The following is a 121,182-nucleotide window of genomic DNA, read 5'->3' on the forward strand; positions in this document are numbered from 1 at the left end:
TAGCAGAGAGCACCCTGAGCAGGAAGGTCGCCATAGTGTCTACAAGGGACTTGGAACTACTGTACTAGGGAAGAGACAGTGTGACGTGTGATGACTTAAAATTTTACCCTGGTTAGGAGCCCACACGCCAGAGGTGGCGATACCAACTCATCAAATATGCATGTGAGGGGTATTAAAAAGAACTTTTCTTTGGCAAAATGACTGGTGTTCCAGATGTGCAATTGGGTAGAAAGCCTGAGCAGGCTTTCCAGAGGTGAATGAAAGGATCATGGAAACCTGGCAAGCTCAGAGGTGCTCTGAGCCCAGAATCCTCCGTTTCTGTGGTTACCCTTAGAAGACGACTCTGTTATCTGATACTACAGAAGAATACTGTTGCATTTGCTTACAGGGGACCCTTTCTTGTAAGATGTATGTAAAAAACCCGAAACCTTGACGGGTTCTCAGAGATAATATCCTGCTTGTAGATTGGAGATGATGATAACCTTGTGAGGTGGTTGTGAGACGTCTAGAAACTTTAAAGGGTCAAGTTTCTACTGCAGAGTCCTCCGGCAGTGTGGCCGAACCAAAGTCAGAAGGAACGCCCCCACATGGTAGGGTTCTGGGCCTCCCCGTCGCCGGCTCCCAGGGAGACAGAGCGGGGCTGCCCCTTCTGAGCCTGGATGCTCCCAGCGCCTCCTTTCCTTCCTCCCCCGCCCGCGCCTGCTAATCGCCGACATCTGGTGGCCGGGTGGCCCTCTCCGCTCCCTCTGTCGCCTCCGCTCCGAGAAGCCTGGATCTGGCGCCCTCGATCGCGTTGCAGCCGTGGGCCCGCCTCTTTCCCCGAGCGCGTCACTCCCCTGGGCACCGGCCCGTCCTCGGGGTGCAGCTCCCGCCTCTCACGGAGGGGATGTGTCTGGGAGACCCCGGGGCTGCCCCTCGGCCCCGCCGCTTCCAGCCTGCGGAGAACAGCCGGCTACGCGCAGCAGCTCCCTCTCCCGCAGCATTGAACTTGGCCCTTCCCCCTCCCCCAGCACTTAGAGCAGCTGCCAGGAACTGAAATATTAGGCATAAACAAACTTCCTGGAAAAATTTTCTTCTCCAAGATAGGTGGCCCGCCTTCCTCCACCAAAATAAAGAAATGAAGGGCAGATGCGGGGCTGGCCGGCAGGGGAACTGGGGACACAAGAGCCGCTGGCTGGCGCGCGCTCGGCGGACGTCCTGGGAGGGCTCCCCTTTGTAAGCGCTGCCCGGGCGCGCTCCCGCCTCTTCCGGCCGTGCCCGCGCGCACCGGCCCTGGGTCCCGTGGCCGCGCGCCGGGATCGGAGCTGCACTGGCCTCTGTTAGCACAGTCCCCGGCTGCTGGCCAGAGGCGGTGATCCGGGAGGACTTACGCGCTGCTGTGCATCCTCGGCCGCCGCCCGCTGCCCATCGACCGGCCCAATAGTCCCCTTTCCGGGACCACAGGTCCCGTGGGGTCAGGGGACAAGAGAGGGCTGTAGGGAAGGGAGGAAAGGCAGTCACGTGCCGCTCGTGCCCCTCCTCCTAGGACAAAGCCCGGCCCGCCCTCGCGCTCAGGCCTTGGGACATTTAACATTCAGGATCCTAAATATAAATCCACCCCCACCCCCCATCCCCTTGCGTTTTTAAAACGAGGTTTGCTTTTCGGAGTTGATATTTGTGTCTCCTGGGATCTTCTGAGTCGAAGGCAACTACAGCGGAGGAAGCCAACCCGCCTGTCTCTTTCCTGGCCTCTGAGGAGGTGACAGACCGGGAAGCCCTGCTCCACTGGATGCTTTTCCGGGGCTCCGCGGTTCCCGCGACCTCTCTCATGTTGCAGAGATAAAGTTCTAGTGCGGGAGGTGCCAGTGCCCGTCCCGCATCCCCTGGGCTCCCCAACCCCAGCTTCAGTCTTCTGAAGATCGAGCTGCCCCTGATTTGCTCCAGCTCTTCCCCTTGTCTGGAAGTCATTCGTTCATTCCTTCATTTAAATTTAAATTTTTAAAGTTTACTGAACGTCTAGGTCCCAGGCACCATTCTAGACACTGCAGATAGAGCAACAAAAATCTCTGCCCTCCTGGGCCTTATATTGTAATAGAAGAGGCAGAACAGAAGTAAAATCAGCTGCTCACAAAAACTGGGGAATATTTCAAAAATGAATATGAAGCGATAAAAAAAAGAAGCATTTGATTTTTTTATTAAACAAGAACATCAGAAAAGCAAAGACAAGTCAAAGAAAGTTGCTTGATTATACAAATAAGATGCAAAACCAACTTATTTCATTGGTGAAAATGCACTAAAAGGTTGAAAGTACTGGAGTATCTGCACGGTCCCTGATCCCCTAATTTTTGTGAACAGATATGTTAGATGGTAATAAGACACAAGAAAAAGAAAGCAGGGCAGGATGTGAAATATGCATTTAGGAGAGGTGGGTTTTGGATAGGGTGACCAGAAAAGCCTCTTCAAGAAGACGGTGAGGCCTCACCTGTGGTGGCGCAGTGGATAAAGCGTCGACCTGGAAATGCTGAGATCGCTGGTTCAAAACCCTGGGCTTGCCTGGTCAAGGCACATATGGGAGTTGATGCTTCCAGCTCCTACCCCCTTCTGTCTCTCCTCTCTCTCTGTCTCCCCCTCTCCTCTCTAAAATGAATAATAAAAAATAAATAAATAAAATAAAATAAAAAAGAAGACGGTGAGTTTTAAGTAGAGGCCTGAGGGAATCGAGTGAGCCAGCCATGCAGATGTCTGGCGACTTACTTTGTCCCAAGAACAGCCAGGAGGCCAGTGTGGAGGAGGCGTCCAGAACATGGGGACGGAGAGGGCATGGTCAGGTGTTGGAGCACCTTATGCACCGCTGTAAAGACTTAGACCCTCCTCCTCCGTGACAGGGGAGCCTGGCAGCGTTCTCAGCAAAGGGAAGACACATCTGACTCTATTTAAAAGCAGCCTCTGGTTGGGGAACAGTTTGCAGGGGCGGGCCAGAAGCAGCGAGACCAGTCGGGATGCTCTAGCCGCAATTCGAGGAGATGATGGGGCGTGACTTAGAGTGGTAGCTACGGAGGTAGCAAGAAGTGGTGGGATTTTGGAAATACTTTTAAGGAAAGACTGCCAGGATTTATTGGCAGGCCAGATATGAGGTAGGAGAGAAAGAGGAGTGAAGGAGAGCACCAAGGTTTTAGCCTGGGCAACAAGAAGAAAGAGTTCCTGTTGCCTGACCAGGTGGTGGTGCAGTGGATAGAGCATCGGACTGGGATGCAGAAGGACCCAGGTTTGAGACCACGAGGTCGCCAGCTTGAACGCGGGTTCATCTGGTTTGAGCAAAAAGCTCACCAGCTTGGACCCAAGGTTGCTGGCTCGAGCAAGGGGTTACTCGATCGATCTGCTGAAGGCCTGCAGTCAAGGCACATATGAGAGGGCAATCAATGAACAACTAAGGTGTTGCAATGTGCAACAAAAAACTAATGATTGATGCTTCTCATCTCTCCGTTCCTGTCTATCTGTCCCTGACTATCTCTCTCTCTGACTCTGTTAAAAAAAAAATTAAAAATATAAATAAATAAATAAAAAGTTGCTTTAAAAAAAAAATAGTTCCTGTTAACCAAGATGGAGAAAACTGGTTGGGGTGGGGGGGCACCGTTTTTGAACAGGTTCCGTGTGAGACATCCATGAGACAGCCACGCACAGGGTTGAGTCGACACTTGTCAGGCAGGTGTGCCGAACAGAGGCTGTGTGCTGTCTGGAGATAAGAATGGGAAGTTGTCTGTCTGCACAGATCTGGTGGTGTTCAGATGCCCAACTTTCTGATGTTATCCGGCCTGTGCTGTCCAGTGAAGTAGTCACTAGCCACACGGGGCTATTGAGCACTTGAAATCACTGGAAATTGTGCAACTGAAGAACTAAGTTTTTTTCGTTGTTGTTTTGTTTTTGTTTTTGTGGGAGAGACAGAGAGAGTCAGAGAGCGGGACAGATAGGGACAGACAGACAGGAAGGGAGAGAGATGAGAAACATCAATTCTTCAATACAGTTCCGTAGTTGTTCATTGATTGATTTCTCATATGTGCCTTGACTGGGGGGCTACCGCAGACCAAGTGACCTCTTGCTCGAGCCAGCGACCTTGGGCTCAAGCTGGTGAGCCTTGCTCAACCCAGATGAGCCAGCGCTCAAGTTGGCAACCTCGGGGTCTCGAACCTGGGTCCTCCACATCCCAGTCTGACGCTCTATCCACTGCACCACCTCCTAGTCAAGCCTGAAGAAATAAGTTTTAATTAATTTAAAACTTCACATATTTGATTCAGTTATTGGAAAAATTTTAAGACTGGAACAACTTGGTTATGTAAATCTACTTTTTCAACTGTAGAGCTTATCAAATCAGATCAAGAATTTCCAATAAAAATTTGGTGTCTGATTTGAGATACGCCGTGTCAACTGTACACTGGATTTTGAGATTTAATAACAAAAAAGTAAAATGTCTCATTAGTAATTTTTATACTGACTGCATGTTTAAATGATACTATTTGGCTCTATTGGGTTAGTAACATTGTATTAAAATTAATTTTACCTGTTTTCTCTTGCTTTCTTAAAAATGGCTACTAGGAAATTTAAAGTTCTTCATGTGGTTCCTGTTAAATCTCTTTTAGATAGGGCCAAGTTAGAGAGGGAGGGTGGGTAGGGAAGGGAGGGGGTCCCAGGGATTCCCCGTTACATAGAAGCAGTGAAATGGGAGGACGCAGCAAAAAGCCTGGGAAGGAACAGAGACAGGAGGAAAACCAGGCAGCGTGTTCCAGAAGCCCCTAGAAGAAGGTGTTACTAGGAAGCAGTGAGGTCAGACATTGCTGCAAGAGTCAAGTCATGAGGAGAGAGCATGGACACTGGGTCCAGCAACCTGGAGGTCACTGGTGACACTGGCAAGATAACTTTTGGAGCAGCAGTGGGGCCAAAGGAGAAATGGCAGCATGTGTCCCTGCTGATGGGGGGATCCAGTGGAGAGAGGAGAGTGGCTGGAGCAATGACCTTGAGTAGACGAGAGCTGGACCTTGTGCGCAGGGAGAGGCAGCAGGGGCCTCTGCTGCCCTGGGGAACGTTCCTTAAAGGGCCAAGAGGGAAGGAAGAGTTCTTGGGCCCAGCGGCAGGGAGGTGGGTGAGGTGATGATGGAACTGTGAAAATCCTCTTCTGATGTCTGTCATTGAGTCCCTTTGACTTGCCTCTGAAAGGTATTTCCCGTTTGCAATTATCTGCTTGTCCACCCCACTATCAGATGTTTTTTTAATCAAGATGTATGAAGCGCCTGACCAGGTGGTGGCACTGTGGATAGAGTGTCAGATTGGGATGCGGAAGACTCAGGTTTGAAACCCTGAGGTCACCAGCTTGAGCGCGGGATCACCAGCTTGAGTGCTAGGTCACTGGCTTGAGTATGTGGTCACTAGCTTGGGTGTAGCCCCTCCCATCAAGGCACAGATGAGAAAGCAATCAATAAATAACTAAGGTGCCACAATGAAGAATTGACGCTTCTCATCTCTCTCCCTTCCTGTCTGTCTGTCCCTATCCGTCCCTCTTTCTGTCTCTCCCTAAAAAAAAAAAAAAAAAAAAGGAAACAGCACCCTGGAAAGGAACATGCTATCTCCCATGGTTCCTGACACCTCAGGGCCTATGTAGTGCTGGCTCCTCTCCTTCCTAAATCCAGGATTAGTTCCTCTTCCTGCCACCCTCTGCAGGGCCTGGCATTTAGGGGGACACAGGTGAACTCCTGCCCCACCCCCTCCTATCTGTCAGAGGATGTGGTGGGAGGGGGTACAGGTTTCCAGTCCTTCTCTCAGTTAAAACATCAGCATTCTGCTTGACCAGGCAGTGGTGCAGTGGATAGAGCGTCGGACTGGGATGCAGAGGACCCAGGTTCGAGACCCCGAGGTCGCCAGCTTAAGTGCAGGCTCATCTGGTTTGAGCAAAATTCCACCAGCTTGAACCCAAGGTCGCTGGCTCCAGCAAGGGGCTGCTCAGTCTGCTGAAGGCCCGCAGTCAAGGCACATATGAGAAAGCAATCAATGAACAACTGAGGGGTCGCAATGCTCAATGAAAAACTAATGGTCCCTAATAAAATGAAGCTGGGCCTTTGGAAGAACTGATGCCTTAACCTAGAATTTCCCAAGTGTGTTCAGCAGATGCTGGAGTCCTTACTATGGGAATTGGACTTGGGCAAGGTCTGGTGCAGCAGGATCTGTGTGAGCACTTTTGGATTTTACCCCAGACCCTATTAAATCAGAATGCTATTAACAACACCTCAGGAGGAAAATGCAGTCTCTCAGCTCTGGAGACAAACTCCCTCAGGGGCCCTTTAAGCTAGCTCCAGGAGTCATGGGACCCACCCCGGAGGCACACACCTGCTCTCATGTGCTTCTCTGTGCTACCCACTCAGTTTCTTTTTTTTTTTTTAATTTTTATTTATTTATTTATTTATTTTTTACAGAGGCAGAGAGTGAGTCAGAGAGAAGGATAGACAGGGACAGACAGGAATAGAGAGAGATGAGAAGCATCAATCATTAGTTTTTCATTGCGCGTTGCAACATCTTAGCTGTTCATCGATTGCCCTCTCATATGCGCCTTGACAGCGGGCCTTCAGCAGATCGAGTAACCCCTTGCTGAGTCAGCGACCTTGGGTTAAAGCTGGTGGACTTTTCCTCAAACCAGATGAGCCCGCACTCAAGCTGGCAACCTCGGGGTCTTGAACTCGGGTCCTCTGCATCCCAGTCCGACGCTCTATCCACTGCACCACAGCCTGGTCAGGCCACTCAGCTTTCAATTTCACTTTCATGGTTGGGCAGTTACCAGGGGACTGGGGACTGTCTGGTCAACCCACTTGTCCTAGGATCCTGGCCAGGAGGGCCAGCCTCTGGAGTCATCTCTGTCCAACCACTGGCTCCTTCCTCTAGGGCAGATAGATATGTATATTTTGGGGTGTCACCTCCCCTAACTTTGGGCTGCTGTCACTGCCACTGCTATAAGATATGCAAGGTCACAAAACACATCAGGGTTGGTATGACATTGATCTTACAATAGAGTTCTTCTCTTTCAAGTGGCTCTTTGGGACTTTTTAAAAAATATTTTATTTATTGATTTTTTTTTTTTTTTTTGAGAGAGAGAGAGAGAGAGAGAGAGAGAGAAGGATGAGGAGCAGGAAGCATCAACTCCCATATGTGCCCTGACCAGGCAAGCCCAGGGTCTTGAACCGGCGACCTCAGCGTTTCCAGGTCGACGCTCTATCCACCACGCCACCACAGGTCAGGCTCTTTGGGACTTTTTAAGTGTTGTTTACTGGTCATTGCCCAACTGACTGGGGAGTGGAAAATTTTTTAAAATTAAAACCATACTAGTTAGACATTACTGCCGACTGAATAGTAAACATCAAAGGCATCTCTAAAATTCCTAAAGTCAGTTAATGGGAGAACAATGACTAGATTTGTAAAAATGTGGTTTGGACAAAATATATTAGAAAAACATGGTTTAGGACCCAGGATCCTCCTTAGTGTGAAAGTCAGTGAATGAAAATCTTGACAGTTTTTTTAGGAAGACCCTTCTTATGTGAAGTGCAGTCTACTCAAATCCAGTTATGCAATTATGTGTATCTGTCTTTTACATTAAAAAGTTCAAAGGCAGGAATTCCAGGACTGGATGGTAGTTCTACAGACACAGGACCTCAGGCTCCACCATTATCAGCTCATAGCTTCCATTCTCAAAATTGCCTTATGGTACAAAATGGCTGCAGGTGCTCTAACCATCACCTCTGAGTCCCAAGGAGGAAGATGGGATGGATAAAAGAGGCTAAATTCCCTGTTGAGTCAGCATTCCCCTACCCCATTAGAGAGCTTTCCCAAAAGTCCCACGCAGTGATGTCCACTACATCTCCTTGGCAACCTCATCTGCAAGAAAGAGATGTGGATTTTTAGCCCTGTCCCTTGCCAACAATACAAGGGTCAGTTACCCAGGAGGAAGGGACAAGTGGATATTGGGTAGGCAATCAGCAACCTTCTTGGTGAATTCTCTGTGAGGCTTGTGTTCTCCAGAGCCTGGAGGGGAATAGTTCTGTGCCAGCCTGCCAGGGGCAGAGCTGGTGGGCACTGTAGCCTTTCTATGTAATAAGCACTGAATCTCAACAACCCATGTAGTGAACAGACAACTATTCACATTTTACAGATGTGAAAACTGGCTTCATGATACTCTACTCCCAAGAGGCAGTGTCGGGATATTGAGCCTGAGTCTTGGGGGGCTCCTAGTGCAGTGGGTGGTTACAGGTGAAGGAATGGTAGCCCCAGGGCTGGGGAGTCCTCCGGGACCACTCTGGGCTGATGGCCTCTCCCTGCCTTTGCTCTGAGCCTGGGGCAGAGAAGGCAGCGGCAGGCCTGCCCCTGGTCGGTGGGTGAAGGTGGCTGTGCTGGGGAGCAAGCAGTATTGGTCATACCCATCCTCTCCCATCAAGCCTGTATCCCTGGCTTACTCTACACTTAGTCTTTCCAAATGGACCAGGCTTTGCAAAGTGACTTCACATGAAGGGTCCTTAGCAACATGGCACCGACTTGCATGCTGCATAGCCTCCTCCCTTGGGTTACCTGGGGGTGAGGATAGTGAGCCCCCCTCCAGGGTACCATTTGTTCTCCACAGAGCAGGGCTTTGCTTCCTTGCAGCTTTGCCTCTCATTGTCCTCAGGATTCTGCTTCCTCATAGGCTAGCTGGTGGGGCCACACCCAGCACATCCCTCCTCTAGGGGCACCCCTGATGCATTCTTTCAGCTGGTCCTCCAGCCTCAACTGCCAGTCCCCAGGTAAAAATCTCTAGAGAGAATTCGAAGACCCAGCTCACCCTTTCACACCAGGCCCCATCTGACCACTGCCTGGTGACAGAGTAGCCATTTAGGGCCAATCAGCTGTGGCTGAGGAAGGGAGTGCAGTCTCACAGTCTGCTTGGAGCTGTCCCTTCAGTGGGGGGGGGGGGGGGCTGTGGGCTGGGCATTTCACTTGCAGGAGCCTGTGGTGGTGAGAGGAGCCATCATAGAAGGCTGATTTACAGATGACACACTGTGGGAAGAGTCTGGAAGCCTTTATGGATGCGATAATATTTGAAATGGGCCTAGAAGGCTGGGTAGGATTCCAGGGAGCAGAGATGGGGCAGACCGTTCCGTTCCGGAGGAGTAGAGCAAGTTAAGCAGATGTTCTCGGGGTCAGTGGGGGGGTCTTGTGTGGCTTGAAAGGGACTGTTGGGGAGGGTAGGCAGGTGAGCCAGAGGCAACGAGGCAGCGTTGGGTTGAGGCCAGACTGAGGAAGGGGGAGGCAGTGGGGTTGTTATCAGACCTATGCTCTAGGAATCAGGGAACAGGGGAGGTACTGGGAAGGAGCCTTGCCTTTCCTATTTCCTTTGTCATCCATCTTTCCATGTCCAGACAGGGCCAACCAGCTCTCTACCCTGGCACTCACCAGGCTGAAAAACACTCAATGCCCACTGAGTGTCCATAGGCTCTTTCTCCTTCCTGATGTCCTGGCCACTGGCCAATGGGCTGCTGCTTTAAGTGACCTGTGTTAGCCCCAGGTCAGAGTTCTCTATGCCCTCTCTTCCCACACCACCATGGCTGGTGGTTGTCCTGATGATGGCTCTTCTAGCAGCCTGGATCCCTGAGACACCAGGTGGAGCAGAGCTCCGCGCTGCAGTCGCCCTTCTCCCACCACACCAGGCATGTAACATGACTAAGAAAGGTACTCTGACTGTGAAATTGTTGAAGTTTGGGAACTGATCTAATGCCCTTGAACTCAACCCAACGTGACCAAAATGCCAGCTGAGGGGAGCCTTCCACTCAGTAGCATGGGCCACCCACCTCCAACACAGAGGGGGACTGGAGAGGGTAGAGCTGGGAGACATCAGGGGTTAGAGCACTGGGGAAGATTTGGCTGGGAGTCTCAAAGCACCCGGCTCCTTGGGGCCACCATCACTCCTTGAGGCCACCATTGGGCTCAGTCTGCATTGCCTGGGCACGTAGTCCTCCTTGGTGGGGGCAGGTGGTACTTGGAGATGGTACAAGTAGCCTCCCTGAAGAAGATCAGCCTGCCCCTGTCTCCTCCCTTCCAGGCTGGGGGGTTGTGGGAGTGGAGGAAGCCATGGCTCTAGGGCCAGACTCCCCTCCTCTGGGGTCCTGCACCCTGTCATTGGTGATGGAAGGCCATGAATGAGCTAGCTGTGACTAGCAGAATGGTGACAGCCCCAATCCATTCAATGGGCATTGTTTTTTGCTGCTGGGCCCAAGTGTGTCCTCCAGCATCTCAGAGAAAGTAAAAGTGTCATGATAAATCAAGGGGATGGGCCATCACACAGGCCTGATGACTCGCTGACAACATAATATCTGGGAGTAAATGGGGTTCAGGTGAATACAAAGCAGCCAGTCCAATCGCAGCCCCAGCAGGCACAAGGAAGGAGCCCAGGGTAAGCCCTTGCCTCTGCTGCGTATCCCCCACTCCCTTTGATGTCACTCATGCATGACGTTCCATTCATTCAGGACAGCCTCTGGAGAGGCAGGGGTGACAGACATTCTGATTCAGACAGGGAGAACTGGGCTCCTGGCGCTCAGAATCATGTGGGAGCTGGAGCCAGAGCACCGGGCACCCTGACCCTGAAGCCCGTGTTTCCTCCCAGCTGGCCCAGCTGCTCCTGGGATCTGACTGCAAGCTCTGGGCTGGGAAGCCTTCTTAGCAGTGCCTTTCTGGGCTTGTAGTCATATGTGTCTGTAAGTGTCTGAGCGACGTGACATGCCGAGGGTGATACTGTGACATAGCCAGGTCTCAAGGCTGTGACATCCAGAGTATGAGGAAGGAAGTAGATGAATGTAGGGTTTGGCTGCCTAGAAGATTCTTGGGGATGAAACAAGTTTTCTAGGAGGTGAAATCAGCCTCGTTTCTTTATATTCCTGTGACCTGACTCCAGGATGGTTCTGGGAAACTATACATCACTAACCAAACTTTTGGTTTTCATGTAACAGCAGTGGCCATGGGCGGAGGTATGGAAAGGTTGAGGTTTTCAGCTTCCTGAAGTCCTGTGAGTCTGCTCTCTGCAGACGGGGGTCCTCTCTGCTGTCTGCCACAGGACTCTACACAGTTGAACTAACTGGAGTAATTTCTAGAAGCAGTGCTTCCTCTAGCTAGTCTCCAGGTAGTCCTTAGCAGATTATAAAAAAAAGACAATTTTACCCCTTCTGGGAGCCCAGAAAACAGCATCTTTGTTTGAGAAGAGTCACCATTTCTTTTTTTTTTCCTTTTTATTGAATTTATTGGGGGTGACACTGATTAACAAAATGATACAGATTTCAGGAACACAATCCCACAACACCTCATTGGTACACTGTATTGTGTGTTCACCACCCCAAGTCAGGTCAGCCCATCACCATTTATCCCCCTTCTATTCTCCTCCATTTCCACCCACACCCCTCCCCCAAGTCACCATTTCTTGAGAAACTCGCTATGTTGAGAAATTATTCTAGACATTTTACATCTATTTTTACATCTATTTTTTATAACTCTTGAGTCATACTTTTACACATTGTATAATTCACTCATTTTCAGTATACAATTCAATGAAATTTTAGCAAATTTGCCAAGTTGTGCAACCATCACCGTAGGTCAGTTTTAGACTATTTCCAGGCCCTGGCCGGTTGGCTCAGTGGTAGAGCATCTGACAGGGCACACAGGAGAAGTGCCCATCTGCTTCTCCACCCTCTCTGCCTTCTCTCCATCTCTTTCCTTCTCACAAACAAAGCTCCATTGGAGCTAAGTTGGCCCTGGTGCTGAGGATGGCTCCATGGACTCTGCCTCGGGTGCTAAAATGGTTCCAGTTGCAACAGAGCAACGCCCCAGATGGGCAGAGCATTGCCCCCTAGTGAGCATGCTGGGTGGATCCCGGTCGGGCACATGTGGGAGTCTGTCTCTCTGCCTCCCCACTTTTCACTTCAGAAAAATACAGATAATAAAAAAATAAAAATAAACTGTTTCCATTACCCCAACAGGATCCCTCCTGCCCATTCACTGTTAATTCCTGTTCCCTCCCTGCCCCAGGCAACCACGACTCTCTTCTTTGTCTCTATCTAGTTTGACTTTCCTGGACATTTCATATAAATGGAATCATACAACATGCAGTCTCTTGTATCTGACTTCTTTCAGTTGAGAGGATGTTTTCAAGGTTCATCCATGGCATAGAACACATCAGTACCTAACTCCTTTTTTATTACTGAATAGTATTCCTTTGTGTGGATATACCACATTCTGTCCATCTGTTCACCAGTTGATGGACATTTAGGTAGTTTCCAGTTTGGGGCTATTGTAAATAATGCCACTTAGAACAGTAGTGCATAGGTACTTTAAATGTGTTATTTCTAATCCTCACAATTTTGTGAGGTTGATATTATCATCCTCATTTTATAGATGAAAACACTGAGCATGATAGAGATTAAGTAACTCATCTGGGGACACACAGCTACTGTACTTCATCAGTTCTAGAAAGTACTTTTTTTTCATGTTTCTAAAACCAGAATGCATCTTTTAAAAAACAATTTTGTATTGATTGACTTTAAAGAGAGACATCAATTTGTTGTTCCACCTATCCATGCATTTACTGGATGATTCTCTTTTTTTGTATTTTTCTGAAGCTGGAAACAGGGAGAGACAGTCAGACCGGGATCCACCCGGCACGCCCACCAGGGGGCGACGCTCTGCCCACCAGGGGGCGATGCTCTGCCCCTCTGGGGCGTCGCTCCGTTGCGACCAGAGCCACTCTAGCACCTGAGGCAGAGGCCAAGCAGCCATCCCCAGCGCCCAGGCCATCTTTTGCCCCAATGGAGCCTCGGCTGCGGGAGGGGAAGAGAGAGACAGAGAGGAAGGAGAGGTGGAGAAGCAGATGGGTGCTTCCCCTGTGTGCCCTGGCCGGGAATCGAACCCGGGACTCCTGCATGCCAGGCTAACGCTCTACCACTGAACCAACCGGCCAGGGCCTACTGGATGATTCTTGAATGTGCCCTGTCCAGGAATTTAACCCACAAACTTGGCATATCGGAACAGTGCTTTCTCCAACCAAGCTACCCGGCCAGGAAGGACGCACCTTATAATCAATGGTTTGTCAAACCTTATTTGGTAGCATCTTCTCCTTTCCTGGTAGTACATACATATTAGTATATTTTATAATCAAGGGCATCTTAAAATTGGTGAGATATGGTATGAAGTGGCTGATGGTAGCAGCCTCTCTTAAAGTTCATCCTGTGTTCTCAGGACTCTAGGTTGCAAGTGACAGAAATGCAACTCAATGGGGAATTTCTTGGCCAATAGTGGGAAGGATACTTGCAATAGCCCGTTGGATTGTAAGAAGAGATTCAGGAACCCTGAAAGTAGGACTCAACATCCTTAGATCCCTGCCTACCTTTCACCTCTGCTTGTTTTTTCCAATAAGCTCTCTTCCTCCATGGGGCAACCCCAGCTTAATGGTTCTTGGAGTAAAATAACCCCAAAACATCTCTTCCTATCTCTGTGCATCAATCCTAGGAAAAAATTTTGATTGGCCCTGTTAGGGTCTCATAACTATCTCTGGTCCAATCACTGTGGTCTGGGAAATGGGATACTGCAATAGTCCAGGCCTGGCTGACATGCCCATCATTGTGGCTAGAAAGTCTGTGACCAAAAAGAAGGGGATAGGAGTAAGTAAGCTGCGGCACCACCATTGTCCCCTTAGGCCACTATCACATGGCATCATTTGGTGTCACTAAAGACTTTACAGACTAAGAGATTCTTTAGAAAGAACACCTGAAGTTTATGGTTCATTCATTCTGTTATGAGGCAATGTTCTAAAGAGGTTAATTATACATCCAAGAACTATGTTGTTGAAGGATTTAATAAACCAATGAAACATGCATGTGATATACCAGATGTAATTATGTTTAAACTTCTCATCAAGTAAAGATTTGTTTGCAGACAGTTCTCTAATCGAAACAGGAAAAAATCTTTTAGGATAGTAAACCTGTGAATTTGCCATGTTGAATTTAAGTATTTAGATCTATATTTAAAGTATGTACTATCTCTTTGGCACTTCCCCCACCCCCACCACCCCACAAGGATCTGGAACCTTCCTGCCTCCACCCTTTGCCTCCTTTTCCTTCCTCTGAACTTCCCATGCCCCATTTCCACCCACCCAAACCCTGCCTTCAATTTAATGTCACTGTCTTTGCCAGAGTCTTTCCCAGTAGTTTCATCTGAAGGGAAGTTCTCTGTCTTCTAGATCCCCATTGTTCCCTTACTAGTACCAATTATATGGCACTCATCAAAGTAGACCTTATAGCACAATAATTTCCTGAGCATTGCTTTGGTTTCTTCCTCCCTGTGTTTCCATTTCCCCATTTTAGGGAATAGCCAGGCTCTTCCTTGCCCTCAACTCACAGTAGGTTAAGTCATAGGACTAGACACACTTACTTTCAGTATTAACTGGGTAGAGGCTAAGCTGCTTCAACAGAGCTACCCCAAAGTACAATCATTCAAACAAAATAGTTTACTGCTCCCTCATGTACCAATCCAGAGGCGGATGGCAGTGGTTCAAGAGGGATAAGCTGCTCCTCGATGCTACTGTTCCTCCGTCTCCTGTAGTGTTATCCTCTTCTGCATGGCTGCAGCTAGGAACGTGTGTTCTGGCCCATGAAGAGGGGAGAGTTTATAAAAGTCCATGGCCAAGGTTTAGAAGTTGCACACATCACTTCCATTTACATTTTATTGCATAGAATTAAATCAAATGAGTAAATCCTGACTTGTGGTGGCACAGTGGATAGAGTGTTGACCTGGAACACTTAGATCCCTGGTGAATACCCTGAGATTGCCAGCTTGAGTGCAGACTCACCGGCTTGAATGTGGGGTTGCTGCCTTCAGCACAGTATCATAGACATGACCCCAGGGTCACTGGCTTGAGCCCAAAGGTTGCTGACTTGAAGCCCAAGGTCACTGGCTTGAGCAAGAGATCACTGGCTGGGCTTGAGCCTCTGGTCAAGGCACATATGAGAAAGCAGTCAATGAGCCTGACCAGGCAGTGGCACAGTAGATAGAGCATCAGACTGGGACGCAGAGGACCCAAGTTTGAAACCCTGAGGTTGCTGGCTTGAGAGCAGGCTCATCCTGTTTAAACGGAGGCTCACCAGCTTGAACCCAAGGTCACTGGCTTGAGCAAGGGGTCACCCGCTCTGCTGTAGCCCTCCCCCCACCCCCGTCAAGGCACATATGAAAAAACAACCACTAAACAACTAAGGAGCTGCAACAAAGAATCGATGCTTCTCATCTCTCTCTGTTCCTGTCTGTCTGTTCCTACCTGTCCCTCTCTCTGACTCTCTCTCTGTCTCCTTAAAAAAAGAGAAAGTGATGCAACTATGAGTTGATGCTTCTCATTTTCTCTCCCTCTCTTCCTATCTCTCTTTAAAATCAATTTAAAAAATTTTAAATATAATAAATACAGCCTGACCTGTGGTGGCGCTGTGGATAGATTGTCAACCTGGAGCACTGAGGTGGCTGGTTCAAAACCCCGAGCTTGCCTGGACAAGGCACATATGGGAGTTGATGCTTCCTGCTACACCCCCCCCCTTTCTCTCTCCTCTCTCTCTCTCTCTCTAAAAGTGAATAAATAAAAAAAATGAATACAGCTAACTGCAAGAAATGCTAGGAAACATAATCTTTAGCTGAAGCAACATGTACTAATCAAAAACTCAATTATTATAGAGGAAGGGCAGAAGATATTTGGAGGCATAACTAGCAAGTTACCACATTCTCCTTTCTGGCTTTAATTTTTCAAACCTGGCGTCATTAAAGAGATTATGCTGGGTACTCCAGAGAGTGGGGAGAGTTGACAAGCAGTGACCCAGGGGAGACAGTCTGGGGAGGAAAGAGAGTCCTGTTCCATTTTTCTATTGCTGCATAATAAAAAGCCCCAAACTTAGTGTTAAACCAGTGACGCACCATTTATTTTGCTCTTTGGGTGGTGTTTGGTGGGGACAGCTCATCTCTGCTCTGCTTGGGATGGCTCAGACTCAACGACCGGGGCTGGAATCACTCAAGGGCCTGCTCACATGTCTGGTTGATGCTGGCTGTTGGCTGGCATCTCAGCTGAACATGTGGCCAAAACATCTACACATGGCCTTTCTGTGTGGCTGCTTGGCTTTCTCACAGCATGGGGCTTGGGTTCCAAGAACAAGCATGCCAAGTGAGGGAGCCAAGCAGAAGCTAATTGCCTTATTCTAATCTAGCCTGAAAGTAATGTGGCATCACTGCTACCACGTTCTATCACTAGAAGCGAGCCACCAAGGGGAGGGGAAGGAGACTGCACTCTCTGATGGGTAGAGTGAGAATTTGTGGATGAGTTTCAAAACTACCACAGGTCCTGTGGGGTCTACTTGAGGTCAATGCCTAGAATGGGGCAGTATTTCAGAGGGAAGACAGCTCCTGGAGATAGGAGCCCTAACTTCATAAGTGGCATGGAAACAGCAGAGCCTCCAGACCTATAGGGACCACAGGGTCTGAGGTTCTGGGAGTCCCAGCCATGAACTTATGATCGAAGATTGCAGACCATATGATGTCTGGGCACTGCAAACAACCCTGTGACCCTGGGAGGTGTATTTACTAGGGTGATTTCCATTTCAAGTAATAGCAAGTCCAATATAAACTGACTTAAAAAACAAAGGGACCTACTTCTAGGTATTTACTCTAGAAAATTGAAAAAGCCTTACCTACATGTTTATAGAAACTTTAATAAGTCATCAAAACTGAGAAACCACCTGACCAGGTGCAGTGGATGGGGCTTTGGACTGGGGTATGGAGGACCCAGGTTCGAGATCCCGAGGTTGCCAGCTTGAGCGCGGGCTCATCTGGTTTGAGCAAGGCTCACCAACTTGGACCCAAGGTCGCTGGCTCCAGCAAGGGGTTACTCGGTCTGCTGTAGCCCCCCAGGTTAAGGCACATATGAGAAAGCAATCAATGAACAACTAAGGTGCCACAACAAAGAATTGATGTTTCTCATCTCTCTCCCTTCCTGTCTGTCTGTCTCTATCTGTCCCTATCTCTAACTATCTCTATCTCTGTCACACACACACACACACACACACACACACACACACACACACACAGAAACTAACCCTGGCTGGATAGCTCAGTTTGTTGGAGCATTGTCCCGATTTGCAAAGGTTGCTGATTCGATCCCTGGTCATGGCACATACAGGAACAGATGGATGTTTTTGTCTCTCTCTCTCCCTTCCTTTCTAAAATCAATAATAAAATAAACTAGAAATCAATGTTTTTCAATGACTGAATGGATAAACAAACTGTAGTTCATTGAGACCATGGAAACCTGAAGGAACAAACTGTGCAACACAGAGAACCTCAAAGGTATTGTGCTGAGTGGAAGAGGCAGGTGTTGGAAGTTACACACGGTTGGAGTCTATTTATGACATATATTCCATTTATATGGCATCGAGGAAAAGACAAAACTATAGGGCTGGAGAACAGATCAGTGACTGCCAAGGGTTAAAGGTCAGGAAAAAAATTCAACAACAAAGACAGAACATGAGGGAATTTGGGAGGAACTCAGTCTGTTCTGTTCTGTATCCTGACTGTGGTGATGGTTACATGACTCTACACATGCTAAAACTCCAAAAGAGTTCATTTTTACTATATGTAAATTCAAAAAATAAAATATAATTATGCTTTCAATAAATGGTGCTGAAAACATTAAACATCCACATGCAAAAAATAAAAAAGTGACTATAGACACAGAGCCTAAATGTCAAACATAAAATTATGACATTCTTAGAAGATAATAAGAGAAGAGCTAAGGGACCTTGGGTATGGTGATGACTTTTAAAATACAACGTCCAACACTGGTTTATCACCTGGAATGGCCTGTATGAGGCTGGGCTGAAGTGAGTTCAGAAGGCACAAGTCATGAGAGCAGACGACTCAGATGCCTTGTGCTTCCTGGCCTCTTCCCCTTAGTCCTAGGACTTCATAGAAAGTTCCTGTGATCGGTTGACTGCGAAGGAAAAAAATCAGGTCTGGTTTACAGATGGCTCTGCACAATACACTGTCATCAGCAGAAAGTGGACAGCTGCAATCCTGCTGCCCCATTGCGGGGTGGCCCGGAAGGAGGGTGGTGAAAGGAAATCTTCCCAGTGAGCAGCGCTTCTAGAGGCACATTTGAGCACTTTGTCTGGGCTGAGAGGCGGCCGGAAGTGCGAATCTATACAGATTAGTTAGCAGTGGATGTGGAAAGAGTATGATTGGAACACTGGCAACAAGGAAGTCTAGGGAAGGAGCAGATGGGTAGATTTCTCCAGCTGGGCATGGAATATGAGGTTATCTGTGTCCCGTGTGACTGCTCATTAAAGGGTATCCCCGGAAAAGGAGGTTCTTGTCGATTGGGTGAACAAAACATGCTCTGTGGATGTCAGGCGGCCTCTTTGCTTGGCCACCCCAGTGCACGCACAAGGGGCCCGTGTAACCAAGTGGCCGTGGTGGTAGGATTTGAGACTATACATGGACTTTCCTTTACCAACACTGATTTGGCCATCTACTGTGCCAGCAGCAGAGACCAACATTGAGCCCCTACTATGAGCCCATTGGGGGTCCAGCCAGCCATCTAGTGGCAGGTTGATTACACTGGACTGTTTCCCTGATGGAGGGTCAGAGAGATTTGTTCCCTGTGGCTTACGCATAGCTGGATATGATGTGCTTTTCTTGCTCATGTTTCTGTAAGCATCATCATGGATGGGTTTGCAGGGTGCCTTGCTCACTCACTGCCCTACAATCATGCGTCTGATTGAGGAAATCACTTGACATCAAAAAAGAGCAACAAAAGGGCTGATGCCTGTGGAATTAACTGGTTTGACCACATATCCTGTCACTCAGGAGCAGCTGACCTAACAGAAAGGTGGACAGGCCTACTGATGACCCAGTCAAGGTGCCCATTAGGAGTTACCACTTTGAAGGAATGGGGTTCTGTCTTAAAAGTTGCAATGTATTCTTTGAATCAGAGACTGTCATATGGCGCTGCCTGCCCCACAGCCACAACACATGAGCCTGGGAATGAAGCATGAGACTGTGTCCTCTCACTGTCATCACACCTAACCCTTCTCCTGTGGTCCCAATTTCCATCTTGGTCAAGGGCCAGTCAGGAAAAAGAAACTGCACCAGTTGTTTTAACAGAGAAAATTTATTTTAAAGACTTATTAAGTAGGTTTAAAAAATGTTAATTAGTAGCTGAGTGAGACAAATGTGTAAGGCATCACGAAGGCAGGAAGCAGCTACTACTCCTAGGACTAATGAATGAAAATGGCTGGAATTATGAAAACTCAGCTTAGAAGAGAAGCCCTGGTATAAACACACAGACTTCTGAGGAGGGGCACCGCTCAGCTGATGCTAGTGTCCTGAGCTGGAAGAAGGGTCCTGTGGGGCTGGGACCCAAACTTCTGAGGAGGGGGCATTGGTTCAACCTGTGCTATTATCTCCGGTGGCCAGAGGGGGTGCCTGATGAGAAAGTTGGAGAAACCCACTGGTTCAGCTGCTGCGACAAGAAAGAACGCTGCTGATAGGTTGAAAAGTTGAGATTAGGATGATTCTTTCTTTCTTTCTTTCTTTCTTTTTTTTTTTGTATCTTTCTGAAGCTGGAAACGGGGAGAGACAGTCAGACAGACTCCCGCATGCGCCCGACCGGGATCCACCCGGCACGCCCACCAGGGGCGATGCTCTGCCACGACCAGAGCCACTCTAGCGCCTGGGGCAGAGGTCAAGGAGCCATCCCCAGCACCCGGGCCATCTTTGCTCCAATGGAGCCTTGCTGCGGGAGGGGAAGAGAGAGACAGAGAGCCTGACCTGTGGTGGCGCAGTGGATAAAGCGTCGACCTAGAAATGCTGAGGTCGCTGGTTCAAAACCCTAGGCTTGCCTGGTCAAGGCACATATGGGAGTTGATGCTTCCAGCTCCTCCCCCGTCTCTCTCTCCTCTCTCTCTGTCTCTCTCTCTCTCTCTTTCCTCCTCTCTCTCCTCTCTAAAATGAATAAAATAAAAAAAATTAAAAAAAAAAAAGAGAGAGACAGAGAGGAAGGAGAGGGGGAGGGGTGGAGAAGCAAATGGGCACTTCTCCTATGTGCCCTGGCCAGGAATTGAACCCGGGTCTCCCGCACGCCAGGCCGACGCTCTACCGCTGAGCCAACCGGCCAGGGCCGGGATGATTCTTTCAGAAACTGGAAGCAGATAGAAAGCCCATGGGAAGCTCAAGGAAGGAGCAAGTCCCCCTGCCGCCTCCTCTACCCCAGCTAGCTCCTAACCTGCCCTCTGAGTGGAACTTTCTAGGAAGCCAGCAGAAAGCAGAGGGGGCCCCAGGTCACAAAGCAGAACCAGCACAGGGCAAGTCATAGCCGAGGCAGGACTCTGGTCATTGCAGTTGGGAAAACACTGCTTACTAAAGCTGGGGGGGGGGGGGTGTCTCTGCTTGTCCTTATGCACTTCACAAAACCTAATTAATACTTCATATAGTTCTTTATATTTTTTTAAAAATCTATTGATTTGACTCAAAACCAAAAATGTATTGATTTGAGAGAGGGAGAGACATCAATTTGTTGTTCCACTGATTCAGGCATTCATTGGTTGATTCTTGTATGTGCCCCGACTAGGGATCGAACCTGCAACCTTGGAGCATTGAGATGACACTCTAACCAACTAAGTTATCTAGCTAGGATGCATACATTTCTTACTGTTTGAAATTTATCTTCCTGACCTGTGGTGGTGCAGTAAGTAGATAAAGTGTCGACCTGGAACATTGAGGTCGCCAGTTCAAAACCCCTGGCTTGCCTGGTCAAGGTACATATGAGAGTTGATGCTTCCTGCTCCTCCTCTTCTCTCTTTGTCTCTCTCTTCTCTAAAATGACTAAATAAAATCTTTAAAAATAAATTAATTCTACCAGGATTGAAGTCAAGATCTGTCTTATAATTCTGCCTCTGTTCCTTACTAGTTGGGTAGATAAGGGCTTATCATTTCATTGCTCCAAGCTTCAGTTGCTGGATTGCTTAAACAGGGAAAACAATACTTACTCCTCAGGGTTGCTGTGATGATAAGAGAATGTGAGCTTAGCATGGTACTTGGCACATGGAGAAGATATTCAAAAACATCTGTTCACCCTGAATATGAAGCCAAACATTACCCTTTAAAATGTTTGTCAACCGTTTGCAACATTAAGTTCCAGGGTCTTTGGGAATTTGAGGCTAAGCAGTTGTCCCCCCCTTTTTTTTAAAGGAATATTTATTTTTTATTTATTCATTTTGAGAGAGAGAGAGAGAACTTTGGAAGGAGCAGGAAGCATCAACTCCCATATGTGCCTTGACCAGGCAAGCCCAGGGCTTCAAACCAGTGACCTCAGCGCGTTCAGGTCAACGCTTTATCCACTGAGCCACCACAGGCCAGGCAGCAGTTGTCCCTTTTTTTTTTTTTTTTTTTTGTATTTTTCTGAAGCTGGAAACGGGGAGAGACAGACAGACTCCCGCATGCGCCCGACCGGGATCCACCCGGCACGCCCACCAGGGGCGACGCTCTGCCCACCAGAGGGCGGTGCTCTGCCCCTCCGGGGCGTCGCTCTGCCGCGACCAGAGCCACTCTAGCGCCTGGGGCAGAGGCCAAGGAGCCATCCCCAGTGCCCGGGCCATCCTTGCTCCAATGGAGCCCCGGCTGCGGGAGGGGAAGAGAGAGACAGAGAGGAAGGAGGGGGGGTGTGGAGAAGCAAATGGGCGCTTCTCCTATGTGCCCTGGCTGGGAATCGAACCCGGGTCCCCCGCACGCCAAGCCGACGCTCTACCGCTGAGCCAACCGGCCAGGGCCAGTTGTCCCTTTTTTATCCCCCCTTTTTCCCTGTGAAAAGCTTTATTATTTCCACTTGGTTCATGGCATGGAGAGGGCTCCAGGGTGGTTAAATGGACACCCAGTGGCTGCAGGGAGAGGCTCAGGCAGAAGCCAGATGCCAGGAGGACAGAGAGGGGTCCTTGGAAGGCCTCTGGGCTCCCATAGGCTCCTACTCGTGATTGAGGACCACCCTTTCAAGAGACACAGCGCCAGCGCCTCCAGGGCGACCAGCCTGCGGAGGTGAGTCAGGTGTCCCCTATCTTCTTGATGAGTTTCACCTGCTCGTCCAGGAAGCGGCTCTCCCGGGAAGTCACAGAGCTGAGGGCCTGTGCGGGCAGAACGCAGGGCCTGCAGGTCCACAAGGGTCTGGTTCCAGTTCTCCAGGACCATGGCGGCTTCCCTGGCACCCTGAGTGTCACCCCACTCATTGTGGGAAGGACTCGGCATGTCCTGGGAGAGGACGCGGCCTCCTGGTTTTACTTCTTCAAGAGATCGCAGCGTCCTCACGCTTCTCCTCGGCCAACTCTGGGAAGAAGTGTCCTGGCCTCCAGAGCCACATCGTCGCGGTGGAAATAGGAGCCCAGAGAGAGGTAGGTGTGGACCCCTGTAGGTGCCCGGTGATCAGGCAGTTAACAGGACCTCCACCTGGGTGGAATAATTCTGATGAATTTGGGAGCTCATGGTTTGACAATAGGAACAAAGCTTAAATACCTGTGTTGGCTTATCTCGGATGGTACCAAACATGGTACCTGGAAAAGAGGTGGTTGGCAGTTGGAAGAAGGGGTGTCCCTAGGTCTGTTCTGTCCACACACTGTTGAAGCAAAACACAGAGGATACTGTGAAGGGTTCTTAAAGCGGTTGTTCTTTATTTCCCAAGAGTTGGATAACTAGTAGAATTCTGGTGACATCTCCACCCATGGGAGGGGGGGCTCCAGGGACACCCCAGGGAGAATATAGCTGACATCCCCAGGAGAGGTGACACCATCCTCTCTCTCAATATGCCCTTTCTTTGAGAAAATACCCCCTGCTCAGCTGAGGACTGTTTTAACCAGCTCTTTCTCTTGGACTCACTGCTAAGTGCTCAGTTCTGTGAGGTGGGGGAAAGGACTCAGATTTATTAAATGGTTCTGTGAAAACTTTTGGGGAGGGCTGGGGTAGTGCAGAGGTCTGGGCATTTGTCCTAGGATCCCCTCCCCAGACGATGGGAGAAGCTTAGCAGGGCTTTTAAGTGCCTTGGGAGAGAGCCCAACGCAGGACTGCTGAGGGCCATTTAAATACCCTTCCCCCTTTGATGTCCTCAAGACCAGCTCTTCCAGTACTTAGGATTCCTGTTCTCCTGGGGAGCCCCTCAGGCCTTTTGGTAACCTCATAATTAACCCCTCTGGCACACCTCCACAGGACGGGTTCTTAAGTATAATCTGATCTGAGGCCTCCCTGGGTGTCCCTGGTCCTGGCCTGTCTAAATCCTGCTCATCCACGAGGCCCTTGGAAACGCTAACCTGGGGAACCCTCCAGTCCCTCCCTTCAGCGCTGTGTCCCTCTCTCCTGAATGTCCCTAAGGACGCTCCTCCTCAGGACTGGGGACCATCTGGTCATCCTTTCTCCCAATCTTGAACCGGGAATCGGGCCAGAGGCGGATGGGGGCGCAGTGACTGTCCCTCAGAGGCCTGCTTCCTGACCAGCTTAGGCCAGGTGCAGGTGGTTGGAAGACTGGACAGAAGCCAACCTTCACGGGGCAGGAGAGACAGGGCTGCAGAGGACAAATTGTGGGCGCCCCGGACCAGAAACTACTGCTGCGGCAAGAGTTAGCGGCAAGAATTAGCGCAAAGAATTACATACTGACGGATTCTTCGTTCATAAATATTACATTTTCATCCAACTTCTCGGGAGGCAGCTGAGCACGAGCCAGCTTTGTTTTCCAAAGGGCTACGTGCAGCCCCTCGACAGGATGCGCAGCAGCTTCAGGGCCGCAGCTGCAGCTCGCGGGCCTCCTGGCGGCCACGCGGCCTGATCGGATACGGGGCAGCCTTGGGCCTGGAGCCCAGCGGGCCGGCCGCCAAATCCCGGGAAAGGGCCCCGAACCCCGAGGGCCAGGAGGAGTTGCTGGGACAGAAAGCCGAAGCCCTGTCCGTGGCGAAACTGAGATCTCGGAAGCAAGCCTTATCGTGGGCGCGTGTGGCCCGGGAGGGGACAGCAGAGGCTGTCAGGGTCATGGGGGGCGTCCCTCCTGGACGTGCTGGCGAGAGCGCGTTGGGAAGCCGGGAAATGTGGCGCGATGTCTGCGTCTCTAACTCCCCCAATGCCCAGGACCGGGGGGCGGGGGCGAAGCGGATCCCCGGGGCGTGGTCTAAATGGTGCCGCCTCCTTGGACTGGGGCCAAGGAGCGCCCGTGGTGTTGCCCGGTAGCGACTCGTTAGGCTGGAGGTGATTGGAAGGACCCACTTAGCGCTTTAGGAAGGTCTCTCCCGCACCTGAAGGCGGGGAGAGAGAGAGTCCGGGTTAGGAGGCGACTTCAGAAACGCGTGGAAAAGGAAAAGCCTGCACCAGAGTGACAACATAGGCAAGGACGGGAGGGGATGGGCTCCAGAGGCACTGGGGACATGGCTCCCGGATCTGAGGTCGGGTATGTGGGTGTGAGGGGCAGGGAGGACCCTGAACGCTCAGTCCTCATGACCCCCTCCACCCCCGGGCTGCTCCCGAGGACGCGTTGGCAGGGGCAGTCATTCCGACCCCCGAGTTCCTGAGAGTGGGCAATGGCCCTCGGGAGTCCATTCTTTGCCAGCGAAGCTTTGGGTACTGAAAGCCTTCCAGCCGCCTGGGATACGCAGTAAGGACCGGATGTGCGGCCATCTGCTGACCAGTCTGGAGCTTGTGTGGTGGCGTAGGCTCATCTGGCAGTCACCTTTAATCTGAAACAGTTCTGTGTTTCCTTTCGTGAAATTAACACTGCTGTTTTGCGAAATAGTTTACCCTTTGGATTTATCTGGTTGTTTCCTCATAATTATATTCAGGTTAAACATTTGGTTAATGTTGTGTCCTCGGTGTTTTACATCAGAAGGCTCACAATGTCAGTTTGTCTCTATTGACGATGTGAAGTGTGATTATTTCAGTTTAAAATCCCAGTCTCTCTTGAATCCACTCCAGTCAATATTTTGTTGTTTCACCAAAACTGTGCTTATCAAGATCACCAATTATCTCCACACTGCCAACCCCAATGGTCAGTGGTCATACCTCACCCTACTTGACTTAGTGGTATTTGACAGGGGAGAGCACATCCTCTCGTCCTTGGAGCACTTTCCTTTAGCTTCCAGGCTCTACATATGTCTGGCTTTCTTTGTGGCCCAACCATCGGTTTCCTTTGAAGCTCTCTCTCATCCCCCAAAATTTAAATGTTGAGTCAGTCCCTCAATCCTTGGACCTCTTAATTTTTCTTTCTCTACACCAGCTCCCTTGGTGATCTCATCTAGCTTTCTGGCTTTAAGACCATGTATTTGCTGATGACTTCTAAATTACTATATCCAGCCCAAACCCATTTCCTAAACCCCAGGCACATATGCAACAGTCGAAAACTCCGCTAGAGTCTAAGCATCTCCATCTTGACAATGTAACATCTAGTTACATTAGTCTGTAACTAATCTTCTATTCCCCGGTCCTGCTCCTCTCAGTCTTCCCTATTGCCAGCAACAGCAATTCACTCTTTATTTATTTATTTATTCATTTTAGAGGAGAGAGAGAGAGAGAGGGAGAGAGAGAGAGAGAGAAGTGGGGGAGGAGCAGAAAGCATCAACTCCCATATGTGCCTTGACCGGGCAAGCCCAGGGTTTCGAACCGGCGACCTCAGCAGTCCAGGTCGACGCTTTATCCACTGTGCCACCGCAGGTCAGGCCACAATTCACTCTTGAAGTTAGTTGCTCAAGCCGAAAACCTTGGCACCCGTCACCTCTCTTTGTCATGCCCAGGCCCATCAGTCCTAACCATCTCCTACCTTTAAAAAACATCCAGAATGACACTTCTCACTACCTCCACTGCCACCCCCTAAATCCAAGCCACTGTATCATGTCACATTTTGGTCACTGCAATAGCTTCCTATCTTTCCTTCCTGCTCTCTCCTTATTTTTATTTTCTACCCAGCGGTTGGAGTGCGTTTGTTTCATGTCAGACCATTTTATCCACCTGCACCAAACTCTGCAGAGGCTTCCCTCCCACCGTGTCCTTCCCGGGACCTATAAAGGCTGCATGGTCTGGCTCCCATTCTGCTTAAGATTTCCCTCCAACTTCTCTGCTCACTCATTCCACTGTAGCCACCCTGCCTCCTGTTGTTCCTGAACACACCAGGCTTGTCCCCAACAGGATCCCAGTAGGGGCTGCAATACTCTTCTCTGACACCTGTGTGACTTGCTCTTATTTTCTTCAGGTCTTTGCTCAAAAGACCTCTCAGTGATGCCTGCCTTGGCCTAGCTCCCAACGCTGACCCGTGAATCACACTTCTTAACCACGGTTTTTTAATCTTTAACAGCTACCACTAAATACACTACAGCTAGTGCTTGACTTACGACCACGATTGGTTCTGACAGACCGGTCGTAACACGATTTGGTCGTAAGTTGAGTAGGCTATATGTACAGTACTGTGAAATGTTATAAAAATCTTTAAGTCATATTGTATCATAATTTTCTTTCAATGTTATATATCATAATTTTCTTTGTTCATTTTATGTCATTTGCCATTTTGTTTCTTATTTTTGCATTTGTCAGGTTTAAGTAAAACACTGCATTACCAGCACAACTGGTTTAATATTTGCAAAGACAATTTCCTCTTGGTAGACATCTTGGGAGGGGTCTGATGAAAAATATCCAAAACATAAAACACAAATTGCTGTACCGAGTCTGGGATAACAGTTGAAATGGTGCACGTGGAGATGGTAGTGCTGCTGGAAGCTGGTCCACACTGTCCTACGCCCAGCTGGCCAACGCTTGTGCTGCCAGACGTGGAGCAGTTGTGGCTAGCGATTGTGGTCGTAAAGTCGAATGGTCATTAAGTTGCATAGGTCGTAAGTCGATCAATATTTGTATATATTTTACTTCTTCATTGTCTATTTCTCTCACTAGAATGTAGCTCCAGGACAGGAAACCTTGTTTTGTTCACATCTGTATTCTCACAACAGTGCCTGGCACATAGAAGGTACTTACTCACTGAACCTGAAGGAAAGCAGGAACACTCATTCATTCTAGTACAAATTCATTCAACAGATTTTTACTCAGGTTCACTATGTACCAGCATGAGGGTACAATGGAACATAAAGTAAACCCCTTGTATATTCTAGTAGGGGAAAGTCAGTGAAAAAGTAAACAATAATTTAATTTTGATAAATACTAAGGAAATAAAGCCAAGGGATGTGACAAGGGTATGTGAGCAGAGAGTTTGGTTGCAGCTCAGTGAGCAAGTGGTGGAAACAGGGAAGACTGGCAAGGCCAGATCACATGGGGCCTCGTGAGCCAGAGTTTAGGTGTTATTCTGTGTGCAAAGGGAAGCAGTTAGATATTTTTAAGTGGGAAAATGACCAGAACTGTTCTTTTTCTTTTTTTATGTTTACTTTATTGATTTTAGAGAGAGGAAGAAAGAGAACAGAAGAGAGGAACATATGTTCCTGTATGTCTAAGCATCTGACTGGGGATCAAACCAGCAACCTCTGCTTCAGGACGATGCTCTGACCGGTGGAGCTATCTGGCCAGGGCCAATACTGGTTGGTTTTAAAAGCATTTCTCTGGTGGCTGTGAAGAGATCAGAGGGAGTTAAAAGAGTGGATAGATGCAGACTCACCACTATTCCAGCAGTCCAGGGCAGACAACAGCAGCTTGGACTAGAGTGCAACAAGTGGAAATTTTTGGACACTTTTTTGGCAGGTCAATGGGATTTAATGGAGCTGAGAGAGAGGGAGGAATTAAAGAAGGTATAAGCTCAAGAGCTAGCAGGGGGTGAGCAGCATGTTTTCAAATGCAGAGGGTTTTCTTGTGATTTCTGTGTCCTGGCCATTCCCAACTTTGTCTTTTTTTCCTTCATTACTACAGCCATCCCTCGCCATATTGTGGTTCACTTTTTGCAGTCTCTCTGTATCGCGGATTTTTAAATTGTATTTATCTAATTTTGTATTGTGGATTTTTCACTGTATTGCGTGATTTTGTGGTAAATAGGTATTTTTATATATTTATAATTTGAATTATTTTTGCATTAAATTAAGCAAAATAAGTGTTGGAAAGGTTTATTAGTGTGGGGAGGGTTTATAAAACTTTAAAATATAAACAATAAAATAAATATAAGGTCGTGGCCCTGGCTGGTTGGCTCAGCAGTAGAGCGTTGGCCTGGTGTGCAGAAGTCCCGGGTTCGATTCCTGGACAGGGCACACAGGAGAGGCGCCCATTTGCTTCTCCACCCCTCCCCCTCTCCTTACTCTCTGTCTCTCTCTTCCCCTCCCGCAGCCAAGGCTCCATTGGAGCAAAGATGGCCCGGGCGCTGGGGATGGCTCTGTGGCCTCTGCCTCAGGTGCTGGACTGGCTCTGGATGCAACAGAGCGACGCCCCAGAGGGGCAGAGCATTGCCCCCTGGTGGGCATGCCGGGTGGATCCCGGTCGGACGCATGCGGGAGTCTGTTTGCCTCCCCGTTTCCAGCTTCGGAAAAATGGGGAAAAAATTAAGAAAAATAAACAAACACATACATACATACACACACACACACACACACACACACACACACACACATACACATATATATGGTCGCTACTTCAGATTTTTGCCTATTGCGGGGGGGGGGGCGGGGGTTCTGGAACCTAACCCCTACAATAAGACGAGGGACCACTGCACTGTCAAGACTCAACTTTTAGCCTGACCTGTGGTGGCGCAATGGATAAAGTGTCGACCTGGAAATGCTGAGGTCGCCGGTTCGAAACCCTGGGCTTGCCTGGTCAAGGCACATATGGGAGTTGATGCTTCCAGCTCCTCCCCCCTTCTTGCTCTCTGTCTCCCTGTCTCTCTCCTCTCTAAAAATGAATAAATAGAATTAAAAGTTAAAAAAAAAAACAAAAAACCCTCAACTTTTAGCCTGACCAGGTGGTTGTGCAGTGGATAGAGCGTGGACCAGGAACACTGAGGTCACTGGTTTGAATCCCCAAGCTTGCCAATTCAAGGCACATAGGAAGCAGCTGCTATGAGTTGATACTTCCCTCTCCTCCCCACCCCACTTTCCCTCTCTCTAAAAATCAATAAATAAAACCTTAAAAAATTTTTTTAATTAATTTATTTATTTTCTGTATTTTTCTGAAGCTGGAAACGGAGAGAGACAGTCAGACAGACTCCCACATGCGCCCGACCGGGATCCACCCCGGCACGCCCACCAGGGGGCGATGCTCTGCCCCTGCGGGGAGTCGCTCTGCCACGACCAGAGCCACTCTAGTGCCTGGGGCAGAGGCCAAGGAGCCATCCCCAGCGCCCGGGTCATCTTTGCTCCAATGGAGCCTTGGCTGCGGGAGGGGAAGAGAGAGACAGAGAGGAAGGAGAGGGGGCGGTGGAGAAGTAAATGGGCGCTTCTCCTATGTGCCCTGGCCGGGAATCGAACCTGGGTCCCCCACACGCCAAGCCGACGCTCTACCGCTGAGCCAACCGGCCAGGGCCAAAAAAATTTTTTTTAATCTAACTTAAAGCTTCCAAATTCCTTCCTATCCTTCCAGCTACAGTAATTCCTTATTTCCCCATAACCTACTCACCTAAAACTGCCCTGCCACAAAATTTTAGCTTTTTTTCAATTTAAAATTTGATTTAAAGATTTATTCACTTTAGAAAGGGGAGAAAGAAGGGGGGAGGAGCAGGAAGCATCAACTCCCATATGTGCCTTGACCAGGCAAGCTCAGGGTTTCGAACCAGTGATCTCTAACATTCCAGGTTGATGCTTTATCCACTGCGCCACCACAGGTCAGGCTATAAAAGTTGATTTAGACTTGAGGAATATTTCCTGAAACCTTAAGGTGTTAATTAGCCATTTTCATAAGACACTTTAATATTCAGAAGCTGGTTACATCATTGAATATGTTAAAAACTAAACATAACTATGTGGTCAATTTAGCAACTTTGGACCCAACACAAATTTACTATAACTTTTCCTAAGTAGGGTTGTTATAAAGCAACTCTCAAGCACAGGAGAGGTTCTCAGCCTGTTATTATCTACCTAGGGATCAATGGGTGGCAGTTCACACATATCTAAGAGTTAAAGTATAGCCCTAAACTCAAAACTACTGTGCATATTGTCCAAACTTGTCAAACATAAACCCCCCAAAATAAGTTGCCAGATTTATAAGTTGGAATGAGAATGCATATTAAATAGTATTAACAGACCATGGTATATTGAGACAAGCTCAGTATAGTACATTGACCAGATGTGTTGATCCAGTGCCAAGTTTACCTTGGTGCCAATTTTTTAACTGCCCAATATTGTAATATATGACTTATTGTGTATTAGTACTTGGACAGTGAACACCTATTACTCAAAATTTAACAGAAATGCCTCACTAGGCAGTGGTGCAGTGGGTAGAGTGTTGGACTGGGACGCAGAGGACCCAGATTCAAAACCCCAATGTAGCCAGCCGGCTTAAGCAAGGGGTCACTCAGTCTGCTGTAGCCCCCCAGTCAAGGCACATACAAGAAAGCAATCAATGAACTAAGGTGCCGCAACAAATGGATGCTTCTCATCTCTCTCCCTATTTGTCCCTATCCCTTTTTTAAAAATTTTATTTAAAAAAAATAAAAATTAACCAAATAAATTAACTGCTAACATAATGACCATTTCATAGAGTAACGAACAAAAACTCAAAAGTAAAATTTAAGATCAACTCTAAGAACTCAAAGCATGGTATCTGCTGTTTGTAAGAAACTGGTCCACAATAGATTTTTCTTAAGTTTTATTTATTTATTTTTTTTACAGAGACAAGAGAATCAGAGAGGGATAGACAGGGACAGACAGACAGGAATGGAGATGAGAAGCATCAATCATTAGTTTTTCATTGCACATTGTGACCTTAGTAGTTGTTGATTGCTTTCTCATATGTGCCTTGACCGTGGGGCTACAGCAGACTGAGTAACCCCTTGTTTGAGTCAGCGACCTTGGGCTCAACCTAGTGAGCTTTTTGCTCAAACCAGATGAGCCCGCACTCAAGCTGGTGACCTCGGGGTCTCAAACCTGGGTCCTTCCACATCCCAGTCCGACGCTCTATCCACTGCGCCACCACCTGGTCAGGCCACAATAGATTTTGACAACTTTCCTCACGCTATTGGAGATACCCATTTCCCCTATTTGTGTGTGTTTAAGATTCTATTTATCAATTTTGTAGAGGGGAGAAGGGATGGGGAATAAGTATCAACTCATTGTTGTTTTGCGTTAGCTGTCCATTGACTGCTTGTTGTACGTGCCTTGACCGGGCAAGCCCAGGAGTTTGAACCAGAGACTTCAGCATTCCAGGTCAATGCTCTATGCACTGAATGAGCAACCCCAGGCCAAGCTCATTTCCCCTATTTTCATGAACAGAACACCTATGTCCCTTTGCACTGCAGAAAACTGAGTAAGAAACATTTAACAATTGACTTTTAATAGCTTATACTGCAATGAATAAACTTGCTCTTGCCAATACTAGTGCCTGTCCATGGAAGCATATGCAAAGGATCACACTAGGATTCCATGTTAAGGGGCTCTAAAAATACCATATTCCATTAAAGAATTCTATAATGACCTACAATATAAGTTGCCGCTAAAAAGGAGTATACCACAGACCAGTAAGAATATAAATCCAATGTTATTCCTTGACATACAACTATTCTTATCTTACTGATGTTTAATGATTCAGTTCACTTCAAAACCTCAACTGTTAAAACTATTGTCCAGTGCCAGGGAGATGTTAGGGGTCTTGAATTGAAAGGTTATCTTCATTTATACTAAACATTCCAAGGCTAAAGAAAACAGTCTTAAGAATTAACTATTAGTGCTTGATTAGTAACTTCAGGGCTAATATGTAGCAGCTTATGATAGCCCAAAAGCCAATGCACTAATCTTGGACCAGGCTTAATATACATATATGTATGTATGTATAAAGGTACTTTTACTACTTACACAGATTTTAACTACTTCCATGTGATTCTGTTGGCTAAGTTTGGGAATTAATGGTTTAAAATACAATATATGGCCCTGGCTGCTGGCTCAGTGGATTGTGTCCACCCAGCATATAGACATCCTTAGTTCGGTTCCTAGCCAGGGCACACAGAAGTGACCATCTGCTTCTCCCACACCCTCATCTTCTCCCTCTTTTCTCTCCCTCTCCCCTCCAGCAGCCAGTGGCTCAATTGGTTCAACTTTGGCCCCAGGAACTAAGGAGCTGGGAGCACAATAGCCTCAGGAGCTAAAGATAGCTCCCTACTCGAGCATCAGCCCCAGATGGGTTGCTGAGTGGATCCTGGTCGGGGTGCATGAAGTGTTGCAGAAGTCTGTCTCACTACCCAACCTTGCCTTAAAAACAAAACAAAACAAAACAAAAAACACTACACCTACAATGTTTAACATCTGGTTTGGGCAAATAGATTCACGATGCAAAACTTATTACTTTCACCTCCCTTCAACAGTCCTGTTTCAGATATAAAGTGACAAAACACTTGATACTAAAATTATTTTGAATATGGACATTTCAAGTCAATTATAAAGGTAAGGCTGATAATAAAGACCAAAAGCAGGTACAGTTTAATGTATTTTAATAGCAAACTTACAGGAACAGCACAGAAGACAGACAACATTAAAAACATACTTGCATGTAGGACAACTCAGTTAGAAAAGTATAGTGAATGGATGGAATCTACTGTATGATAAAAATGCTACAAACACCATTTAGTTGCCATCAATAAGAAATTTACTTGTTTTAAAAAAATCCAAATGCTGGCATTGTCCAGAAAAATTTAACAGGTTTATTTATATTGTTATAAAGTTGAACTGCTGAAACTTGTTCACTGAAACATTTTGACTTGCATTAATACTTTATGTCCCCACATTTATATTAAAAAAATTCACACATAAATGAAAATGGAAAAACCGCCAATACCTGATTTCTGTCCCCTATTTTCAACTTGCAATCATATACTTAGGTACCTTTTGACCCCATGGAAAAAAAATATCTAATGTTCAGAACTACCAATAACAGGAAGAAGAGAAATTTTTTTTTAAAGAATGAAATGTTTCCCATCATAGTGGATTCTTAAGCACGTTCTCCACGTATGCGGCGTGCTAGCTGGATGTCTTTTGGCATAATTGTTACACGTTTGGCATGGATAGCACACAGGTTGGTGTCTTCAAAAAGGCCAACCAGATAGGCCTCACTTGCCTCCTACAACAGGAATAAAGAAAAAAATATTAAAAGTATTCCCAACAGTTAAGATACATCTGTATCTTAAAATGATGAGGTCACTGATCCTTTTTAAAAACTTGCTTGAGAAGACGTTTACTACTTTACCAAATGCTTACATGTAAAGGCCTGTGGGACAAAGCTAAAAGGCAGCTTATGAAAAGTGCAAAGTTCAAGTATGTCTATCTTCATCAAATTACACAAGTCAATTATTTCATTACTAAAATTTAGTACTTTTAGTGTTAATTAATGACTTCTATGAAACTGAAATTTATATAGCTTCAGTAAAGCAAGAAATCTAATTTAAACTCTAATATTCTTCTCATCCCTACAAAAATAAACAGAATCCAAGCATCTAATCCAGATACCCCTTTTCCCTGTTCAGTGACTCCTTATTCCAAATCCTACTCATTCTGAGACAGGTTTGAACCTTTGCCTTGCAAATAATGCTGTCTAGTTGACAAGTGGCTTCATCTTCCAGTCTTCATCTATCCTTACTTTCACCTCAGATCTGATGGATGAGTACTATACATCCCAGAACTCATAATTTGACCAATTTTACCTAGGAGATATGCCCCTACTGCCTACCAAGTGTACCTTCCTCTACGTACCCCAATAATCTGTAGTGGCATTTGTTATTCTCTAGTTATTAATAACAATTCATCATGTTTTCCCTATTACATTGTAAGATTCTTTGAAGGCATTTTCTTATCCCTACTATCACTCAAAAACTGCTAGTTGTGTGACTCACTAACACTTGGCATGTCAAGGGAGAAAGGGAAGTTCCTACTTATAACAACTCAAATTGTTTGTACATCTTACAACTGTCTGAAAGTTTAAGGATCCTTTAGTTTTAAGTTAAAACATTTGTTCATTCATTTTGAAATGAGGAAACTAGTGTTTTGTTTTACTAGGCTAGTCATAACCAAACCTTTTTAGTGGAATAGGAGCATTAAGTGAAATGTTATTTGGCCTTCTCTTTATCTAGAAGGAAGATATTTCTCTGTTCACAAGATATGTTTAGAAAAAATTTTTTATAGTTGCCATTTTTATCCTAATTTAAAGAATTATATCCATTTTGTAATCTTTAACTATAAAATGAGAAAAGAAACAAAGATACTCAAGTAATTCAAGCCCCAATATTATATAATACATTAGACACACAGATAGGAAAAGCCAGATTTGGTTTTCACATTTTGACTTTGTAAGAAAACCATGGAGATTTTGCTTTTAAAAGCAACACTTAATTCCAATGGTTTACATAATTTCATGAAAATTATTCCTTCATGTTTTTATCCTTAATCTCTCCTAAAAAAATTTGTTTCACCCAAATTTTACTGTCCCTACATGTCTTCCTGAAGCAGCTGTTACCAAAAACCAGGTCTCATTTACTACTACTCTTTAAGACCTACTGTAACATGGAGAATGCAACCACTCCTCTTGCCCCTAGTTTTCAGGTGCAGGAAACCTGGACCTCCAACACTGTTGGCACTCATTGGTCTTGTATACCAGCCATCTTTTAATACCCTTCAAATACTTAATAGAGATTTTTAACTCAAAATGCCTTGCTAGTTTGTTTTTATATTTAACCCTAATTTAAATTTGCACCTTTTCTATACAATTAGTCCCTCATAACAGAAGTCCTTCATATTTAGAGATTCATTCTTGAGAAATTCTAGAAATGGCTGAGAAGTTTGAAGAATACGACATACTGTAGCCTACTGCTTTTAGGGGTTTCACAATGCCCAACAGATACTAGGACTTAAAATTCCTCAGGAAAAAAATTAGTTTTTTACCCCAGAATTCTGCAAATCTAGAATGCTTCTGCAAAATGCAGCAGTATGAGCTGCTATACCAGTGGGTAGTCAACCTGGTCCCTACTGCCCACTAGTGGGTATTCCAGCTTTCATGGTGGGCGGTAGCAGAGCAACCAAAGTATAAATAAAAAGATAGATTTAGGCCCTGGCCGGTTGGCTCAGCGGTAGAGCGTTGGCCTAGCGTGCGGAGGACCCGGGTTCGATTCCGGCCAGGGCACACAGAAGAAGCGCCCATTTGCTTCTCCACCCCTCCGCCGCGCTTTCCTCTCTGTCTCTCTCCTCCCCTCCCGCAGCCGAGGCTCCATTGGAGCAAAGATGGCCCGGGCGCTGGGGATGGCTCTGTGGCCTCTGCCTCAGGCAGTGGCTCTGGTTGCAACATGGCGACGCCCAGGATGGGCAGAGCATCGCCCCCTGGTGGGCAGAGCGTCGCCCCTGGTGGGCGTGCCCGGGTGGATCCCGGTCGGGCGCATGCGGGAGTCTGTCTGACTGTCTCTCCCTGTTTCCAGCTTCAGAAAAAAAAAATGAAAAAAGATAGATTTAACTATAAGAAGTTGTTTTATAAAGATTTATTCTGCCCAATTTAGCAAAAATCCGACATAAAGTACTTGGTAATTATTATTATAGGCTTTAACTTACTGTAACTCTGCTTTATAAATTTTATAAAGTTACTTCCCTACTTTATAAATCACCATTACTGTAGAACTGGTGGGCAGTTAGAAAATTTTACTACTAACAGAGATACAAAAGTGGACGGTAGGTATTAAAGGTTGACTACCCCTGTGCTATACGAACAAGCTGACAGGCCCAGATTTGGAGACCATTTATTTAAGAGTGGTATGATCCACAAGTCTACCCTGACACTACACTCAGACATGCCATTTGGCAGCTGGGGCTCTCACTGTGTCTTAGAACCTGGCTATCAGTTTTACAGGGTTGTGTCTGGTCAACTCTGTGAGAAGTTGATACTCAGGATTTGACTATGACCTATCTATGTATTTCCAATTCTATAATCAATGTCCCAAAGCCTTCTAAATATTAAGGCTGTAATGGGAATTAAAAGACTGCCACGTTAACTTATAGTGCAATGAACAATTCTGAGATGACAAGATAACTTGAAAGAAACATTAATTTACATTTTAAATATATCCAGTGTCTGACTATTCTACCATTTCAACACACCTATGTCCATTTTTAACATATAAATACCCCAATCCAAACTCTCAGATAGTAAAGGCAAATGCTGTTTTAAGATAGCCAATTCACTCTTGATTATCTATGGCAAACCTAGACTCGTTGGACTACCACCCCATCCTCATTTAGCTGTATTAGGAAGTTGTAAAGCTTGTTAATTCTAAAGTCAGAGAAAGGGACTTTGTAATCAACTTCAACTGCTTTATTACTCTTATTTCTATCAGCAAATTTTTCATCTCTGTAGCTTTAAAATAACTGAAGAGTATATATAAAACACAAAATAAAAAACGTGCAACAAAGATTACTCTTTCCACTAAAAATAAGAGCTTTTTAATGCTAGAATACTACCAGCAGCAGAGATGAGTATTTTGCTCAAAACTAATACAACCACTTAGTGATGATAAAAGTTTACACATGAATTAAAAACGACAAGTCTTATACTCAGTTTAATTGTCTCAATTTACAAGCCTGTACTGACATTTAAACTCAATAATGAAAATTACCTAATATCACTGATTAACTCAAAATGTTTAATAATTTTCAAGCATAATCATATTCTCAAAAAGCAGTCCTGCTAACTAACTAGAAAACAACACTAGCAGCTTTAAATCAATACTAAGATTCTTAGTAGTATTTCTGTATTAAAACAGTGGGGGAAATGTGATTTCTAATTGCAATACTAAATGAATGGGACTTAAAGATAATCAGTGATTAAAACAGAAAATAAAGTTTTAAGTACCAACACTGGAAGATTTCAGTAGTTTAAAATTCCAATTCACTGAGAACTTAATGGATGTGTACTTCCGGAATTCACCAATCAAATGAAGTTCAGACTAACCATAGAAACAGCTGAGCCAATTACACTTCACTGTAGAATCCACCTATCAAATCCTTCTCACACATAAAGCAAAAAGCTTGGCACAGCAACAGCAGCCTTGAAAATCATCCAGTGGTGTGTGTGTAGACTCTAGACCCTCCCCCGAAAGAGACTGCGATTCAGGTCTGTGGTGGTTGGTACCTAGCAATTTGCACTTTTAATCACCTCCAACCCGATGTGCTGATGAAAGAGGGAGTTTTCTCTTATTTTCAGACAGTTATCTAAAGAATGCCAAGTACAATATAAAATAGGTTTACTTTTGATAGATGTTAATTATTCCTGTGTACCTAATCAAATTATCTTACTTGTAGGTATTTCAAGTTTTATTCTTGGCATAAGCCACAAATAGTTTAAATACATAACAACCCCTAAATAGTGTTTCTCAAACTCTGACACCCTGGAGCCAGGATTAAAGTCAATATGCTTCCCATTTAAATTGATATCACTAATCCCCTTTAGTGAAGGACAAGTCCTCAAATCCTTGATCCTTTATAAACTGGGTATCAACTGGAAGCATACCTTTTCTATTGCCAATCCTAATTACCACTCCCTGCTTCTACCTCATCACACAATTCTTCAGTTCTGCCTATTCCCATCCTAGCCATTACGCTCTCTCCACTTGCCCCTGCCTCTTCAGTTACAGTAAGACATTTATTCTAACATTCCCTTTACACCAGCCACTCTGAAACGGATTACAAGTGGATCTTTAGTCCCATGACGTCTTATTGTTCTGCAGCATCCATAAGCCAAACCACAGGGTACCATTCTCCCTTACTTTTAGTGCAATGTTTAAAATTTTTAAATTGGTCTAATGGAATACACTAGGCTTTGGAGTCAAATGGCTTCAGATTACATTTTCTATGTGTGTGACCTCAAACCACCTTTTTGACACCTCAATAGTGAAATAAAGTTATCACTTATCTTATAGGCTTGTGATGATTAAATTATACAAGCACAGGCAAAGATTTAGAATTGTTCTTGGTACATAGAAGGACCTCCAACTCTTAGATTCCTACCCGCCATTTTACCTGCAAAGCACCAATGGCTGCACTCTGGAAGCGCAGATCTGTTTTGAAGTCCTGAGCAATTTCTCGCACCAGGCGCTGGAAGGGAAGTTTGCGAATCAGAAGTTCAGTGGACTTCTGATAACGTCTAATTTCACGAAGTGCCACAGTACCAGGCCTTAAAGACAATAATAATAATAAAAAAGTTACTAAATACATAGAAATGCAGTCATTATTCTTTTTTTCTTAATGGAAGTTACATATTTCATTTATTTTTTAAAAAGACTTATTCATTTTAGAGAGAAGAGCAAGCGCACTCACAGGGAGGGGGGGACATCAACTTTCATATGTGCCTTGACCAGGCAAGTCCAGGGTTTCGAACTGGTGACCTCAGCATTCCAGGTCAATGCTTCATCCACTGCACTACCACAGGTCAGGCAAAATGCAGTCTTTTTTCCAAAAACTAAACCAACTAACTTTTCTTCAACTTCTGTATCAAATTTCACTTATCAATTTATAACTTGAATATTCAAGTTTATTAAGAGTAACAAAAAAATTAAAATATCTTTAAAGCAAAAGCATGATACTGGATTCCTGCCAGGGAGTTTATCGAAGTACCATTTTTTTTTTTTAATTTTATTTATTGACTTTACAGAGAGAGGAGGGGAACAAGAAGAAGTATCAAGTCATAGTTGCTTCACTTTAGTTGTTCACTGATTGTTTGTTGTACGTGCCTTGACAAAGCAAGCCCAGGGTTTTGAACCAGCGACCTCAGCATTCCAAGTCACTGCTCTCTATCCACCACGCCACCACAGGTCAGGCCGAAGTGCCATTTATTTTATTCATCTTTAACACATACATAATTTCCTTATAACTACAGCATGGGAAGGAATGAAGCCACTAATAAATCAAGTTATTCAGATCCCTCTCAATTTGGCACTACTGTCCTTCTTCCTACCCGCACCCTCTCTTCTGTAAGACCTGTCAATACAACCCAATCATCTTCATGTAAAAATACACTTGTATTTAAGTATGATTTTCCAGAATAGCTTTCCTTTGACTACTGCCCATCCCTCATGATTCTTCACTGTGAGTGTTTTGGTTTTTGTTTTGTTACTAATTGTCACAAGAAATTACCTCAATTCTGATTTATTTCTTCCACTGAACAAGATTTTATTTCTTTTGCATAGGCTACCTAGGTATGGACAACTTCTGCCCTCTAATGGCAAATGTCCTTAATAACACTGCTCAGGCTAGTTCAAATGCACTAATAGAGGGAAATAAAGCAATTCAAGTAAGGGATGGAAATCCTACTAAAAAATTACCCCAAACTTGATTAAATTATTTTTCTGTCAAAAGCAAAGGTATTCTCAAAATGTAATTTAAAATGTCACTTTATGTAAAAACATATTACTAACATAAATAAAATGTTAAGCCCATTAATTTTTCTTAGTGATGTAACAGTCTCCTTTGGGCTATGGTAGGATTCGGGCTTCAAAATTAAACACGTTCCCAGTAACACCTAATACTAAATCTTCATACCTTTCCAAGTATTAGTAGTCAAAAAAAGGGAAAAACATGTTTCTCTAAATCAAAAAGTTTGATTATACATCTTTTTGTTAAGATTATGTGGATACTGCACTTTGAGACGTTGTTCTTTATTTATTTTTGACATAGCGAAAAAACGTGTTGTAGATATTGCCTAACCTCCCCCCCCCCCCCCCAATCCTGTTTCGATTTGACAGCCTCCCCAAGCAGGAGGTAACTTTCCTTATTTTTAATACCTGTAACGATGAGGTTTCTTCACCCCTCCAGTAGAGGGCGCACTCTTGCGAGCGGCTTTGGTGGCCAGTTGCTTCCTCGGTGCTTTACCACCGGTCGATTTGCGGGCAGTCTGCTTGGTACGAGCCATGGTATAGAGACCTCTTTACTTACCTACCAGCATTAAAAAACCAAAAAATCACTACATACTACCAAACATACAAGTTTTCCTGCCACTACCCCCCCCACACAAAAATCTGGAAATATGATAATCACAAAAAATGTTGGTAATGTTATATAATTCGAGAGGGTGCAGATTACATTTACCACCCAAATGCGACTTCTTGAAACAAACTGGAGTACCAGAAAATTGTTACCATTAAACAACAACCACCTCTCAAAAATGCCAAATCCGAAGGACAAACGGCAAAACAAAAAGACCCCTACCAACCTTGCTCCAATTACTTTAATTAAAGCAAAAATTAGAGCTGTCTGTAAACATCTGACTCATAAACACGTCAAAAGAATGAAGCTACAAACCATAGAAAAAGGCGAGTCAAATTAGAGCCCAAAAAAAGGGTCCCTCCCTCGGAACAAGCTCCCCCCCCCCTGCGTCTGGCAGTTGATCGATTGCTGTAAATATCTGAAAACATTCCTGCTTTAGCATCTCTCCAGTTATGTTGACAAAAAGGCGTCTTGAACGAGAAACAGGAGAGGAATAACAGCTACTGCCAGCGAGAATTCTACAAAGCGCCGTCCTCGCGCAGTCCCACCAGGATCGCAATGAAATTAAAAAATAAGTGCCCGCACCTAGGCTTTAATTAACGCACCAGCCGCCCGGCGCACCCCGAGCACCACATAAACTTTTGGTTTCGCCTCCTCCGGCCCCTGGGCTCGGGGTTCCCAGCCTGTCGCCCCGCTCCCAGCGTCTCGCGCAGCCACCAACTCGGCTTCCAGACCAGAACAAAATGGAAACAATCGCAAACGTATCCGATTCCCTTCCCAACAGACAAAACACCAAAACGCTCAGAAATGCCCCAATCCCCTGCCACGTGCCGCCCTCCAAAATGTGAAAGTTTTTTTTTTTTTTGCATTTCAGATGCATCAAGTTTCCGCTTCTCCAAAAAAGGAGAAAAAAAGGTCTCTCTTCAAAAAATTTTCCTCCTTTTCTGAAATGGGGAAGAGAGAAACGGGGGAAAAAATATGGTCGGTGACCAGAGAAGAGAGACAAGATGGTGAAGCTTAGCAACAACTGTGGGGAGGCAGCAAAAAGCGAGTTACCCCAGGACGGGAAGCGGCGGCGATTTCCACCCCTTTCCCGCCCGAAAACTGGAGCCCGGGGCCCGGGGCCGGTAGTTAAGGGGCCTGCGCGGGTCGTGGTGAAGGTCTGGGGTCCCAGGAAGGGAGGGAGGGCAGGATTTCACCGAAGAAAGAGGAGCCCGGGTCGCGGGGAGGAGGCAGAGCGGGTTCGGCGCCGCGGCGGTTGCTGCTGTTGGGCTGAGGCGGCGAGAGACTGGGGAGCCGCCGCCTGAGGAGCGAGGGAAACTCGCTTCTCACCTCCATTTCTGGGCCAAAAAGTTTGTGGGCCAAACCGGAGGGGCTGCGGGCCCCTTCTCGCACCGCCTGGGCCGGCTGCGGGGCTGACGAAAAGCGGAGCTCGGTTTCGGGGAAGCGGGCAGACGGGGAAACTTACCCCCCTTCTCCTTCGGCTGGAGCTCGACGAGCTAGAGGCGGCGCTGGCGTTACAGAGCGACGGCGGCGCGGCGGCGGCTGCGAACACAATTGAAAGATGGCTGACACCGAGGTTATCCCCCAACACACGCCGCCCCGCCCCCGCGCCGCACGCCAACCAATCACACACAATGGAGGGAAGGCTTGGCCCCGCCCCCGCTCGCGCCCCGCCCCCGCCCTCCCCCCCGCGCGCCCGTTCGCTAGCGCGCGCTCGCCCCTCCCCCGCGCGCCGCCCGCTCCCTCCTCTCAGCCACCTCGCGCCGTGTGTGTACAAACACAAAAGACATGCGAGGGGCCGACAGCTTCTGCGGAGACGGCCGCCCGCCCCGCTTTAACTCCCGCTCCCAGGCCCCGCATTCCCACCCGGCTCTGTGCGCGCACGTCATCGAACTCTCAGTGCCGGGGTTTGGGGCGCCGTTGGGGAGGTGAGGGGGAGGTGAGAACGGCAGCAGCGCAGCGGGGGAACGTTGGGCCTGCGGGCGTTCCGGGCCGCGGCGGGGAGGGGTGGAGGCGCCCCCGCGCGGGCCCCGGCGCGCGCCCCCGAGGCGCCCTGGACGGCGTGGACACTGGGAGGGGGACGCGGCAGGCCAAGGCGCCGCGCCCCTGCTGAAAACATTCCCCAACCTGAAGCTTTACAGATAGAAGTCTGGTGTCCCGCTGCCACTTTCGGGCTGGGCTGCCCTGGCAGCTGGCAGGGGGCACAGCCCTCTGCGGGCTTCGTCCCGTGCCAGCTGCGGCCTCTCCGCCCGCCGACAGCTTTATCCGCTCAGACACCCGCCCGGCTGCGCGGGCCGAGCTACGGGTCATTTAGCAGTCGGTCCGCACGGGCCGTACCACCGGGGGCTGCCAGCCCCTCGCAGGTGGCGTCTCCAAGGCCGAAGGGACGAGGCTCGCCTTCTTCCTGGGCCGGGTGTCTGCTGCAAGATGGCTGTATTTTGTAAGCCTTTAAAACAATGTATGGAATACACAGCTAACTGCACCAAGGCCTACGAATCCCGGCAGTTTGTCCTACCACTCAGTTGGTCCTTTTAACTGTGTCAGTGTTTGGTAGGATTGCCACATCAGGGTAATAAAATGTCAGCAGCTTCTACGTGGTTTAGATGCGGCATAAAGGGGCAAAAATAAAATGTGGTTTGGGAATTGTTAAACGTTTAACCATTTTGCAATTCACAGTAGCATCAGGAACAGACTTTACGCTCAGGTTATCCACGTTACCAGTTCATTGGCCTAGAATATGTAAACCGTCCCCAGATGGTATTGACAACTGTGTGTGAAGGTTTTCAGTAGGTGTCATGCAGACAACCCGTAGGATCGTGAGGGAGATGCATTTCATAGGTGAAGGGCACCATTTGTAATCTGAAGATCTTAGAAAGCATCTTAGTCATAAACATTATCCTGAAACAGATATATGGAAATGAGAGAGGGAATAGATTTGTCCAAGGTCACTTAAGTGAGAAACAGACCCCGGAGAGAAAAAAAAAAATCCAGGCCTCCTGTTTCATTATTATTTAATGAATGTTAAGTGGTGGTGGTTGCTGGGCAGACTACATGCAGTCTGCTAGCCTAGCCTAAATAGCACATGCAGAAAAGTTGAGGATGGACTGCCAGTGAACACTTGTAATTCAGGCTGAGAAGAGTTTTTTGGTTTTGCTTCACTTTTCTTTTGTCTTCAGGAAACCAAAATACTTGTTACTGGGTTTATCCAGGAAGGCTGTTCTACGTCAATTAAATTCATTATATTTTCGAGAAATGTTAAATGACATTGGTAACTTTCTCTTGATATGCTAGATTTTCTATAGCTCCTTTTTTTTTTTTGGCTTAAATATTTCTAAGAGGAAGACTATTTGAATTGAAACTGTTCTGATTTTGGATTATGTGAACCAACTCAGCTGTCCATCTATAAAATGGAAATACTGTTTGTGAAGCTAGGCCTCAAGTTCTTTCCAATTGTGGGATACAGCACGTAATCACCTGGGAAGTATCTGGTTATCTAGTGGCTTCAGGAAATTCTCTCATAGAGTGAATATTGAGTGCCAGTTATGTGTTAGGCACAATTCTGGGTGCTGGCAATACAATAGTGAACAACACAAGCAATGCTCCTGCCTTGGAGCTTATGATCTCTGGAAGCATTGCCTTTCAAGGGAAGCAGCATTTGTGCTAGGGGGCAGAGGGAGGTCCTTTGGAGCCCCATGAGTGGCAAATACTGTGGCTGAGGACAGAGGACTTTTGAGTCCAGATGATGGGGAGAGGAGAACTCTCAGGGTAAAAGAGATTCTAAAGGGGCACTAGAGTTAGCACTGCTCTTTGGGGCAATGCTCTAACCAACTGAGCTATCCAGCTAGGGCCAGGGTCAGTTCTGAATTGGCTCTACTCAATCTTTTGAGCTAATAACGGCCTTAAAATTTGGAGTACCCCCCCCCAAAGGAGAGGATGGGAGCAAAAGCTTTTAAGTTAAAATATTTTTCCTAGAACACTTATGGCCAATAATTTAGTTTTGTTTGAAAGTAAAAAAAACACAACGGGAGAGATTTTAAAATAATAATATATGCTTGGCTCCTGAGTCAGTCAAATGCAAAGGTTACTGCTTCATAGAGCTGCTGTTTATGGACATTCTAGTTACTAACCCCATGCCCACTATCATGTCAGCTTTTTTTTTTTTTTTTTTAGCAGAATTTAAATCTATCTTGTTTTTAAGTTTATTTCTTTTTTTGTTTGTTTTTGTTTGTTTGTTTTTTGTTTTGTTTTGTTTTTTTCATTTTTCTGAAGCTGGAAACAGGGAGAGACAGTCAGACAGACTCCTGCATGCGCCCGACCGGGATCCACCCGGCACGCCCACCAGGGGGCGATGCTCTGCCCATCCTGGGCGTCGCCATGTTGCAACCAGAGCCACTCTAGCACCTGAGGCAGAGGCCACAGAGCCGCCATCCCCAGCGCGCGCGCGGGCCATCTTTGCTCCAATGGAGCCTTGGCTGCGGGAGGGGAAGAGAGAGACAGAGAGGAAAGCGCGGCGGAGGGGTGGAGAAGCAAATGGGCGCTTCTCCTGTGTGCCCTGGCCGGGAATCAAACCCAGGTCCTCCGCACGCTAGGCCGATGCTCTACCGCTGAGCCAACCGGCCAGGGCCTTAAGTTTATTTCTTAATTTTTCAATTACAATGTATTACTTTCAGGTGTACAACATAGTGATAGAACTTATGAAGTGGTCATCCCGATGATCATATTTTGCTTATTATCTCTCTCTTCCCCAAGGGATGTACAGTCTAGGAAAGTGGTGGTCTTACCCAATTGTTTTGTTGTTGTTCATTTTAGAGAATGGAGAGAAGGGGAGAGGAGCAGGCAGCATCAACTCCCATATGTGCCTTGACCAGTTAAGCCCTGGGTTTCAAACCTGCAACCTCAGTGTTCTAGGTTGATGCTTTATCCACAGCGCCACCACAGGTCAGACCTTACCCATTTCTTTCCACTGGTCTTGCACTGCCACCCCTACTCCACAGCCAATTTGGGGCCTTTCCCAATTTGCTGTACCTTCTTATTAGGTGATCTCATTCTGTTCTATGGCAGTTGTCAAAAATGTTATAAAATGAGAGGAATAATACAATGAACCCCTATGTACCCATCACCTAGCTTCAAAATGACCAGCTCATGACCAGTCTTGTGTGTCATGTATACCTCAACTCACTCCCTCTACCTTCCCCACTTGAATTATTTTTAAGCAATTTCCAAACATTTTATGTTATTTTGTTGGTCAATATTTGAGTATGAATCAGTAGGAACCAAATAAATAGTTGATATGCCTATTAAATCTCTTTATCATCTATAGGTTTTCTCTATTCACACTTTGTTAAAAAATGTATACTGCCTGACCAGGTGGTGGCGCAGTGGATAGCATTGGATTAGGATGCGATGCGAGGACCCAGGTTCAAGACCCCGAGGTCTGGCCCTGGCTGGTTGGCTCAGCGGTAGAGCGTCGGCCTGGTGTGCGGAAGTCCCGGGTTCGATTTCCAGCCAGGGCACACAGGAGAGGTGCCCATTTGCTTCTCCACCCCTCCGCTGCGCTTTCCTCTCTGTCTCTCTCTTCCCCTACCGCAGCAAGGCTCCATTGGAGCAAAGATGGCCTGGGCGCTGGGGATGGCTCTGTGGCCTCTGCCTCAGGCGCTAGACTGGCTCTGGATGCAACAGAGCGACGCCCCAGAGGGACAGAGCATTGCCCCCTGGTGGGCATGCTGGGTGGATCCCGGTCGGGCGCATGCGGGAGTCTGACTGCCTCCCCATTTCCATCTTCGGAAAAATGAAAAAAAAAAAAAAAAAAAGACCCCGAGGTTGCCAGCTTGAGTGCGGGCTCATCTGGTTTGAGCGAAACTCACCAGCTTGGACCCAGGGTCACTGGCTCGAGCGGGGGGTTACTCGGTCTGCTGAAGGCCCGCGATCAAGGCACATATGAGAAAGCAATCAATGAACAACTAAGGTGTTGCAACGAAAAACTAATGATTGATGCTTCTCATCTCTCTCCGTTCCTGTCTGTCCCTATCTATCCCTCTCTCTCTGTCTCTGTAAAAAAAAAAAAAAAAAAGAAAAGAAAAATGTATCCTGAGACTTTGGATCCCAGTCCTCTCTCCAAAACTGTCTCTCCTTCAGTCTTACCCAGTAAATGGCGCTATGATTTATTCAACTGCTCAAACCCCAAACTCAGGCATCGTCCTTAGGTCAGGCCTTCCTTTCACTCCCGTAATCCTCTCTCTCTCCCTTCCTCTCTTGCTAAAATAAAAAAATAAAAATTTAAAGATTTTCATTATATATTTTTATATTATGTAATCATTGTAAGAGAAAGTACATTTAAGGAAAATATTAAATGAAACTTCTGTGAAACTGGAAAAAATGTTTTGAAAAGTTTGAGTTAGAAACCTTGAGCTTATATCTGTGAACATAAGTGTTTATATCATGTTTTTATACTTGAGATGGCCATATGCCATTCCTGATTAAGACTTTATAATGAAGATCTCTTTAAATTCTTGATGATTTCATCATTAAAAACTTTGTTACCTGACCAGGCAGTGGCGCAGTGGATAGAGCATCGGACTGGGATGCGGAAGACCCAGGTTCAAGACCCCGAGGTCGCCAGCTTGAGCAAGGGCTCATTTGGTTTGAGCAAAAAGCTCACCAGCTTGAGCCCAACGTCGCTGACTCAAGCAAGGGGTTACTTGCTCTGCTGAAGGCCCACGGTCAAGGCACATAAAAAAAAAAAAAAACTTTGTTCACACATGTAAGTGATAAAAAATTCAAAATAGCCCTGGCCGGTTGGTTCAGTGGTAGAACGTCGGCCTGGTGTGCAGAAGTCCCGGGTTCAATTCCCAGCCAGGGCACACAGGAGAAGCGCCCATCTGCTTCTCCACCCCTCCCCCTCTCCTTTCTCTCTGTCTCTCTCTTCCCCTCTGGCAGTGAGGCTCCATTGGAGCAAAGATGGCCCTGGGCGCTGGGGATGGCTCCTTGGCCTCTGCCCCAGGCGCTGGAGTGGCTCTGGTCGCAACAGAGCAACAGCAACGCCTGGGAGGGGCAGAGCATCACCCCCTGGTGGGCAGAACGTCACCTCCTGGTGGGTGTGCCGGGTGGATCCCGGTCGGGTGCATGCGCGAGTCTGTCTGACTGTCTCTCCTCATTTCCAGCTACAGAAAAATACAAAAAAAAATAAAAAATTTCAAAATAATTGTTTTTAACCATTCAAAAAAGTATAACAGTTGAAGTTATATATTAAAAATTCTAACCTTTCTTTCAAAGACAAAATGTAGTCTTGAAATTTCTTGTGAATGGATCTTGAATCCAATTAAACTTCTTAAAGGTCAAGTATTTAAAAATAATGATGTAGCTCAAATTTGCAAAATGTAAGCCAATTCGGAGGCCCTTTCTTTCATCTGTGCTGCCTTCCTTATGCTTGAGCATAAGCTTAATAAAATCTGTCTGGACATTTTTTTTAAATTTGCAAAACGTGCTCTGCAGCTAGCTGCCTTGGTCACCACCAAAAAGAGTCTAAACACTAAAATGCAGAGAAGTACCTGATAGGAGGAATTCAGATCTGCACCAGGAGCCCTCATTGGCTTCTTTGTACCCAACCCTGACTGGCTGCATCTTGAGCTAAACCAGTGCTCCTTGGGCACCTGGCATGGATATACCTTGGACTCCATGTTCATGATGGGCCCTGTGGGACTAAAGTAGGAATCCAGGGGCCAGAATGCCTCCTTACCTACCCTCAACATATCAGATGGAACAGTGTGGTGGGCACCGTGTAGTTATTGTACTTGGCACTGCACTGACTGTGGAACACAGGTCAGCCCATGCTGCTCAGGTTACTCTCAAAGGAGACCCTAGAGCTCAGGGGACCTATCTCCTGGCACTCCTATATCCCATAGAGAAAGCCATTGGACTGCTCTGAGGTCACAGCTACCATGTTGCTCCTTAGAGGGCCACCCCTCGTCTTCTTGCCCCTACTCCCCAGACTATAGTGTCACATTTTCATGCTTATTTTCTTCACAGCAACTCTTACAAGCTGACATTTTGTTGATTTCTTTGTTGATTTGTAGACACCCTCCCCCACTAGACTATAAAGGTAGTGAGAGCAAGGACTTGGATACTTTTATATACCTTGATATTTTGTGCACTGTACAACTTGCATGGGACCTCACCCATGCCGAACAATAAATATATAATAGATGAATAAACAAAAAGCATATTCTATAGAGTTTTACAAATCAGTGGTAAGATGCATTTTGTTTGCAGGATATTCATATCTGGAAAAGTGTACCTCTTAGAGTTAATGAGCCATGATCTGTTTCTCAATATTCTCATCAGGAAAAAGAAGATAAATATTTTTTGCATGGGGAAGTTGTGAGAATGAAATGTGCCCAGTGGACCAGAGCTGTCACTATTAATGTTTTATTAAATTTGAACATTCATTAAATGATTAATGGCATCTATTCTTATCATTATTCCCTGCTCACCAAGAAACCTTGGAATTGCAATTGGGCTGTCTGTTTAGATCCGAGATGCCCTCCCCAGTATCCAGGAGATCTCCACATTTTCTTTATAAATGAATAAATGGGTGTCCTAGAGAAGTGGGTTAGGGGAGGTCTGCCATGAAGAAGGAGCACCAGAAAGTTAAAGTCATTTCTGAGATCACAAGGGCCACAGCCATACCTTGAAAGATAGTGAATTCACAATGTAAATGGTACCCAATTAAACTCTGTGGACATTAGGCAGCTTTTGAGACACTCCCCAGCACCTGCCTTCAAATTCCACCATTCTGATGCTATGATCTTGACACTTCTTAAGTATGAATAAACAGGCAAGAAAATTCTAAGGGGAAAAAAGCCTTTACAGGATCTGCTAGCTGCTCACTAGGTGTGAACAAGGACAATTTGGGTAAGTTGAACGAACATCTATAGAGTGCCCGCTATCTGCTTGGCACTGTGCTGGGAACTTGCTACAAAGGCAAAAGGATAGCCCTTCCCCATTGCAAGAGGAATAATCTCAACACAGCGTGACACATTTGCCAGTGGAGGCATCTTGGGAGTTCTGTGGAGACATCAAGTAAATCTCACGGTCTGGGAGTGGTTAGAAGGGGTGATCCCTAAACTTGCTTGAAAATGTTTTAGATTTTTTTTAATATTTAATTTTTTTCTTATCACAAAAGACACAATTACAAATAACTACAGCTGACCCTTCAACAACATGGGTTTGAACTATGTAGGTCCACTCACATGTGGATTTTAAAGAAATATGTACAGTACTGTACTATAAATATATTCTGTTCCTTATTTTCTCTTTTTTAAGATTTTTATTCACTTTTTAGAGAGAAGAGAGAGAAGCATCAATTGGTTGTTCCACTCAGTTGGTCCATTTTTTCAGTTGTGCATTCATTGGTTGCTTCTCCTGTGAGCCCTGACTGGGGCTCAAACCTATGACCTCAGTGTGCCAGGAGGATGCTTTCTTTATTCATTGAACCACTTGGGCAGAGCCCTTATTATTTTCTTTTTCTTTTTTTTTAAATGAGAGGAGGGAGATAGTGAGACAGACTCCAGCATGTGCCCCAACTGGGATCTACCCAGGCAACCCCTGTCTGGCACTGATGCTTGAATCAATTGAGCTATTTTACGCCTCAGGCTGAGCTGTCCTCAGCGCCCAGGGCCAGTGCTTGAACCAATCGAGCCACTGGCTGCGAAGGAGAAGAGTGAGGGAAGGGAAAGAGAGAGGGGAGCGAAGCAGATGGTGGTTGCTTCTCACGTGTACCTTGACCGGGAACTGAACCCAGGACGTCCATACACCTGGCGGAGCTCTACCACTGAGACAACTGGCCAGGGTTCTTCTTATTATTTTCTTAACATTTTATTTTCTCTAGTTTATTTTATTGTAAGAATACAGTATATAATGTATATAACATAAAAAATGTGTTATAGGTAAGACTTCTGGTCAACAGTAGGCTATTAGTAGTTAAAAGTTACATGTGAGCCTGACTGGTGGTGGCGCAGTGGATAGAGCATTGATCTGAGATGCTGAGGACCCAGGTTCGAAACCCTGAGGTCACAACTTGAGTGCAGGCTCAGCTGGCTTGAGCATGGGGTTGCCAGTTTGAGTGTGGGATCACAGACATGGCCACATGGTCACTGGCTTGAGCCCAAATGTCACTGGCTTGAGCAAGGGGGTCACTGGCTCAGCTTGAGCACCTCTAGTCAAGGTACATGTGAGAAGCAATCAACAAACAGCTAAAGTGATTGTTGGGCAAACCAATGTGTTTCAAGTGTGAAACAAATGAGTTAGGTTTGCTCGCTTGTATTTTGCATTGGCTCAGTGCAGCACATGTGTGTATCTGTGAAAGGCTGTATGTGGGTGCTTGCCCTCAGGGCAGCAAATTGCAAATTGCAGACAGCCTGCTTCCATAGGGAGGGGCGGTTGTTTGCTATTGTTTCAGAGAACGGTATTTTCACCAGGCCTGCTTTGCTGAAGAGTGCTGAGGTTGGTGAGGTCTGTGAGTCTGGGCAGTCCAGAGGAGTTTGGGTTGTGGAACTGGAGACCAAGTTGGGGCTTGGAAGCCCTGGGAGAAAGGAAGCAGTTTTCCCTGCCTTTTTGCTCATCCACCATTAGGAGACTCTAATAAATGGAATGGCCCACCATTTTCTGGCTCCACAGTTCCTTTACTATCTGTCCGAATCTAATGGTAACCTGCTTGGCCACGGGGTGGCCCCTGGCACTCCAGTGACTCAACTACAAGTCGATGCTTCTCCTCTTTCGCCCTTCCTCTCTCGCTGTCTCTGAAAAATAAACAAAACAGAAACAAACTCATAGATACAGAGAATAAACTGATGGTTGCCAGATGGGAGGGATGTGGGAGTGCTGGCCAAAAAAGGTGAAAGGGAATAGAAGTAAAAAATTTTAGTTATAAAATAAGTAAGTCATAGGGATATAATATACAGCACAGAGAATATAGTCAATGTTAAAATAACTTTGTATGGTGACAGATGGTTACTAGACTTACAGTGGTAATCACTTTGTTCAGTATATAAACGTTGAATAACTATGTTGTACACCTTAAATTAATATAGTATTGTCTATTAACTATACTTGAATTTTAAAAAGCTCCAGTTATGTTCTGAGGGATTAGCATCTAATTTTTTTAATTTTTTTTTTCTGAAGTTGGAAACAGGGAGGCAGTCAGACAGACTCCCGCATGCGCCCAACCAGGATCCACTCGGCATGCCCACCAGGGGACAATGCTCTGCCCATCTGGGGCGTTGCTCTGTTGCAACCAGAGCCATTCTAGAGCCTGAGGCAGAGGCCATAGAGCCATCCCCAGTGCCCAGGCCAACTTTGCTCTAATGGAGCCTTGGCTGCGGGAGGGGAAGAGAGAGACAGAGAGGAAGAAGAGGGGGAGGGGTGGAGAAGCAGATGGGCGCTTGTCCTGTGTGCCCTGGCCGGGAATCGAACCCGGGACTCCTGCACGCTAGGCCATTGCTCTGCCACTGAGCCAACCTGCCAGGGCCGGGATTAGCATCTAAAGGCAAAAGTCCTTTAGCAAAGAGAGTATCAACCATTTGCCAAGTATCAGCAGTTAGCCTGTTAGAGGCACTTAGTAAATACCTTTACAAGATGCTGCTATTCTATACCCTGCAGAGAGGTGCAGTGGCTGAGTCTGTGGGGTCCTAGCGTAGTGAAGGATGAAAAAGAAAAGCTCTTAACATGAATAATTTTTGGCCAAACTTACTTTCTCTAAAACAAAGAGACTTTCAGCAGAACTTACTTTTTCTGAAAAGATTCCCTATTCCTGGCCTTGGGGCTGGTTTCCCAGACTGTAGCCTTAGGCTAGCTTTGCAAATTTGCAGGTGTTCCGAAAGTGTTTCTCCCTGAATTAACCCTATAAATAAAATAAACATTGTAAGGAAGTTTGTTTCACTGCTCTGTTTTACTGTTATGCTTTCTCTCCTCTCCATTCCTCAATCAGTATGTAATTCTGCCTATAAAACCTAATTCCAAACTGCAGTCAGGGCCACACTGATTTGAAAGGCTTCAGCCTCTGTGGGGTCTGCGCACCAGCATTAAAGATTCCTTAATTTTTTAATTTGGCTAATTGATTGTGTGTGTGGCAAGACGTTTGTTTCTCGCTGTTCCATTACAACAGTAGGACCCCCTAAGCTTAGTCACTTTGTGCTCCAGAAAGTGGTTTTCGGAGCTGCCAAGAGAGGCTGAATTCAAGCACACTTAATTCAAGCTTATTAAATGAACTAAACTGCCCTGTTCAGGTAGCTCAGATGGTTAGCGCATCATCCCAACATGCCAAGGTTGAGGGTTTAATCCCAGGTCAAGGCACACAAGAAGCAATCAATGATGGCATGAATAAGTGAAACAACAAATCAGTGTTTCTCTTTGTCTCTGTCTCTCTCTTTTCTCTCTCTAAAAAAAATCAACAAATGGACTAAACCAATGTGAAGGGCATGGATCCTTGTAGGTGTCTTTTAAATGTTATTTTCCTCTTCCCTTAGTCAATGAATAGCTACTGTTTATTGTTATATTTGAAAACAATAGAGTCATTCCCACATATTGCTCCTCTGAGTAGAATTGGGACAACAATGCTTTCCAAGGTATTTACATGGAAAGAGGACCCTTTGTGTGAGGCAGTGCACCTGGGGCTGTTGAGAGTTTGGCTCCAGACTCACATCTGCTAAAAGCCTTTTCTTCTGAAAAAGCTACCTTAATTGCGATTTCCTGCATGCCTCTTTATCTGCCATGGTTTTGTTTCAGATACATCACTGGAAATTGTGGTTTGTACTATCATTTAAGTGCTTTTTCCCCCTTCCTCACCTGGCTTAAAGGACACATGTCTTCAGTGTAGCATCTGTTTATTACTCATTTGATCCTGTACTTGACCTACTGAAATAGAGGGGCATCGTTCAATGAAACTGTTACAAGGATCATTTCAAAAGTTCATCTGACACAGTGGTTTGTTGATGGTGTTGAAGTTCATGTAACAGACACTGAGATGCTGTTGATAGTTGTGTTTGTCAGTGAAACTTTTTTGGAAAGCAGTTTGCAATACATATCAAAAGTACCATAGTAAGCATAGGCCCTGACTGGATGGCTCAGCAGAAGGAAAGTTGTCACAGGCTCAGTCTCTAGTCAGAAGCAACCAATGAGTGCACAACTAAGTGGAACGAGGAGTTTTCTCTCTCTCTTCTCTCTTTCTCTCTCTCTCTCCCCCTCCCTCCTCCTCTCTCTACCCCTTCTTCTCTCTCTCTCAAATCAATAGAAAAATTAAAATAAAATAAATGAAAGTTAGTAAGCATATTCATACTCTGACCCTAAATTCAATTTCTAGAATCTAAAGAAACTTTTAAATATGGAAAATACATGTACAATGATTTTATTGCAGATTTATTAATACCAGTGAAAATTATAAACAAATAGAAATATGATTAATATATTTTAGTAACCTCTTGAATAAAATATTCTTCCATTAGAATGCTTTCTTTAAAAATGTTTATCAGAAGTTGTTTTTTTTATTCATTTTTTTTTAATTCTTTATTTATTTATTCATTTTAGAGAGGAGAGAGAGACAGAGAGGAGAGAGAGATAGGGGGGAGGAGCTGGAAGCATCAACTCCCATATGTGCCTTGACCAGGCAAGCCCAGGGCTTCGAACCAGCGACCTCAGCATTTCCAGGTCGACGCTCCATCCACTGCGCCACCACAGGTCAGGCAGAAGTTGTTTTTTAAAATGTAATAATGGGCCCTTGCTGGTTGGCTCAGCGGTAGAGCGTCAGCCTGGTGTGAGGGGGACCCGGGTTCGATTCCCGGCCAGGGCACATAGGAGAAGCGCCCATTTGCTTCTCCACCCCCCCCCCTTCCTCTCTGTCTCTCTCTTCCCTCCTGCAGCCAAGGCTCCATTGGAGCAAAGATGGCCCGGGCGCTGGGGATGGCTCCTTGGCCTCTGCCCCAGACACTAGAGTGGCTCTGGTCGCGGCAGAGCGATGCCCCGGAGGGGCAGAGCATCGCCCCCTGGTGGGCAGAACGTCGCCCCTGGTGGGCGTGCTGGGTGGATCCCGGTCGGGTGCATGCGGGAATCTGTCTGACTATCTCTCCCCGTTTCCAGCTTCAGAAAAATACAAAAAAAAAAAAAAAAATTTATAAAATGTAATAATGGTTGGAGAAAGTAGGATATAAAATTGTGTATTTTGGGGTAAATGCTGGGAAAGTTGTACACCAGCATATACCTATACACCAGGATGGTGGTTTTTATGGGTGATACATTTTTCTTCCTAGTTTTCAAATTTTTAATAATATGATTATGTTATTTTTATAATAGAAAAAAATTTTTTTTAATTTTTATTTATTTTATTATTATTTTTTTTTTACAGAGACAGAGAGAGAGTCAGAGAGAGGGATAGACAGGGACAGACAGACAGGAACGGAGAGATGAGAAGCATCAATCATTAGTTTTTCGTTGCAACACCTTAGTTGTTCGAACCTGGGTCCTTCCGCATCCCAGTCCAACACTCTATCCACTGCGCCACTGCCTGGTCAGGCAAAAAAATTTTAATTAAAAAACTCATAAATACCATTAGAACCATGTGACATGATGATGAGAATCTTCAGACCTAAAAACACCAGGACACATGGCCTGACTTATGGTTTGGCCACAGGACACAAGGTTTGAAACTGGAATCGTTCCCCCAGATCCAGGACCCACACGTACATGTATGCAACTGGCAACCAATGGCTATAAGCCATCATTAAATAGAGTGACTGGCCTTGTTTGAAGCAACTCCTCCAGACACTATGTTGTAAAGTGACTCAGGCCACCTACAGTGCCATAGTCCTAGGGCAACACAAGCTCTCAGGGGACCAAATCAAACTGATACCTTGCTGTGGCTGAAACAATAAGTCTTCTCAGCAATTGTGCCACCCAGGAAACTTCTGTGTTGGTAGTGTCATCATTCTATAAATAGAAGCCCATCAGTCCCAACTAATGTGAATACTGGTACAAAAGCATTATGATGTCTTGTCCAGGATTTAGAAGCTTTTCAGTGGGGTGCAATGACCACATTCTGCTGCCTTTCTCCTCTGCTGGGGCATTCACCATGCCTGTCCTGGGAGAGAGGGGCCTTCCTCCTAGCCCTGCACTGAATAGCACAGCCACCACGGTGCCGGGCAGTACACCAGATATTGTTGTTTGTCTGGTCTCTTTCTCTTTCTCTTTCTATTTCTCTTTCTCTTTCTCCTTCTCTCTCTTTCTCTTTCTCTTTTTCTCTTTCTCTCTCTCTCATCCATTACAGAAACTCCAAACTAACTTTTAATAAAATATTATTGCTGAATGTTCTGAAGATTCATTCATTCAGTCATTTGTTAATTTATGAAAGGATAATTAAAACAGGCACAATTTATTACATCCTGGAATTATTATTATTATTATTTTTTTCACAGAGACAGAGAGAGAGTCAGAGAGAGGGATAGATAGATAGGGACAGACAGACAGGAATGGAGAGAGATGAGAAGCATCAATCATCAGTTTTTCGTTGCAACACCTTAGTTGTTCATTGATTGCTTTCTCATATGTGCCTTGACCGTGGGGCTTCAGCAGACTGAGTAACCCCTTGCTCGAGCCAGAGACTTTTGCGTCCAAGCTGGTGAGCTTTGCTCAAACCAGATGAGCCCGTGCTCAAGCTGGTGAGCTTGGGGGTCTCGAACCTGGGTCCTCCGCATCCCAGTCCAACGCTCTATTCACTGCGCCACCACCCGGTCAGGCTACATCCTGGAATTAAACAGCACAGGAAAACATCCCTCCACCTTCAGTTTACAGGCTCAGTCAGAGTCACAGAAATTGCTGGGGAAGATGGGGGTCTGTGTGCTTGGGACCTGCTGAGCAGTGTGAGATGTGCCACATGTTCCTTGGGGAGTAGGCCTCAGTGGGGGAAAGGAGGACTTGGGGAATTGCTTGCAGAAAGTGGTCCTCATGGGCTTTACCCCAGGGAGGACATGGGAGGCTGGTGACTCCTAGTGGGCTGAGATTAGCTGTAAATTTAGAAGGAGGTTTAGAAAGGGAAAAGAGACACTGAGGACAAACGTCACATACTAGACTTAGTTTACCTACATCTGTCCCTTGAATGAGTGACAGTAGGACTGTCGCATTTTCCTTTGTGAAGCCACCTCTAGAGTTTGGCCCCTTTTGGGAGGTTTAGCTAATAACAGAGAGTTCATGGCCACCTGCCTAGGAAGCTTCCTAGGAATTCATTGAGCAAATTTCTTTGATGCCTGAGAGCTGATGCTTACCAAAAATTAGTCTGAGTAAATTCCTAAGTGTTGGAACCAAAAAGAGCGCTCTCAAGGTTGGCAGGAGCTGCTAATTGTTTCTTTTCCTACCAGAAACTTACACTAGTACTGGCTACCTCTTCATCTGCTGAGTGCATTTCTGTTGGCTTTCGGGTTGTCTAGCCATCCTGTTCTTATCTTTGAGATGATTTCTGGAGAGTGCCAAGCAAGAATCTTCTCCAGCTGAGGACAAGAGCAGCAAACTCCTTTTCAAGTGGTAATGCTAGCCTGTCTTCCACTCTAGACAGAATAGTACCTTGTTGTGACAAAGGGTCCAAAGAGCATTGTCAACTCATCATCTTTGGCCAGGAATGAAGTTAGGGAATACTAAGAGGCAAGAGGGGCTTATGGCAAGAGGGGCTTATGGCCTCATGTAATCAACATACTTGTTACCTCTATCTAGAACTTATCAGGCCAATGAGCCCCATCACAGAGAAACTTAGAACCTGCCAAAACTGAGGTAAAGATGGACAACACCCTTTGTTTGTCTATAAAATATATACGTATTCTTGTCTCTTGTGTGTGGAAAATGAGGAAGTGGAATGGATATGGCCTGTGGAGTCAAACAGACCTGGGTTCATCTCCTAGCACCGCCTCTTCCTGGCCACGTGATATTTAAGCTTTAGTTTCCTCTTCTGTAATGTGAGGAGACAAGTCCCACCAAACAAAGTAGTAGAGAGAATTCACTGAAAGCACTGAGCACTATGCCTGCAACACGACCAACTCTTTGTCTGAATTTGGCGAGAGTAAAAGCTCTGAGCCTGGGTTGTGCCTAGCTAGAGGAGCTATGTGATGTGAAGATCAAATTCTGAAAACTACACCATTCAATGTGGTCAACTGGCCTCCACCCTCATCTAGTGACTAGTAGAGGCCTGCTCCCATGAGAGTTGGCTTTGTTTTGGTCCTATGAAGTATAATAAACCACAATGATGGTTCAGTATTTGGGAGTGGCCTCCTTTAGTCATCCACTGTATCACCTGGTTGTGGCAAGGCTCTGGTCTCAGGCCCACTGGTGTTACTCAGTTTAGTAGAGCAGTTTTCATTTTCATAGGAATATGGACGCCGTGGCCTCCAGGCTAATAGGGAGCTCCAAAGCTGCTGCTGCTACTTTTCTTTTCTTTTTTTTTTTTTTCAGAGACAGAGAGAGAGTCAGAGAGAGGGATAGACAGGGAGAGACAGACAGGAACGGAGAGCTGAGAAGCATCAATCATTAGTTTTTCTTTGCGCATTGCAACACCTTAATTGTTCATTGATTGCTTTCTCATACGTGCCTTGACCGGGGACCTACAGCAGACTGAGTAACCCCTTGCTTGAGCCACCGACCTTGGGTCCAAGCTGGTGAGCTTTTGCTCAAACCAGATGAGCCCTCGCTCAAGCTGGCGACTTTGGGGTCTCGAACCTGGGTCTTTTGCATTCCAGTTCGATGCTCTATCCACTGCGCCACCATCCGGTCAGGCTACTTTTTTTTTTTAATTTTAAATAATGTATTGATTAATTAATTAATTAATTAATTTTTAATTTCAGAGACAGAGGGAGAGTCAGAGAGGGATAGATAGGGACAGACAGACAGGAACGGAAAGAGATGAGAAGCATCAATCATCAGTTTTTCATTGCAACACCTTAGTTGTTCATTGGTTGCTCTCTCATATGTGCCTTGACCATGGGCCTTCAGCAGACTGAGTAACCCCTTGCTCGAGACCTTGGGTCCAAGCTGGTGAGCTTTTTGCTCACACCAGATGAGCCCGCGCTCAAGCTGGCAACCTGGGGTCTCGAACCTGGGTCCTTCTGCATCCCAGTCCGACACTCTATCCATTGCGCCAGCACCCAGTCAGGCTGTATTGATTAATTTAGAGAGAGAGGAAGGGGGAGAGAAAGAGAGATACATTAATTTTTTGTTTCACTCATTCATGCATTCATTGATTGACTCCTGTATGTGCCCTGACTGGGGATCAAATCCACAACCTTGGTGCATCGGGATGATGCTCCAACCAACTGAACTACCAGGCCAGGGATGTTTGTTTTTTAATTTAATTCATTGGGGAGACATTGGTTAATAAAATTATATAGATTTCAGTGGCACTCCAAAGTTTCTAAGGTAGCTGATTACACCCTGTCTGAAGTTGAAACGGCTTAAAACACTGCCTTTAGACATATAAGGGATGTGTTTGCCTGTATTAGCTAGGTGAGACAATCAGAATCTGTTCTCCCTCTCCACAGCTGAAAGAACAATTCTGTCCACCTGCCTACAAGCCCGTCATCAGTCCACACATTGGCTTTTCATCTTAGAAACATTCTCAATGGGCAGAACAACTGGGTTCTGTAATTTCACCTCTTCCTCCACCTTCACCCATGTGTAACTGTAGGCTGGACAAGCACTGCCAAAGGAAATATACATTATTCAGGGAATGTGAGCTTGTAGGTCCCACGCCCACTGTATGTATCATGCACTCACCCAAGAGGAGTGTTGCAGATGCCAAGTTTCGTCTTGTTTGAAAAAATACAGAGTTAGAAAAAAAAGATATGAAGCTATCAATCGTTGGAGGAAGATGACCAAGTGGCTCTCCTGTGAATTCTTCTTTTAGACAAAACACAAAACAACTTTGTGGGCCAAATTCAAGGCCAAAACTTCTCTAGCTAACTTATTCTTTTAGTCGTTTCAAGCTGGTTTCACAAGGTTTTAAATAAGTCACCCAGTTGTGGGTGGAGCATTACCTTCCGGGAACAACTCCCAGGTACCCGAAATACCATTTGAGAGTGAGCAAGGCATGTTCCCAAGGCCAAGGGCTTCTTTAGAGTTAGCAACTCAAATATATGTAGAATCATAAAGTATATGATATTTATCCTTCCTTTTTTTTTTTTTTACAACAGTATTGCCCTGGAGTGAAGGTGGCAGGTATCAGAAATATATATAGTCCATGTCTTGTATGGTGTGTGCATTCTAGATTCGTGCTTTGGCACAGATGCTAACCACACAGATGCCAATTAGGAAACTCAAATCCAGTCATTACTCAGAGATTAAATATTTCAACACTGTGTCTCAAACTATAATTAAAGGCAGTGAGCTTCATTGCTGGGAGAACAGAAACACGAAGAGGCAAACAACTATTTTTGGAATTGTTCTTATCTCCAATACAATCTACTGTACAGTTCTATCAACTTGTTTACAGTATTTCCAACCTGAAAAATTAATTGAAATAAAATCCCATGAAATGACACGTTGGTGAAATGGCCTAGGGAGGAGGGAGGAGGCATGTAGAAGAAAGGTGATGAGAACCAGACAGAGGGATAGGACTCTCCTCTCCCACAAAAGTTAAGAAAGAAAATGAAATAATTAAAATCCACAGTGTATATAGAATTTTGAGGGGTGGTAAAATTCTAATTTTGACCCAAATTTACTCTTTGTATTTTGTTGTATCATCCAACTCAAAAATTACAGTTGCAAGGATATTAAGGATGCACACAGAAGTGCATTTCTTGAGTGTATACTAATGAAATCCATTACTTTATAAATGTCATGGTCTCTGTCATTTTGCAAATGACAGGCCATCTATAACACAATATACATATATTCAGAAAAAAGTGATGAGAGAATTCAGCTTAAAAATTCTATTTTCTTGGCCCTGGCCAGTGGCTCAGAGGATAGAGTGTCAGCCTAGTGTATGGACAACCTGGATTTAATTCCCAGTCAGAGAACAGAGAGGAGACGACCATCTGCTTCCTCCCCCTTTTCTTTTTCTTTTTCTTTCTTTCTTTATTTTTTTTTTAATTTATTTTTTTTACAGGGACAGAGAGAGTCAGAGAGAGGGATAGATTGGGACAGACAGACAGGAACGGAGAGAGATGAGAAGCATTGATCATCAGTTTTTTGTTGCGACACCTTAGTTGTTCATTGATTGCTTTCCCATATGTGCCTTGACTACGGGCCTTCAGCAGGCCGAGTAACCCCTTGCTCGAGCCAGCAACCTTGGGTCCAAGCTGGTGAGTTTTATACTTAAGCCAGATGAGCCTGTGCTCAATCTGGCAACCTCGGGGTCTCGAACCTGGGTCCTCCACATCCCAGTCCGATGCTCTAACCACTGCGCCACTGCCTGGTCAGGCCCTCCCCCTCTTTTCCCCCCTACTGTCCCTCTTCCTCTCCTGCAAGAGTGGCTCGATTTATTCAAGCCCTGGGTGCTGAGCCCTTCAAGCTTATCAGCCTCAGGTGCTAAAAATAGCTCAGTATTCAGCATTGGCCCCACACAGGAGTTGCTGGGGGGATCCCAGTCAGGGCACATGCAGGAGTCTGTCTCACTGTTTCCCTTCCTCTTGAAAAAAAAGGAGCCCTGGCCGGTTGGCTCAGTGGTAGAGCGTCGGCCTGGCGTGCAGGGGACCCGGATTCGATTCCCGGCCAGGGCACATAGGAGAGGCGCCCATTTGCTTTTCCAACCCCCCCCCTTCCTCTCTGTCTCTCTCTTCCCCTCCCGCAGCCAAGGCTCCATTGGAGCAAAGATGGCCTGGGCGCTGGGGATGGCTCCTTGGCCTCTGCCCCAGGCGCTAGAGTGGCTCTGGTCTCGGCAGAGCGACACCCCGGAGGGGCAGAGCGTCGTCCCTGGTGGGCGTGCCGGGTGGATCCCAGTCGGGCGCATGCAGGAGTCTGTCTGACTGTCTCTCCCTGTTTCCAGCTTCAGAAAAAAAAAAAAAAAAAAAAAAAAAAAGGAAAAAAAGAAAATAATAAGGGCCCTGGCCGGGTGACATCATTTAAGCAGTTTCCTAATGGCTTTAAAATATAGATCAAGTGCTTAAAAGCACCATATTAGTGTCTACAATTATTATTATTCCTGAATCGAGAAATCAAGAGAACTAAGAATATTTTAAAGGTGCCGAGCACATTTTACTATATGTTTAATACATACAGCCCAGGTATTTCCAAAGCAGTGTCAGGAAACACCACACATTTCAATCACAGTTCTGCTGACTATACAGAGAGGACAGATAGACATAAGGCAGGAAGCTGGACTTACACCAACTAAGATTCATCTGGGCTAATTACTTTTCCTGACAACTAGCATTATGTCACAGCATCCAGAATGCAAACTCATTTCACAGGTAATATTAATAATCCATAGATAATAAGGAACTTCCCTCAACTACTTACAAACTTATCTCTACCTAAAGGGAATATTCTTTTTTTAGTGGTGTATTATAAAGAAAAATGTCCAAAGTTTTTTCCTTCTTGGTTAGTATCTCTCTCAATTTTATTGTTGTAAGTGGGTACCCTAATATAGAAAATAGGCTACAATACAATTTGACTGTATTTCAGTTAACAAAAAAAATCAATTATAGTTTGGGTATTAGGAGAAACCAAGGAAGTACTGTTCTTTCTGTTAGGTTGATATTGACAATATGGTCACACAAGAACATAAGTATATTTTTAAGAGTTGCACACTGCAATATGTAGGAGTAAATTGAAATAATTTCTATTGTTAAAATGATAATTGAGAAAAAAAGAAAGGGATATTGTGGCCAAACTTTGCTAGTTGTTAATCTGGGTCATGGGTATATGAAAGTTTGTTGCTCTACTGTCTACTTTTGTGTAAGTTTAACATTTTTACATCACACCCTGGTGGGGCAGCTCAGTTGGTTAGAGTGTTGTCCCAAGGCACAGAGATTGTTGGTTCAATTTCTGGTCAGGGCACATATAAGAACAACTTGAGGCTCCTGTCTAACTTTCTTTCTTCCTTCCTCTCTTGCTGAAATCAATAAATAAAAATAAAAATTTTTTTGCATCATAAAAAGGTTTTTATAAAAGTTAATTCAAATAATTGCTTTAACAGATGTTGTTTTGTTTTGTTGAGCATGAATTAGATAGAATTCTGTTGTAGTTGAGCCTTTCTTCTAAGAAGCTTGTTTCTCTAGCTCAGGAATTCTCAAACTTGAGCATGTTTAAGTTTGCTTACAACATTGCTGGGTCCCACTCTATGGAGTTTCTGACTCAGCAGGTCTGCACAGGCGCCCAGGAAATCATTTCTCTAACAAGTTCCCAGTTGACGCTGATGCTGCTGGACCACGGACCACACTGAGAACTATCTCTTCTAAACCATCCTGGTTTACTTTTTCTGCAACCAATTCCATTTCCTTTATTATTTCAAGTCAAACATGAGTTTTGTTTTTTTGTGTGTTTTTTTTTGTATTTTTCTGAAGCTGGAAACGGGGAGAGACAGTCAGACAGACTCCCGCATGCGCCCGACCGGGATCCACCCGGGCACGCCCACCAGGGGCGACGCTCTGCCCACCAGGGGGCGATGCTCTGCCCCTCTGGGGTGTCGCTCTGCCGAGACCAGAGCCACTCTAGCGCCTGGGGCAGAGGCCAAGGAGCCATCTCCAGCGCCCGGGCCATCTTTGCTCCAATGGAGCCTTGGCTGCGGGAGGGGAAGAGAGAGACAGAGAGGAAGGAGGGGGGGTTGGAGAAGCAAATGGGCGCTTCTCCTACGTGCCCTGGCCCGGAATCGAACCCAGGTCCCCCGCATGCCAGGCCGACGCTCTACCGCTGAGCCAACCGGTCAGGGCCCAAACATGAGTTTTAACTGTTCACATGGACCAGTTTCTAATCCTACTTCATTTATTCTAGAATATACTGAGAGTCAAAATTTTGAGAATTTGGTATTAAAGCTCTTCACTGTTTGGTCCTGACCTATCTAGCTCTCCCATCTTATTTTTGACTATTCTCCTAACTCCAGAAATATCAGGCTATCTGACTTCTAAACAATCTGGGCATATTCCTACCTCAGTACCTTTGCCCATGCTATTATCTCCTGCTGCAAGGCATGTGTATACTCATACACACACACACACACACACACACACACACACACACACGAGTATCCAAGGTCCAGCCCAAACCCCTCCTCCTCCTCCATGAAGCTCTCCTTGGCTACCAGCATCCATGATGCTCTCTCCCACTGCAAACCTCTCATTTTACATTAATTATATCCTATCATGAAATAATTTTATATTATTATTAATTATATGCATGCAACTTATCTCTTCAATAGACTAACCTCCTTGAAGGCACGGGCGGTGTTTTCTATAGAACAACTCACAAACTTTGGCCCAGAACTATGTACTTAAAAGGCGAGTTCATTTTCCCTACAAACTTGGAGGGGAAGATATTTTTCTCTAAAGCAAATAATGGGATGGGACCTGAAATTTACAAATGTGGAAGCATCAGTGACAGGCTAATCGAATCCTAATATATATTTACCTCCAAGCAGACTCTGAAAATAATTACTGTTTACACAGGCCTTTGAGACCTGCAGATAAAAGGGGCTTGAAGAGAGTCTAGACTCTAGAGGATGATGATTCCTGTGACTCTTTCAAAGCCTCCTACCACATGTCACAGAGCCCTCAGCTTTTCCCAGATTGGGAAGAGAGTCGAAGGCTTCCCCTCTGATGCTAGCTAAGAGCTAACTTCTCAACATTGCTTGAGATTTTCAGGGAAAACAACTTTAAAACAAAACTGGAAGCATTGAAAATGTCAACACAACGATCACTTGGCTTCTGGAGCAAAATTGAAGCTGGGATGCTTCCTCTCAGACTCCAGCAGGGGGACTCTGGCCTCTGGAGCCCGTTCTGAGCTCCTCCCCTTCCTCAGTCTCACTCCTGGGCTCGCAGGTGTCAGGATTCTGCCTGTTACCTGGATTGAAACCATCATGTTCAAGTTACTGCAGTTTCAAGGCATTTTTTTTTTTTAAGAGAGAGACAGAGACAGAGAGAGGTACAAATAGGGACAGACAGGAAGGGAGAGAGATGAGAAGCTTCACTGAGGCAACTTAGCTGTTCTTTGATTGCTTTCTCATGTGTGCCTTGAGGAGGGTTGGGGAGGGGATACAGCTGAGCCAGTGACCCCTCACTTAAGCCAGTGACCTTGGGCTTCAAGCCAGCGACCATGGGGTCAAGTCTATGATCCCACGCTCAAGCTGATGAGACTGCACTCATGCCGGCAACCTTAGGGTTTTGAACCTGGGCCCTCAGTGTCCCAGGCCAGTGCTCTCTCCATTGTATCACCATCTCGTCAGGCTCTAAGGTGTTTTTGGTCTGAATGTATAAATTTTGGCCTGTGTTTTTCAGGGAGCATTATAGATCTCTCTCTCTCACTTTCTCTTTTGTGGTCGGTTGATTAATTGCACATCTGTTTGTGACCCAAGTTAGAGAACGTTGCATCAACCTAAGCTCAGGTTTCTCTAGCCCCTATTGTCCTGGATAATAACTTTCTTCTTTGCTTTATTCCTGCATCGCTGTTTGGGTTGATTTGGCTTGATATCACTTGGGAAATTATTCATCAACCATAAAAAAATGTCTTTTCTGAATCCATAGCCATGCCTACCTAGGTTAGATGAAAAGAAAAGGGCTCCAATATTTATACAGGCCCAGGCAGACATGGGCCCGGTGATATAAAGCAGTAAATCACAGCAAGGTACTGTTAGAGCATGCCTCGGATGTGCTGGAAAAAGTTGAGTGTCCTCATCTGCCAACAGGAAAGAAGAAGAAAGGGATAGCCTGGTCAAGCTTGACCGGACAGGACTTATACTTGGCATGCTCATAAAGGCAGAATGCAATCTCCAATGTATAAAGAGCCAGGGTTATATTCCACACCAGACGCTAATTCCCTCCTGAGCAGCAAGATCAGGTCAAACCATTTCCTGGTTGGCAAAGATCAACTTTGGTTTGACTAATGCATAAGATTATAAATCCTCAAACTGCTATGACTGGTGTGCTGGGAAAGTCTGCAATTTAATTAAGACAACAACAAAACTCACATTTAAAAAGACTCCATCCCAGAGCCTAAACTAAAAGGTGTAGGTTTTGAACCTGGGTCTGCCATCAGTTAAGGACTGCCAGCCAGGTTGGCTCCCTGCTGTGGCCTCCAAGGCTCATAGTTGGCATTTGTTCCTGCACAGGTACATCACTGTGGGTGGCCCTTGATTCCTGACTCAGTCGTTAGGAAGACAAACAAACAAGCAGCGAAGGAGGCCCTGACTCTCACTCTCTAACTGCCCTTTGAGCCCAATTCAGGATATGGTTCCATGCCTCCTCCCCACTTTACTTTTATGGGAAATGCTTCCTGAGGTATCACAGGCTTATTGTCTTTGGAATACAGAACCCTCAGTAAGTCACTGACTGTTCTCGTCAGCTGATTTGATTCTAGAAGAGACCTTGGAGATCATACAGCAGAATGCCAGGTTTTTAGTGCCCTCTTTTAGAATGTTGCAAAGTAAGGGGGTCCAAGGGTTTGTCACCGCCAACAAAGTGCCACATCTAATGTCATGGTGTGTCATAGCGCCACAGTCTGAAGCACATTCTCTCCGTGTGCCCCCTGACCACCTGGCAGCTGAAAGATCACCTGGAACTTGTTAGAAATGTGCGTTCCCAGGCCTCACCCCAGACCTACAGCAGCAGAAACCCTGGGGCTGAGGCCCAGCAGTTTTAACAGCTCCTTTGGATGGTGCTAAAGTCTGAGAATCACTGGTCTCTAGGAAAAACATTTCTACAGGGAGGAAGCTGAAGAGAAAGTTTTGTTGTCTACCTTGAGTATGCTTAATATTTATTTGTTTAAAGATTTTATTTATTGGCCCTGGCCGGTTTGCTCAGTGGTAGAGCGTCGGCCTGGCGTGCAGAAGTCCCGGGTTCGATTTCCGGCCAGGGCACACAGGAGAAGCGCTCATCTGCTTCTCCACCCCTCCCCCTCTCCTTCCTCTCTGTCTCTCTCTTCCCCTCCTGCAGCCGAAGCTCCATTGGAGCAAAGATGGCCCGGGCGCTGGGGATGGCTCCTTGGCCTCTGCCCCAGGCGCTAAAGTGGCTCTGGTTGCTGCAGAGCGACGCCCCGGAGGGGCAGAGCATCGCCCCCTGGTGGGCAGAGCGTCGCCCCCTGGTGGGCGTGCCGGGTGGATCCCGGTCGGGTGCATGCGGGAATCTGTCTGTCTCTCCCCGTTTCCAGCTTCAGAAAAATACAAAAAAAAAAAAAAAAAAAGATTTTATTTATTGATTTTATGGAGCAGTGGGGAGTGAGAAGTATCAATTCATAGTTGCTTCACCTTGGTTGCTCATTGATTGTTGTATGTGCCTTGACCAGGCAAGCCCAGGGTTTCAAACCAGTGACCTCAGCATTCCAGGTCGATGCTTCATCTGCTGCACCACCACAGGTCAGGCAAATGTGCTTAATATTTCTATAAATAGCCATTTATGTCCCTTTTTTGCAGCTCAATGTTCATCTGAAAATTAGGAATGACCTTAATTTGTCCCCTTAACCAAGAGAAGGATGATGTTATTGTAGCAGGACATTCTCTTCTTACCCGTCTTTCTGCTCAGAGAAGAGTGTTCCTGCCGGTCCCAGGCCCTGGAAACCCCAAGCAAGGAGCTTCCTGAGCAACTGAGAACCGCCTAGGCCAGCTGAGGTCAGGGATGAGAAGGTGTGGCTACTGTCCCACAGGAAAGAAATCTGGGAGTGTGCTCAGGAGTCCCGCCTGGTCCTCCAGGGAGCCTACCAGCTCGGGAAACACCTGGTAAGGCAGCCACATATGTTCGGAAGTGCTGAGGGCCTCAATAACCTTCCTCCGGCTGTTAGCAGAATAAAATGGTAAGGCACAGTGTGCCCAGAGGGCTCAGAGCCCTTTCAGAGAAAAGCATAGTATGAAGACTATTCATAGAACAAGTATTTATTTATTACATGTGGGCAGCATTTCCCTATTTATCTTTCTGCCTTCTACAAATTCAGCTGGGACTTCTTTTTTTTTTTTTTTTGTATTTTTCTGAAGTTGGAAATGGGGAGGCAGTCAGACACTCTCACATGCGCCCAACTGGGATCCACCCGGCATGCCCACCAGGGGGCGATGCTCTGCCCATCTGGGTGTTGCTCTGTTGCAACCAGAGCCACTCTAGCGCCTGAGGCAGAGGCCATAGAACCACCCACAGCGCCCGGCCACGTTTGCTCCAATGGAGCCCTGGCTGCAGGAGGGGAAGAGAGAGACAGAGAGGAAGGAGAGGGAGAGGGGTGGAGAAGCAGATGGGTGCTTGTCCTGTGTGCCCTGGCCAGGAATCGAACCAAGGACTCCTGCACGCCAGGCCGATGCTCTACCACTGAGCCAACCTCTACCACTGAGCCAACCTCTACCACTGAGCCAACCGGCTAGGGCCTCAGCTGGGACTTCTTGAAGAAAGGGCCAGTACTTGGATTTCCTAGCCCTGCCCCTGGGTATCTAGTGATGTCATTCAACGTTGACTGTGTGTGACAGGTCACCTGCTGATTGAAACACTTGGGGAGGCAGTGCTGCCTAATGGTTAGGCATGGCAATCCAGACGGACTGGCTTCTGCATTAACTAGTTGTTGGGACTTGGGGAAAGTTAGTTAACCATTTTGTGCCCTAGGTTTCTGCAGTAAAAAAAAAAGAAAGAAAGAAAGAAAAAGAAAAAAAAAGGAAAATCAGTAATAGTAGTGTTTACCTTGTGAGGCTCAAAGGTGATAATCCACATAAATGCCTGGTATATCATAAGCACTAAAGGACTCAAAGTCCCCAAACCCATCCTGCCCCTTCTTGCGATTGCACCTCCGGTTCTGCCATTCTGCTCTGTGGACTCCTTGCCTCACCTTGACCGCACACATAGGGCCTGTGCCTCCTCATTCTCCAGAGTTCTCCTTAAACGCCACTAGAGTACCTCCTGATCCCTGGTCTCCTTGGCCACACAGCACTGTGTTTTTACATTTTTATGGTATTCATCACATTTTGCCCCTCAGATTTCATAATGTTCAAAGGACCTCACATTACTCATTGTTCCTTTCCATTTCGGTCCCCCTCCAGAGTGCCCACTGGGAAACCTCCCAGGCTGGGCATATGGGTGTTAGGATGTCTTCCCATCACAAGGACTGAAAACCCAATTCAAGCGTAGCTTATAAAGTAAAAGGACTTTACTGCTCATGACATGGGGAATTCTGAGGAAATTTGGGTTTCACGTGTGGTTTGATGAGGGTTCATGCCCCATTTCCTGGGAGTCCCCAGCTCCGGTTTCTGAGGTATTGCCTCCATTCTCTATGGTCAGTTGCAGCAGGCTGGGTTACATGCTTCCAAGTTCTAGTCTGGAGGGAGAATGCACTTCTCCTCCAACCAGCAAACAGAAATCTTAACCTTTGCTCTGATCAGCCAGTTTTCATTAGGTACCCGTCCTCTAGCCCTTAAGTGATAACTGGGGTGAGGGGATAGGACTGCCCTGACAGTGGGGGTCTGCTGTAAAGTGCAGGGCTGTTCACCGCCGCCTGAACTCCTGGCTGCTCCACAGTGGGGATGCTGAAGAAAAATTTGGGGCTGTTGGAAGAGGAAGCGGCAGAGAAAGGATGCTGGGCAGAAAACCCTTTATTACCTACCAAAAAACGCAAACTGTGCAGATTAAATAAAAGAATCTGTGCATAAATAGCAGGATGATTTTTTTTTTTTTAAATCATGCCAGTCTGCTAGCCTTTACAATATCTTTGTTAGGCAGTTTCTGAGTTGCTTTTTAGATTACACTGAAGTTCAGGAACAAAAATCGTTGGCCTTGGAACTCTTAGAGCTCAACATACCTTCTCAAAGCTCATTTCTATAGCTCTTATTTTATTTAATCTTTTTAACCTTGGAATTGGATTAAACATATCCTCATTGTTCAAGCATGTCTTTTATTTAGTTATTTTTAATCGTATAACAAGCATCCATAAACTCATCCCCAGGAGACCCTTCCTTTCCCTATCTGAAGGATCCTGCCATCCTAAATCCTATGTTCTCATTTACTTGCTTTTCTTTTTATAAAATTTTATTTTATCTCCATGTCTTCCAAAAAAGTACATTTTTCTATTCTAGTCATTTTTAACTTAATGAATAGGGTATCATGATGTAGGTAATCTTTTGTATTTTTTTATTTACTTAATCTATTGCCACAATTCAATTATATTGTTACAGTAGCTGTAGTTCATTTGTTGTAATTGCTGAATCATATTTCATTATGGGAATAAAGCACAGCTTATCCATCTACTCTTCTCTTGATGGGTATTCGGGTTGTTCTGAGTTTTTGTTACTGTGAACAGGAGACAGGATGCTTGTAAAAGGAGATCAGCAGCCCTGGCCAAGTAGCTCAGTTGGTTAGAGCCTCATGCTGATAAGCCAAGTTTGTGGGTTTGATCCCCCTTCAGGGCAGATACAAGAATCAACCAATGAATGCATAAGTCAGTGGAACAACAAATGAATGTTTCTCTCTTCCTTCCTCTATTTCTCTAAAATCAATACATTAAAAGAAGAAAAGAAGAAGGAGGAAGAGGAGGATGAGGAGGAGGAGGAGGAGGAAGAGGAGAAGAAGAAAAAGAAGAGGAAGAAGAAGAGGAGGAGGAGGAGGAAGAAGAAGAAGAAGAAAGAAGAAAGATCAGCTTGACCTGTGGTGGCGCAGTGGATAAAGCGTTGACCTGGAATGCTGAGGTCATCTGTTCAAAACCCTGGGCTTGCCCGGTCAAGGCCCATATAGGAGTTGATGCTTCCTGCTCTTCCCCCCTTCTCTTTCTCTCTCTCTTCTTTCTAAAATGATATTTTAAAAAAATTTAGAAAAAGAAAAAAAAAAAAGATAGGCAAGGAGCAACTTACCCCAGATAAGAAAACCTCTTATGAAGCAACAGTAAAAAAATCAGTGCAGTACTGGCCCAGACAAATTGACCAATGGAATAGAATGGGACAATGTGAAATTTTGCTGTATGTCAGAGGTTGCATTTAAGACTGATGGGGAAAGGAGAGATTATTTAATAAATGGGCTTGGAAATAATTATTATCCATATGAAAAAGCTGAAACTGAATCCCTGCCTCAGACAATGAGTAAAAATCAACACCAAATGGATTAGGACCTTACATATCAAAACAAAACATAAAAACTCTATTAGAAAATACAGGTGACTCTTTTAGACCTTGGAAAAGACAAAGACAAAAAAAAATTAACATTTTGTTAAATTAAAAAATTATTGATTGATTTTAGAGAGAATAGAAGGGAAGGATAGAGCAACAGATGGACAGAAATATCAATCTGTTCTGTATGTGCCCTGACCAGGGGTGGAATCCATGACCTTGAAGTATTGGAACAACGCTCTAACCAACCAAGCTATCCAGCGATGGCTACAAAAAGCATTTAACTAAAAAGGAAAAAACTGATAAATTTGACTAATTGAAAGTAAGAACATTTGTTTCCCTGTAAATTTTATGCAAACAACTTTCAGGACTAAAGGTTATTCTGCTGCTTTTAATCCCACCCTCATGATAAATGCTTTTATAATTTGAGATTAATTTAAATATAAATAAAATTTCAGATGATTGTAGTCTTAAAGAGAACCACTGTTTCCTTCAAATTGTAAGGGTTTTTTTTAGATATTTTATTTATTAATTTTAGAGAAGAGAGAGATTGAGAGAAAGGAGAGAGAGAGTGGGGAGGAGCAGAAAGCATCAACTCCCATATGTGTCTTGACCAGGCAAGTCCAGGGTTTTGAACTGGCGACCTCAGCGTTCCAGGTCGATGCTTCATCCATTGTACCACCACAAGTCAGCAAATTGTAAGTTTTTTTTGTTTTGTTTTTTCGTGTCATCCTTGCACAGGGGCCATGCTAATCTTCTCTGTATCGTTCCAATTTTAGTATATGTGCTGCTGAAGCGAGCACCAAATTGTAAGTCTTATTAGAGCCAAAGCACCCTGTTGGCTCAGTTCACCTCCGCCAGATGTTCCCCCTCTTGCTTCTTGACTGTTCCCACCTCCCGCTCAGAATAGGAAGGAACATCAGAGCCTTTACAGGCTGGAAACAGTGATGGGAGAAGAAGGCTCAAATCTGTGTTAAAACAAGTGGGACATTATCTCCACTCCCAAAATAAAAATCTAAGTTACTAAAATAAAGGTTTACAATGAAACTAGTTAGAATTAATAAACATTTCTTCCCCAAATATTTATTTTTTAATTTTTATTAAACTTGGTTTCAGGGAGGTCCCTGCAGCAGCAGTGTGGAGTATGGATGGAGGGGGTGATGATGGAGGCAGGGAGCTCCCCCAGGGCTTGAGACCACAATGGCTGAAACAAGGCATTAGCATTCGGGGCAGAAGGGCTGGGAGACAGGTGTGAGAGATTTGGACATGGATAGATTTGGGGGTTCATAAGGCTTGGGACTCTGCAATGACTCTCAATTTTACAAATTAAGACTGGGTAGATAAATGGTAGCCACTGAGTTAGGGAATATAAAAGATAAAGCAAGCTGAGAGGAACGGGTAATTGTCCTTGAAAAACGCATGGGACATCCAGATGGCAGAGAGTGGAGAAAGAGGCCAGGGTGAGAGAAGGGGCAGGACAAGCACAGAGAACACCCCAGAAGGGACATCCCACAGACGTTTGATTGAGAGTGGGAGTATCTGATGGGCAAAGGATTGGAGAGAATTTTTAGGTTTAAGACGTGAAACAGAAATGTGCATCCAGGCTATGAGAAAGGAGCCAGTAGAAATGGAATGGTTTAAAATATGTGATGGCCTGACCAGGCGGTGGCGCAGTGGATAGAGCGTCGGACTGGGATGCGGAGGACCCAGGTTCGAGACCTCAAGGTAGCCAGCTTGAGCGCGGGCTCATCTGGTTTGAGCAAAAGCTCACCAGCTTCAACCCAAGGTTGCTGGCTCGAGCAAGGGGTTACTACTCAGTCCGCTGAAGACCTGCGGTCAAGGCACATATGAGAAAGCAATCAATGAACAACTAAGGTGTTGCAACGAGCAACGAAAAACTAATGATTGATGCTTCTCATCTCTCTGTTCCTGTCTGTCTATCCCTCTCTCTGACTCTCTCTGTCTCTGTAAAAAAAATTAAAAAAAAAAAAAATGTGATGGAGGAATCTCATCCTTCTGTCTTACATGTTGTGACTGTTGAAATTTCAAAGAAAAGATAATGGTGTTTCTAGGAAGCCACTCTTTCCCTAAAATAAGTACAAGACAGTATGAAATTATAACGTAGACTCTTTAGTCTCCTGGACAACAGGCATCAATTTCAATACATAAGCAAGGTATATATCTAATATAATAATCACACAAAGGAATGTAACTCAGGATGACAGGAGCAGGCCTAATGTCTTTATCCATATCTGCATTTCATGAATATCATGACAGCATCCAGCCTTTCTCATTGGGTTTTCTATTTACACAGATCTATGACGCAAACACACAAGCATTTTCCAGATTCATGAAAATAATAACAGAATATCATTATGAATTCATAACAGACAATGGCAGGCTGCACATGCAGCCCAGATACACACAAGGAAAGGCAAAGAAAAGGAATCCACTGGCAAGAAGTCCACTGAAGATAAAGACACAACTGAAATGAGTTCCTGAGTTCTGCTGCCCAGGGCTCAGCAGTGATCTTGAGGGTTTCTGGCAGGAGGAAGATGCTCATCATTCACCAAATGTCTTCTTGTTTCTACCTCCATGATCTCTCTTCTAGACTATATGGTGTCTCTGTAAGGACACCAGTCTCTATAAGCAGACAGGGAACCAACCATCTATCCATTCTGCTTCCTTTGTGTCCCCCACCTGTTCTCTGCTGCTACGGTCTACAGGTCTTAATTCTCTCTTGGCATTGGCCTAATTATAGAACCTGACAGTAGGTGTTTGTGCTGTGGAATCAGTCAGACCCGAGTTGAAATCCTGGTTCTGACACCTAATTGCTGTGTGGCCTAGGTCAAGCCGCTTAACCTTTCTGAGTCTGTTTCCATACTAGCAAAATAGGGATAGCTACTCAGTAGAGGGTGGCTATTGGTGTTTATACCTCCAATCTCTCTCCAGGGTTACTTTCCTGAAATACAAATTCGATCATGTCTCTTCTTTGTTCAAAAGCTGCAGCGATCTTACCTTTATTCCAGATTAAGTTCTGGATGTCTCAGCCTGGAGTTAAGAACCCTCTCTAATGCCCTAGCCATTATCCTCTATGGTTTTCACCTTTCCCCTGGCTACACACGCTTTTGCAGTAACTCAGACTTCTTGCCATCCCTTGAACCCTATGCTCTCCTTGTCTATGCCTTTCTATTAATATAAAGTGTGTGTGTGCTTACCTAATCAGCCTATCCAATGCATAGCCATTCAAAATCCCAATTCTTTGCTTATCTCCTCTCTCTTTCCTCTCTTTCCTTCCTCTCTTCTATATGCCTATATGATGTAATTTGTGTTTGTCTGTTATGATGCCTATTACAGGATTTATTGGTCTGAGGCGTTGTAAGAATGATTTTTATTTATTACGATTTTAGAGCATCTGGAGAGTCGGCCCTTACTTTTTTGATTTTGGTATCTGTCTGCCTAGTCCCCTCTGTCTTACCTCTCTTTTCTTGCACTTAGGATGTAAGAAATGAAGAGTTGTTAAATTGAATTGAACAACCCATTAACACTGCAGGTTTCTAAATCTCCAGTATGAGCTATAACAAAATGGAGGCTCATCTTGACACAGTAAATTCCTTTGTATTTATTGACTCTGCACATGGGCCTGAAGAAGACAGGTAAAGTCATTGTGTTCAATTATTACTTTATCTTCCAAGAGGCAGAAAGAAGAAAGACTTGACTTACCAGCATTGGTGCTAACAAGAAAAATATATATGGTAAAGTGGAGAAAAAAGGTATGTTTATTTTTATGAATTAAAATGAACTGAGTTCCAGAATACCCTCAAGAATTGAAGGCTGTACCTCTGATTTTTTATTTGGAAATTCCATCTTTACCCTCAACTTCTTTTGAATACTCATTCTAGGGCATGCTTGCTTATAGGTATAACTAGAAAAGAAGTTCCATAGTCAAATAAATTTACGAAATGTTGGATTTAACAAAGATTACAGAATTTCTTGGGGCTTTTTCTCTTGTTAAAGAACTTTGTGAATCTACAAGGTGGCATTTGTATGGGAGTGTTCCCAAATTTATTAGAAAATGATTTATTTTTTTAGTGCATTGTGGTGACTTAGCATTTCATGAAACATGCTTTGAGAAACACTACTCTAATATCTACTTTTTAATATATATTTTAAAGATTTTATTTATTGATTTTTAGAGAGAGGATAGAGACAGAGAAAGGCAGGTCTTTACCCACTGTGCCACCACAGGTCAGGCTGATTCAATATTAGTATCACTTTGAGATTAAATTTGCATCTCCTAATAGCAGCACAAACTGTATTACTTCTCTCCATCTATCAATGAACAGAGGATTTTGACAGTGATTACAGGATAAATATGCATTTGTATGCCTTATGAAAGCTTTATATGGCCCATACACATGGGTTTTAAATTTTTAGTAAATATTTAAAGAAAAGCCCTCTGCTAACTTATAAAAAATGAGACTCCGTAATCATGTGAAGGGTGAGCCAATTCCTTATAGGAAATACATCATATATCTCTCTTTCTTCATACATATATAATAAATATAATATAATATACATGGTGGGGCAAAAGTAGGCTTACATTTGTTCATACAGTGCCTGACCAGCTGGTGGCACAGTGGATAGGGCATCGGACTAGGATGCAGAGGACCCAGATTTGAAACCTCGAGGTGGCTGGCTTGGCTTGACCACGGGCTCACCAGCTTGAGTGTGGGCTCACCAGCTTGAGTGTGGGCTCACCAGCCTGAGTGCGGGTTAGCTGGCTTGAGTGTGGGATTATAGACATGACCCTATGGTCGCTGGCTTGAAGCCCATGGTCACTGGCTTGAAGCCCACGGTTGCTGGCTTGAGCCCAAGGTCACTGGCTTGAGCAAGGGATCACTCGCTCTGCTGTAGCCACCCCTCAAGGCACATATGAGAAAGCAATTAATGAACAACTAAGGAGCTGCAAAGAAGAATTAATGCTTTTCAACTTTCTCCCTTCCTGTCTGTCTGTCCCTATCTGTCTCTCTCTGACTGTCTCTCTGTCAAAAAAAAAATAATAATACAATAATTAATAAGTACTAATACAAGAATAAACTGTTTCATGTACTTACAACTGTAAACCTACTTTTACTCCACCCTGTATATGTCATAATTGGCTGTTTCTCTGGAAAACCCTGGCTAATAGAGTGAACAGATTCTAATGCCAACTAATTACAGAAAGAAAAAACACAACAACCTCCAAAGACCTATCACTTCTCCAGCAGGAAAATCCTCTTTTGGAAATCTTGGCTATGCAGAATTCATAAAGGATCATGTATTTCTATTGACTAGAAAGAAATCAAATTTATTTTTTTTTGTGTGTGGCAGAGAGAGTGTGTCAGAGATAGGGACAGATAGGGACAGATAGACAGGAAGGGAGAGAGATGAGAAACATCAATTCTTCGTTGTGGTTCCTTAGTTGTTCATTGATTGATTTCTCGTATGTGCCTTGACCGAGGGGCTACAGCAGACCAAGTGACTCCTTGCTCGAGCCAGCGACCTTGGGCTCAAGCTGGTGAGCTTTGCTCAAATTAGATGAGCCCACGCTCAAGCTGGCGACCTCGGGGTCTCGAAACTGGATCCTCCACATCCCAGTCTGACGCTCTATCCACTGCGCCACTGCCTGGTCAGGCGAAATCAAATTTCAATGTTGAAAAAATTCCAGTGCTGAGATCCTAAATTTCTGGAAGATGGGTACTATGCTTGTTTTGCTTTCCAGTTCTAGTGAAGTGAATGTCAAGACAGCTGTGAAAAAATTTCAATGTAACAACATTATCTAGTGGTGATGTATGAATGATGATAACTGATAAACCTTTGGAAACTAATGTTGTTGTGATAACACGAAGAAGGTGGTATTTGGGGCCAATCAGAAGTGATAGAATTTCTTGATGTAAATCCACGCTGAATGAAGATCCTCTCTTCTTGCTCATATGACAAGGAGTGGTCGTCTATATTCAGCGTTGACTGTGGGTCCGGCTTTTATTTCCGCTCTGGACCTCCATTCCAGTCTTCTACCCTTTCAGGATTCTTTCCAGCATTAGTGCTAAATGTAAACCTCTTCTGTATCTCAACTTTACCTCATCCTTGACAAGCCTTTTTTTCTTTTGTCCAATAGAGGAAGGAGGGTGGAGCTGTGCCTTCACTGGCAGGCAAACTCCTTGGGTCTTTGCGCTAGGCTCCACCCCCCACACCATCCACCACCCAGTTGTGGACTGCACGGCTCTTACCCAGAAGCTGTTTTTCCATTCTAGGTGCCGACCTCATTGTTCCTGGAGCCAGAGCCATCTGTAAAATGACACTTGCCAATTTGGGAGTTTACAGCAGTTTTGTGTTGGTAGCACAGGAGAACTCAGCGTGTTTTGTTGTCTTTTGTCATAAAGACGACATTAACAACCTCCTTTCACCTCCTCTGAGCATTAACTTGGCTGAAAACACAGAAGTGCAACTTGCTTGTCACACATGGATATACTGTAGACTGAATTCGCTAGTTTAGAAGCTTCGCTGTCATTTATGGGAACTGCCAGCATGTGAGTTCTGCTTCCTGTTCTTGCAGACCAGCATGACATTTGGGTTCAATGGAGCCCCTGTCATGGGTTGCCACACAAACACTGGTGCTGTCATTTCCTGGCAGTGAACAATTACTCCACATTGCCTCAGGATGTTCTCACAGGGTCCTTCTTGTGGCAGCTAAAGCAGTCCTCAAAGAGCAAATACACAGCTGAGTTCATCTCTTGGAGAACATGGGCAAGAACAAAGCCAGTGTGGTTTATTGGAAATAAACCTAGGAGCATATAGCTACACTATTTTGATAATACAGGAACTTACCCCTTCTCGCTCCCCACTTAGTTGTCACACCGTGAGTGTGTTTTCCTGTCTGTTCCCTATCTCATACTATGAGGTGGGGGAGGCAGCAGCAGTTGTCTCGACCTTTCCATAATCACTGACCAGCCAGGCCACATAACACCGTCTACTGGACACCACCATAAACTCTCAGCCATCCAGCTAATCAGCTGTCTTTCTAGATTTTTTCCCACTGATGTGCACAGTGTTCTTGGCCACAGCCCTCATTTTCGGTACCTCAATTTCCTTGTTATTTATATGAATTTAATAATGACCAGTCCAGGCTGAATTCTGCATTCTTAGGAGAGAAAGTGTTATTATTAGTGCAAAATAAATTTCTTCAGATGTATGTTGGAAATACTTAGACCTTAGTAATTCATCAAATATCTAACTAATATATTTTTTAAATTTTTATTTATTGATTTTAGCAAGAGAGGAAGAGAGAAATCTGTTTCTGTATGTGCCCTGACTTGAGATAGAACCGCTTCAGGACGATGCTCTAACCCAGTGGTCCCTAACCTTTTTTGGGCCACGACCGGTTTAATGTCAGAAAATATTTTCACAGACCGGCCTTTAGGGTGGGACGGATAAATGTATCACGTGACCGAGACAAGCGTCAAGAGTGAGTCTTAGATGGATGTAACAGAGGGAATCTGATCATTTAAAAAAAATAAAACCCAGCCCTGGCCGGTTGGCTCAGCGGTAGAGCGTCAGCCTAGCGTGCGGAGGACCCGGGTTCGATTCCCGGCCAGGGCACACAGGAGAAGCGCCCATTTGCTTCTCCACCCCTCCGCCGCGCTTTCCTCTCTGTCTCTCTCTTCCCCTCCCGCAGCCGGGGCTCCATTGGAGCAAAGATGGCCCGGGCGCTGGGCATGGCTCTGTGGCCTCTGCCTCAGGCGCTAGAGTGGCTCTGGTCGCAACAAGGTGAGGCCCAGGATGGGCAGAGCATCGCCCCCTGGGGGGCAGAGCTTCGCCACTGGTGGGTGTGCCGGGTGGATCCCGGTCGGGGGTATGCGGGAGTCTGTCTGACTGTCTCTCCCTGTTTCCAGCTTCAGAAAAATGAAAAATGAAAAAAAAAAATAAAACATCGTTCAGACTTAAATATAAATAAGACGGAAATAATGTAAGTTATTTATTCTTTCTCTGTGGACCGTTACCAAAAGGCCCACAGACCGGTACTGGTCTGCAGCCCGTGGATTGGGGACCACTGCTCTAACCAACTGAGCTATCTAGCCAGGGATCTGATATTTATTTAATGTCTGTTTTGTGTACATCATGGTTCTATGTGCTCATTGTGAAGGTTTAGCAACAGAATATATAAATTACTCAGTAAATTTGTGTATTTGAAAAGTTAATAACAACTGTTCATATTTTAAATGACAAATGCCCATTCAATATTTGGGATTTTTTTTTTTTTTAATAATAGGAATTTAAATGCACCAAAGAGATAAAAAGTGAACGACTTCATTCACATTTCAGGTTTTGGAAGGAGTAGATACGATGTTAGTAATAAACAATGAGGCCTTTTCTCTCCCATTTTCCCTCCTGAAATAAAGACAACAGAACCTGTAACTTTACAGGTCTCTGAATTCTATTTCTGTGTATACTGCCACAATTAAATGATTTCTGAATTTTTTTGTAGCTTTCCCTTTGGCAATGATCTTTGTTTCCTTTTGCCAAGTATCTTAACAGCAGAGATTTCGTTTCTGTGGGCCAACACATTTGCGTTCAGTAGGCCTAGATACCTCCTAATAACCTAATCTATCTTCGCACTGGTGGTTTTTAAATTGTTCAGGATTTTAGAAACACCATAGACTCACCATATTAAATATTAAGAGACTCCAGATTGCCAGAGCTGGAAAGTTATGCCATGTAAATCTGCACGAGTGTGTTTCCATGGTGCCGAATAAAAGCTATGGCCCGGTTTCGATAGACAGCATTACTGTAAGCGTCACTCCTGCCACTGCCGCTCACAAGGGCCCACTTGCTGGGAAATACTTTGAAAACAGAGCTGAAGTGGCGATAACGCAGGACACGAACAGGCGGAAATATGAATAAACGGAGCGTGTCTCGCAGAAAGCGAGAGGGTGGCAGTTTCTGGAAAGGAAGAGAATTTGTGGTACACCGGGAGGTAAAGCCACCGGGTACCGTTGTTTAGAGACCTCCTGAGGGCGCTTCCCTCGCCCCTCGGGCTGGGGGAGCTTCCCGGCCCTGAGGAAGCGCCCCCCCAAACCGTTTCCGGGACTGCAGCCTCTCCCCTCGCGCCCCCAGGGAGCCGTGCCTTCTCAGGCCACGATTCCCCGCGACCCAAAAATAACTGGACAGATGTAAGGAAGAGGGCCAAAGCCTGCGGCACAGGGCGGTGCTAGGTTACTGCCTTATCTCTTACAGCCAGAAAGCTGGAAACGTAACCCAGCGGGAGCCTTTTATAGAGGATCCCTGGAGCCCCGCCCTAGCAACTTCCCCTAGCAACGCCTCGCCCTGGTGCTCCGAGGTCTTATCGGCCTACGCCAGGCTCTTCCTGTTCCCCTCCCGCTGCCAGCTCTGCGCCGCAGCCGGGATCACGTGACATGCCCCAGGGGAAGGGAGGAGCGAGAGGGAGGCCTTTGGGGCGGGGCGTCGAGCGACTCGATAAACGTCATCAAGAGACGCCGGGCCAGTTGTGGCGCTTAGGCACAAGGGATCTCAGTTTCCGTACTAGGTGAAATGGCGGAGACAGCGGCCCTGATGTGGATTCGGGGCCCCGGCGTCGGGTACAGGCTGGTGAGGGTTGCCTCGGTCTCCTGCTCTGTTCGAGACTTGATTCACAGCCACTGCCAAGATCAGGTGAGGCTCACGGGCTCCGGAAGGAAGAAGAAAGAGGGGTATAGGATCGGGTGCAGAGAGGGTCTTGTCTGGGGTGTGTCTGTTCTTTGGGGTTTTCGGGGTTTTGAGGGTGAGGGTTCCTCAGTTAAAAAAAGTATTTATTGCTTTTTGAGAGCGAGGAAAGGAGAGAGAGACAGACAGAAATGTCGATCTGTTCGTGTATGTGCCCTGACCGGGGATCGAACCCGCAACCGTTGCATATAGAGACCACACTCTAATCAACTGAGCTATCGGGTCAGGCAATTCCTCAGTTTTAAGGCGCTTCAGACGGATGCTGAGACCTTCCTTAAGTTTTGTTTTGTTGTGGTGGTGGTCTCCCAACCCACAGAAGGGGATAGAACTCCTCTCACAGACACCCAGTCCAGCCCCCCAGTGGCTAACAGAAAAGCACTTGAGTATTCTGTTTCTCACTTGTAAACTAAGTAGCTGGACCAATGGACATTTTATTTTATTTTATTTTATTTTATTTTATTTTATTTTATTTATTCATTTTTAGAGAGGAGAGAGACAGAGGAGAGAGAGACACAGAGAGAGAAGGGGGGAGAAGCTGGAAGCATCAACTCCCATATGTGCCTTGACCAGGCAAGCCCAGGGTTTCGAACCGGTGACCTCAGTAGTTCCAGGTCGACGCTTTATCCACTGCGCCACCACAGGTCAGGCTGGACTTTTTTTTTAAAAAAATTCATTTTAGAGAGGAGAGGGAGAGACAGAAAAAGAGAAAGAGGAGAGAGAGATGGGGGGAGGAGCTGGAAGCATCAACTCCCATATGTGCCTTGACCAGGCAAGCCCAGGGTTTTGAACCGGCGACCTCAGCATTTCTAGGTCAACGCTTTATCCATTGCGCCACTACAGGTCAGGCCTGGACCAACGAACTTTTAAAGTTCATTTCCTTATATTTCGTTACATTCATTCTGTGATTATGTTAAGTGCATTTTGTTCACTTACCAAACATTCCAGTTAGCTCCAACCTAGAGAAGAAATCTATCACATCCAAACCCAGGATGGTTGGGGAGGGAAACGGATTAATCTAGTCACTCACTGGTTGGGACTGCCGAACACTCACTCCTGTTGAGGACATGGATTCTTAATTTTTTTTATTTATTCATTTTTTTTTTAAGAGGAGAGAGAGACAGAGAGAGAGAGAAGGGGGGAGGAGCTGGAAGCATCAACTCCCATATGTGCCTTGACCAGGCAAGCCCAGGGTTTCGAACCGGCGACCTCAGCATTTCCAGGTCGACACTTTATCCACTGCGCCACCACAGGTCAAGGACATGGATTCTTAGGGCCTGTCATTTAGATGTTTGCGGGAAACATTTGATGGTCTCGTTTGTCCATGCATATTTTTGAAAAACTATTAAGGACTTTAAAGTTACACCTGTGGTTTCCTTAATTTCCAAGGAAGCAAGCTTTTTACCAACTAAGATATTAAACCTGTTTAGTTGTCTAAAGAATTGGGTGGTCTCCTTGAATCTAAAATTTAATGTTGGCACTTGATTTTTCTTTATAACCACAACTCATCCTTGCTTCCTTAAGCTGTTTCCTCTGCTTGTTATTTATAAACTTAACACGTGTTAACACCACAGTCCAAACCAAATCTTTGCTTGGATGGGTTCCATGACAAAGCAATGTGTGTTTGCAAATAACGTGGTTTTTTGGCTTCCCCATTTTTCTTTCTACACTGCAGTCCAGTCTAAAAGCTGTCAGAACTGTTTTACACTCTGAATGGGGAAATATTCTTTAAAATAATTGGATTTTAATATCTCTGAAAATAATTTTTACCTTTGGATACAGTTTTCAAACTTAAAATTGTCTCCAAGGTGAGACCAGGAAAAAATAGGATCTTAATTATGAGGGGTATGGGGAAAAAATAATTTTTTTATTAAATGAGGAATATAAATGAATAAACTCAACTAGGTACTTAAGAAACATAACCCTAACAAAAATGAGCATGAAACTTAGAAAAGAGCCTGACCTGCGGTGGCACAGTGGGTAAAGGCATTGACCTGGAACACTGAGGTCGTGGGTTTGAAACCCTGGGCTTCCCTGGTCAAGGCACATATGGGAGTTGATGCTTTCTGCTCCTCCCTCCCTTCTCTCTCTGTCTCTCTCTCTCTCTGTCTCTCTCTCTCTCTCTCTCTCTCTCTCCTCTCTCTAAAATGAATAAATAAAATCTAAAAAATAAAAATTAAAAAAAAACTTAGAAAAGAGCATTGGCTTAGCTACTAAAACAAATAAAAATAGCTCAAGTTTACACCTATGATATTTAAAACAAAACTTCTGACACATGGTAAAGTTAGTGATAGTGCTCATACAGAAAGTAAAAACGTGTCCTACCATTCATCCGGCTGGTGTAATAGCCTCAGATAAAGCCAGCTGCAAAGTCAATAGGCAACAGTTTTTCTCCCAAGGATATGGGGGCTGTGGTGAAATGTCACAGTGACTCCCTTGGAAGACTACTGCTTTCTTCTTCACTGAGAGACCTTGATCTTGAAAATCACAGACTGTGAAACTTTGTTTGAGATTATATTGGTAAGAATGAAGCATCCCACCCTTGCCTGAGAGTCGAAGTCACTTTGATGTACAGCATCATGCTTGACTTTCAGCCCAGGTGCAGGAGCTTCAGCTGAGGGGTTTCTGAACACAGCATTCCACATTTATCTTAATTTTGTAGTTTTCAAGCAAATGGGAGCCTGGATCTGCTTCACAGCCTTGGCCTGATGCTGCTGCTTTTACAACAGTCCTAGTTTGTTTCAAGCCTCTCAAAACACTTTGATTTAAATTTCACCTAAACTCCACCCTTGCCCAAATCTTAAAGTATCTCTATCTTTTTTTGTTGGTGGTGACACACTTTGTGATTCCTTTGGTGTTCAGGCCCCCCTCATTGCAATGAGTCAATAAATTTGACTTTGTTAGACTACTGGTTATCTCTGGTGGCCTTAGGCTAATTGAGCTAAGACACACTTAGTGCTTGAAGCCTTTATAATACACAGGTGGTTAAAACAGTTAACTTGATTCTAAATTTTCTTGGTTCTTTTTTATGAGTGAGTGTTAATTGAAAATCTTAAGTAGAAAATGCAATTTTGTTGCTTAGTTGTCTTCTTCAGTAAGCAGTTCTGATTGGAAATGAACCACGATCTCTTCCTGCCTTCGTTTTAATATCTTTTGAAGTTATTTAGAATTTGGTAAATAGCATACCCATTAGGCATATAAAATATTAAAATAACCTAAAGTAGCTTTTAAGTTATAAACATTAAACAGGAGGTATATTATGTATCTTATTTAATCTTTATAGTAACTTTTTTTTTTTTACTTAATTTTTAGAGAGGATAGAGAATGAGAGAGAGAGAGAGAGAGAGAAGGAGGAGGGAGGAGCAGGAAGCATCAACTCCCATATGTGCCTTGACCAGGCAAGCCCAGGGTTTTGAACCAGCAACCTCAGCATTCCAGGTGGACGCTTTATCCACTGTGCCACCACAGGTCAGGCTATAGTAACTCTTTAAAGTAGATAATATATATTTTACAGACAGAAATATAGTCCTTCATGTTAATTACTTCATTGAGTATATTTGGCCTGAGCTTCCTTGCTCCGCCCTCCTGCTATCATATTTGCCTGGGAAAACTCCAGTCACCTTAGATCCACCTATTCTGTCAGGTATCTGTCATAAGGAATCAAATCACACAAATCAGTCACATTATGAGTTCACAAACACCAACTGTAATGCTCCTTGGCAATTCTACCGTATTTACGTAATCCAGAGTGGGCCTCCACTGGGTTGTAGGATGGTTCAGAATATTGATCTGCGTAGCCCTCAGGCATCTGAACAGAATCTCGGGATGTGCAGAACCTCAAATGATCTTCAGTAGCTTTGCTCATTTTCTCCACTCTTACCCACATACTGTTTATGCATATTCTGGCTAGGGTTGGGCAGCACTATGTAGTTCATCACTGTTCACTCTGCTAGTTCTTTTTTTATATCTTCTCTCTTTAAACCTCCAATACTTCTTCCATCCCCAGGTGCATACTTTGGATTCACTGAGAAAATTCAACCAGTAAGGAGAGAATTTCCTCATCCTCACACCAATGCCTCTACTTATTACCTGCTATCTATATACATTGTGTCTGTAAAGTCATGGTGCACTTTTGACCAGTCACAGGAAAGCAACAAAAGACAGTAGAAATATGCAATCTGCACCAAATAAAAGGAAAACTCTCCCAGTTTCATACCTATTCAGTCCAGTTCGATGTGGGCTCACACACAGATTTTTTAGGGCTCCTTAGGTAGCTATCCCGTATAGCCTCTACAGACACATCACTGACTGATGGCCTACCAGAACGGGGTTTCTCCACCAAACTGCTGGTTTCCTTCAACTGCTTATCTCACCGAGTAATGTGATTCCTATGTGGTGGAGCTTCGTTATAAATACGCCGATATTCACGTTGCACTTTGGTCACAGATTCGAATTTAGCAAGCCACAGAACACACTGAACTTTTCTCTGTACCATCCACTTCTTGACTGGCATGGCCGTGGGCTGCTCCGCTGTATACACAGTGTTACATCATCATCTGCACATGCGCACATGCTGCCACATCATCCTACAGAAACTGGGAGGGTTTTCCTTTTATTTGGTGCAGATTTCTCATTTCTATCATCTTTTGTTGCTTTCCTGTGACCGGTCAAAAGTGCACCATGACTTTATGGACATACTGTATTTAGTTTTCTATTCCTATAGATAAACTGGCATTAGTTTACAAATTATTTGTAATTATCTTCCATTTTGTACAGTAACCCCTCCCCTCTCACCTACTAAAGGACTTATTTTAGCATTACTTTCTCTCTCTCCCTGGCATTTTCTCGTGTTTTCTGTTTTGACTGGATTCTTTTTATTTTTTTTAACTTATTGATTATAGAGAGAGAGGAAATGAAAGAGAGAGAGAAACATTGATGTTTTTCCATTTATTGATGGTTTTCCACTTACTGGTTGATTCTTGTATATGCCCTGACCAGAGATTGAACCTGCAACCTTGGTATATTGGGTTGATGCTTTGACTGAGCTATCCAGCCAGAGCTTCACTGGATTATTTCTACAAGCATGCAGACATGAGCTCACATCCCTTTCAGCTATCACCTCATTTTCTCTAGTTTTCTTTGTACAAAATATCCTTGAACACAAAAACTTCTTTAGAACCCATTCTAGTTGGGCTTTTGGTACCATCACTGCAGCATAACAAGTGTATGAATGACCATTACGATCCTCAATGTATTTTTTCTCTATTGCCATATCCAGTGATCGGTTTCCAGTTTTCATCTGGCTTTGCCTATTAGCTTCCATGTGCCCAGTCGACCATTCCCTCTGTGATGAGCTTTACTCACTTGTTCAGACATCACTCTCTGTTCTGTTCCATCTCATTGGCCTCTCCTATCTGGTCCTTTTGGTGTTTCCTCCTCACCTCCCTCTGAACCTTGGTGTGGCCCTAGCTTAGTCTTCTGATCTTTTTTCTGTCTCTCCCCATCCCGCCTCCATTCCCCATCCATGTGATTTCATTCATTCTCATGGCTTTAAGTACCATCACTATGCTGACAACTTTCAAATGTAAATCTGTAGCCCAGACCTCTTCCCCAGACTCCAGACTTGTGTATCCACTGGGTTACTTGATATCTCTACTTAGCTGTTAGACATCTCAAATGAACATATCCAAAATGAGACTAATTTTCTCCCCAAAACTTTCTTCTCTCTATTAAGAAATGGCAACTCTATTTTCCCATTAGTCAAACCAAGTTTTTGGCATCGTGGCTAATTCCTCTGTTGATCTCACTTCCCTTGTCCAGAGCACTAGCAAATCCTGATGCCTCTACCTTCAGCATGTCCTTCAGCTTATACTTCTAATCACCTGTCACTGTCACCCTGGTATGGATAGCCTTCATTTCTTACCTGGATTATTTACAGTAGTTTCTCACTGATCTGTTTCTCTAGTCTTAATTTTAATTGAACAGCTAGAGTGATCCTTTTAAGAGCATGACCCAGATCTCAGTTTGTTGAAAACTGTACAATAGTTTTATTCAGAGCAACATCCAAAGTCTGTCTGGTTTCCAAGGCCCCGCTGCTCCCTTTGCGCACTTCCTCCCAGCGCTACCAGCCAAATTGCTCATCTCCGGACATTGGAAGCTTATTCCAGCTGGAGAACTTCGCCTGTGCGCTTGCCCGTCTGGAATGATGGTTCTCACTTTCTTCAGTTTTCTGCTTCTGTGCCACTTCCTGGAGGTTTACTTTGACTAACTGTACACATAAACTAGAGTAATTACCCCCACACCCATCCTTATCGTATGCTCTTTACTCTCCTTATCATCATTTGACAAATAATTTGTTTGTTATCTGCCCCATTAGAATGTAAGCTCCATGAGGCTGGATTTGTGTTCACTATATTAAAAAATTTTTTTAAATTGATTTTTGAAAGAGGGGAAGGGACAGAGACAATCATTGATTTGTTGTTCCACTTATTTATGCATTCATTGGTTGACTCTCATACATGCCCTGACTGGGGACCAAACTCACAACCCTGGCATGTTAGGATGATGCTCTAGTCTAACCAACTGAGCTATGTGGTCAGGGCAATGTTCACTATATTATTTGCTGTAGTATTCCAACACCTGAAAAGTACCTGGCAAATGGTACACACTTAATCTTTGTGGAATGAATGAATGGTTCCCATTGAAATAGCTTTGTGATGTGGTTTGGAATGAATGTTCATAGTTTCCACCTCAGGGAGAGACCAGTAATGCACTTGTCCTTTTTATTGGTGTTGAGGTCTCTTCACCCTTAATATTGTAAATGTAATCGTGTACTTCCTAAGTTCCATGTAGCTTTGGAGATTACTCCTCTACTGTCTTAATTTTACAGCATCAGAAACTTGTTCAGAAAGACTTACAATTTTTATCATTTCTTTTCATCACTTGGTCTGAGATTTTTTTGTGTGTATGTATTTTTATGAAGTGAGAAGCAAGGAGGCAGAGAGACAGACTCCCGCATGTGCCTGACCAGGATCCACTGGGCATGCCCATCAGGGTGTAATGCTCAGCCCCTCTGGGGCGTCGCTCTGTTTTAGCCGGAGCCATTCTAGCACCTGAGGTGGAGGCCATAGAGACATTTTCAGCGCCGGAGCCAGCTTTGCTACAATGGAGTCTTGGTCGCGTAGGGGAAGAGAGAGATAAGAGAGATAGAGAGAAAGGAGAGGGGGAAGGGTAGAGAAGCAGATGGGACGCTTCTCTGGTGTGCCCTAGCTGGGAATTGAACCTGGGACTTCCACATGCTGGCTGATGCTTTACCACTGAGCCAACTGGCCAGGGCTGGCCTGAGAATTTCTGAAGTACACAGAATGAGTTTGAGGGTACTGGGGCTTCTGCAGTGATTGGCTGTAACTCGGGGATGCTAGCAGGAGAGACAAATGCCAATTAAAGCTCGTGTTTGTGTCGGTGTATTAAAACCCTGTCTACTTTGTTCTCCTCTTAACTTTTACCTACACTTCAAGATGTTTATTGTCACTTTTAAACTTGGGGGCCACTCTTGATTTTATGTGTTTGAAAAAGTCAGAGGAAATAGGACCTCCAGAGTCACTGGGTCTGTGCCTTGTGTAGCCTTCTGCCTTGACTCTGGCTTCCTGCTAGAGAAAGAGAAAGAAGCAGTCTTAATTTTCACCCAGAAGATGAAAAGTTCCTCTGTGTATCATGACTAGGAATCAAAACAATTGTACTCAGAATACATCATACAAAATGACCGGTTTTAGCAGTTTTCACTTTCAGTTAAATATTAATTGAACACACACTACCGGCTCGTCACTGGAGTAATAAAAAGATAGTAAGCCAGAAGCGTTCCTGCAAAGTACTTGTATTGTCCCAAAAACAGCATTTTTAAAACACCCAATTTGTTTCTAGGATGTTCTGGTGGATTGCTTCTTTGTGAAGTGCAATGGATCACTCATTAGCACCAGTGACACAGTGCAGCATGGAGCTGTGTATAGTTTGGAACCCAGACTTCGTGGTGGAAAAGGAGGTAGGACGGGAATGTCGGCTGCTTGCTTAGCTGTAACACATTTGCTGTCTTAAGACAGACATATTCAGTTAAAAACTCCTTGGTCTGCAGGATGCCAACCTTTTGTTTTATGAAATCCTTGGTTTACCATATTCCCCATGTATAAGACGCACCTTTCCTGAAAAAATTGAGGTCTAAAAACTGGGTGCGTCTTATAAAGTGGTTGTAGATTATTTTACTTGGATTTCTGGCTTTTTAGCATTTGTTTTTGTGCTGTTGTTGAAGAAAGTGATTCATCATCAGACACAGATAAGGACAAGCTAATGGATGGGAGTTTTGACAGTGATGAGGATTTGTATGAATTTTATGATGAATAAAACTTGAGTTCAATAACTTTACGTAATACATTTTTTTTTCAAATTTCAAGCCCCAAAATTAAGGTGCGTCTTAGACATGGGAGCGTCTTACACGGGAATACGGTACTTCCTTGGTGTTGAGTATCTTCTCTTGTAGGATGTAGTTCCCACCTTCTCTAGCTGGGTGGCTCTTGGGCAGTCTAGGCTCTAAAGCAGTGTTAGTTAGCCTGGTCCCTACCGCCCACTAGTGGGCACTCCAGCTTTCATGGTGGGGGGTAGGGGAGCAACCAAAGTATAAATAAAAAGATAGATTTATCTATAGTAAGTTGTTTTATAAAGATTTATTCTGCCAAACTTAGCAAAAATCCGACATAAAGTACTTGGTAAGTAACGATTGTTATATGCTTTAATTTGCTATTACTCTGCTTTATAAATTTTATAAAGTAAAGTTACTTCCCTACTTTATTTATTTATTTATTTTTATTTTTTGCATTTTTCCGAAGCTGGAAACAGGGAGGCAGTCAGACAGACTCCCGCATGCGCCCGACCGGGATCCACCCGGCATGCCCACCAGGGGGCGATGCTCTGCCCATCTTGGGGCGTCGCTCTGCCTCAATCAGAGCCATTCTAGCGCCTGAGGCAGAGGCCACAGAGCCATCCTCAGTGCCCGGGCCATCTTTGCTCCAGTGGAGCCTCGGCTGCGGGAGGGGAAGAGAGAGACAGAGAGGAAGGAGAGGGGGAGGGGTGGAGAAGCAGATGGGCGCTTCTCCTGTGTGCCCTGGCCGGGAATCGAACCCGGGACTCCTGCACACCAGGCCAACGCTCTACCACTGAGCCAACTGGCCAGGGGCTTACTTCCCTACTTTATAGATCACCATTACTGTGGAACCAGTGGGCGGTTAGAAAATGTTACTACTGCCCTGGCTGGTTGGCTCAGTGGTAGAGCGTCGGCCTGGTGTGCAGGAGTCCCGGGTTCGATTCCCGGCCAGGGCACACAGGAGAAGCGCCCATCTGCTTCTCCACCCCTCCCCCTCTCCTTCCTCTCTGTCTCTCTCTTCTCCTCCCGCAGCCGAGGCTCCACTGGAGCAAAGATGGCCCGGGCGCTGAGGATGGCTTTGTGGCCTCTGCCTCAGGTGCTAGAATGGCTCTGATTGAGGCAGAGCGACGCCCCAAGATGGGCAGAGCATCGCCCCCTGGTGGGCATGCCGGGTGGATCCCGGTCGGGCGCATGCGGGAGTCTGTCTGACTGCCTCCCCGTTTCCAGCTTCTGAAAAATGCAAAAAAAAAAAAAGAAAAGAAAAGAAAAGAAAATGTTACTACTAACAGAGATACAAAAGTGGGCAGTAGATATAAAAAGGTTGACTACCCCTGCTCTATAGCTTTGAGGAAGATTAGATGAAAAGAGCTGGTCATTATACTGTCCAATTTGCCAAAGAAAGCATGTGAAAATAGTAAAATTTCCTGCTTTTATCAAGATTTGGTCTCATTGTATTTTCAAGGGAGGCCTAAAGTTACATTATGAAATACAATTGTTTACATGTTAGGGTAGATTAAGGTCCTGGTTATATTAACACATCTAAGAAAAGAGAAGAAAGTTTATCATATTGGCCAGTAGCTGCTTAAAAATGCCTTTCCTTTTAAACTCACTATAAAAATCTCACCATATACTTTTTATAGTTCTTAGTCTGAGAATCCTGTGTTCTCTGGCACCGAGTAAAAGCCTCTAAAATATCTCAGTGGTGCTGTTTAAACTATTTCAAAAATATAAGAGGAAGCAGGAAAGGCATGAGGTTGAATTAAGTTTATCAGTACTTTTAAAGATTTTTATTTATTGATTTTAGAGAGAGGAGAGAGAGAGAGAGAAAGGGGATGGGGGAGGAGTGAGAAGCATCAGCTCATAGTAATTGCTTCTCATATGTGCCTTGACCAGGCAAGCGCAGGGTTTTGAACCTGTGACCTCAGCATTCCAGGTTGGTACTTTATTCACTTCGCTACCACAGATTAGGCAAGTTTATCAATACTTTTACCTTTTGCTTTTTGGGTTTGAATCTTGATGTCATTTCCTTTATTTAAAAAAAGAGGCCTGACCTGTGGTGGTGCAGTGGATCAAGCGTCAACCTGGAACACTGAGGTTGCCAGTTCAAAACCCCAGACTTGCCCAGTCAAGGCACATATGGGAGTTGATGATTCCTGCTCCTCCTTCTCTTCTCTCTATTTCTCTCTCTGTCTCTCTTCTCTAAAATGAATAAATAAATAAAAATAATTAAAAATGAAGGAAAATAGAGATCACTTTTAATCTCGTGATGCATTACTGTTTTCACGAGTTTGGCATTTATCTATCCTTAAACACAGTTTTTTTGTTTTTATGATTTGCCAAGTGTTTTCCTGTAAGATATTATTATTATTATTAATTTTAATGGGGTAACATTGATAAATCAGGGTACATATGTTCAGAGAAAACATCTCCAGGTTATTCTGACATTTGATTATGTTGCATACCCATCACCCAAAGTCAGATTGTCTTCTGTCACCTTCTGTCTGGTTTTCTTTGTGCCTCCCCCCCCCATAACCACCACCCTCTTGTCCATGTCTCTGAGTCTCATTTTTATGTCCCACCTATGTATGGAATCATATAGTTCTTAGTTGTATCTGTTTTACTTATTTCACTCAGTATAATGTTATCAAGGTCCATCCATGTTATTGTAAATGATCCGATGTCATAATTTCTTATGGCTGAGTAGTATTCCATAGTATATATGTACCAAAGCTTTTTAATCCACTCGTCCTTTGACGGACACTTGAACACAGTTTAACCTGCTTTCTCCAAATGTATTTGCTCAGGCTTTGGGTCTATGCTCCGAGCACTTGGTGCTCAGATTGAGAAGACAACCAATCGAGAAGCTTGTCGGGATCTCAGTGGAAGGAGGCTACGAGATGTCAATCATGAAAAAGCGTAAGATGCCATTTGTTTTTATTTTTTTAAAGCAAGAAATATACTTTCACGTCAGTGGCGATTTTACACATGCCATGCATATCAGAAATGTAAACTTGGAATATTTGTACTCGTTTTTGTTAACAGGTTTTACCTTTCCCATACTTGAATAATTATCTTTGAGTCTTAGTCGAGACCATTACGGTTTGTAAGTGTAAGCGTGGCCCACCTTTCCAAGGGAATAGCACAGCATGAGCAGGAGTGCATTCATTTGTTGGGTGTGGATATATACATACTGTAGCCATTCCTTACGCCTCTCTCTCCTGTCCCCAGAATGGCTGAGTGGGTCAAACAGCAAGCTGAGCGAGAAGCCAAGAAGGAGCAGAGGCGCCTGGAGCGGCTGCAGCGGAAGCTGGCCGAGCCCCGGCACTGCTTCACCAACCCCGACTACCAGCGGCAGTGCCATGAGATGGCCGAGCGCCTGGAGGACTCCGTCCTCAAAGGTGAGAGGGAGGACTCTGCGGTGTGGCCTGCGGGCACTGCAGAAGCCAGCTGCTCCAGACTATGTGACTATGCGCGCAAAGAGCACCTCTCCAGTTGTTTGGGGTCGCACACCTGAGAATCTGATGAAAACTGGAACCTCAATATTGAGCACAAAAAAAGACCACATACCCACAGAGTATCTAGAGTATCTGATACACTTGATGCCTATATTCCATGGGGCTCTCAGTCCTAGTTAAGAACACTTATGTGTTTTTTGGGTGTAAGTTAAGTCCTTAGGAGATGCCAAGGTCTGAACATACTTGCTTCCAGTTTTATGGTCAGTCTTTTTTAACGGCTTTTAATAAGAATAATTATCATTAACTTTTATTAGAATCCAGAGCATTATGCTAGGGCTGTTGTGGGTACAATGGAATAAGAAGAAATCTTTCCATCAAAAAGGTTATGATGCAGCAAGGGAAAGACAAATGCATGCAAATAATGAGCACAGGACTGAATCATTATGGTCGAGGAGGCTTAGCTTTGAACCTGTTAAGCTTCCAAGTTTACAAAGTGGACATTGCCGCTTTAAAATTCTGGTTCCAGAGCCAGACTGCTTAACAATTTCAAAGCTATAAATTTGAGATTAATCTCATTTTAACCATATTAAAATTTGATATTCTAAGAAATGTAAATCGAGCTTTAGATTGCAGCTCTTTTTGCAATCCAGATCACTTACAATTTCTTTAATTAAAGTGCGTGCCGACAGCAGACACTGAGTTGTTAACATTTCTGCCTAGGTATGCAGGCCGCCTCCTGCAAGGCGGTGTCCGCAGAAATGGCAGAGCCAGGGAAGCGGCCCCACAAATCAGAAACAGATGGAGGGCCCAGTGCTGCGAAAAGGAAATGCTTTTGGTAAGTATTTAATTTTCATTCCAAATTGATCTTTGAGGACTGACATGGTACATTTCCTTCCTTTCTGTTTGGCATAAACACACTTGAATTAGCTGATGGGAGCTCAGAAATTTTCCTGAGTGCTTCAGTCTTGAGAATTTGTTTGTCACATTGTACACACCAGTAATGGTTTCTGCTCCGAGGGCCATTAGTAGAATCTCAAAGACAACACTTCTTCTTATAGTGAAAGATCACAAAAATTGCTTTATACACTGTACTTGAATTAATGTTTGGTGTTGAAAGAGTTAACGTTCAACATTCCCAGGTGGGGATACCAGCACTGTGGAGAGGCAGGTGGTTCTGTTTTTTCTGTTTTTTTTCACACTCATAATTGAGGTCTTTGGTCACTTTGCCAGACCTCTCTTCTCCACTTTTGCACTTGTAGGTCAAAAGCACAACGGTCCTTTTTCTTACTGATAACTCTCCCGCCCTTGCTTTTTGGTCCTCTGGTTACCAGCTCGGTTCCCTTGAGCCACATTCTAGATAAGTTTAAATGGATCTTGCTTCCATGTAGGCCTCTCCTTGCGGTAGAAAGATAATTATTAACCAAAGGTCACATAACTGAATCCAGCATAGAATTTTGTGTGTTATTTCTGAAATAGGAATTAAATATTTCTGAGAGAAAAGGTATTGTGTTTTTTCTTTAAACAGGTTTATTGAGGTATAATTTACATACAGTAAAATTAACTTTTTTTTTAGTGGGGGGGATACAGACAGGGACAGACAGATAGGAAGGGAGAGAGATGAGAAGCATCAATTCTTCATGTGGCACCTTAGTTCATTAATTGCTTTGTCAGATGTGCCTTGATGGGAGGGGGGACTCCAGCAGAGTGAGTGACCCCTTGCTCAAGCCGATGACCTTGGGTTCAAGCCAGTGACCATGGGATCATGTCTGGGATCCTGCGCTCAAGCTGGCGACCTTAGGGTTTCGAACCTGGGTCCTTAGCATCCCAGGCCGACTCTCTTTCCACTGTGCCACCACTTGATTAACCTTTTTGATTAAACAGACCTAACAGTTTTTAAAAATACAGTCACGTAGGCCCTGGCCGGTTGGCTCAGCGGTAGAGCGTTGGCCTGGTGTGCGGGGGACCCGGGTTCGATTCCCGGCCAGGGCACATAGGAGAAGCGCCCATTTGCTTCTCCACCCCCCCCCTTCCTCCTTGTCTCTCTCTTCCCCTCCCGCAGCAAGGCTCCATTGGAGCAGAAATAGCCCGGGTGCTGGGGATGGCTCCTTGGCCTCTGCCCCAGGCGCTAGAGTGGCTCTGGTCGTGGCAGAGCGACGCCCCAGAGGGGCAGAGCATCGCCTCCTGGTGGGCAGAGCTTTGCCCCTGGTGGGCGTGCCGGGTGGATCCCGGTCGGGCGCATGCGGGAGTCTGTCTGACTGTCTCTCCCCGTTTCCAGCTTCAGGAAAAAAAAAAAAAAAATACAGTCACGTAACCACCACCAAAGATAGAGATTATTTCCATCACCCTAAAAATTTTCCATGTGTCTCTTAACGGTCAATTTCCTTTCCCTGCCCCCACCCCTGACAACCACTGCTGAGCCCCACCCAAGGCACGTATGAAAAGCAATGAACAACTAAAGTGATGCAACTACGAGTTGATGCTTCTCATCTTTCTCCCTTTCTGTGTTTTTCTCCTGCATGCTAAAAAAATAAAAATAAATCAGTTTAAAAAAATTAAGTCAGTTTTGTTTTATGAGATTCACAGCTTTAAAAAAAATCCTGTTGGATCTTTGGGCTGGTTAGTTCCAGTCGTACTGAATTTTCTTCCTTCTGTTTATACCTCAGAATATCTTTTTCTGAAATTTACCTACTCTTAATCTCCAGCTGGCAGATACTTTGTTCAGACAGGGTCTGATCCCTTTTGTGAGTGGAAGCTGTCATTGGTGTCACCATCTTTCTGCTGTTTCTCCAGGTTGGGCATGGAAGGCCTGGAGACTGCGGATGTGTCGGGCTCTGGAAGCTCAGATGATGACAGTGAGGAGGAAGCACCTACTACTTCAGGAATGAGCTTTCCTGTGCCAAAACATGGCAGTGATGGGGTCGAGATGGCAGACGAAATGCCCAGGAGTTCTCAGAGGGCAGGGGTATTGAGTACAGACTGTGGCTCGCTGGAGAGCCTTCAGGGCCCTGTGACGGACTCGGGGCATGGGATTTCGGAAGACTTTTGCGCTGCGCTGGCAGAGACGCCTACCGGGGACTGTGCAGAGAGGACGCGGGCTGCAGACACAGAGGACACCCAGAAGAAGTGGGAGGCAGGCAGTGACGGACCCACAGGAAAGGAAGCAGCCGGGGCTGGACTGAACGAGGAGAGAGAGGCACAGGAACTGGCTAGCGGGGAGCAGGCTGCCACGGTAGCGCCTGGGGAAGCTAGGGAGAGCATGCTGGGCGCCAGACTGGAGGCCAGCCAGGCGGGAGGCACAGTAAGTAATTTGAGGGGGGGTCACTGGCTAAAGCCCAGTCCATTTCCTCTCTACAGTAAGTTATTAACATGAAAGTGTGCTTTTCCCCATCAGCCGCTCAGTGGATCAGAAGTGAAGGATGGACAGGCAGCCAGGCAAGCAGACAGATGATGATTAGGCTTGCCTTGTTCCCCTAAAAATCATTATTATTATTACCTTTTTTTTAATCTCCGGAATTTTTTATTTTTGCCACTAGGTGGCATCCTTTCATTGATTCTAAGATACACACACACACACACACACACACTCCCCTCCGCTCCCCCCCCCCCCTCCCCCGTAAAGTCATGGTGCACTTTTGACCGGTCACAGGAAAGCAACAAAAGACGATAGAAATGTGATAGAAATCTGCACCAAATAAAAGGAAAACCCTCCCAGTTTCTGTATGATGATGTGGCAGCATGTGCGCATGCGCAGATGATGACGTAACACCGTGTATACAGTGGAGCAGCCCACGGCCATGCAAGTCGAGATGTGGATGGTACAGAGGAAAGTTCAGTGTCTTCTGTGGCTCGCTAAATTCGAATCCGTGACCAAAGTGCAACGTGTATATCGGCACGTTTATAACGAAGCTCCACCACATAGGAATAACATTACTCTGTGGGATAAGCAGTTGAAGGAAACCAGCAGTTAAGTGGAGAAACCCATTCTGATAGGCCATCAGTCAGTGACGAGTCTGTAGAGGCTATACGGGATAGCTACCTAAGGAGCCCTAAAAAATCTGTGTGTGAGCCCACGTCGAACTGGACTGAATAGGTATGAAACTGGGAGAGTTTTCCTTTTATTTGGTGCAGATTTCACATTAATGTCTTCTTTTGTTGCTTTCCTGTGACTGGTCAAAAGTGCACCATGACTTTACGGACACACTGTATATATATATTTTAATGTTTATTTTATTGATTTTAGGGAGAGAGGAAAGGAGAGAGATCTGCTCCTGTATGTACCTGATCGGGGATTGAATTGACAACCTCTGTGCTTCAGCACGATGCTCTAGCCAACCCAGCTATCCGGTCAGGGCTAGGATGTATGTTTTTCACTTTTTAATGAATCAAGGAAAATAGAATCAAGCCTGGTTTAGCTTTCAGCCCTTTAGTTAAAGAACTGTGGACAGTTTGCTCTTGCTCTTACTGTTGTAGTCGTAGCTCTCATATTCGAACAGTCAGGTGTGATTGGGCCACCAGTAGTGGAGCCATGCAAGGTTTTCTCCAGAAATCTAACAAAGTGGTTTAAAAAAATTAACTAGAGCCTGACCGAGTGGTGGCGCAGTGGATGGAGCGTCGGATTGGGATGCAGAGGGCCCAGGTTCGAGACCCCGGGGTTGCCAGCTTGAGCGCAGGCTCATCTAGTTTGAGCAAAGCTCACCAGCTTGGACCCAAGGTTGCTGGCTTGAGCAGGGGATTACTCGGTCTGCTGTAGCTCCACGGTCAAGGCACATAGGAGAAAGCAATCAATGAACAACTTAGGTATCACAATGAAAAACTGATGATTGATGCTTCTCACCTCTCTCCGTTCCTGTCTGTCTGTCCCTATTTATCCCTCTCTCTGACTCTCTCTCTGTCTCTGTTAAAAAAAAAATTAACTAGAACGATAGAGTCTGTCCCTAGCTCCCTTTAATGTTTAATAAAGTAACTTACTATGGAGAGAGTTACTGCTCTTTGAAAACTCTTAGACAGGAACATTTCCACTCTTTGCAGGGTGTCCATCCTTAGGAGTATGTCTTTCTTTTTTTTTTTTTTTTTAAGATTTTATTCATTTTAGAGAGAGGAGAAAGAGAGAGCGAGAGAAAGGGAGGGAGGAGCAGGAAGCGTCAACTCCCATATGTGCCTTGACCAGGCAAGCCCAGGGCTTCATACTGGTGACCTCAGCGTTCCAGATTGACACTTTATCCACTGCGCCTCCACAGGCCAGGCCAGAAGTATAGTATTAGTTTTGTCTCCCAGTCTATAGAGGTGCTTGGTGGGTAGAACAGATGCAAGTCTGTTGAGTAGCATTGAAATTTGTTGAGTTCTGTAAGTGGGGACTTTGACTATCAGTCTTAGAGTAGAAAGTGTTAAGAGTGTGGGATTATAGATTCACAGGCCTGGGAACCTCATTCAAATTAAACTTGACTGGGAACTGTTTTTTTTTGTGGCTATAATGTGGGGGTAGGTTGAGTATGTTTTGCTGTTTTAATTTTCATTGGAAAAATTAGAAAAGAATGTTATGTAACCATTTGTGTAATATTAAGAATCTGTTTAGGAAACCTTGTTACTCTTTTTTTTTTTTTTTTTTTTTTTGTATTTTTCTGAAGCTAGAAACGGAGAGAGACAGTCAGACAGACTCCCGCATGCGCCTGACCGGGATCCATCCAGCATGCCCACCAGGGGCAATGCTCTGCCCCTCCGGGGCGTTGCTCTGACGTGACCAGAGCCACTCCAGCCAAGGAGCCATCCCCAGCGCCCGGGCCATCCTTGCTCCAATGGAGTCCCGGCTGCGGGAAGGGAAGAGAGAGACAGAGAGGAAGGGGGGAGTGGAGAAGCAAATGGGCGCTTCTCCTATGTGCCTTGGCCAGGAATCGAACCCGGGTCCCTCGCACGCCAGGCAGATGCTCTACCTCTGAGCCAACCGGCCAGGGCAACCTTGTTACTCTTATGAATACTTGTTTCTAAATATGTAGGTGAAAAATTAATGGTTTTTACATGTATTGAGAATGCATGTGGGAAAACATTTAGATATTTATTAAAATGCAATAGCAAGAGAAGGCAGAGTAGCCCTGGCCAGATAGCTGGGTGGGTTAGGGCATCACCCCAAAGCGCAGAAGTTGCAAGCTTGATCCCCAGTCAGGGCACATACAGGAACAGATCGGTGTTCCTGTCTCTCTCTTTCTCACTCCCACTTCCTCTCTCCTTGCTCAAATCAATTAAAAAAATAAGAAAGATAAGGCAAAGTAGCTGAAAATTCCTTGAGAAATAGAACGTAATTGCCAGTTAAAATCTTACTAAGTAAGCCATATTAAGGTAGATGGTATTTTAGGTTTGATGAAAGTTGCCTGTTTTACATATTTTCTTTTTTCTCCCCTCAGGCTGTGGGTCAGGAATTTCTAGATTTACTGGCATTCAGCTCTGTTGCCGAAATGGAGATGCTGGGTCTGGAGAAGCTCAAGTGTGAACTCACGGCCCTGGGGCTGAAGTGCGGGGGCACCCTCCAGGAGCGGGCAGCCAGGCTGTTCTCAGTCAGGGGCCTGGCCCGGGAACAGATCGACCCTGCTCTGTTTGCCAAACCTAAAGGGAAGAAGAGATGAATTCTGTCTGAGCTGATTTCTAGCTGCTTTCTAGTCTAGCACTTATATCCTGCATAACGTCGACCCCTGGCCATTATTTTTGTTGATATTAAAGCTAACTTTTTTTTAATAACCCAATTCTAACTATCCTCTTTTCCATGATTACATTTATAGAATTAATGTGTGAAACCATCTGGATCTGATGTTTTTGTGGGAAGATTTTTTACTAACAATGTAATAAATATAAAGCTATTCAGATTTTTTTGTTTCATCTTGTGTCATTTAGGTTAAGTTACATTTTCAAGGGATTTATCTGTTTGGCCCAGGTTGTCATGTTTGTGGGCATCTGTAGAGGCTGCAGTGGTAACTTCATTTTTATTTGTTTTTTAATTTTAACTTTTTATTGATTTTAGAGAGAAAGAGAGAGAGAAACATCGATTTGTTGTTCCGCTTATTCTTGCATTCATTGGTTGATTCTTGTATGTGCCTTGACCAGGGGTCGAACCTGCAACCTTGGTGCATCGGGACAGTGCTCTCACCAACTGTGCTACCTGGCCAGGGCTTCCATCGGAGTTTTAAATGGTGTTTCTGAAAGGGAGAAAGTGATTGCCATGGTTCCCTTCACGGTATTAGCAGGGTTCTCTGTTTATGTAGAAGTATGGTTATCACACAGGAAACAGCTAGTCAGTGAAGGTCTTGGGCAAAGCTGGACAGTAAGTAGTTGTGGGGTTTTTTTTTGACAGAGACAGAGAGAGGGACAGATGGGGACAGACAGGAACAGAGAAAGATGAGAAACATCAATTCTTCGTTGCAGCTCCTTAGTTCAGTGATTGCTTTTTCATATGTGCCTTGACTGGAGGGCTGCAGCCGAGCCAGTGACTCTTTGCTCAGGCCAGTGACCTTGGGCTCAAGCCAGCAACCCCTTGCGCAAGCTGGCAATTTGGGGTTTCGAACTGGGGTCCTCCACATCCCAGTCTGATGCTCTATCTGTTCCAGTTGGGGCAGATGGCAGCTGGCAAGAGTGAAATATGTACATATGCTCAGCATTTGGCTTAACCTTCCCGAGAATGGTATGGACTTTGTGTTTGATCTTAGATGTCTGTGGGAAAGGCTAAAGTTTCAAAAAGACAAGTGTATTTTTTCCTTTATTATCTTTGGGTAATATTTTGGACACTTGCCTTGTTTGATGATGTTGGAAATAACTGTATGGAGACATTGCTGTTTCTTTTATTTTTTACTGTATCAGAACTCCCTTTTTTGTTGTCTCAAGTTTTTATTTGGGCCCCAGTATCATTCTGCAACATGGTTTGGCCAACCCTTTCATTGTTTTTATTTTATTTTTTTATTTTTATTTTTATTTTTGTATTTTTCTGAAGCTGGAAACGGGGAAAGACAGTCAGACAGACTCCCGCATGCGCCCGACTGGGATCCACCCGGCACGCCCACCAGGGGCCACGCTCTGCCCACCAGGGGGCGATGCTCTGCCCCTCCGGGGCATTGCTCTGTTGCGACCAGAGCCGCTCTAGCGCCTGGGGCAGAGGCCAAGGAGCCATCCCCAGCGCCCGGACCATCTTTGCTCCAATGGAGCCTCGGCTGTGGGAGGGGAAGAGAGAGACAGAGAGGAAGGGGGGGGGGTGGAGAAGCAAATGGGCGCTTCTCCTGTGTGCCCTGGCCGAGAATCGAACCCGGGTCCCCCGCACGCCAGGCCGACGCTCTACCACTGAGCCAACCGGCCAGGGCCTCATTGTTTTTATTTTTTGTCTTCTGCTGGTATTCTTAGAGTAATTTCTTTCTTTTTTAAGAAGAATAAATGCCTGACCTGTGGCTGCACAGTGGATCAAGCATTGACCTGGAATGCTGAGCTCGCCAGTTTGAAAACCTGGGCTTGCCGGGTCAAGGGCACATACAGGAAGCAGTTAGAGGGTCCTTGGGTTATGACAGTCTCAACATAGGACATTGCGAGTTTATGATGCTCACTCCCATAAAAACTTTTAAAAATTGAATGTTTCGGCTTATACCATTAGCGTCATACTTGTGGATTACGGGGGTGAACTAGTTTGGTTGCAAACGGTGGGAGAATATGCAGTGACACGGCATAGGAGTTGAGGGGTTGGTGTCTTCCAGTACGCTTACCTACGCTATTTTGGACTGTGAAAAGTGCAAGTGTTCTGTTTGTGTTCCTTTGTTTGGCAGCTTTTTGGCACTTATGGCTTCTATATTTATGCCCTTTTTTTTTTTTCCTGTGGCTTAGTTGTGTTTTTATTATGATACAACTGTGATTGGATAGTTAAGTTACTTAGGCTAGGGTGTGTTTTGACTTACACCAAAATTTGGGTTACGTCACTGTAGTAGGACCCCGCCGTATACTACGAGTTGATGCTTCCTGCTCCTTTCTCTCCTTTCTCTCTCTCACCCCTCCCCCCTAAAATTAATAAATAAAATCTTAAGGTGTACATGGGCCCTGGCTGGGTAGCTTAGTTGGTTAGAGTGTTGTCCTGATACACCAAGGTTATGAGTTCAATTCCCAGTTCAGACACATTACAAGAATCAATCAATGAATGTAAAAATAATAAGTGGAACAACAAATTGATGTTTCTTCCTCTCAAATCAATGGGTAAGTTTTTTTAAATTTAAAGAGCGCATGGGTGGTGCACTTTCTGAAACCTCATATCTTGCAATGTCTGTGGCCTTTGCATATGCAACAAATAGTTTGTCTTTTCCTCAAACAATAGGTATTTGCTATTATTTTCTGGCACATAGTATTGTGGAACAAAAGCTTTTTGCCTGTTTTGAGTTTCTTTATTGGATATAATGTGAGTTTTTCTCCTTATATACTTACTATGTATTTTATCTTTCACATTAAAATAATGTCACCAGGTTATATCTAGGTGTGCTCTCTTCCTTAATATTTCTTAGTGTTGGGTCACCCTTTTGAAGTCAGAAGACTAGCCTGTTATATTAGGCCATTATTTTTCTATTACTTAATTGGTTATTGCTTTTGTTCTCTGCTCTTTTCCTATGGAACCTCATTTTCTGTTGTATTCAATCTGTTTGCCACTTCTTTTGTGCTTGTCAATTCAACAATTGGGTGTTTTAAAGATTTTATTTATTGATTTTACAGAGAGAGGAAAGAGAGGGTAGGAGTGAGAAGTACCCACTCATAGCTGCTTCACTCTAGTTACTGATTGATTGTTTGTCCTATGTGCCTTGACTGGGCAAGCCCAGCATTTCACACTGGCAACCTCAGTTCTCCAGGTCAATGCTTTACCCACTGTGCCATCACAGGCCAGGCAACAATTAGATTTTTTCCTGAAAAAAATCTTTCTCACTCTGATTAGTCCCTCTTTGTGCTTGCTTCTGTTTTATAGATGGGTTTTCTTGAAACTGTATGTGCTTTAAGGACTTCATATCTCCTCTGATTCCTCAAATTGATTTTTTTACAATTATTCCTGTGTGTGTGTGTGTGTGTGTGTGTGTGTGTCAGAGACAGAGGGACAGACTGGAAGGGAGAGAGACAAGAAGCATCAATTCTTTGCAACACCTTAGTTGTTCATTGATTGCTTTCTCATATGTGCCTTGACTGTGGGCCTTCAGCAGACTGAGTAACCCCTTGCTCAAGCCAGCGACCTTGGGTCCAAGCTGGTGAGCTTTTTGTTCAAACCCGGTGAGCCTATGCTCAAGCTGGTGACCGCGGGGTCTCGAACCTGGGTCTTCCTCATCCCAGTTCGACGCTCTTACCTACTGCGCCACTGCTTGGTCAGGCTTGACTAGTTTTTTTCAACTTTGTGTGGCTATCTGTACAAATCTTAAAAAGCACCCTCAAAGGGGGAGGGGTGGGTTTAGACTGAGTGGAGGTTTACTTGTCAGATTAGAGGTTCTTTTACTTGGTGATTGGGGCAGTCGTGCTTGAAGTGTTTCTCTGTAGTGGCAGCGTGCTTTTGGCCTGGTCTGTGCCCTCTTCCTAATTGGCACAGCTAGCCCTGCAGGTGGCCAGCCCATGCTGTTCCTTGCTTCATTTAGCACGGACATGTGAGCAGCTCTCGCTCCGCTCTCTGCAGCCCTATGGACCTTGACTGGCAAAGTGAAAAGACTGCAATTATGAAATCGCCCCTTTCTTGTAACATTAAAGGCTGTAAGGAAGGAAGGTTCCCACCAAACAGACTGACCATCCTGCCATCCTCACATGTGGCTGTCATTAGTCCAGCTCTTTCTGGTCCACACGCAGGGGTGTTAATGGGCTCTGCTGTGGGTCCCTTTCACTTGCTGACACTTTGCTTGGGAGGTGGCAGCCTTTCTCCTTACCCAGTTTCTGGTGCTGATACAGAGCTTCCTCATTACATTTCTTTGGTCACATTCATGGCAGTTCACAAGAGGAAGTTAAATATACGGGTTCAGATAGCCACCTTGAGCCAGTGCCTGTTAGTGGATTTTCAAGATTAAAAGCGCTCAGAAAGTTCGGTAACTTAACACCAGGCGTTAACAGTTCGGGGCTGGCCCTGATCAAAATCAGAAAGGACTGTCTGTTAAACTTCAGGGCACTACTTGTGTGTCTGAACTAGAGTATGGGAGTCCAGGTGGCACTGTGTCACACAGGCTGTCGCTGTAAACCCACTGCCTGTGCACCCGCTCTGGGAAGTCTGACTCAGGCTGGGTGGATCTAATCCCTGACAATGGGGAACTGATGTGAATTTAAAAAATGCTATTTGGTGTTAGCATTGTAAGGTTCCCATTTGAGAATGACTAAATTAATGGTGCTCAATGAAATGGGTCTACATCCAAGCCATTTCTAGATCACAGATTCAGGATCGCCCCAAGAATTTAGGGCCCCACAAATACGGCCCTGAGTTACAAGATACTGGTGAGTTAAGTCAAAGCATTTGCAGTGGCAGAAAATGACTTCAGTTTCCCCTGGAATACAGGCTATGTGTCATGGTGAGCAAGGGGTACACAGTCACCGATCTGGGTCCAAATCCTGGTTTTCCCACTTTATAATAGTGTTCCATAACCCTTCAGAGCATCAGTTCACTAATCCAACCATCAGATGGCATCCGAAGTCAGAAGTAGACCATCAGTTGACATCAGAAGTTGAGATCACATCTGCTTTTGGGATTCTTAGGATTCAATGAAGTAGATTATGCAAAACAACTAGTACAGCGCTTTGTAGCTAGCTACCTTGTAGTTGCTCAGTAAAGGGAAGCTGTTGGAGCATTAGAGGGGCCATTGTCCAATAGAAAAGCAATGTGAGCCACAAATGTAATCAGAAGTTTTCTCACTGTCACACTGAAAAGTTCAAAGGAGCAGGTGAAAGTAATGTTAACCATACATTTTATTTAACCCAATACTTCTAAAACATTTCAACGGGTAATCAGCGTAAGAAGATTATCTGTTTAGGTCTATGAAGTGAGCTGTAAGGCATAACTTACATTTGTGTGGGGTAATAATTGGGCTCTGTAGGAGTACGACATCTTGAAACGAGAAAGTAGTGAGAAATTAGGAATGTGAACAAGCACTCAGTGAAAATGGGCATTCCATACTGAGATGGACCCCGGTGTCGAACACCGCAGGTAGTAACACAAGAGTGACAATTCATCTAGGAAGGCATGTCATGTTGAAGCTCATTTTCAGGACAGCTCACATATTACCTCCTCCAACTGTGAAAGGAAAGTGGACTTGTTATGGAGTGTATTCTGCAGACCTATAATTTCCAAACTTTGTTAATTGTGCATCTCTATCAATAAAACCTTTGGGGTATGCACCCCAGATTGTGTTATTCATCTGTGTAGAGCCCCCCGTTTGATTCCTGTCTCCCTCTGATACAAAGCCTTGCCAGCCTGTGAAGTCCACACCCACCTCCTGACCTCACCTGCTCTCTGCCTCCCTCCACCTTAGCCAACATGGCACCTTGCTGTCCCTGAACAGGCCAGACATGCCCAAGACGCCCTGGTCCTAGAGCTCTGCACTGGTTGCTGCCTCCACCCGGAACATTCTCCAGAGTGAGAAATGGCTCCCTCCCTCTCTCTCACTTAAAATGGCAATTCCCCCTCTGCCAAACACATTCCAGTCTTTCTTCCCCATACTACCAATTTTTATACTGTTTCTTTTATTTACTTATTCAATGTCCCTCTCCCCTCATGGAGGATAATCTCCACCAAGGCAGAGATTTTTTTTTCTTTCTGAAGTTAGAAACGGGGAGGCAGTCAGACAGACTCCCGCATGCGCCCGACCGGGATCCACCCGGCACGCCCACTAGGGGGCAATGCTCTGCCCATCTGGGGCGTCGCTCTGTTGCGACCAGAGCCATTCTAGCGCCCGAGGCAGAGGCCACAGAGCCATCCTCAGCGCTTGGGCCAACTTTGCTCCAATGGAGCCTTGGCTGCAGGAGGGGAAGAGAGAGATAGAGAGGAAGGACAGGGGGAGGGGTGGAGAAACAGATGGGCGCTTCTCCTGTGTGCCCTGGCCGGGAATCAAACCTGGCACTCCTGAGTCTGACCTGTGGTGGTGCAGTGGATAAAGTGTCAACCTGGAAACGCTGAGGTTGCCGGTTCAAAACCCTGGGCTTGCCTGGTCGAGGCACATATGGGAGTTGATGCTTCCTGCTCCTCCCCTCTTCTTTCTCTCTCTCTCTCTCTCTCTCTCTCTCTCTCTCTCTCTCCCCTCTCTATAATGAATAAATAAAATCTTAAAAAAAAACCCAAAAAAACTCGGGACTCCTGCACGCCAGGCCGACGCTCTACCACTGAGCCAACCGGCTAGGGCAAGGCAGAGATTTTTGTCTGCTTTGTTAGTGCCTGGTACATAAAAGGGGCTCAACAAATATTCATTAAATGAAGAAATGGACAACTGTATTAAACGAGGTGTATAAAACAGGTAAAATTCTGAGCATATTCACCATCCATCAGTGGGTCACACAGCACATCCCCTGGGATGCTTAGACCTACTTCAAACCTTTGCTTGTAGACAAGGAGTGCCTTAGAAGGTCGTTGAGGAAAATGACTGGAACTGAATATTTTACCAAAATAAAATCTGAGAGCAATTGAAGTGTGGGCACGAATGGCAATTCTGTAGGAAGGGATTTTGTTGCTCACCTGCTCCCCATTAAAAACGCCTCCCAATTTCTGGGAGGAAGCAAGACTTCTTTCTGCCAGTAGAGGGCGCCAGGCGCAAACAAATGTGAGGAGAAGCCCGCCGGACGGACGCTACTCAGAAGGTGAGAGGAGGTCACTGGATCCCTAAGAGCCGAGTGACGTCCCCTCTTTGCCCCCCCCCCCCCCACAGAACAAGTGGCAGACAGATGGCTAGGTGCAGCTGGCCTGAATTTGACCCGGTTCTATCCTTTCTGCTTCTTGCATTCTCGTATTTCACTCCTGCTTTCAAGCTACCAGCCATGAATAAATCATTAGAGGCTTGCTGAATATCCCGTAAAATGAATGCTTCTCAACAAACAGCTCTTTTATAATCATTTGCTATTGTTTTCTGCTAGCGGAATTTGAGTCTCCTTGAGACAGGTCTGATGCTGGGCGTCCTGCAGCCTGGTGTGGGGCTGGGCTTGGAGACTTGCAGTGGTTTTGAATTCTTGTTGTTGAAAAAGAGATACTGTTTTTAACACAACGGTATTAAAGACAGTTCTGACAACTCAAACTTATTAAAGACCAAGCTAGCACAACTTTTTCTGGAATACTTTCTAGTTACTCCATTGTGTCCTGTATTGTCATTTATCATTAGGTCACAAATATGTTGACCTCTCCCTCCTCTTCCTCCAAATCCACACCATCAACCTGGAGGGCAATCCTGCCCACGTCTCCCCTCCCCACGCTGCTGCCTGTAAGGTATTTTTCCCCGCCGAGAAGGAAGGAACAGGGCTTGAGCAGCAAAGTGTGGAATAAGTAAACGGCTTTATTGAGTACAGAGCGCACACCCCGCCGGGCAAGGTTCCCTGGCCCGGAGGAAAGAAACATGGAGGCTAGGGAAGTTGCAAAGATTAAACCGCGTGGCAGATATTTAAAGGGTCCCTCTAGGGAAGTGGACCTACTATGACGTGGTGAAATTTCACTGGCTGGCAGACGATGGCTTCTTTCCAAATGGTTCCTGGGAAGCTTCCTTTGGCGGGCTTGATTGTGGGCGATCCTAGCCAAAGTGAGCGGGTCTGATTTCTCCATGTGACCATCCCTCCATCCACCGACCTTACACTGCCCACTGAGACCTCCCACCCCTGTGACAGCCCAAGTCCGGTGGTCCCCCTCTGGAGCCCCAGCCAACTGCTGTCCATCCACACAGCAGGCACAATTACCTTGTAAACATTGTTTATTGTGGTAAAATACACACAACATAAAATTTTCTATTTTAACCACTTTTCACTGTACAGTTTGGTGGGTTTAAGTGCATTCACATTGTTGTGCAGCCGTGACTGCCATCCATCTCTAGAACTTTCTCATTTTCCCAAAGTGAAACTCTGTCCCCATTAAACACTGACTCCCTATCCCCCCCACAGCCCCAGTCCCCAGCAACCACTATTCTACTTCCTGTCTCTGAATTTTCCTGCTCTGGGTACCACATATAAGTGAGATCATACAGTATTTGTCCTTTCGTGTATGGCTTATTTAACTTGAGTATAATGTCTTCAAGGGTTATCTGTTCTTCATGTGTTCATCATGTGTCAGCATTTCCATCAATTTTAAGGCTGGATAATATTCCATTGTATGTGTATACCACATTTTGCTTATTCGTTAAGATTGTCTTTTTATTTTTTATTTATTGATTGATTTGAGAGAGAGGGACAGACAGGAACATCAATCTATTTCTCTATGTACCCAGACAGGCGATTGAACTGGCAGCTATCTGGCCAGGACTGAGATTATCTTTTAAAATGCAAATCAAATCATGTTTCTTTTCTGCTTAACACTCCTTGGCGGCTTCCCATGGCTCCCTGAGTCAGCCTTACAGTGGGTTCAGATCCCTCCTCCGGCCCTTTGTGGTTCAGCACTCGGACTGCAATCTTATGCCAAACGCGCCGGGTCCTTTCTCAGCCCCACACTCACTGCTCCCTCTGCCGGAACTGACTTCTCCACGCCCTTTCCTACTGGTTCTCTGTCATCGCAGACTGCGCCTCTGCCCTGAGGTCTCCCCAGCCACTCTCTCTTTCATTGTCCTGTTTACTTACGTCCTGTTATCTGGCTTCTTGCTGGCTTGTTTATCGTCTGTCTCCTCTCACTGGAACAGGCGCTCCCAGAGACACAGGCCTGGCTGTCTGGGTCACTGCCACAAGGGGCTCAGTTAAGATGTGTTAATGAGGCCGGGCTGAGTGGGTGCTGTCAGGCTGTCTGGGGGGTGTGGCCTGGCATGCCACCTGCTCACTTGTCCTTAATGCTCATTTGTAAAAGTACTCATATTAGAAGGCGGCACGTGGTCTCAGAAGGCCTGAACTGGATTGTTAGTTCAGGTTTCCTCCCTTTCTTTCTGATGTCCACACCCTCCTGACCATTTAGCTGGACCAACGGTTTCTGCTTGCATTAGATCATGGAAGGTGAGGCTGACAGCATCCGTATTCCCACACTCCCTAGCAATTCTGTAAGATGTAGGGGACAGAGACTCTAAGATACTGGGTAACATAAAGAGCTTTGAAAGAAATATATCAGTTTTTTTTTTAATAATTTTATTTTTAATGGGGCGACATCAATGAATCAGGATACAGATATTCAAAGATAACAACTCCAGGTTATCTTGTCGTTCACTTATGTTGCATACCCATCACCCAAAGTCAGATTGTCCTCTGTCACCCTCTATCTAGTTTTCTTTGTGCCCCTCCCCCTCCCCCTTTCCCTCCCCCTCTCCCCCTTCCCCCCCGTAACCACCACACTCTTATCAATGTCTCTTAGTTTCACTTTTATGTCCCACCTACATATGGAATAATGCAGTTCCTGGTTTTTTCTGATTTACTTATTTCACTTCATATAATCTTATCAAGATCCCACCATTTTGCTGTAATTGATCCGATGTCATCATCTCTTATGGCTGAGTAGTATTCCATAGTGTATATGTGCCACATCTTCTTTATCCAGTCATCTATTGACGGGCTTTTTGGTTGTTTCCATGTCCTGGCCACTGTGAATAATGCTGCAATGAACATGGGGCTGCATGTGTCTTTACGTATCAATGTTTCCGAGTTTTTGGGGTATATACCCAGTAGCCCAGTAGAAGGATTGCTGGGTCATAAGGTAATTCTATTTTCAGTTTTTTGAAGAACCACCATACTTTCTTCCATAATGGTTGTACTACTTTATATTCCCACCAACAGTGGATGAGGGTTCCTTTTTCTCCACAGCCTCTCCAACATTTGCTATTACCTGTCTTGTTAATAATAGCTAATCTAACAGGTGTGAGGTGGTATCTCATTGCAGTTTTGATTTGCATTTCTCTAATAACTAATGAAGATGAGCATCTTTTCATATATCTGTTGGCCATTTGTATTTCTTCTGGGAGAAGTGTCTGTTCATGTCCTCTTCCCATTTTTTAATTGGATTGTTTGTTTGTTTATTGTTGAGTTTTATGAGTTCTTTGTATATTTTGGATATTAGGCCCTTATCTGAGTGTTAGATTCAGGGAGTACTGACATGCTGGGGCTGCCAAGAGTGTACAAGGTCCCTGTGATGCTGAGAACAAAGAGTTCAGCAACATCCTGCATTGAGTCAGAGACCCTTATCAGAAGTTTATGTTTGAAATTCTCCACTGAGTAATACCCCCCCTGTAACTGCGCACAACCTCCCTAGCCAATAGTTGACAGCCACATCAGCTTCTGTATGATGCTTGCTCATCCTAGATAGGCACCCTATAAAAAGGAGCCATTTTAGAAGCTCGTGGCTGCAGTGCTCCCTTGTGTGGGTTGCCTGCAGTCCCTGCGCAGGTTTGGGGGGCTGCAGTGTTCCCCTGTGTGGGTTACCTGCAGTCCCTGCACAGGTTTGCAATAAAACTTATAAAATTTACTTTGGGTTTGCTGTGGCCTCTCTCGCTGGGATGTAACACTGAGCTGTTGTTTGAAAATATCATTTCCCATTTAGTTGGCTTTCTGTTTATTTTGTTATCAGTTTCTCTTGCTGAGCAAAAACTTCTTAATCTGATGTAGTCCCATTCATTAATTTTTGCCTTCACTTCTCTTGCCATTGGAGTCAAATTCATAAAATGCTCTTTAAAACCCAGGTCCATGAGTTTAGGACCTATGTCTTCTTCTATGTACTTAATTGTTTCAGGTCTTATGTTTAGATCTTTGATCCATTTTGAGTTAATTTTAGTACAGGGGGATAGACTCTAGTCCAGTTTCATTCTTTTGCATGTGGCTTTCCAGTTTTCCCAGCACCATTTATTGAAGAGGCTTTCTTTTCTCCATTGTGTGTTGTTGGTCCCTTTATCAAAAATTATTTGACTATATAGATGTGGTTTTATTTCTGGGTTTTCTATTCTGTTCTATTGGTCTGAGTGTCTATTTTTCTGCCAATACCATGCTGTTTTGATTGTCGTGGCCCTATAATATAGTTTGAAGTCAGGTATTGTAATGCCCCCAGCTTCATTCTTTTTCTTTAGGATTGCTTTGGCTATTCCGGGTTTTTTATAGTTCCATATAAATCTGATGATTTTTTGCTCCATTTCTTTAAAAAATGTCATTGGAATTTTGATGGGCATTGCATTAAATTTGTATATTGCTTTGGGTAATATGGCCATCTTGATTATATTTATTCTTCCTAACCAAGAACAAGGTATATTCTTCCATCTCATTATATCTTTTTCAATTTCCCTTAACAATGGTTTATAGTTTTCATTATATATGTTTATTCCTAAGTATTTTATTTTTTTTGTTGCAATTGTGAAGGGGATTGTTCTTTTGAGTTCATTCTCAAATGTTTCATTGTTGGCATATAGAAAGGCTATTGACTTCTGTATGTTAATTTTGTATCCTGCGACCTTACTGTATTGACTTATTGTTTCTAGTAGTCTTTTTGTGGATTCTTTGGGGTTTTCGATGTATAGGATCATATCATCTGCAAAAAGTGATACCTTTACTTCTTCTTTTCCGATATGGATACCTTTTATTTCTTTGTCTTGTCTGATTGCTCTGGCTAGAACCTCTAGTAACACATTAAATAAGAGTGGAGAGAGTGGACAACCCTGTCTTGTTCCTGATTTAAGGGGGAAAGCCTTCAGTTTAGTGCCATTTAATATGATGTTAGCTGATGGTTTATCATATATGGGCTTTATCATGTTGAGATATTTTCCTTCTATACCCATTTTGTTGAGAGTCTTAAACATAAAATTGTGTTGTATTTTATTGAAAGCCTTTTCTGTGTCTATTGATAAGATCATGTGGTTTTTGTTCTTTGTTTTGTTGATATGGTGTATTACATTAACAGTTTTACGTATGTTGAACCATCCTTGAGATTCTGGGATGAATCCCACTTGATCATGATGTATTATTTTTTAAATATGTTGTTGTATTCGATTTGCTAGTATTTTGTTTAGTATTTTAGCATCTGTATTCATTAGAGATATTGGTCTGTAGTTTTCTTTTTTTGTGCCATCCTTGCCTGGTTTTGGTATGAGGGTTATGTTGGCCTCATAAAATGTGTTTGGAAGTATTGCTTCTTCTTCAATTTTTTGGAAGACTTTCAGTAGAATAGGAACCAAGTCTTCTTTGAATGTTTGATAAAATTCGCTGGTATAGCTGTCTGGGCCTGAACTTTTATTTTTGGGGAGGTTTTTAATGTTTTTTTCTATTTCTTCTCTACTAATAGGCCTGTTTAGGCTTTCTGTTTCTTCTTGACTCAGTCTAGGAAGGTTGTATTGTTCTAGGAATTTATTCATTTCTTCTAGGTTGTTGAATTTAGTGGCATAAAGTTTTTCATAGTATTCTACAATAATTCTTTGTATATCTACGGTGTCCATGGTGATTTCTCCTCTTTCATTTTGGATTTTGTTTATATGAGTTCTTTCTCTTTTTTCCTTGGTAAGTCTTGCCAAGGGTTTGTAAATTTTGGGGATCTTTTCAAAGAACCAGCTTCTTGTTCTATTAATTTTTTCTATAGTTTTTCTGTTCTCTATTTCATTTATTTCTGCTCTGATTTTTATTATCTCCTTTCTTTGGCTGGTTTTGGGTTGTCTCTGTTTTTCTTTTTCTAGTTCTTTAAGGTGTGAAGTTAAGTGGTTCACTTGGGCTCTCTCTTGTTTGTTCATATATGCCTGAAGTGATATGAACTTCCCTCTTATCACTGCTTTTTCTGCATCTCATAGATTCTGATATGTCATATTGTCATTTTCATTAGTCTGTATATATCTTTTGATCTCTGCACTTATTTCTTCTTTGACCCATTCATTTTTTAAAAGTATGTTGGTTTCCACATTTTTGTGGGATTTTTTTCCTCTTTTTTGCAGTTGAATTCTAGTTTCAAGGCTTTATGATCAGAAAATATGCTTGGTACAACTTCGATTTTTCTGAATTTGCTGATGTTGTTTTTGTGGCCCAACATATGGTCAATTCTTTTTTTTTTTTTTTTTTTTTTACAGAGGCAGAGATAGACTGGACAGACAGACAGGAACGGAGAGAGATGAGAAGCATCAATCATCAGTTTCTCGTTGCGCGCTGCGACTTCTTAGTTGTTCATCGATTGCTTTCTCACACGTGCCTTGACCGTGGGCCCTCAGCAGACCGAGCAACCCCCCGCTGGAGCCAGGGACCCCGGGTCCAAGCTGGTGAGCTCTTTGCTCAAGCCAGATGAGCTTGCGCTCAAGCTGGCAACCTCAGGGTCTCGAACCTGAGTCCTTCCGCATCCCAGTCCGACGCTCCATCCACTGCGCCACCACCTGGTCAGGCCGTATGGTCAATTCTTGAGAATGATCCATGTACACTGGAGAAAAATGTATACTCAGTCACTTTGGGATGAAATGTCCTGTAGATGTCTATCATATCCAGGTGCTCTAGTGTTTTGTTTAAGGCCACTATATCTTTGTTGATTCTCTGTTTGGATGACTGATCTAGAGCCGTCAGCGGTGTATTGAGGTCTCCAAGTATGATTGTATTTTTGTCAGTTTTTGTTTTAAGGTCAATAAGTAGCTGTCTTATATATTTTGGTGCTCCTTGGTTTGGTGCATATATATTAAGAATTGTTAGGCCCTGGCTGGTTGGCTTAGTGGTAGAGCGTCGGCCTGGCGTGCAGAAGTCCCGGGTTCGATTCCCGGCCAGGGCACACAGGAGAAGCACCCATCTGCTTCTCCACCCCTCCCCCTCTCCTTCCTCTCTGTCTCTCTCTTCCCCTCCCGCAGCCGAGGCTCCATTGGAGCAAAGATGGCCCGGGTGCTGGGGATGGCTCCTTGGCCTCTGCTCCAGGCGCTGGAGTGGCTCTGGTCGCAACAGAGCGACGCCCCAGAGGGGCAGAGCATTGCCCCCTGGTGGCAGAGCTTCACCCCTGGTGGGTGTGCCGGGTGGATCCCAGTCAGGCACATGCGGGAGTCTGTCTGACTATCTCTCCCCGTTTCCAGCTTCAGAAAAATACAAAAAAATAAATAAATAAATAAATAAAAATTAAAAAAAAAAAAAAAAAGAATTGTTATGTCTTCTTGATTCAGTGTCCCCTTAGCCATTATGAAATGGCCATTTTTGTCTCTGAGTACTTTTGCTGTCTTGTAGTCAGCATTATCAGATATGAGTACTGCTTTTTTTTTGGATGTTATTTGCTTGGAGTATTGTTTTCCAGCCTTTCACTTTGAATTTGTTTTTATCCTTGTTACTTAGATGAGTTTCCTGTAGGCAGCATACAGTTGGATTTTCTTTTTTAATCCATTCTGCTACTCTATGCCTTTTTATTGGTGAGTTTAATCCGTTTGCATTTAGTGTAATTATTGACACTTGTGAGTTCCCTATTGCCATTTTATAGATTTCTTTCTGTTAATTTTGTGTCTTGTTTGATCCGTCTCTTTCGTTTTTCTATCTTTTGTTTTTATTTGGTTGTATTCCATACATCTTTCCTCTGTTGCTATCTTTTTTATCTCATGTGCTTCAGTGGTAGTTTTTTCAATGGTGGTTACTTTTAAGTAATGAAAAGGGTTCCTACCCTGTTCATTGTAGAGCACTATTTTATGAGTACTTTTGCACTCCATCGTCCTTTGCTACTGTTAATCTCCATCCTCCCCCCCCCCCCTTTCTTTTTGTTGTTGTCACAGTTTAAATTTGGTTTTATTGTGTTCTTCTTGGAACTTTTACTTGTGGCTTTGTTTTTTGTTTTTTTGTTCTTTGTATCTGATTGGAGAACCCCCTTTAGTAATTCCTGGAGTGGGGGTTTTCTGATGATAAATTCCCTCATCTTTTCTGTATCTGTGAATGTTTTTATTTCTCCTTCATATTTGAAGGATAGCTTTGATGGGTATAGTATTCGTGGCTGAAAGTTCCTCTCTTTCAGGACTTTAAATATTGGGGTCCACTCTCTTCTAGCTTGTAGAGTTTCTGCTGAGAAATCTGATGATAATCTAATGGGCCTTCCTTTATATGTTGTATTCTTCTTTTCCCTGGCTGCCTTGAGAATTTTTCTTTGCCATTGGTTTGTGATATGGCCTACTCCAATTTCATTATGATATGCCTTGGAGTAGGTTTGTTGGGGTTAAGAAAACTCGGAGTTCTGTTTGCTTCTTGAATTTGAGGCTTTAGTTCTTTCCATAGGCTTGGGAAGTTCTCATCTATTATTTGTTTGAGTATGTTCTCCATTCCATTTTCTCTCTCTTCTCCCTCTGATATACCTATTATTCTTATGTTATTCTTTTTGATGGAGTCAGATAATTCTTGTAGGGCTATCTCATTTTTTTAAATTTTTGAGTCTCTTTCTTCTTCTCTCTGTTGTGCCTCAAGTTGCTTGTCTTCTATTTCACTAATCCTCTCTTCTATCTGGCCTGTTCTATTAGCTAAGCTTGTTACCTCATTTTTCAGCTCATGAATTGAGTTTTTCATCTCTGTTTGATTTGTTTTTATAGTTTCAATTTCCTTGGAAATATATTCTTTGTGTTCATCGAGTTGTTTTCTGAGCTCCCTAAATTGCCTTTCTGTGTTTTCTTGTATATCTTGGAGGATTTTTAGGATTTCTATGTTAAATTCTCTGTCATTTAGCTCCAAGGTTTCCAATATATTAAATTTTTTCTCCATAGATTTTTCCTCATCTAGCTGTGTTACCTCTCTTTCTTTTGTATCCATGATATTTGATTTTCTCTTCCTTAATGGCATCTGAGGGTGGTTTTATTGATAGTATTAATGAGATTTAATAAAGAATAAAAAGTTAAAAAAATAAAAAATCAAAAAGAGTTGTTTTTTTAAAAAAAATTAATAATGAAATAAAGAAAAATAAAATAAAATAAAAATTTTTAAAATTAAAAAAAAAGAAAATTATTTCCCCCCCTCCTTTTTTCCTCTCCTCTCCTCTCCCCTCTTTCTTGAGAAAATCTTGTGGTGAACTGTGAATTATATTGTACTAACTAGAACAAACAATGCCTGTAATGGAGGGCCTGAATTGGGGAGAAGTAATAAAAGGGCAAAAAAATAAAAATAAAAAATAAATAAAAGGGTGTATGGACCCAGAAAAAGCAAATAAGAAAAAAATTTGGGTCAAGAATAAAATGATTTGCTTTTAGGTGTTGGTTGACTAAGAGTTATGATGAGAGGAATAAGAGGGAAATAGGAAAATGGGGGGACAAATTAAAAAATTACTATTGTATTTAGTGGATCAAGAACTAGATAAAATAGAGAGCCAGGGATGGGAGCACTGCTAATGTGTTAAAAAGGTGAAGTATCTCAGCAAAGTGGGAATACAGGGAACATACCTCAACATGATAAAAGCCATCTATGAGAAACCCACAGCCAACATCATACTCAATGGGCAAAAATTAAAAGCAATACCCTTAAGATCAGGAACAAGGCAGGGGTGCCCCCTTTCACCACTCTTATTTAACATAGTCCTGGAAGTCCTAGCCACAGCAATCAGACAAGAAGAAGAAATAAAAGGCATTCAAGTTGGAAAAGAAGAAGTAAAACTATCATTATTTGCAGATGATATGATATTGTATATAGAAAACCCTAAAGTCTCAGTCAAAAAACTACTGGACCTGATAAATAAATTCAGCAAAGTGGCAGGATATAAAATCAATACTCAGAAATCAGAAGCATTTTTATACACCAACAATGAACAGTCAGAAAGAGAAATTAAGGAAACAATCCCTTTCACAATTACAACCAAAAAAAATAAAGTACCTAGGAGTAAACTTAACCAAGGAGACTAAAGACTTGTACTCGGAAAATTACAAAACATTGATAAAAGAAATCAAGGAAGATACTAACAAGTGGAAGCATATACCGTGCTCATGGTTAGGAAGAATAAACATCATTAAAATGTCTATATTACCCAAAGCAATTTATAAATTCAATGCAATACCAATTAAAATACCAATGACATACTTCAAAGATATAGAACACATATTCCAAAAATTTATATGGAACCAAAAAAGGACACGAATAGCCTCAGCAATCTTAAAAAAGAAGAATAAAGTGGGAGGTATCACACTTCCTGATATCAAGTTATACTACAAGGCCATTGTACTCAAAACAGCATGGTACTGGCATAAGAACAAGCATCTAGATCAATGGAATAGAACAGAGAACCCAGAAATAAACCTACAGTTCTATGGACAACTGATATTTGACAAAGGAGGTAAGGAAATACAATGGAGTAAAGACAGCCTCTTTAACAAATGGTGTTGGGAAAATTGGACAGCTACCTGCAAAAAAATGAAACTAGATCACCAGCTTACACCACTCACAAAAATAAACTCAAAATGGATAAAAAACTTGAATGTAGGCCGTGAAACCATAAGCATCTTAGAAGAAAACATAGGCAGTAAGCTCTCCGACATCTCTCGGAGCAATATATTTGCTGATTTATCTCCACGGGGAAGTGAAATAAAAGACAGGATAAACAAATGGGACTATATCAAACTAAAAAGCTTTTGCACAGCTAAAGACAACAAGAACAGAATAAAAAGACAAACTACACAATGGGAGAACATATTTGACAATACGTCTGATAAGGGGTTAATAACCAAAATTTATAAAGAACTTGTAAAACTCAACACCAGGAAGACAAACAACCCAATCCAAAAATGGGCAAAAGAGATGAATAGACACTTCTCCAAAGAGGACATACAGATGGCCAATAGGCATATGAAAAAATGCTCAACATCACTAATCATTAGAGAAATGCAAATTAAAACCACAATGAGATATCACCTTACACCAGTCAGAATGGCGCTTATCAACAAAACAACACAGAATAAGTGCTGGCGAGGATGTGGAGAAGGGGGAACCCTCCTGCACTGCTGGTGGGAATGCAGACTGGTGCAGCCACTGTGGAAAACAGTATGGAGATTCCTCAAAAAACTGAAAATCGAACCGCCTTTTGACCCAGCTATCCCACTTTTAGGAATATACCCCAGAAACACCATAGAACGGCTCGAAAAGGAGAAATGCACCCGCATGTTTGTGGCAGCATTGTTCACAATAGCGAAGATCTGGAAACAGCCCAAGTGTCCGTCAGAGGACGAGTGGATTAAAAAACTTTGGTACATATATACTATGGAATACTACTCAGCCATAAGAAATGATGACATCGGATCATTTACAATAACATGGATGGACCTTGATAACATTATACGGAGTGAAATAAGTAAATCAGAAAAAAAACTGAGATGAATCCATACATAGAAGGGACATAAAAATGAGACTCAGAGACATGAACAAGAATGTGATGGCAACAGGGGCGGGGGGGGTTGGGGGAGGGGGGAGGGGGTGAAGAAGGAGAGAGGGGTTAGGGGAGGGGAGGGGCACAAAGAAAACCAGATAGAAGGTGACAGAAGACAATTTAACTTTGTGGGAGGGGTATACAGCACAATCAAATGTCAAAATAATCTAGAGATATTTTCTCTCAACATATGTACCCTGATTTATCAATGTCACTGCATTAAATTTAATAAAAAAATATTAATATTAAAAAAAAAAAGGTGAAGTAAAAAACCCCCAAAATGCCACAAATATAAGTTTGAGTCCCAGATAGGATATTGTTCGTTATTGAGGTTTGAATGAGAGGAGACGTAAAGGAGAAAGGAAGAAACTAATATAGAGGGAGAAAAGAAAGAGAGAGAGAGAAAAAAAAGAGGAAACCACTAAAAGAAGAAAAAAGAAAAAAGAGGAGAGAGAGAGAGAGAGTTAAGGGTTTTGGAGTGCAACCCTCATAGAGAGAAAGGAAGAGGAAAGAAAAGATAACGGGAGATGTAACACTTATGCGTAGTGTAGTTCAAGGAGAGGAGAGAGTAAGACCAGCAGAGAGTTAAATGACCCAATTGGAGGAGGAAAAAAAAATCAAGAATGAAGATAAGAGAAACAAATGAACAAATATAATAAAATGGGATAGGTTATAAAGTCTGCAGATTATTGTTGATTTTGAGAGGTTATCTTCTTGCTTTTTCTTTTCTCTCCCTCTTCCTGGTCGGTGACTCTGTACCCCGGGTTCTGCCCCTTTGTCACACTCAGGTAGAGGTTTGCAGTTGATAAGTCTCTATGGCGATGTCATGTATTGTGCTTCAGTCTCATTGGCAGTCGAGGCTCATTAGCATTTATAGGCTCTGCCAGTGAGAGAGTTCGTGTTCCTGGAGCCTTTCTCCTAGTCTTTCCTTCCTCAATTAGTAGCCTGATAATCCAACTATGGGGTTGCTGCTGCCTCTGCGTGGATAGTAAGAGGCTCAAAGAGCTGGCAACTCCCCACTCTATTCCCACTCAGCACAGGGCTCTGGGTGAGGCTCAGTCAGTCAGAGCTGCTAGCATAATCAGGCAGGGCTTCTGCCCACTCAAAGACCTCTGGCTCTGCCACTCTGTCCCGTAACAGGGGCGCGCACTGCCGAGGCACTCGGAGGAATCTCTCGCCCACTATCTGCGCGCGCAGACCAGGCTATCAGGCCGGCCGCCTCACCCTCTGAGTGAAACCCCCGCCTGCACGGAAAAGTTCCAGCATTGGAATTGGCTCTCCCCGAGAGCGGCTTTTTCAAGGGGCTGGGGCGGCCTGAGATTCTGCTTTTGGCCCACACAAAGGCCCCTGACTCTGCCCCTCTGTGGGGTAACACAGGTGCCCACTCCTGAGGTACTCGGAGGAATCTCTCGCTCACTCTCTGTGCGCGCAAACCAGGATATCAGGCTGGCCGCCTCACCCTCTGAGTGAATCCCCCTCCTGCATGGAAAAGTTCCAGCGTTGGAATTGACTCTTGCTCCCTCCCCATGCGCGGCTCCCTCAGGGCGCTGGGGCAGCCTGGAGATTCCGCTTTCGACCCACACAAAGGCCCCTGACTCTGTCTCTCTGTGGGATAACATGGGCGCCCACTCCCGGGGCTTTGGAAGGAATCTCTCACCCACTATCTGTGCGCGCCGACCCGGAGATCGGGGAAAATGGCTGCCCCGCTTGTCTTTCTTTGTCTGGGTTTGGCGCGAGTGTTAGCTTGTATTGCCCGGGTTGCGACAGGAACAGTTTTTCCTCGGCTTGGATCTCTATGCCACAGCCTGGTTCAGCCGTCTGTGCCACGGCCTGGATCTATTCACCCCCTTTGCCCACCCTAGTTTCTATATTTTCAGTTCCCACTGAAAGCCGCCCTATTTAGGTTAGTGAGGAAGGCAGAGCATTTCTTATTCCCTATTTCCTTCAGGGTTTGATTATATATTTAGCCAATTCTTCACTCGACCATACCTTCGGGTGTATTGCGAAACATCTGGAGGCTCCAAGGATAGGTTTTTCTGTTTCTGGTTGAAGATCTTGTTGAGTTTTGGGGGAGATTTATCGGTATCGCTTCCTACCGCGCCATTACTCTGACGTCATCTCCAGTTTTTTTAACCACAGGGAAAAATGAAGCCAATGGCAACATAAATATATTATTTGAACATTTTTTTTTCCAGAGAAAGAGCAAAATTCCACTCATCTGCATTTAAAAGTTTGTGATGGGAGAAAATGTATTTGGTAAATGCAAAAAGCAATTTATTTCCAAATTACACATATCTATAGAAACACATAAAAATGTATAGTTAGAGAAAGATGAAGAGACTCTAGTAAGAAAAGCATGACCTGTGGTGGTGCAGTGGATAAAGAGTTGTTCTGGAATGCTGAGGTTGCCAGTTCAAAACCCTGCACTTGACTGGTCAAGGCACATATGGGAGTTGATGCTTCCTGCTCCTCCTCCCCTTCTCTCTCTCTCATTCTCACTCTCTCTCCTCTCTAAAATGAATAAATAAATAAAAAGAAAAAGAAAAGCCCTTATTTAATTTTGAGTGCAGGCAAAGATCTAAGTGATATACTAACATATTTTATTTATTTGTTAATATTAGAGAAGGAGGAAGGGAAGGAGAGAGAGAGACAGAGAAACACCTGTTCCTGTATGTGCCCTGACCGGGGATAGAACTGGCAACCTTTGTGTATTGGAACAATGCTTTAACCAACTGAGCCACCTGGCCAGGGCACCAGCATATTTTTTTTTATGCATTGCAAATATCTCCTCCTATCCTTGTCTTTCCTTTTCACTAATACTGTCTTAGAATAAACATGTTATTGAGTATAACATACATATAAAACAGTGAATATATTGTATGTAATGCACAATGTGAATTTTCTACAAATGAACTGTGTAGCCAGCATCCAACTCAGATGGAGAATGAGAACCTCGCCAGCTTCTCACGGGCTTGCCCACACGTGACGCAGCCTGGCAGCAGGTGCTGGGACCACTCAGGGAGAGAGGGTTCTCTGCTGTGGGCAGAAGCCAGCACCCCTGACTCAGATCTCAGTCACCCACTTCCTGACTCACCACCTTATATCTTTTAGACCTTGTCATATTTCTTTAGGTGCCCTGCGCACCTATTCATTTGACACTTGCCAAGCCCAGTCACGTTAACTGGGGCCTACAGGCAGTCTGGCCAGTGTCCTTTGGGGTGGCTAAGTTGACACTTGCTTAGCAATCACTGTGGTGGGCCTTCTCCGACAGATACAGGGCTGTATCTGTCCAGTCCACATGGAAGGGTCCCACACCCCAAAGGAAGCAAACCTGAAATCAAGCACTCACAGGGAAGCTAATGAGACCCCACATTAGCACAGTTAGCTCACTGGGCCTCACTGATCACCCTGTATGCTAAGGGTAAGCTCCCTAAGGGCGGGGCCCCGCCTTTGTTCGCACAGCTCTGGGGTGTCTGGTGATTGATAGGTGCTCAGTGAATGTTGATTGAATAAATGAACTTCCAGTGGGATCAGCTGGCTGCCCAGAAGTGCCATCTACTGGATTAGGGGACTGTTTACCCATGAGATTTAGGTGCTTAGGGTGCAGCCCAGGGGCCTGGGTTCAAACCCCAGTGGGGTCTCTGATTGTCAGGTTGCCTGACCTTGGGCGAAAGCAGTCTGTGTTCTTTGCTCTGTTTCCCTTCCCAAAGTCCCCTATGATTTTGAGAGTACAAATA

At 44.7% G+C, this 121,182-nt stretch overlaps 2 protein-coding genes and 1 non-coding gene across 4 annotated transcripts; 1 reads left to right on the top strand and 2 right to left on the bottom strand.

Moving 5' to 3' along the window:
* Positions 1-32,820: 32,820 nt before the first annotated feature.
* Positions 32,821-41,782, bottom strand: H3-3A (H3.3 histone A). The gene is made up of 4 exons (XM_066237188.1): positions 41,659-41,782; positions 39,989-40,139; positions 38,229-38,382; positions 32,821-33,297 (listed from the first exon to the last, which is right to left on the bottom strand). Exons 2-4 carry the CDS (start codon positions 40,114-40,116, stop codon positions 33,169-33,171), a joined length of 411 nt encoding a protein of 136 aa, XP_066093285.1. The 5' UTR covers positions 40,117-40,139; positions 41,659-41,782; the 3' UTR covers positions 32,821-33,168.
* A 29,333-nt stretch (positions 41,783-71,115) lies between these two features.
* LOC136321614 (U6 spliceosomal RNA) lies at positions 71,116-71,222 on the bottom strand. Its single transcript, XR_010728760.1, has one exon. It is a non-coding gene; the product is annotated as a U6 spliceosomal RNA (small nuclear RNA).
* An 8,737-nt stretch (positions 71,223-79,959) lies between these two features.
* Positions 79,960-101,519, top strand: SDE2 (SDE2 telomere maintenance homolog). 2 transcript variants are annotated; one of them, XM_066237194.1, is made up of 7 exons: positions 79,960-80,130; positions 88,099-88,216; positions 91,393-91,504; positions 91,817-91,986; positions 92,764-92,878; positions 94,834-95,341; positions 98,439-101,519. In XM_066237194.1, exons 1-7 carry the CDS (start codon positions 80,011-80,013, stop codon positions 98,655-98,657), a joined length of 1,362 nt encoding a protein of 453 aa, XP_066093291.1. In that variant the 5' UTR covers positions 79,960-80,010; the 3' UTR covers positions 98,658-101,519. The 2 variants fall into 2 exon arrangements, with proteins under 2 accessions (XP_066093291.1, XP_066093300.1); XM_066237203.1 differs by lacking the exon at positions 98,439-101,519 and adding an exon at positions 96,284-97,033.
* Positions 101,520-121,182: the final 19,663 nt, after the last annotated feature.

This window comes from Saccopteryx bilineata, chromosome 1 (genome assembly GCF_036850765.1).
Source record: "Saccopteryx bilineata isolate mSacBil1 chromosome 1, mSacBil1_pri_phased_curated, whole genome shotgun sequence".
NCBI classification, from domain to species: Eukaryota; Metazoa; Chordata; class Mammalia; order Chiroptera; family Emballonuridae; genus Saccopteryx; species Saccopteryx bilineata.

Coding starts and splice junctions, on each gene's coding strand:
- SDE2 (XM_066237194.1), top strand. CDS start 80,011: ATGGCGGAGACAGCGGCCCTGATGTGGATTCGGGGCCCCGGCGTCGGG. Junction 92,879..94,833: donor GCGAAAAGGAAATGCTTTTG/GTAAGTATTTAA, acceptor CTGTTTCTCCAG/GTTGGGCATGGAAGGCCTGG. Junction 95,342..98,438: donor CCAGCCAGGCGGGAGGCACA/GTAAGTAATTTG, acceptor TTCTCCCCTCAG/GCTGTGGGTCAGGAATTTCT.
- H3-3A (XM_066237188.1), bottom strand. CDS start 40,116: ATGGCTCGTACCAAGCAGACTGCCCGCAAATCGACCGGTGGTAAAGCA. Junction 38,383..39,988: donor AAGAAACCTCATCGTTACAG/GTATTAAAAATA, acceptor ATTGTCTTTAAG/GCCTGGTACTGTGGCACTTC. Junction 33,298..38,228: donor CAGCCATTGGTGCTTTGCAG/GTAAAATGGCGG, acceptor TTCCTGTTGTAG/GAGGCAAGTGAGGCCTATCT.